Source organism: Eutrigla gurnardus, assembly GCF_963514095.1.
Source record: "Eutrigla gurnardus genome assembly, chromosome: 1".
Classification (NCBI taxonomy): Eukaryota; Metazoa; Chordata; class Actinopteri; order Perciformes; family Triglidae; genus Eutrigla; species Eutrigla gurnardus.
Window position 1 is genome coordinate 26,998,190 of NC_139915.1, and position 121,896 is coordinate 27,120,085.

General features: G+C 42.7%; 7 protein-coding genes across 8 annotated transcripts; 4 read left to right on the forward strand and 3 right to left on the reverse strand.

The window, feature by feature from the left end:
• Window positions 1-7,083: 7,083 nt before the first annotated feature.
• LOC311022450 (RING finger protein 148-like) lies at window positions 7,084-8,625 on the reverse strand. The gene has a single exon (XM_084023704.1). It carries the CDS (start codon window positions 8,201-8,203, stop codon window positions 7,115-7,117), a length of 1,089 nt encoding a protein of 362 aa, XP_083879830.1. The 5' UTR covers window positions 8,204-8,625; the 3' UTR covers window positions 7,084-7,114.
• A 5,045-nt stretch (window positions 8,626-13,670) lies between these two features.
• On the forward strand, window positions 13,671-20,230 carry slc24a5 (solute carrier family 24 member 5). The gene is made up of 9 exons (XM_084005948.1): window positions 13,671-13,848; window positions 14,260-14,439; window positions 15,183-15,266; window positions 15,519-15,622; window positions 15,759-15,859; window positions 16,952-17,235; window positions 17,334-17,543; window positions 19,124-19,225; window positions 19,570-20,230. The coding sequence occupies exons 1-9, from the start codon at window positions 13,686-13,688 to the stop codon at window positions 19,890-19,892; spliced, it is 1,551 nt and encodes a 516-aa protein (XP_083862074.1). The 5' UTR covers window positions 13,671-13,685; the 3' UTR covers window positions 19,893-20,230.
• A 576-nt stretch (window positions 20,231-20,806) lies between these two features.
• On the reverse strand, window positions 20,807-30,170 carry myef2 (myelin expression factor 2). Its single transcript, XM_084015614.1, has 17 exons — window positions 30,006-30,170; window positions 28,899-29,101; window positions 28,091-28,143; window positions 27,130-27,137; window positions 26,938-27,031; window positions 26,496-26,687; window positions 26,255-26,408; window positions 26,110-26,159; window positions 25,973-26,033; window positions 25,004-25,132; window positions 24,584-24,628; window positions 24,395-24,496; window positions 23,952-24,047; window positions 23,694-23,753; window positions 21,798-21,982; window positions 21,327-21,378; window positions 20,807-21,194 (listed from the first exon to the last, which is right to left on the reverse strand). Exons 1-17 carry the CDS (start codon window positions 30,113-30,115, stop codon window positions 21,031-21,033), a joined length of 1,758 nt encoding a protein of 585 aa, XP_083871740.1. The 5' UTR covers window positions 30,116-30,170; the 3' UTR covers window positions 20,807-21,030.
• A 4,688-nt stretch (window positions 30,171-34,858) lies between these two features.
• Window positions 34,859-37,852, forward strand: ctxn2 (cortexin 2). Of its 2 annotated transcripts, none has more exons than XM_084010305.1 (2): window positions 34,859-35,220; window positions 36,164-37,852. In XM_084010305.1, the coding sequence occupies exon 2, from the start codon at window positions 36,233-36,235 to the stop codon at window positions 36,476-36,478; it is 246 nt and encodes an 81-aa protein (XP_083866431.1). In that variant the 5' UTR covers window positions 34,859-35,220; window positions 36,164-36,232; the 3' UTR covers window positions 36,479-37,852. The 2 variants fall into 2 exon arrangements, with proteins under 2 accessions (XP_083866431.1, XP_083866432.1); XM_084010306.1 differs by lacking the exon at window positions 34,859-35,220 and adding an exon at window positions 35,372-35,558.
• Window positions 37,853-41,007: 3,155 nt separating this feature from the next.
• slc12a1 (solute carrier family 12 member 1) lies at window positions 41,008-53,073 on the forward strand. The gene is given in 27 exon segments (XM_084009771.1): window positions 41,008-41,426; window positions 42,177-42,317; window positions 42,645-42,701; window positions 42,703-42,721; window positions 44,399-44,494; window positions 44,775-44,914; window positions 45,025-45,135; window positions 45,226-45,337; window positions 45,455-45,582; window positions 45,853-45,937; window positions 46,060-46,217; window positions 46,307-46,414; window positions 46,537-46,660; window positions 46,782-46,883; window positions 47,157-47,312; window positions 47,413-47,512; window positions 47,859-47,970; window positions 48,190-48,330; window positions 48,919-49,025; window positions 49,145-49,227; window positions 49,674-49,799; window positions 50,614-50,742; window positions 51,103-51,214; window positions 51,941-52,027; window positions 52,184-52,319; window positions 52,417-52,484; window positions 52,572-53,073. Coding segments are annotated over 27 exon segments (3,132 nt in total). The 5' UTR covers window positions 41,008-41,168; the 3' UTR covers window positions 52,708-53,073.
• Window positions 53,074-54,739: 1,666 nt separating this feature from the next.
• Window positions 54,740-57,456, forward strand: dut (deoxyuridine triphosphatase). Its single transcript, XM_084008427.1, has 6 exons — window positions 54,740-55,739; window positions 55,932-56,023; window positions 56,167-56,211; window positions 56,310-56,384; window positions 56,815-56,885; window positions 57,329-57,456. Exons 1-6 carry the CDS (start codon window positions 55,570-55,572, stop codon window positions 57,383-57,385), a joined length of 510 nt encoding a protein of 169 aa, XP_083864553.1. The 5' UTR covers window positions 54,740-55,569; the 3' UTR covers window positions 57,386-57,456.
• A 327-nt stretch (window positions 57,457-57,783) lies between these two features.
• fbn1 (fibrillin 1) lies at window positions 57,784-112,483 on the reverse strand. Its single transcript, XM_084015604.1, has 65 exons — window positions 112,194-112,483; window positions 110,284-110,366; window positions 109,043-109,141; window positions 108,133-108,228; window positions 107,226-107,321; window positions 101,484-101,681; window positions 100,331-100,456; window positions 98,951-99,076; window positions 97,862-98,014; window positions 97,478-97,747; window positions 96,603-96,755; window positions 96,405-96,524; window positions 96,189-96,314; window positions 95,160-95,282; window positions 94,071-94,193; window positions 93,140-93,292; window positions 92,650-92,703; window positions 92,401-92,526; window positions 92,158-92,283; window positions 91,927-92,046; window positions 91,428-91,565; window positions 91,283-91,333; window positions 91,037-91,162; window positions 90,707-90,934; window positions 90,493-90,618; window positions 89,286-89,414; window positions 87,544-87,669; window positions 85,600-85,725; window positions 85,385-85,507; window positions 84,712-84,837; window positions 83,993-84,118; window positions 80,335-80,457; window positions 79,577-79,699; window positions 79,354-79,479; window positions 77,862-77,984; window positions 77,482-77,604; window positions 77,191-77,358; window positions 76,075-76,143; window positions 75,835-75,960; window positions 74,687-74,809; window positions 74,419-74,577; window positions 73,740-73,811; window positions 73,513-73,638; window positions 73,039-73,161; window positions 71,807-71,932; window positions 71,596-71,712; window positions 71,363-71,488; window positions 71,155-71,274; window positions 70,336-70,461; window positions 67,894-68,046; window positions 67,692-67,751; window positions 67,487-67,606; window positions 67,213-67,332; window positions 67,000-67,122; window positions 66,354-66,485; window positions 65,701-65,826; window positions 64,679-64,885; window positions 63,846-63,971; window positions 63,478-63,600; window positions 62,682-62,798; window positions 61,408-61,536; window positions 61,189-61,308; window positions 60,294-60,525; window positions 60,033-60,216; window positions 57,784-59,464 (listed from the first exon to the last, which is right to left on the reverse strand). Exons 1-65 carry the CDS (start codon window positions 112,382-112,384, stop codon window positions 59,078-59,080), a joined length of 8,745 nt encoding a protein of 2,914 aa, XP_083871730.1. The 5' UTR covers window positions 112,385-112,483; the 3' UTR covers window positions 57,784-59,077.
• Window positions 112,484-121,896: the final 9,413 nt, after the last annotated feature.

Consider the following 121,896-nt stretch of genomic DNA (forward strand, 5'->3'; position numbering starts at 1 on the left):
TATAGATGTTTGTCATGGTACTGAGAAATAACTGACTTTCCATTCAATCATGACTTCAAGTACATTGTGCTATATGCCACTGGTGATTATCTGCAACTCAGTGAAACGTAAATGCCCACAAACTAACTCCAGGGACATATATACACACTCACACAGACACTATGTGTACGATGATACATGTGGTTAACCCGAATATCCTCTACAGTGGAGCCGGTCTTCTCCAGAAAACGTTTCATATTTGGTACATCAGTCTTATTAGCATCTAAATTGTCCTTCTGTGCTGACTTGTCCTCTAAATTCATTCAACCAGTGCTGCAGCCTCTCCCACATTACCATACCATCATCCCCCTTCTCTTTCCCCTTCCCATCCACTTTCTACAATATATTATTTTACAATGCGAAAGCATCTGCTGTATATACCAACTTAAGCCTGTGGACATAACCCAACCTGGCAGGGTGATTTAGCATGAATATTAATGCAGAGAAACCCGGTATTCGTGAAGCAAGCACATGGCAGATACATAATATGCAGATAGCATGCGGATGATCTCGGAAACAGACCAGGGAGACGTCTGCTGTAGCAGCAGTCAACTGCATATAAAGTCAGATAGAAAATAATAAGAAAATAAATAAAGTCAGTTGTAGAATGTCATGTGTGCTGTACTATATCATTCATCAGATTAGGCTCAAAATAGTGTTCTACCTGAGTTTACAACTGCCCTGAAAGCACATTATTTCATAAAAAAAAAATGAATTAGATCATAGTCCAGCTGCAATAATCCAGCTGGTGCAAATATTCAAATTCTGCAGAGTTCCTCTTTACACACAGATTAAGGATTTAAAAAGGGTTACTTATATCTTCACATAACACTTGATTAAAGAAAAGTAATAAATACTCCTATTATTTCTTCATTATTTTATATTTTACCCATGATATACATATCTGCAAATAACGGGGGGAAAGGAAGACAAACTAAATACTGACAGATCCCTCTATTGTTACTAAAGGATGATTAACTCTCTTCCACTCTAAAATCCACTCCGATTTGCCATTTCCTTTTGAATTTGAGCCATGTCCTAGCCCTGACCCTTGGTATACAAAAATTAGGACAAACCTCCGAGTGACTTTTATTGGTAAACCAAATGGCAGCCACAGCTTGTGGACAAACTGCGCAGGGAAGCCCAGGCAGGCCTGTGACAGATGGTCCGTGTGAACGGGTGACCGTCCACAATGTGTACCGCATCCAGGAAAGCACATTCAGCAGAATAACACAGAGAGAGAGAGAGACAGAGAAGAACCTGAAGCTTCGGTTGTGTCACTTTAGACGCATATGAACCCACGCGCTCAATGGGACGGACAGACAAACACAGAGTCACGCATGCACAATGGGACGGAAAAAGACAAGGTCAGCAGAAAAAAAAAGACACGAGGGACGCAGCACTCTGTGGTCCATTTGATGCAACACCACGGGACTTGATTTTTCAACTGACATCCATTTAAGTTGTTCCGAGTCCCTCCATCTCACTCGTATCTCCCTTACGTCAGAATCCCAACACAAATATCACCCCCTCCAATCCCCATGTGATGCCTCTGTTGCTCTTCTCTTTGTCCTGCTAGCGCTTTGCAATTAAGCAAATGGGTCATTAATTAATCGCTGCAGGCAACAGGACACAAGAGGAGTTAATCAGACTGGATGGATGGACTGCTGGGAAAGAGCGCGACACACACACACACACACACACACACACACACACACACACACACACACACACACACACACACACACACACACACACACACACACACACACACGGCCGCTTTCACAAACTATTGACATTTCTGAAAAAGAGAGCCTCCAGTAAGACGTGCAAGAATAGAATTACAGAAAATAGGAGGAGTTGATGAAAAGCAGCTTGATCATTGATTCATGTTGTCAAACTGTGCTGAGTGGCAGTTTCTTCTAGAGAGGAAAACTTTGGTTGAAGCATCGCCTCAGGCCATCAATGTTCAGAGTAAGACAAGAGGATATTTTTTTCTTCTCCCGTGTGATGGTACACAGCTCAATTGTCGAGACTGCTGACAAATCATTTCCATGATGTATATACAAATAGGGTCTATTGGCAGGGGGAAACCACACAGGATTCATAGTGGCTGGATTTATACGGAGCAAAGTGGTTTCATAAGTACAGGGCCGGTAGCAGACAGGTGGGGGGCTGAGTGCTGACACATCACTTTTCCTGTTGGAACAGAGGCTGATTGTGAATGCAGACATGTTTCTCAGACCTTTTCAGCCTTAAAGGTGGGTTTCTCTAGAGACACATGGAGCATCTCTTTTTATCTTTGTCTCTCTCTGGCGTGTGTGTGTGTGTGTGCGTGTGTGTGTGTGTGTGTGTGTGATAAATGATAGAAAGATAGCTAATTACATGCACAAATGTTGGGAATGTTTGGAATCTGCACCAGCTGGGGAGAATACCAAATGTGCACCGCATGAAACCAGCAGCAGGAAGTGCCAAAAACAGGAGGCAACAACTTTATACATATATATCATTACTATTGATTATGATTAATATAAATAGGGTTGCAACACAACAATTATTTTCATTATCTATTATACTGTTGATAAATATAATTAATTGGTTTGTTCACAGTCAACTTCTTTCACGACTTCACCACAGCAGAAAGCAGCACGTTCAAATGAGCTTGTTTTGACCCGCTTACGATTCAGAACCCCAACAATATTCAGGTTGCTGTCAGAAAAGCAACAAATACTCACATTTAAAATTCTACAGACAGAGAATGTTTGCTTTTCATCCCAACAAATGGCCTCAAACAATGTAATCGATTGCCAAAATAATAACCAAGTATAAAATGTCAGCTCTAAATTGAGGATTAATTATAATCCATTAATGACCACCACATACACAGAAATAAATACACAAGCTAGAGACACATGGACGAACAAACAAGCCAGAATAAATAAATGATTTGACATTATGCTCTTTTCATATTTCTCCAGTAGATGGCATACTTTCAGTCACTGCAGCCCATTTGGCAGCTACACCAAAACCATATCCAGCACTTGAAATGAATAAGAGGAGTGGTAGAAAATAACAGACAAAAGGGCTCATCGCTTCCTTGCCACTGAGTCAGGGCGGAAAAGGTGTTTCTTCTTCAGACATCCTCTCCTTTCCACGCCTGCCCTCCTGCTGTCTGTCTGCAGGAAGGCCGACATGTCAAAGGACAGGATGGAGCAGTAAGGACAATGACACAGGATGAGAGTTGCTTTGTCCAGCGCACTCGGCACTATCTGATCCGCCAGAGGGACAACAAGAGGAAGGAAGGACTTGCAACATCAAAAAGAGGCTCTCACCTGGACCAACCTAAAACACTGCTGCAGCTATTATGATACTATTATGCAGAAAATGTGAAGTAGACTTTTCTTGAGGAGATAATGCCGGCAGTAAAAACCGTCCTGCATTGAGTCAGAAACTTCTTCTCTTTTTTTTCCCAGAGAGGAGCCAGAGTTTCCCTAATAATGTGAACATAAACGGATTGGCCAAAAGACATAAACCGGGCTGGGAGGAAAAAAGAGTTGCGACTAGTATACCCAATATTTGCACTTCATCATTGAGCCAATGAAACTTTTAGGATGTGGAATGGAGGATTTTATATATAAATATATATACACCAGAACATTTGATCTAATAGTCTGCGTAAGCAGTAAGAGATGAAAGAAATGTTATATGTCGTACTTACTAACTAAATGGATTAATTTGCTTCTTACTGCACTTTTGTAATCAAATTTCTCCCCTTCATTAAGATAATTACTGAGACGGTCTGGGACAACAGAGCCGGAGACAAGACCAACCACTGTAATTTAATTAGAAAGACTTTCCTTTGCTCTGCAGAACTGAAGCGGAGCACAAGAGAGGGAGAGCACAAAAACAGGCAGATTATATCGATAAATAGAAGTGTTCACCCGGGCCACTGAAGTATACACACAGCCAGTGAATTATTCAATTTCATAATGATTGGATTTATAACTCTGTACTTTCCACTCAAGCAAGAAATTGCCACAGTACCTGAAGACCAAAAAAAAATGAAAAGTTTGGGCCTGACTTGCACCACTTTTACCTTTTGCATGCTGGCACTGAATTCAAATTCAATGTGAATAGGGATTATCTCCACCAGGGGGTGTTGCAGGGCTATCATAAACATTCATAAGGACGTACTGAGACACAGCAAGGCCTCAAGCCGGAACATAAAGCACCTTCTTCATGTTTATTTCACTACAAACATAGGCCTGGTATTTATTATTCAGTCACAAGCCTCCGGGTTTATTCTTCGCCACAGAAAACATGAGATATTTACGGTGATTAGACAGTACTGGAACAGATATGCTCTCAGGCCACTACTGTAGTTAATTCCACTGTTTGATTCCTATCTGGAACTGAAGGTCAAGTGCGGTATTAGAGTCCGGCCACAGACTAGTATGCCATTAAATGAAAACCTTCTGACTCAATTTTCTCTTTAACAACGGCAATAAATCAGAGAAGCGCCACCGCTGAGCAGAGCGTGCTTCTAACCCAGGGCTCGCCAGTTGTTCCCAGGCTGATCAGTTAGTTCAGTATTGATTCTCTGTCTCGCTGCGATTCCACTATAACCATCTGACCTATGAATGCTGAGCTCACACAGCAACTGGCCTGAAATCCAGTGCACACATGCCCTCGGAGGGGAGAGGGAACAGCAAGACTCACGCTCGCCCACTGAGCTCCAGACCAAAGCTCTCACTAAAAACACTTCTGCCCTTTTGGCCCCGGTTCTGTTCTGGCATTAGCCTCTACAACTTCGACTAGATCCCGTCCTCAACCCATACACGGACATTGAAAAACGTTGCTCTCATAGTGCTGTGAAAAATCCTTCAGTCCTTTGGGCACCTAGAGATTGTGAGAAAAATATTATTTTCAAAAAACAAAACCCTGTAACCATAGGGGCTTCAGACCTAGATCAAATGAAGGCATGGCATCTTGGCACAGGAGTTAATATTAAAAATCTACAATATTGATTCTGAATAAATAAACGATCGTTTGTGTGGAATAAGTAAAAGAGTGTGACAGGACAGTCTGGAGCAGTGGCTCCCATCTTGGGGGTCAGGACCTCTCAAGGGATCCCAAAGGAAAATAAATATTATTTGTCCACGTCGTTTTCTGGTTTTGCTTTTCTCTAAATACTGGATACGTTCACTTCATAATCCCTCTTTGGTTGAACTGCTCAACTCATGTCTGCACTTAAGAGACAATCTGTGCAGATGGGTCACAAATGGACATCACTTTATTTTAAGGCACAATCAGCTGTTCACACAAGTCTAAAGCCCCGACTCGGAAAGTACGTTCTGCCTCACAGAAAAAAAACTTCAAACGCAGTCTCGCAATTACATTACAGACTTAACTGTGGGTGTTCTTCTAAAGCACAATGAAAGGATAATAAAAAAATATATATTCCGTAATAATATTTTCCATTCCATTGCCGTACAGCTGCATATCTCTGCTTGCTCGGTCAGGCCCTTTTACTTATGTGATGAAATGATTATCCAGCTCAGGCTCAAGGTGTGTGTGCGGATCGGCTCCCACCTGTGCAGAAGTAATTACAGTTTCACTCCTCTCCCACAGTTATTGGGAATGAGACCATAACTCTGAGAGTGAGACACTGCTTACACACAGACCTGCCTGATGCAGAGTAACACACCGACGCATTCAGGCACACTCGTATATTCCCCTTTCCACACCATATGCACGCATACAAAAACACCATTCTTACAAGGACGTATATGCTCGTTAAGTTGGCCTCATTTTGAGGGATTTATTGCATTCTAATAAGCATCAATGTGATTTAATACAGCAAGAAATATTTTTTTACAGAACAATTTAAGACTCCTGGAATCTGTCGGTAGCGAAAATGATTCAGTATAGAAAAATATATATTAAATGCCATACCAGCAAACAGAGAAATCAAACAATCCTTTAGGTTTATCATTTACTGAGGGACACACTAAATCTGGGATTAGCAAGAATCTTGTTCCATACATTTAGCCATGTGAAAGTTCAGAGGTAGACCACAGGGATTGAATAAACACCATTCCTAATTTAAAAAAAAACCCTGGAAGACCTGCTCAAGAACAACAACTGAAAATCAGCTGTCAATTACTCTACATAAATTATGTTTAACAGCTGTACAAGACACCTTGACATGATTGATAAATAAATCTCAATATACCCATTTTACATAAAAATATATTTTCCCCACCTATAGACAAGATACACATTTTTGGAGGGATCATCAACAGTCCATTGCCACATCCTCAACTGTAGCTAGAGGCCAACAAATTAGAAAGGACTTGAGAAAACTTGTTTCACGTGGCAAACGTGTTGCTATGGACTACATTTCATAAGATTCCCAGCCCCTCAGGTGACTTTATTCACTGATTGTGGTGCAATAAGTGTGTCATGAATGTTTTGTGCTGTGTTCATAAGGGTGTGTTCAACACTGAAAACTCCATTTTAAAAAAGACCAGGAAGAGTTCGATTTTTCAAATGAATCGTGTTTAGAGAAATAGATTGTTTTTTAAAACAGAACAATGTTAAATTGTGAGGAAGTGTGAGGAATGAGAAATTTGGCCCAAACAGATATTCAAGTGCTCTACTGCACTTCCTCTCTCACCCGTGTCGAGCTGGTGTGACTATTTATGCAAAGCAGAAATTTGACACTGGCATCACTGCACAATTACTCCGTTTGGAATCTATTCTAAACAATTTAGGTCACTTCATGAACACACCCAGTATTTTCACACTTGCACCAAGACATGCAAAGAGAAAAGTGCCATCCAAGCTAATTACACAAGGTCCATTAACATTTAAATCCTTGGAATTTATTTTTGAAAAAAAAATTCTATTTTTAGAATGCCTGCATTACAAGAAGAACATCGTTCCTCCTGCTGGAATATCATAGTGTGATTCCTTTCTGCTACTTCACTGTATCCCAGAGAAATAGCTATTTAAAAAAAAAACAGGGAATTTGTGTCCTGGTTTGTTGCTGATTTGTTCCCATTGTCGTTGTTCATCTTCTCCCAGCCTGCGAGTCTCCCACGAAGGCCCCGTTGTCATAGTGATGCTGATGACTCTCTGGGTCAGGGCTCGCTTGGTCAGTGAGTTGGACTTCATACATGGGTTCTCCCCCTGTGACCGTGATCACAGTGACCTCTGGTGGTGACTCATCAGAAAGGTTCTCTTTTGTTTCCCCCTCGACGCCCAGGGCCTTCAGGATGTCACACTTGCACATGGGGCAGGTCCTCCTCTCCAGCAGCCAGGGCTCGATGCAGCCTTTGTGGAAGAGGTGGTCACATGTCAGCACCGTGACCACGTCCCCCGCCTTGTAGGATTCGATGCACACGGCGCACACTTTGGACTCGCAGGTGGTTTCCTCGTCCCCGGTCTTGAGTTTGCGCACTTGTAGACGCCCGATCGCTTTCTTGGCTTCCGATTTCAGCATCTTCTCTGTGCGCCTGTGCATTCTCAGGCTGTAGAGGCGATTCACAGAGATGAACACGAAGTAGGCGATGGAGGCTACCGTCACTATGAAGAAGACGATGAACATGAAGCAAAGCCAGTACGAGTCCATCCAGGGTCCGTGAAAGCTGCCGACATCGATAAGCATCTGCACATCTGTCCCGTTCTTCACCAGCCTCACAATCTCCATGCCCTGATAGTCGCCGATCATGATCGCCACAATACCAGCTGCATCCGAGTGTGCCATGAGACTGGTGCTGTTGCCACTGCCATCCACGTTGTACACCACAACACCGGCCGCTCCTTGGCGTTTGGCAGCGTTGATCTTCTCACTAAAGGTGCAGTTGCCCCTTTTAACCAGGGCTATCCAACCTGGGGAGCTGGAGTTGCGATTGTAGACGGGATCTGAGCCACAGCCTTTGGGGTCTCCCCTGGGAAGCACAACAATGCCGGAGGTTCTCTCCAGAGGAGAGTTACGACCAAACACGCCGCATTCACAGTATTTGTCCACGGTCACGTTGTTGTTGTTAGCATAGCTTATTTCCACCATGGCCCTCCAAAACACCAAGCCAGCCGAGTGGTGAACAAGTCCCGACAAACACAGGGAAAGCAGCAGACAGTGTTGTGTCTTCTTACCCATGGCAACGCTTGTTTAAAAAAAACGAAAACAAGCGGGAAGCCCTCCGTGAGCTTCTTCAAAAAACTCCTTTATTAGTCCCAGTTCCTGCTTTGTTCGAGCGACAGCGGTCTGAACACAGCTACAGTTTCACCCAAGCTGCCGTCTACGGTAATCTGATATGAGCCAGTGGTAACACAACACGAGCTATGCGTCAGCCACTCACCTCTCGTTATCTTCCTGAACCTTGAACACTGAACACTCCTCGCAGAGGGCAGGGTGCTGGTATTCAACCGGTGGAAGTACACAAAAACACCCAGACCTGTGCAGTTTCCAGCACCAAGGAACAGCATGCGAGGAGGCAAGACGCGATAAGGAAGCGATAAGGATAATTTAATGGACTTAGGTCAATAACAGCGAGCGGTCCTGTGAGACTAATAAACGCTGCTGACTTTCCATGGTGTAATGATGACCGAAGCAACTCGACGAGTTTTTCTAGTTTCGCTGGCTTCCTTCCCCTATTTCTGTCACTAAGAACAATGTTGTGAAAGGCAGACGGACAAGTATTTCTCTGACAGAAAACCAGTCTGCTTCTTTACCACACATTTTACAAGACACAGACACACTCTAAATTTAAAAAAAATAACTTTAAATGTGCAGGATGCACAGAATAAAAAGGTGTTCCCTGTGTTTAGATGGCTAGAAGCACTTAAAGGGCTTCATTCAACACAGCTAGCTTACCAGTGACAACTGAGACGGAACAGGGCATTGTGGAGTTTCCATTGTATCTTCTTACAAGTGAAAGCATGCATACACGTACAAAGAGGCTTCCAGTGACAAATGAGATGGAGAGGCGACTCCTCGGCAAGCTGTTATTTTACCTCCGTTCTCCAACAAACACACACACACACACACACACACACACACACACACACACACACACACACACACACACACACACACACACACACACACACACACACACACACACAGGCCCGCCCTGCAGTACACAGGTCGTTCTAGAATGTGCTATTAAAATATTTATCTCAGCAGGACAAAAATCTGGAGATAAAAAAAGAGCCTGGTATTTATTCTAAGTATGGCTGCCAGTCGCAGTTCTCGATAACGGTAACAATGGTGCTGCTATGACCCTTAAATTCCTGAAACTGAAATCATTACCTAGACACAGCAGAAGGTGAAGAATAACGTGAACCCCATACCGTTTGTTTTTCTGCATAAAAACATTCCACCATACTGGTGTGGTTTTAGAAATCACATTTTCAAGATATCCTCCAAGACTTTCTGCTTAAATGCTGACATCTCTCGGTTGGATAATGAGAAGACAAGTGCATGTCATGAATACAAAAATATTTTTGTAATATCAAAAGTACCACATCTAGTAGGCTGGTCTGATGATGAAATGATGCTAAGATATATAAATACCATGAAAAACAATAACATTCTATGCCGACCGCAGGCCCAATGTGGTCATTACTAAATTAATATATAAGGCATTATTTAAAATAATCTTATGTATAAATCAGCCACAAAATTGTAAAAAATAATCTGATAACTTTTTAAAACTCAGCTCAAAATGTATGTCCATCACTTACAAATGTTTGTTTAAGGAATTTGTAAAATTCATAATTTGTCTGATTATTTATTTCATGATGTCTCATTTATTTGTTTATCTATTTATTTAAACACTTTAATATCCAGGATAGTCCCACGCTGCTACACATTTCCTTAATGTCTAAAAGTCAGACTACAAAAAGCCTCACAAAGAAGCAAGAAAACGTATCTAGTTATACCACACAGGGGCGCCATTTACTCACCGTTTATGTCTGTTATCTGACAACAACAACACGGATTTGACTCGATGTCATCCATCACAACAACAAGAGAAGCTGGTGCAGACTAACGGGGTGATGTGCTGGGCCTGCTAATTAAAACCAAGGCTGCCTTCCAAACCACTTTTTCTCTTGACTTGCATCGGCCCCTACAAACTTAGTTCTGTTACATGCAGTATGTATTCAGTTGGGACACAATACTCCATCATAACACTGCACCTTGAACTTTCACCCTCGTGCTCATATATTTGCTATGCAAAAGATTATGGGGGCAGAACAGTCAGAAAAGCATGCTGACATGAATATTGCATATGTAGTGGCATCTAGGTTGATTTAGCATACTGCATTTGACATGCTATGTATTGAGAATAGGGATGATATGAAAATGTTAATGTCACATTACACTGGCCAAAAAGGTTGCGATTCAGGATATTATCCAGATAATCATCAAAATATGCTTAAAACTCGTAAAAATGGCAGCATCTGGTGTCACGTTACATTTTGTTAAGAAACGAACCACAAATAAGACATCTTTTTTTTGAGTGACAATCAAATAATCTTGAATAAAATTGTGATAAATCATGAGAGATCCCATAAATACAAGATAAATAAATACATTTGAATTCTGTTAATATTTACAATTATCCTGATAATGAAAAGTCTCCATGATCAACTTAGAGTGTTTTTTTTTAATCCTGATCAAAGATTAAATCCTGTATCATCACATCCATTATTGGGACATAATCAATACTTTCCTGGCATACTAATTATTATGGTATTATTGGGATTGGGATTGCACAGAAAATGCCAAGAAGACTTTTTAAAAAGGAATGAATTATCTGGCATAAATCATGCTTTGTATTCATATAATCTGCCACTTAGTGTAGAACATGCAATCCTCACAGTTTGGTGACAAAACAAAAATAAGCAAATCAACTTACAAGTTGTTCTGAAGCTGTGTTTCTGCAGAGAAGACGACTGTCCATCTACTTAATGGTGCCTGAGCACATATGCTCCCTAGAGTGGGGATTTGGGGAAAAGTTTGGGGGCATGTCCAAACAAGCCCCAGACCCCATCACTCAGCACACACACACACACACACACACACACACACACACACGCACACACACACACACACACACACACACACACACACACACACACACACACACACACACACACACACTTCTACTTCTGTCTACTTTGTTGGTGTACAATAAAAGTTGTAACATAAGCCAAGACATGGCCTATAGTTTATATCCATACTTTACTTTGTAACCTAACTGTTAAGTTAAGTTACTGTTGCATCTCCATTGTTATAGATTATGTCATATCAATAAAAAAACAGCCATAGAATAATATCTCAAAGCAAACGTATGATCAAATGCATCCAACTTTGGATAAAAATAAATAAATAAATAAGCTATACATAAAAGTAACAAGTAGGACAGTTAACATGTAGCTATAGCCTAGTGTATTTTAAAAGAGTGAGGAGGGTAAAGACAAAACATTGAGGGCCCATATGATGATGTCATATGACAAACCTGTTAAAGTAAAGAACCCAAATAGGCGAGCAATATAGTGCAGTGACATCACAACCTCTGCAGGCTGCACGACCAGCGTCACAACGCAGATAGGACAAAACTAAACAAACATGGCCACGAACACACACACGTAAACAACGCCGAGCTGCGTAGTGACGTTGACGAGAGAACCACGAATGAGTGCGTTGTTGTTGTTACTCACCTGTTTGAATGAGAGTCTCGCGCACCCCCTCGAGGCCTCCTCAGTCTGTCCATTCTGCCCCTCTGGCCCAGTAGAACCAGTCCACGGAGCCTCTCTTGTCCCAGTAGAGCCAGTCCACGGAGCCTCTCTAGTCCCAGTCGAACCAGTCTACGGCGCTTCTCTTGGCCCAGTAGAACCAGTCCACGGCGCCTCCCTTGTTCCAGAGCAGCACGTGGTACGTAAAGCGCGTTAGCATTCTTGCATGTTAGCTAAACCCAGCATGCGCCTGCAATTTACGCAAACGTCATAGGTGTGTTTGATTTGCGTCACTTAGTGCGCTGGTCAGGTGGTGCATTACAATCACCACTTAATTGGCTCTGCAAACTAACAGTTTGAGGCAAGAAAAGTACTGGAAATAGTTTCTTTTTTTTTTACTTACTTACCAATTTTTAAATGTACTAAAAAACAAAGTAGGCGACAAACAGCTACATAACAAGGACTTTATTTCAGTAATGACTAATGAGTAGCCTATATGTCATTTGTACAGAGGTGGGAAGCAGTGGCGGTTCTAGACAAATTTTACTGGGGGGGCCAAGGTGGGGCCAATGTTTGATCAGAGGGGCACATTAAAAAATGGAAAGTGCCGTTCTCACTCTCATCTCGCATCCGGCAAGGCAGTGTTTGGGTGCGTCGCTCTAATTATTCCGTGTAGAGCGCTGAGTCACATTAGTTCCACTTTTGGCGCTAGCGCATAAAATCGTAATAACTTGATCAATTTATTTCATTTTCATTTTATCATTCAGTCAGCTTATTCAGTCAGCTCTGGGGGGGCCACAGGGGGGGCCTGGGACATTTTTACAGGGGCACTGGCCCCTGTAGGCCCCCGTGTAGAACCGCCACTGGTGGGAAGTAACAAACAGTAGTAGAAATGTCTACTTAATTCGTAGGCCTACTTAATAGAATTTTCACGTATCTGTACTTGACTTTTTCTGACAACTTTCTTTTACTTTTTTACTACATTTTAAACATATTTTCTACTCCTCACATTTTCCAAATAGGCTTGTTACTTTAGTTTTAATGCATTTGGGGGGAATTTGGGATTTTTTCATTATTAACATGATACAAGGTTAATTTATCCTTGCAAAAAAAAAAGAAAAACAGCCAGAAGAAATGTCCTTCATTGGGATACTTTTTACTTTATAATTTATACTTTGAGTACATTTCGGAGCCTGTACTTTTTCCACTTTTGAGTAAAGAAGTTGAGTCAGTCCAGTGAACCCAAGTATCTCTACATGAGTATAGAATAACTGGATTGTTGACAGGCCGATCAATCTTAGAATGAAAGAATGAATACATGAAAAGATGTCTTTGTCAGACACACATGCCATATTGTTAAATTTCTTCCTCGTTTTATAGGCGCATGACCAAAGATTATGCCTTTGCAAAAACATTTTACTGTAGGCTATAAGAAAACTACAAAAATATATATTAAAAAATCTTATTTAACTAATTCCTGACTTCATTTGTAGCCACTAATGACAAATTAGGGTTTCTAAACTGCAGAGCTTCAGGCCGAACCCTATTTATGAATCTATGTAACGTTTTCCAGAAAAGAACAATATTCATAATTTTGTGTGTTAAGGTGGGTTTTTTATCATGAATTAATCTCCCTGAAGCGCCTGCAGGCTGGAGCGCGTTCAAGTCGACCGGAATGACTCGCAAACTCGTGACCCCCCCTCCCTCCATTCTTGGTTGCGCCAGGCCTTAAAAGATGCCGTCTCCCCCCAATAATCCCCCTCAGCAGCTTAGTCGTAGTGTAGTGTTAGATGCTTCAGCCCATGTTTAATCTTTTTTTGTCAGCTTGTTAAGAGTAAAAGAAACATATGACTCCTTGGAATAATTGCTAGTTTTCACTTTTCACTCCAGTGACCATGAATAAAGTTAAGCCCACGGCTCTGCAGAAAAAGAGAAGAAAGGATTTCATACCTTATTTTCTGGGATTTGTAATATTTTTATATTGCACGGTTCATCTCGTGTCATTTACAGCAACAGCAGCCCAGGAAACCCACTCTGCCAGGGTGCGTCGGGCTCTTGGTAAGACAATCCTATTTGTGTGTGATTTGGCTCACTTTATACTGTTTTTTATTTTTAATCTCCCGTAATATTCCTAGATGAGCCTGCGTTTGTTCTATTGCTCTAATCTGTTTAGCGTGTCATTATAAATGCCGCGGCTAATTTTCCCGTTATTACAAAGTGCAAGTAAATCAATTGTGGCTCAGCCACCGTGACGCTGTTTGCTCTATAATCTTCATGTCTCATTGGCGTGAAATTCCGTGTAACTGACATTCAAAACCATCTCGGTGGGCTGATCCTGCAACAGGCTGCTTGTTTTATTGGGGTTGTGACAGATTTTGTGAATGATATGTGTGTGTGTGTGTGTGTGTGTGTGTGTGTGTGTGTGTGTGTGTGTGTGTGTGTGTGTGTGTGTGTGTCCTGCTGTTTCAGAGAACCAGACAGAGTGCGTCCCACCACAGTCGTCCGAGTTCCCCGAAGGCTTCTTCACGCTGCAGGAGCGGAAGGATGGAGGCCTCGTCATCTATTTCATGCTTATTTTCTACATGCTGCTGGCTGTCGCGATAGTCTGCGATGATTACTTCCTGCCCTCCTTGGAAGTGATCAGTGAACGTGAGTGGCGTCAAGCACGCGCCCTAATTGATTCGAATTGAACAGCTGGAGTTTAATGAACGGACATCACTTTGACCAGGGTGTGGTTGTTGTGTTTTCCTCTAGTGGTTCTCCCTTTATATGTTATGTCTTGGCCTCCATTATCAATTAAACCAACATTCCAAATGGCCTTATGCTTATTGTAATAATTGATCAATCTGTTAATAATAATAATTATTATTTTCAATTAATCCGTTATTCATTTGGCCTTTAAAAAGTTTTACAAAGTAGCAAAAAATGTCTGGTTTTGTCTGACCAACTGACCAAAACCCAAATATCCATCCATCCATCCATCCATCCATTGTCTACCGCTTATCCTGTATTCAGGATCGCGGGGGGGGGGGGGGCTGGAGCCGATCCCAGCTGTCATTGGGCGAAGGCAGGCAAAACCCAAATATATTATATATTTTTTAATTATATGCAGCAAATCCTCTCATTTGAGTGGCTGGAACTAGCAAATTCAGATGTTTTGCTCAATTGAACAATGAAAAAATTAATCTATTATCAAAAAGTGTTGCTGATTGATTTTCAGTCAGTGAATCGATTGATTCTTAACTAATAAACATCACCCTAAGATAAATAATGTGAAGCTTCATTTTTTAACATGTTGTTGGTGCTATTGTTGCATTGGATTGTGTATAATCAGGTGTTTCTATTATTTTGTCCACACCATGTAAGCTGTGGTGTCCCTCGTGTGTCTGCAGGTCTAGGACTGTCTCAGGATGTAGCAGGAGCCACGTTTATGGCAGCTGGGAGTTCTGCACCTGAGCTGGTCACGGCCTTTCTGGGTAATCATGCATCAGCATAACAATAATGACAAGCAGCAGAGGTTGATGGCGTGCACAACCACCGTGTCCCATCCTAACCTGATGAACTGTGACTCAGCACCCGTTCGGGAACATAAAGGGACAGCGGCCTTTGATTAGGACGTTTTTCCTCCTCGCTCTTTATTTGATCTCTAGACATTTCCTCGTTTAAAAAAGAAAATCAATGCTTTCACATTGTCCTCAAAGCTAACACGCGCTCTTTATGTGTGCTAGGTGTGTTTGTGACAAAGGGGGACATCGGGGTCAGCACCATTGTGGGCTCAGCGGTCTACAACCTGCTAGGAATCTGCGCCGCCTGTGGACTCTTGGCCTCTGTGGTAAAAATTCTGACACGATCCATTATTGAGACACTGATCATAAGAGCAGCTGCTTTTACTGGGTCAAAGCGGAAGACCCGTTGTGTACACTGTGTTGTATAAGCTGTAAAACATTTATTTCTCTTTCCTTTATCAGGCCGGGCGCCTCACCTGTTGGCCACTGTTCAGGGACTGCCTGGCATATGGCATTAGTGTTTCTGCTGTTATTGCCATCATCTCTGATAACAAGGTGTACTGGTGAGTGGGCGTGTGTGCATCAAGATCTTGTTACATGATGTCCAGACCTTACACCACCGCCTGTTAGTGGGGTCGTAAAAAGCCAAAGTCAGCTGGGTGCAGCCTCTCCTTGCGTCTTGTGACACAGCAACAAATGAAAACAGATCTCAGTGCAGTGGAGACTACTGTACTGTGACTCACTGACATTTATTACAGCGCAATAACTATTCCCTAAATAAGACGATGCCGCATCATAAACACAGCGGTAGCAGTAGCATCCCGTGTTTATGAGAAATTTCAACGTGTACTGGGAGTACTTACTTATTGGTGTTGGCACAATAACAGTATTAGCTTACAAAGTACACAGCTTTATTATACTCAAGATATGGATTTTTTTTTAAAAGCTGAATAACTAACTATAGATAAACCAGACTGTAGTAAAATATTTACCAAAAACATGACTGTAAAGAATATGTTGGTGTGAGAAAGAGACCTTATAAAAGAAACAAGCCAACAATTAAGGAAGTACTGCCAAAATAATCTTCTTAAAGGTGCTAAATTTGATATTTAGAGCATTAATATAGCAGAAAAAAATGATTGAGCAGCTAATTAAGTCACTCTCCCTCTGTGTGTGTTGTTATCCCGCCCCTGTGCTGCGTTCATACGGCGGTTACAGCTGATAATGCCATGTCGAATGAAGTCATAGCGAAAGTGTAGCATCCACCTTCCTGTTTCCCCTCAGGTAAACAATGTTAGCGCTGTCTGCCTGTTAGCACTGTTAGCACCTATAGCTGCCGGCTCAGCCGTCCCCATGTTGAGAGGCAATCGAAATTATCCCAATCTCATGTATAGCACCTTTCAACTACAATTTTTTTTAATACATTTTTTAAAAATCATCAGCTCAAGGCACTTTTGAGGTCATTTATATGTATGTTTTCCTGTGGTAACTTCTCTAAAAGAAGATATTGCCAGAGCTTTTGACCGCCATCTTCAGCAAATGGAACTTGAAGCTCAGAAGTGACACATAAGCACAAGTTCCATTTTCTGAAGTTGGACATGGTATCGTATTCACTGCTCGTATCTTACGATCAATGTGAATATTTTTGTTCACAGGTATGACGCTGCGTGTCTGCTGCTGGTCTACGCCGTCTACATAGTGGTCCTGTGTTTTGACCTTCGTATCAGCGAGTTTGTCCTGAGGAAGCTGAGCCCTTGCTGCACTTGTCTGGGCCAAGGGTCCGGCGAGAAGACCGAAACGCAGCCTCTGATGGGCTGGAGCGACGAAACCAGTCTGCGGGTTCACAGCCGCTCCAGGACAGACAGTGGGATCTTCCAGGACGACTCGGGATACTCTCACCTCTCCCTCAGCCTGCACGGCCTCAATGAGATTCCTGAAGGTAAAACACATTCTCTTGGCGCACTCAGTATTTCCAACATGTGTCCACCTGGAGTGTTTGACCTTCATGACCCCTGATTTTGTTTGCTTGCATTCCAGCGGAGCACAAAAGTGTGTTCTCCGTGCCGGAAAGCGACCTGAAGCGGATCCTCTGGGTTCTGTCTCTGCCCATCATCACTCTGCTCTTCCTCACCATCCCAGACTGCAGGAGAAGGTTCTGGAAGAAATGGTTCATGATAACCTTCCTCATGTCAGCTGTGTGGATCTCGGGTTTCACGTACATACTGGTGTGGATGGTCACCATTGTTGGTAAGGTCATCGTTTGGAGTTTTTTTTTTCATTCTGTGATGTCAAATTTGTACCTCAGTGTTTTCAGTTTAGCTGCAGGGGTAAATCGGCCCCTAACGTGGTTGAAACTTGTGAGAAAAATGTCTGATTTGCAGAGTAGAATCACATGTTGGTCTGCTGGCTAATTCCTGAGATGCCATTGTCCTGGAAAGCCAAGAGACATGGGGGGGGGGGGGGGGGTTATTGTAACTCCAGTAGACCATGTGCATAACCAGGATTACAGTCTGCTTCGCCCTGAAGGAAACAGTCATGTGAGCTCTGAGTGTATAAACAAACGTATCCACAGGCACAGGTCCAAGGATATAGAACTGACCTACCATCAGGCTAAAAGGGGTAGCTTCCTCATGTGACGGTGGTGGGTCTACTGAAGTATAATGAGATTATTATCCCGTAGTCGTCAGACAGGCTCACATGGAAGGGGTTTACTCTTATGACAGAGCAGGCATGGGGCCGAGCAGGTACAACTCAAACACACCATCTGTGAGGGAGAATGTATGCGGTTATTATTCGGGTACCAGTGGAGTTTAAGACTAACTGAAATATTTTTTCACCCCAACTGGCGTCCAATCAGAAACATAGCTGATATTGAGGACACAAGGTCACGCCCTCTGTACTCTGAATACACAGATTCTGCATCGACTTGAATGGAATCTGTAGACAACACTTTGGCGTTGCAAGCGTTCTGGTTTTCCTTTTGGCTAATCCTGTTCAAGCAGGTTTTAGTTGAATACAGTTCAAGGGTCCGTGTGGAGGGCAAAAGAGGCGGAACGCATTGACTGAAGTGTTATTTAAGAACCCACTGGCTATCTTCTGATGGAGATTTGGATTCATTGATAATTAAATCCTTAACTGGCTACTTGTAAAAACAAATCTGATCGTACACGTCGTCGCTCGACTCCAAATCCAGTCAGGGATTTCAAGTTTTTAATCGGACAGTAAACAATGCGCTGCTACTCCTGAACCCCAGAAATATAGCCTCTTGGCCCCGGAGGCTGATCATCGTTAGATCGATAGCTGATTGGTTCTGAGATTATGTCTTCTTTAACATTTCTGGAAGTTTTGGCGGTGTATAGCGACATTAAAAGATTACGAGTCGGATAACCCATATTATACCTGTTTGGATTTGTTAGGCTTTTTCTAATACTTTAAGACTATGTGATAGGAATTCATCTCCGATTAAGTATAATATCACTGAATTAAGTAGTCTCCACCAGAATTACACAGCTGGCACAAGCACATAATGTATGAGAAACAATACATGTAATTGAACAATTAAGTAATTAATGTAACTGATGCTCAAACAACATTGTAGTTAGCAGTTTATTGAAATTTTGTTTCGGTGGGCGTGGATCTGTTTGAGGAACGTGGTCTTGTGACCAAAGTATTATGAAAATCCTGCTATGGGCCTCGAGTGATTACTTGTTAACTCTATAGCCACGGTTAAGATCAGCTGATCTTCACATAACTTGATGTTGTTGAAGGAGGGGGGTGGGGGGGATTCTGACTGATTCTGACTGTGGGTGTGGATTACATTTTCACAGGCGAGACCCTTGGCATCCCCGATACAGTTATGGGACTCACTCTGCTGGCTGCGGGAACCAGCATACCAGACACCATCGCCAGTGTGATGGTGGCCAGAGAAGGTAAACACCAGTGTCACGGTAATCAGTTGCAATTCACAGCAATCCTGGAAAAGGTGCCAAACTGCTCATCTGGGATCTCATTGAAATGCTCATTCACACACTAATGGCAATATGGGCCACAGTTTGAAGCCAGCCATAACAATGATTTAAATCTGCTTCCATTGTGAGTTCAATGTACAAATACACTGAGCCCTTGCTAAACAAGGAAGTGGGAACTATTGATTACTCTTTCACTTTGCTGAGTCACTTTCCAATCAGAGATGAGGAAAAAGTAAAAAAATAAAACTGAACTCGTGTGCGAGTAGATTTAAATCCAGTATGAAAACATGTTTTCTGTTCTTTAGGGAAAGCTGACATGGCCATGTCGAACATTGTGGGCTCTAATGTTTTCGACATGCTGTGCCTGGGCCTGCCGTGGTTCATTAAGACCGCCTTTGTGGACACCAACAACCCCGTAGAGGTCAACAGCACTGGACTGGTCTTCATCTCCTTCACTCTCCTCATTTCCATCGTCTTCCTTTTTGTAGCCATTCACATTAACGGATGGAAGTTGGACTGGAAGTTGGGAATCGTGTCTCTCTTCTGCTACATCGTCTTTGCCACTCTGGCCATCCTGTATGAGCTGGGGATTATTGGCAATAATCCCATAAGGCTGTGCGGCGACTGAGATCTGACCTCCTCAGGACTGAAGCCATAGTGACTCAAAACGCTCCAAAAACAAAATTGTTACGCCACGGAAACATGGTCCCACTCACATGCGGTTATATTAGGAAGGAAGACGTGTGCTGGTCACATCTCACTAAGAGGATGAGCTCCAATAGTAAGGGGGAAGTGTACCAAAGATCATTCTTTGTGTGCCTGTGAGATCCAGGCCTGCCTTCCCATTCAACTATGTTTTGTCTTACTCGATGCCCATTAACAGAAAACAGGGTGTCACGGGAGAAACTGCCAAGTTAAAACAAGAATTACGGTCTGACGAGTCAGTCAAGTAATAAAAAGGTGTCAACAAACCACAATTGGCCTTGTCCTTCTTTTGAAGTGGGTGAGTCAAGACAAAAACGTCCCATCTAGACAACTGTGATAAGCTTTTACAAGCAAGTCATTAACGCTTGCCGGAAGGTAGAAAACAGTAAAACAAATAAATAAACTTTCCACAGGTCTCCCATCACATAAAATGTGAAACTAGAATGAATTTAGATGTTTAATGAGCAGCTAACTGCACGCCCACATGGACTTCAGACACTGATTTATTTAGAGTGGTCACAATGGCAATGTAATCAAAAGGAACTATCTACTATCAACCGAAACAAACACTATCACCAATCTTGGAGATCTGGGAATTTAAATAGCATCCTGTGATTAGTGTGGGAGTCCACGGCAGATAAAATCCATGTCCATTCTGTTCTCACTTTATTCCAATTGCTGCCTTTGTATTTAACGTGGAATTTCCCCACCCATAAGACGCCACTGCATGGCACTGTTGAGCAATAATACTAAATAGATAAACACCTCGGGTTCAGTTGACACATTGCAAAGAACAACTTCAAGACTTCGATCTCAGGAGATTTAACAAGCACCAGGTTTAAAAATTAAAACGTTTATTTGTCCAAATAAACTTCCTAAACAAATTAAAAAGGGTTTACAAAACAAAAGATAAAAGAGCTACGTAGTATATATAAACAAAACAAAAAAAAACAGTGAACACATGGAGATATGAAGTAGTTGTGTTTTTAAAACAAAACAAAAAAAATCATTGGCAAGAGGGCTGAATGTGGATGTGTGTTAGCGTGACTTTTACAAAAGCTCTAGGCGTTTCGATCGATGCGCACGTCCACCTCTCGGCCGTTGATCTTGGTTCCATTCATCATCCTGCAGGCCTTCTCAGCGCTGTCTGGACAGTCAAATCTCACCGTCCCACAGCCCTTTGACTTGCCGTTCTCCATCTTGATCTCTGCGAACATTACCTGGCCTGCAGTGGAGACGAATGAGCAATGAATGAGTTATGAAACCACAAAGTTTCACAACGTGTTGATGAATTCTAAACCGGTAATTTGAGCATTCTCGTCCAACGGCCATTCACGATGACTTGTCAGAGACTTACCACAGTGACTGAACTTCTCTTTCAGCTTTTGCCATGTCAGATCATAGGACAGCTGCAACACACAAATGCAAACTTCATTTTATATATTGAGGCTCGGCGAAACTAGTATAAGATGCAAAGATGAGTGGATCAATAAAGCATAAAGTACAAATACATAATGAAGAGATTCAGGTGGAAAATATGGCAACAGTCAAAAACCTCCCTGTGAACTACAGCAGCAGTTAATTAATCTAAAACACACCAATCACAAACTACTAATTTACCGCATCATTACCATTTGTATTAAGCATGGCAAGCATGGGTTGTTTCCCCAATACTGGTGCATCAACGCATAAAGAAAATGCATTTATCAACAAAATATTCATTAAGTATGTAAGGAGGTCGTTGAGATGGCTCCGTAACACCAATCCCATTTAAAAAAAGACTTCTCATTCTCTACACAAGCAAAGTTCTCACATCATCCAGACTTACATTCCGCACAAAGATCTGACAGCCTGCCTTGGACCCAGAGCCCCTGTCAGACATGCCTCCGCCTATGTGACCCGGTCCACCACCTCCATAGCCACCAAAGCCACGGTTCATGTCCATTCCTGACATGCCCATACGGTCAAAGTTGGAGCCCATCCGGTCCATTGACATATTTACCATTCCACCACCTGCAATCAACACAAACACACCAGAGACCAATTTCAATCTATGTATTCCATATTTTAAAACCTGCATGGTGAAACTGCCTGACACGAGTCATTACAATGATGCCTTTCACCATCTTAAATGTAGCTTTTAATTCATTTAGTCAACTGACATGTCACTGAAGTGTGTTTAAACACTGTAAAATTGTCATTTCAAAACATTGTCTGTCACAGAGTCCAATGTCACTGTGACATTGTTTGTACAGGGACAACAAGAAGCACGTATTCTTCTCAACAGAAATGTAAATGACCATGTGAATGCAAATTTTCTCCAATGCTCCATTTTCATTTTGCGTTACGAATGATTGTCAACGCACAATGACAAGTGCAAAGCAGTGGGTTTGAGTGTGCAAGCTGTGTGGGCGACTCTTAAGTGGACCCGCTGTTCTGGTTTGTGCACAGGCAGCAGTGCTGAGTGCAAAAGGGCTGGCTGAAGTGGGCTAGAAACAGGTGAGTCAATCACAGTGAGGTACAACAATAGCTGAACATATGGAAAGGCACTTCTTCAGGGAAGTCTGGATGGTGCAGAGACGCACGACGTGAACACAAAGCTGCAGCCAAAAGCAGAGGGCAGATGAAGTTTGTGATGATGTTCATATGCCTTCATCAATAGAACACTATTTTGTTTTTTATTCTACTGCATCTTGCATCAAAAAAAAAAAGGACTCCGTCTGGCAACCCAGGTAATAAAGTGTGTAGAGCTGCATTGATGTATTCTGTTATCCTGGTTGCATGTGCACATAATTGAATCAAAAGATAATCAATCAATTACGTACAACGTTGTGGATGGCTGTGCATAATGGAAATATACGATACAATAATAACAGCCAAATAACATCTCTCTCATAAAAAGGAAGATGCTATGGCTTTATTCCTCCATCTACACAACATGCACATTAGATCATTTATCATGCTACTCCTACTTCGGCATGCATCACACACCACTGCACAGGGACTTCATGTTCTGTTTAAGGACAATATATGAGCTGCGTGATTGCATGTACTGAGGTCATCTGATTGAAGGACAGCCTATCCAGCCACTGGGCCTCCTTGTTACCCATTACCTATTCAGCAAAGCATGACACTTAATGACTTGACACATCATGGTACACAAATACTCATTCCTCCACTAACACCATTGGTTGTTTTAACTGCCGCAGGTTTATTAAATGGTCATGCCTAATAGCTTTCCAATGTCAACAGTAATAGAGCAACATTTATTTTAAATCAGGCTCTATTTTTCACTTCTCTACCACGATTGCGATGGAGAGAGCTTTATCAAGTCACTCATGAGAATTTACGATTACGCCGATAATGGAAACAGTGGATTTAACCCGATGTGCGATAAAATCTTACATCTTCCTATCCCTAATCAATACTGCATTTTTTAAAGTGTTTTCCACAGTATCAATACACGGGTACAAGCCACACTTTCTGCCCTCTGTTCTCACAGACAGCAAGGTGACACACGCTCTGCCATTTATCTTTTAATACAAATCTAAAACTGCACGCCCTCCTCAATGTTTTGTCGACATTTCCCTGTGGAATTGAAAATAGACCTGAATAGCTAGATTTTTTCAGGCTTTTATATTGAAGTTAGAAATTCCACTATTGAGACAGAACTAGATTTGATATATAACAGATTTAGTAAAGTATACATATATATCTAATGTACCTATTCCAGTCCCCATGTGCCCCATGCCACCACTGCCCATGCCACCTCCAAAACCTCCACCTAGAAAAGAGAACAGAATGCAAGTCGTTGCACATCAGACCGTTACTTAATATCGCAACTGCAAACACAGAATCAGTCAACCTACAAAAAGCAATCCCTAAACCCAATCGTCACTCAAAACCAGACTACACAGAGGAACTTGCATAACCACCTCTGTGTCTGCAGTTTAAGGTTGTCTGAGGTCAGAGTAGCACTTACCCATTCCACCAAAAGAATCACCGAATCCTCGATTCATCGGCATGTCACTGTGGCCAAAGTCCCGATCCATCCCACCCATTCCTGAGCGGAACATATCTCAACACAGAAAAAAAAAACTAACCTTAGACTTGAAAGGATATTTGCCGGTTTTAAACCTAATCCAAGATAGATATATAGTGTGAAAAACACCTGTAGTTATTACTCTCTATGTTCTCTGGGATGCAGCTGCAAGATCTGTTGTTCGTACTCAACCCAGGGACATAACTGGGATGAGTACTTGGGGAATTTATTTCTTCAGTGGAATACATTTACCATCAGCACTGATTAAACATCCGCATAAGGCGTGTGTCAACTTTCCCTTCAAATTACCAATAACACAAAGGTGCATTGCAGTGTTTACAGTATAACATCCTAGGGCTGAACCTCATCTCTTCATCACTTACCTCCCATCCTGCCACCTGCTGCCATGTCTCTCCCTCCAAAGCCACCCATGCTGCCCATGCTATCCATGCCCCCAAAGCCCCCACCTCCACCTCCACCCATTCCTGTCAAAAGCAGCACAAAGTTTGAACATCACTCCGCAAAAAAAGATGGCAATGGTAAAAAAAAATCTGAAGTAGCAAAAAACGTACCTCCTCCAAGTCTGTTCATTCCACCATAACCTTGAGCTTCCATACCTATGGCAAAATAAACAATCAGTCAGGCTATGCCAGAGCAGATATTGTATTGATTGTATTCAGTGTGTATATTTATCCCTGGAAAGATTCTGTGTCTAGCCAGGGGCACTTTTTGGCACAATGTCAGTCACATCATAACACTTAGTAATGTAAACGTGATTTATCTGAGCTGGTAGGTTGATGCCAACATATTACAGAACTGCTGAATAACGCCGCCTGGTGGTGCTAATGTGTTTACCAGCTAGCAGAGATTCGCTAGATCGGATTCTCTCCAATCAGCATTTGTCAATAGACAGAGACTGGTTTGCAACACAGTTTGTGATGTATTGTTTATAGAACCCAAACATAACTACAAATATTTGAGAGGCAACTGACCTCCATGGCCCATGGAGCCCATGCCTCCTCCTCCTCCTCCTCCACCTCCTCCTCCTCCACTGCTCACACGGTTGGCATTTATAGGCTGCCCTCCTGGCCCCAGTCCCATGCCAATACCGCCTAGACCCCCTACATACAAAATGCACATGGAGAAAAAAAGAGGAAAGTTTGGAATTATATAACATGTATATGTATACTTCATATATAATAAGCAATTATGCTACTGACAACAGACATTCATTGAGACTTTTTTGCAATTAATATAAAGCCGCTACTGCCAAAACCAACTATCACAAATGGAAGATACACTGCTCAGAGGATATTTTATATCCTGGCAGTTGGGTAGAGCAGGCATCATCTCTTCACCCATGTGTTATGTTGTTCAATATTACCCTATTCTGTTTTTTTCGTGCAGAAAGACTTCAAATACAGTGTGTTCATCAGACCTCTGTCCATTCCATTACTAAACAAGTCCACCAAAACATGGGAACCTGCTACAACTCAAATTAACTGAAGTCTGCCACCTCCAGGTAAAGTCTAACAATATCATAAAAATATATATTTGCAAACCACAGTAAAACAAGCATAACAACAACAACAACAACAACAAAACAATACAAAATGCAGATTTTCCATGTCTAAAAATGGTTTCAAATGAATTGCTTCTTGAACAAGTTTTAAAATATTTAACTGCCGTGGCAACTGCTACTTGTTTGATCGTGAACTTAACATATGAAGCAGTATGCAAATGACGGATAACATCAAGAGCCTACAGCTACTGAACATACCCTGGCCTTTGTAACATCACTGTAAAATATCTATTCAATTTTACTAATATGTGGCATAATGTTCCCAGAGGGCATCATAAATCTTACACTGACAGTTTTATGGCTATACAAAATTCATTGATCTTATTACAATGGATTTGAGTTTGATATGAACAACTGACGGAAAGACGAGTGTACTCACGTGGTAACTGAGGTGATTTTTCAACCTGACGGAAATCTTCAGGGGGAACAGATTTCTCATCCTATAAAACAATGCATCAAACGTGAAAATGTATTTCCACATCCTCTGTACAAGTTACATAATTCAAATTAACATACCATTTTAACGTGCATCTGTCTGTCAAAAAGCATCTGTCCATTGAACATGGCTGAATCCAGAGTTAAGGAAAGGGTAAATCATTACTATGTTGTTCTATGCTTTTTCCATTTTCCATTTATATTTTTGTGTGCAACTGAAGGATACATATGGCCTGCACAGCCTCAAGTGACTGCTCAAAAGTCACTGTTCCCATCCCGCGACTTTTGCCATCTTTATCCTCCTTTACATCTGCTCGTTTCACCAAACCTGCCATGCCAAACACTTCTTTCAACTTCTTCCAGCCCACTTTGAAATCCAGCTGTAAAAACAACAAAGTTGTTTTAATCAGCATGAATAATCATCACAAGCAAGATTTGGAAATTGTTTTTGCTACGTGTGTTCTCACGTTGGCCACAAACACTGTGGTGCCTAGTCGTCCACCCTGCAGGGCATGGATGACGTCCGGTGGGATGTTGGGGTTGTTGGCAATAGAGGGTGGTATGTTCATTCCACCAGGCCCCATGTCCTGCCCACGACCTCCCTGTTGACCTCCTCCCATGCGCTGCAGCACACGCCGGGCATGTTCCCCATCGGGGTCCTTATGAGAAAATACATTACAATTTACTTCTGATCTCAGATAATATGGCAAATCAAGATAAAATCCCAAATCAAAATAATCTTGGGGGGAGGATTGTACAATTAATAGGTGTAATTTTATTCTAAACTTGATTGTGTTATCTGTATCGGATATTCCAGTGTCTACCAAATTTCTATATTGGTTAAAAAAAACAAAAAAACAAGGACATTTATTCTTTCAGCAAAAACAAGTAGTCATAATTTGCTCTGACCTCTTTGATATTGAGTGGTCTTCCACTCAAGTCATGCTTATTCATAGTTTCTATCGCCTTCTTCACAAACTCCTCATCTTTGAACTCCACCACACTATTGAATGAGGAAAACAGAGACATCAGATGACTCGATGCAAGTGTGAGATTAAAAAAAAAAAAAAAAGTTTTTTTTAAAGTAAGGTAGTGTCTTACCCACAACCCTAACCAGGGGTCATCAGTCCAGGTAGCACACATTTCCACAGTTGGAGGAGTGAACAAAATACAGTTAAAACCAAGACAATGCAGTAGAACATTATAAATCTAAAGTATCAACATGCTTCTAGTATTTTCTATTGTGCATGTCAGCAATATTTTGCCCACAAGCTTGAGCTAGCAGGTTTTTGGTTGTGTTTAAGCCTACTGCCAAGATTAAAAGGGTTACTATTATAAAGCATATTATTGATCATTATCTAAAGGAATGTTGACAATTAATACTAATGAAATAACAAAATTAAATGTTTCTTTTTTTTCCTTCCTTTCTTTTTTTGTTAAAATATTTACCTTAAACATTTTAATGTTTTGAACTGGACACAAATACCAAGGTAGAAAATTAAAACAAACTGCATTAACAAATTGATTGAGTACATTGTTTAGAATTGACCAGTTTTTCCACTGCAATAAAAAAATAGTGTGGGCCACCTTTACATCTATAGTATGCATTTTGCCATTAAATATAAAAACATAAATAAAAAAAAACACTACAGGATTTTTCAACACTGTTCCTTTGAACAGAGACCTGTGCCATATAACATAATTGTAAAATAAGATTTGAGACATGAGGGTCAATCAATAAGACAAATCACACAACCCACATTCCCCTTTGGAAAATGGCCAAACAAACAAACTTTTACACCAATTGAAATAACAACAACAAAAGCAAAAGTGCACTCTTAGATGAGTTCATTGGGCTACTTTTCCAAAATCAACAGGACATCTCCCTTTCAAATGAGGATCAATCATTAGCCAACGATCAGGCTCTAAACACAACCCACAGTATCTCCAGTTCAGTAACTTAGTAAGACCCAAAGGATCAGAACCTAAAAGAGCACTTGATTAATGAGAGCCTGCTGAGGGCATTTAAAACCTCGTGCAGCAAGTTGGCCACATCACTTACCCTTGACTTTCCTTCTGCATCCTTAAAGAGCTCCACGTATGTAACCTCACCAACTACATGAGACATACAAAGGAAAAATACCAAAAGAACAAAAGGAATTTAAGTCACCAAGTCTTCAAGTCGCTGTTGGCCTTGGCAATGCCGCTACAGATGGAGATGTCCCGTTAATGATCAACAGTCAGCCCAGACCAACATCCCACCAGACAACACCATGCCTTTCTGGGCAGTGACTGAGACACTCAAAGGCCAAGGCCAGAGAGAAACACAGCTACATTAAACCTGGGAAATTCAAAAGACTTCAACATGATCAGTTTGTCAACAAATTCCATTCATGTCAGTTGAGATGTTTAAGCTGTCCTTTGAACTTTTAAAGGCTTCTTGAGACCCCATAATTCAGAAAGTAAAACATTACAATATTTTCATTGATATAATCAAGATTCACCTTGCAACAGATGCAACAAATCATTCAACAATCAATTCTACTACTGTTTTGAGGTTACATTTTGGAGCTAACAATGCCATAAAACAAGTGACAATGTAACTAAGATCCTTTTCTCACAGACATATCAGCCCAAACTAAATTGGTGTCCATCCAAAAAGTGTATTAAAACTCCAATAACCTAATATCACACTATGTTGGTTCCCTACTATTTGCACTTAGTACATCCAAAGAAAGCTACAAACTAATTGACTACTGCTAGAAGCAGGATGCAACATCTGGTAAAAAGGGGAAAAGGGGTCAAGAACTTCTGATGAGCTGAAGTGATAGAGAGAAGTGAGATACCATCCCCATCACTGGGGACATTACCTTTCTCGCGCATGAGATCTTTAATTGCCTGCCACTTCATATCATAGGGTATATTGCTGATGAACACCCGGTTCCTATGAGCACCCTTCTTTTCGCCACCATGTTTCTCTTTGTAGGGATGGTAGCGGCTTCCTCTTCTGTTCCCGGAGGACTTCTCCTTCCCATCATGCTTTTCTTTGGGAAGCTTATTTTCTTCAGGATCCCTACAAAATACACACAGCAACAAGTCAGAGAACAACGGTCTATTTCAAAACCAGATTATGTCTGTACTTTAAAAGACCTGATTATATTAACTTATTAATACCATGTTCCAATTTTGTTTGCATTTCGGTAGCAATGTGCTTTTATTTACCATGAAATAATGCTTTCTTCCCCACAGAATGAATGAAAATGCTCTATAAAAGTTACCCTTTGATTGCTATGTATTTAAAGGGGGATTATCATAAATAATTTGCTGTGTAATGTTTTTTATTCAAACAAGCAGGCTTGGCTAGTGTAGCAGAAATCCGAATGAGGTTACATTAAATTCAACGCTCGTTGACGGATGTTCAGTTTCTGCTAGTAAAAAAAAAGAAGCTCTAATACCGTTACTAGGGTTACGTTAGCTAGCGTAGTTCATTGAGACCAGCCTACGGTGGATCACCGCGGAGCCACTAGCAGCTAACTTCACGTTACAGTTAGCTTGGCACAATGAAACATGTGCTTAAGAGGGGTGCTAATGCCAGCTGTTAAAGCCACCTCTTTCACAAAGTGCATGCTATTTGATTTATCATACTATTTGAAGGGTTAAGCTAGTTAGTTAGCTACCTTTAACAATTGTGTTAGCGTTAGCAGACAAGCAAAACTACCGAGATAATCATCCGGTAAGGTTGGCCAACTGCACAATGCAACGTACCAATTTTGACTTTCCGGTTAGAAATTCTATGTTATAGTTTTAACACCATGTTAGCTACAAATCACACAGCTGCGAAACACTTGCAATGTTTGACTACATAGCTTAGCGGCTTCTTGGCTAACAATAGCTAGCATCACAAGACTCCATTTTAGCTAAGGTAGCTAACGGCTACACAGACGGAGCGGACAGAACAATGCATCATTTTCACTCACGTTTTCACGCCATTGGGTGTTTCTTCAGACGTCTCCTCGGATTCGGACTTGACGGATTCAATGGAGTCCTCTTGCTTTAGCTCCTCGTCAATAATTATAACATCTTCCATGTTGTGGTCTGTTCGCTTCACACAACGCAAGATGCCCCTGTCACTACGCAGTTCAAAATGTGATCTGAGATTTGTGCCTCCAACGCGAGACTTGGAGCTCAGCTGTTGCTAGGCAGCCTGGGTGAATGGAATATTATAGGTGTTTGGAGTCCGCAGAATTTGGGATTTTCGCAAATAAAAAAATTAGACTATTTGTAAATATTGTGCACATAATTATTCTGAGTTTGGTAGACAGTTCCAGGTGTTAACAAGTGAATTAGAGAGCGAGTGACTTAATTTGTGGGAGCATAGAGTAAACCTTCATAATGGATGTAGTAGCCTATGTCTGCAAAGAAAGCCATGTGAAGACCTGTGCAACTCACCAAAGCAGTATGATCCATGCACAAGACAAAGCTGGGATATTTGAACTGCCTTATCTACCAGGAACCAGGAAGAGCCTGAAGACTCTTTGTTGTGCTAATGACAAACTGCAGAATGCACCAAACCCATTTATAATTCCTGAATCTATGCACTTTTACTCAGCTGGCGGAGTAATTCTATTCACACAAACTTTTTTAACGTCAGTAGAGAATGTGCTCAGTAAGTCTGTGCTGATACATCCACTGAAATATTAATTAAAAATATGACTATTTAATATCCCATACATTTGAAAGTTTATCCAGCTCCAAATTGCTAAAAGTTTTGTTTTTTATTTGTTGTTTTTTTAAGATATGAAGATAACAACCTTTAGGGCCTTATAAGCATACTGTAGTTGTATGCTGCACAAAAAGTCTAATTTATAAATTGTACGCATGCCTACATCTGGGCAATGATTAAAAGCAAAACTTCAATTAAGGGTAGGCTATTTTTTTTAAATTTTTTATCTTGAATCATATATTCTGAGGAAATCATTAACAGTCAAGCCATTTTTAAGCTACTCATATGGCTACTGCCCCATTTACAACCAATTCACACTACAACTGCATAATCCAGAAGTCAGAATCCTCTGTACATTTACAGATGAGCTTCTCCGACCCATATGTTTGCTACGTCATCCAGAAGTATCTGATTCCTCTACTAATAGTTTGATTCAGCCGCTTAGGTTACTGCAAGATAGCCTCAAACACAACAACATGGTGTAACAGCAGAATACTAGTATATTTCCCTTCATTCAGTAACAGATGCCACTGTTACGTCAGGTTCGGTGAATGACGGATTGCGTCAACTTTCAATTACCAAGGATCAGGTTGACCCGTAATACTGCAGGGACATCAACCTTTAACATGCAGGGCAGTACATGTATTGCTCTGTAAATGTAAAACCAGGTCAATAAACTGATAATACATTTCTTTGATTGCCCGTTGTTTTCATAGTTGTATCCGTAGTTCTGAGTAAGCCTTTGGATGTGATTTCAATCAGGAGTTATCAAAAATGTGTTGTGGCTTCCTTGGAAACACTCCAGACTATAAAAGTTTTCCACTTTATGTGACAACAACTTGTCTTTACAACAGACCAAGAAAAGTTATTTATCTTTCTATAAAGAATTTTTAAGTACATTTTCCTGGTCATTTTTAAATAGCTTTTAAACAATAACCATATTTCTCTTGTCTTGGACACTATAATGTGCACAATCACCTTAGCAACATCTCTTTAATAACAATATTGCAGATAATTGTATTTATTCTAAAAAAGGCAGACCTCCGTGTACATTTAATTAAGCCGTAGGTCCCCGGAGAATCAGTAATGGCAGCAATCAGGCTAATGGGGAGGCCAAGTAAAGTATTTAAAGTCTTTGTACTTTCTTGAACAGATTGTATTATCACTTCAGGGTGGGGAGTGGAGTTCATTAACATTAAAGGGGATACTGTTGGTGCAGTTCATAGAATCAACGTTTTACAGTTCTCAATATCAGTTTTGCTCCTGGCCTGTTGTCTGTCGGAGATAAAAGTCTAACAATCTTTATCATTTTGTTCTATGGACACTGAGCAGTATTTTCATAAGCTTTATGCAACATGCCGCAACAGTTCCCTTTCCTGAGCCAAAAGAGTTCATATCAGTACACCTTGACACACATAATTTGTTGATTGCACCTACAGATGTGATCATTCAGAAGTACACTCAACAAAAATATAAACGCAACACTTTTGTTTTTGCTCCCATTTTTCATGAGATGGACTTAAAGATCTAAAATTCATTCCAGATACACAATATTACCATTTCTCTCAAACATTGTTCACAAATCTGTCTAAATGTGTGATAGTGAGCACTTCTGCTTTGCTGAGATAATCCATCCCACCTCACAGGTGTGCCACATCAAGATGCTGATCTGACATCATGATTAGTGCACAGGTGTACCTTATACTGCCCACAATAAAAGGCCACTCGGAAATGTGCAGTTTTGTCTCACAGCAAAATGCCACAGATGCCACAAGCATTGAGGGAGCGTGCAATTGGCATGCTGACAGCAGGAATGTCGACCAGATCTGTTGCTCGTGCATTGAATGTTCATTTCTCCACCATAAGCCGTCTCCAAAGGCGTTTCAGAGAATATGGCAGTACATCCAACCGGCCTCACAACCGCAGACCACGTGTAACCACACCAGCCCAGGACCTCCACATCCAGCAGGTTCACCTCCAAGATCGTCTGAGACCAGCCACTCAGACAGCTGCTGAAACAATTGGTTTGCATAACCAAACAATTTCTGCACAAACTGTCAGAAACCGTCTCAGGGAAGCTCAACTGCATGCTCGTCGTCCTCATCGGGGTCTTGACCTGACTCCAGCTCGTCGCCGTAACAGACTTGAGGGAGCAAATGCTCACATTCGATGGCGTCTGGCACGTTGGAGAGGTGTTCTCTTCACGGATGAATCTCGGTTTACATTGTTCAGGGCAGATGGCAGACAGCGTGTGTGGCGTCGTGTGGGTGAGCGCTTTGCTGATGTCAATGTTGTGGATCAAGCGGCCCATGGTGGTGGTGGGGTTATGGTATGGGCAGGCATCTGTTATGGACGAAGAACACAGGTGCATTTTATTGATGGCATTTTGAATGCACAGAGATACCGTGATGAGATCCTGAGGCCCATTGTTGTGCCATACATCCATGAACATCACCTCATGTTTCAGCAAGATAATGCACGGCCCCATGTTGCAAGGATCTGTACACAATTCTTGGAAGCTGAAAATGTCCCAGTTCTTGCATGGCCAGCATACTCACCGGACATGTCACCCATTGAGCATGTTTGGGATGTGCTTGACCGGCGTATACGACAGCGTGTACCAGTTCACAGGCCACAATTGACAATCTGATAAACTCTATGCGAAGAAGATGTGTTGCACTGCATGAGGCAAATGGTGGTCACACCAGATACTGACTGGTTCTGAGTCCCCAGACCCCCAATAAAGCAAAAAAAATGCACATTTCAGGGTGGCCTTTTATTGTGGACAGTCTAAGGCACACCGATCAGCATCTTGATGTGGCACACCTGTGAGGTGGGATGGATTATCTCAGCAAAGCAGAAGTGCTCACTATCACACATTTAGACAGATTTGTGAACAATGTTTGAGAGAAATGGTAATATTGTGTATCTGGAATGAATTTTAGATCTTTAAGTCCATCTCATGAAAAATGGGAGCAAAAACAAAAGTGTTGCGTTTATATTTTTGTTGAGTGTAGATTCTCTCATGCAAATTATGAAAGTTCACTGCCATGGATTGTGTGACCTCATCACTGATGACCAGAAACTATTTCGTTGTAACATTAAGCAAGTGTTTTCCACCTTGACCTTGCCTTTCAAACTGACGAGAGCAATGAGGCAGAATGTCTAACGATTTCATTGTCTGTACAGTGTGTGACATCTCCTCATCTAATATGCAAGAACTGTCCTTGAAGTAAATGGGAGATAAAATTGAGTAGCTGAGTCAGTCGACAAATCACAGTGGTGGCACAGTACCTATTTGTTCCCAAATGCAGACAAGTATTAACAGTAAAGCCAGAATACAAATTGCTACCGACCCTAGAAAAATAAAAACTTTGAAGTGAGAGTAAACGCAATGTTATTCATCTCGTTTATATTCCCCCGAGGATTGCGTTTCCCTCACCCTTCTTTACAGCCAAAGAAAGAAAACACTTTTAAACCATGAATTATTGCACATCACACACCAGTGATCATGACCGTCTCTCCCTCATGGCATGCCTTATCCTTAGATCGGAGTCACTGCACCACAGCGAAAGAAACTACATCGCTGATATGAGTTTGCACCGCATAACAAACGAACAGCCAGACACTTCACTGCTGTATTCTGTTACAGTGTGCAATCAGATGACCTGCTGTCTGTTTCTCCTATACAGTACTGCTTTTCATTCACTACAGTCTCTTCTTCCCCCTGGCCGTGTCCGGGGAGGTTGCATCCCCTAAGCCTTTAAGCAGAGGGGGCTAATTCAATTTGACCACAGCAAGCTGCAGCAATTAAAAAAAACACATCATCAAACTGGGCTGGGAGGATGATGCTGGGTTGTACCAAAAATACCTTTGCAGCAGCATTTACTGTCCGAGGAGCAGTGACAGGCAGCAATTCTCCTGCTGGCTAAAGCCCATGATATTCCTGTCACATTTCTTTTGGAGTCATTTTTAGAAAAGACAAATAGGGGAGGAGAGGATGAAGAGGTGAAGAAAAAGAAGAGGCGGATTGCTTGTTTGTGCTGCTGCATCTGTCTTGTTTGTTGCTGAGGAGGAGGAGGAGGAGGAGGAGGGGGGGGGGGGGGATGTTGTGAATGACTGAGGTAGCAGCGCAGCGGAGTGAGACTAACAAGTGGTTGCCATGCAGCAGTAGCAAGCGTGCGTGCTTCTGGAGGGAGAGATAGAGAAACAGAATGATAATGAGTAGGAGGCAGCAAGTATGAGCAGAGGAGCTGTGTGCCTGAGAAGAGACACATATCATCGCTTGATCCAGCCTCTCCCTCGCTCCTCTGCTTCCCTCTTTACCTTTTTTTTTGTTTGGATGAGAGGTTAGCCTGGAACGTCGGCCATGGATGGATTAACAGACGTGTGTCTGAGGGGTCCGACACGTAGGAGTTGTTCCCAAGAAACGGCAGCAACAGGTCTGTGAGGATGGAACGATAATGACGGTGAGATGCTCGCCTTTTTCTTCTTCTTCAGACATCCTCACGAGAGAATCTGTCAATGCAGTCTCTCCCTCTCTCTCTCCCTCCCTCCCTGCCTCTCTCACCATCCATACTTGTGCAGTGTCCCGCTCATCATCCCACTTCTTTCTCCCTCATCTGTCAACCTTCTTCCCTTTCCACCTCACCCACCTGCTGCTTGTGCTCACATGAGAGAATGACAGGAGCAGACTTCCACTTGTGTGACCGCTCCAGTGTGTGTGTGATCACGTTTGGTTGGACACCGTCGCTTTCCTGCCTAATGGAATTACGCTGTCTGGCAGGCATCCGCTCGCACGCAACAGGTAGAGAGCCCCTCTCATCCACAGAGAACATACGTGACATCACATCTTCATGGGATGTGGCGTTTTTTCCTTGATACCTCCGCTGCTTTGCTGTGCACTGCGACACACTGTAATTCTAACCCGATTTAAAAAAGGAATGTTGCCATGGCATTGGCTCCTATTACTGAATGCATGTTCCTGTGTCTCCCTTACTCTTGCTTCTTTTTTTGTTGTTTTTTTGTTGTCATTTTCTGCAAAATTCCCAGAGGAGCAGAGTGACAGAGAGAGAGAGAGAGAGAGAGAGAGAGAGAGAGAGAGAGAGAGAGAGAGAGAGAGAGAGAGAGAGAGAGAGAGAGAGAGAGAGATCGAAGTCTCCGGGCATCTGTTTGATACCACATTCAAAAGAAGCTATTTATAGCTCCCTGTAACCCCTTCACGTTTCATGGTCAGCTCATTTCCTTTAATTGTGCAATTTCTGTATTTTCTCTTTCCCCCATATAGCCGTCAGCCAACACAGCGTATGCATTGTGCCTGGTTATGTTTGAATAGACTGATTAAACGGATTCCTCCCTGCACATGAGACAAGACAGCACATAATCTGAAGCCATCATGTAATCTCTGTCCAGGTAACATGCGGGCTTCTAAACGCCTGACCCAATCAGAGGAGAGATGAGGCACCTAGATGTTGGTTTACCATGTGTAGCGTCCACTACAACCACTCCCTTGCTGCCATGAGCGGAAACGACATGATGGCGCATTCTCTGACTCTGGAACAGAAGACGGCGTTTGCCTTCGTGGGGATGCTGCTGGTGTTCTTGGGGCTGCTGATAGTGAGGTGTTTCAGGATCCTGCTGGACCCCTACAGCAGCATGCCTTCCTCCAACTGGGCCGACGGCATCGAGGGGCTGGAGAAAGGGACGTTCGAGTATGCCCTCACTTAACACAGGGACACACACATCCACGGATGTCCTCATGAACAGAAATGCCTATACACACACACATGTACACGGTCGCAAAGACACTTGCACACTCCAGCCACAGCCCCTGCACAACCATTGCACCCGACACACCATTAAGACGTCTCTCTGTGACGGACCCGACTCAGAGACTGAAGCTGTGTATGTTTGTTCCAATGTGTGTGCACTTTTAGTTCAGAGCCGGCGTGGAAGTCTCTCTACTGTTTGTGAATAGATGTCTGTTGTTGTGTGTGTGTCCGAGCGAGTGCTGTGTCATATCCTTTGCCCTTCTGCCAGATGGTGGTGGGGGGTTTGCATCTCAGCTCATGGATTTACACAGAAATGGCTGAAGCTCCCTTTAACCCACACCTACAAGTTGAATGTCTGTAGATGGGTAGAGGGAGGGTAGAATTAGGGTGCGGTGGGATTATTCAGATGTATTTTTGAAGACTCAGGGACAAGATTCCTTACGTGAACTCAGAAGTTGGAAAACGGAGTGGCTGCACCTCTGCACAGCAGAGCCGTTCTGCACAGGAGTGGATACAGGGTATTATGTCAAGTTAGTTGTTTGTGGAGTGATCAAATCCAATCTGTTGGTGTGGCCAGACCGGTCCTTTCATGCAATGAAAGGCAACTGAACAAACTGTGATTTACATTATGGTGTTACTGTTTCTAAACGATGCAAAACGAAAGAACAAACACTGTTTACTTGCGATAATGTCCGCAAAAAAAAAAAAAAAAAAAAGGCATACGATGATGTTGATTTATGGATTGTTCCATCCGTCAAGCGTTCCGTCAAAAGGTTGGCTGATGCGACCGAGCCAAAGAACTTTTAAGGGAAATGAGGATTGGAAACTAGGAAGGACTGTCTCGCTCTGCGCTGCTAGTTTTCTAATGATAAACTCTCAATATACTCGTCTGCAGAGGAAAAGGTCACATGGAAAACAGGGGTGGGATGTCTGTCAGCACTGGACGCGAGCTGCTTTTTCCCTCCTATTCTCAGCCATCCTCACCCTGTCTCACCCGCTTCCCTCCTCCCAGACGGAGGAAGACAGGGCGGTCCTAAACAGAGACTCTGTAATACGGCAGACTGGTCAAAGTCTTGAGTGTTCCTTTGCTAATTTCTACGGTCTACGGTTTCTCCTTAGTGCTGTGAATCTGCCTTACTGTGACCTTCAATGGGTTTATGTGCCTTCATCTAGAAACATTAGAGCACCTGTGTGTGTGCGCGCGCGTGTGTGTGTGTGTGTGTGTGCACATGTGTGTGTGCGTGTGGCATACCATGATGACAGATAGTGCGTCTCCTGACCTGTTGCTTGCTCAGCTGGTGGTAGAGATTTCTCATTGATATAGTTTTGATTCAATGCTGTGAAATAAATAGAATTTCTTCAATTTCAAATGTTGTTGGTCAAATCTTTGCTTTTTTTAGGAGTCTCTTATTGGAATCTGATGAGCATGTCAAATAAAAAATGATGTTAGTGAGATCAGTAGCAGAGGCTCAGAATGATGCTTCCCGTCTCCTCTGCTTCTGAACTCTGACAGTAGTTGTTCAACGTCGCTGCGGCAACAGACAGAGTGGAAGCAAGTGGGTGCATTAGAGCAATGCAACATTTAAAAACCCCTGGTGTGTGTGTGTGTACTGTATATGAACACTGACAGTCTTGTGGTGATCAGGCAGGTCTCGATCTGCAGTTTTCTCCTGTGGCGGGTTCCCGCTCAGAAGCCAGGCCAGCACACTCCCTCGACACTCGTCATTCGCCAGGAATGCAATCGTTATTGTACCATTGTCTCTGTCACCTATGTGACACACTTATCTGAAATCTATTTTTAGTGGAAAAAAACGCTGCCCTTTCCCTCCTAAGCCTACAAGCCCACTAACCTTAGAAGAAGAGCTTAGGCAACTAGTTACAAATGGATCACATTTTAACAAATGTCGGTTTTGCAGTGTCATTTTATATCTTAGTGTGCAGCATGTTGTCTGAGGTTTATGTAAAATATCATAAATCACTTTTCCTTCCTTGATAAGAGCATAGATTGACATAACTTACATCATCCTTGCATACAAGGGGATGAATTATGAACATACATTTCAAACAGGACTTGCAGTTGCACTCTTATTCTTCTGCATGCAACAGCAAATAGATAAATAGATATTATTTTTCAATAATTTTTCTTTCTTTTAGGGACACTGAAGTTATTAGGGTCCTAATGTCACTTGTTACATAGTGTAGGACCAATGAGTCTAAAGGCCTATTAGTGTACCTTAGCTTTTGCTGATTATTAGTTTTATTACTTGTGGTCTTCGGACCTCGCAAGCTACGTCCTTGATTATTTGTGATAAGACCAGGAGATACAATAGCCTTCCTATTACCAAAGCTCTCCAAACAGCTCTTTAATATTCAATTAGTGCTACTTTGTAGTGCCATAATTTCCCAAAATAGCTTGAGGTGATCCATTCAGGGAAGTTGCGTATATTGTCCAATATATTTATTATAACAATTATTATTTATTATATTTTTTCCACACACAAATACACTCGACAAATCACCAGATAAAGTGAATAATTCTGCCGCTGCTGCAGAGCAAGGTTATTGACCCTCCTCCTGTTCTGAAATCAGCCGAACAGCAAATCTTATATCAGAGTCCTCAAGCCAAATCTGCAGCCTGTGCTATGTGTGTTGGATTTTAGACTTGGATGAATGGATAGGTCAATGATTACCTACCCTGATATATATTAATAATTCTTATCAGTTATTAGCGATTACAAAGCCATTATCTATAATATATTACTTTTAAGTGGTAAAAAAATGGCATTTTGCTAATATGCTTTAGATTTTTTAAAACTTTGATATACATGATTTTTGAAATAATTAAATAAATGACACATTATAGGAAAACAAATTTAAACATTAAAAGGAGCTGTTTTAGATACTCAAACTTGAATAACTGAATAGAGCCTGTAAAAATATATATGTAGGATTTACTGTATTAGTTAGTTTAATAAATCCTACAAAAGGGATTCTTCTGCCTCTTTTGAGCCCTTTGGACTTTAACTAGAGTACAGATTCCCTTGTTCTGTACAAATTGGAGCATATGTACCTGCTGCTGCGGATTCACCATATAGGCTCACTATTTCTCAGAGGACCAGCGCATACTTGGAATTTATTCAAGCACAGCAGAAGAAAAGTCTACCCTGATAATAAGAAAAAAGGAATCACATCAAGTCCGGACTGTGAGCAGGACCCGGGGATCTCTAACTGCAGAGAGAGGGTGCAAAGGACCTAGCTCTGTTTTAAACTCCAAATAAATTAAAGTTTTGAGGTGCTTTTACTTTTGCATTTTCTTCCACCTTATATTTCTACTCCACTTCCTTTAAGAGGGGACATATTTTATGCTACCATGTGTATTTGATTTATTTAAATACTTTGCAGATTCAGATTAATAATACAAAATCAAGGGAACCATTACATTGAGTCCTTCCACATTTGCAAACACGCCTCAAAAAGCTGAGGATTAATATCCTTAAGACATAGAAGTGAGACAGAGAGCTACGTGGAAACTTTTCTCTCGCTATCATTCTTGCAGAGAATCGTAACTGCGTTGAACCACCGCGTTCCAAATAAGGTAAGCATTGTGAAATTAATAGTCTCCCTTCAATCTGCACATGAAAGCACGTGCTAGAGTATTTTTCTCAGCCTGCAATACAGCCAAGGTCAGATTTTGAGCCGTTAGCCTGCCTGTGTGCATAAATCACCGTGGTGTATCAGTAATAAGGAAGTTTACCTGTTAGGAGGAATTTTAAAGGCACTTTAAAAAGTCATGTGGCTATAAAGAAGTGCCTTCGGCATGTTCCCGTAAATCATGGTCTCATATTACTATTAACACGTTGGGGCAAAGAGAATCATTAGCGGCAGCATTAATAAAACAATCAGTTATATAACTCTTATGGGCCCAATATCTCAGTCACTAGAAGGTGGATTTCCCTCTTGCTATCACACTAGTTTTATTGATTATATCCCATTGCTAATATATGTGTTACAAAGCTAATACTTTTCATTACAGATTAGATGTCATGAAGCGTCTGTAACCTTGAAACTTTTCCACACTCCGTTATATTCTTCTAGTGGGAACTTCCATGTGGATGTGTCATCCGAAAGGGCCCACAGGTCTGAGGAAATACTATCCACAGCCCCATAAACGGCAACCACAGGACAACATGTGCTGTCACCCTGCACTTCAGACAATAATATTAGTAATCAATTCTCCAGATCTCAGGCAATGAGCGCCTTTATCTCTCGTTTGGCGTTTATGACTTGGTTAATCGTTAAGCAATGCCTTTGTGCCCCCTGGGATGGAGCAAGGACATATCTTGACACCCCTCGTTCAGTTCTCCGAGGGTTGATCCGGAGAGTTAGCCAATAGCTGGCAGCCAGTGTATGACCCTGGGACGAAGGGTATAAAAGGTAGGCCATCGGACAAGAACCGAGCTTACGCACAAGAAGCTAAGAGCAGCGGAAGAGCTCTCTAGAAGTCTAATCCCAGCCTAGTCCATATATCAATAAACAGGGAGGAATCACAGCAGTGGATGCAGTGCTCCATTAAAACGCTGTCGGATGACTGAAGGCTTCATTGAGCCTTGACTGTGTAAATCTGAGAGCCTCCTTCAGCGTTCCTGATGGAGAGGCTTAAGTCTAACGGAGGGGAGCACGACAACCTGGCTTACGACGCCACTCTGGATGGACCTCCCGTCTACGAGGAGACCAACTTCTCCAACGGGGAGCACCGGCCGGTCCGGCCCTCGGTGATCAGCGCCTTCGGTCACGACACCTTGGACCGATTGCCCAACATCGACTTCTATCGCAACGCAGGCAGCGTGAGTGGCCACCGGGCCGTGCGACCATCCCTGCAGGAGCTGCACGATGTGTTTCAGAAGGTGAGCTCATGCATATCTGTGAAAGTGTGTTCGTCCTTCACCTCACAACCTGCAGAAAGTAGTTTACTCAAGAGTCCCCAATTCAAGTCACTCACTCTTTAACTGCCCTCGCACTCTTTTGTTCTGCTCCTGACCTACATGGTCCGTTCGCTCATTCAAAACCGAGCAAAATCAAGTATTTTACACTTGTTTAATCATTCATTCATCATCACTTTCAGTGTCATTGAATCTTTATCCAAAGACTTGTGAAACTAAAAAAAAAAGGACACAGAAAGTTATTTCTGGGAGCTCGACAGCAACTGTCACACTTAGAGTTTTTAGTGCTTTTTTAATAGGCCATTATACTGCCTTGTGTTGCAAAAGAGATGGAGTTATAGGTCATTTAGGTTTACAGGCTCAACTAGATTAGCATTTCTGAATGGAGAGAAAAAAACCCAGACAGATCTTTTAACATTCTTCCTCTGCAGAAAATAAAATTAATTATGGGTCATTCCAGTTTAAGACAGATATAGCGCGCGTGTGTAAGACTGTTGTTTACCCAATCATCATCTCCGATAAAGAAATATCTAAAAATGTTTTATTCATCTCAGAATACAAGAATTAAATGCATTCATTAATCTCAGAATGTTTACCTCGCTGCATCTCCTAATGACACTAAACACTTTGCAGCTGCTTAAAGAGTCTCTTTACAACTGAACTAAGTATGTACGTTTCATTTATTTTATATTTGCTTCTACACCCCCCCAACAGAATGGAGCGATCTCTGTCCCAGACACCGTGGAGGACGAGGACGACGGCGAGGGGAGTGACGGGACCCCCTGCGAGGATCTGGAGTCTGCCGTTCCTACTGACAAAGGAGCAGTAAAGTTTGGCTGGATAAGGGGCGTCCTGGTGAGTTATGTCGGGTCACGACGGGTTCCCCGTGCTTTATAGAAGCAAGGCCGCTTTCCATCGTGAGACCTGGCAGGAGGTCACGTGTGATAACACAGCGGGGCCAAGTGGAGCTTTCAAGCAGAGAACCGCTTGTTGAACATTTGTGCTGTTGGCACAAAGATAAAGAAGAGAGTACCCCAAATATATATTGTTTAGTGCCGTTTTAGTACTTTTTTAAATCCGTTATTATGCTTCCAACATCTCTTTTTCAGTCATTAACAATACTGTGTTTCCGTCTCTCGTCTTAAACATGATTCACACTGAACGTAAAATTCTCGTCCGCAGGTGAGATGCATGCTGAACATTTGGGGTGTCATGCTGTTCATCCGTCTGTCCTGGATTTTTTGGTCAGACGGGCTGGGGTGAGTGAGACAAGGATATGTGGGGTTTTTTTTTTTTTGTATTGCTATTTTCTACATATGGCTAGACCCATGCAACATTTTTGGGCTGGAAGTCTTCCCCCAAATAAATTCAAGAATTCAACTCTTCCTTGCCGGCGTGGTTAGGTGCGATACAGGAAAACAAAACAAAAAAAAACAAATGGGGTCGTGTATCCTAGAAAATATTGTCTTAAGAAATCTAAATATTGTTTTGAAAATGGATAAGGTACACAGACTTGTTACTGATAGATACGTTTCAAAAATAGACCAATAACCAAATATCCAGGGAACAGAGCTGCTGGGGAAAATGAATGAAACCAATAGAGATGCTTTTACAATTTCAGCTAAAGAAAAAGAAGAAAAGGCCCTAATACAAAAATCTGAACACATAAGACTACCCCAAAGTATCCAAAACTGCCAGTCCAGCAAAAATTAAGCAAAACTGGTTGAACTGAGCCGAAACCCACTGGACTGAGGTGAACCATCACTTACTCACCTCAGGGACAACACAGCAAAAATAGTGCCATCTATATTCATGCAGTGCTTTACTTGCATGCATAAGGTGTAGGGACCTCCCAACAATAAGGCACTCTGCTTCACGGAAACAAAGGCTATTAATAAAAAACCCAGTTGGTTTGACAATACAGACAAATGAATTATAACTCAGGCAAAACAATAAGGAGCAAAACAGCAGCAGCTGAACCTACAAAGGGGGAGTGGTGATTAACAGAGCTCAGCATGCTGCATACTGATACATTATGATGTTGTGACTCTACTCACCACCTCTGGTTAACACGTGGGATCTCAAAGAGGCAAATTGGAGGAGCAACGCTTGAACAGAAGTCAAGGCACTAATTAGGGAATTGTTTGGGGGAGGAGTCAGGCCTGGAGCTGCGTTCACCAACATTACACGTGCTACTATGTTCACACAACAGAGCCAATGCAACTGGCACCGACGTTTTAAACATGATCTGTAACTGCAGCCGGAGATATAAGGTTTTTACATCTCACACAGCTCAGGGCAGCTTGGGAAATGTTGCTAATGTGTCGGGCCGTTTTCAGGCCAATATAGTCGTCTGGAGCAACAGATGAGAGATCCTGCATGTCTGTGTTCTGAGAAATGAGGGCGCTGTCGCCAGTCATTTCGATTATTAAGGATTCTATTAGTCCGTCGCTCGTGTGCAGGGAGTGATCGAACCGAGGCAGATTCACATGAGCCAAGTCTTTCTGAGGTCTTTTAATGATGTAAACATGCTGAAGGTTTATTACAAGAGCCAAACCGTGTCTGTGTGTGTGTGTCTGTGTGTGTCTGTGTGTGTGTGAGAGAGAGACCCAGAGAGAATTGTGTGAATAGCTTCAGTGTGTTCATTGCTTAAGAACCTATCGATCCGTAGCAGCTTTTGTTCAGGCGTCAAACTAAAAGGTCTTGAGAAGCTAAAATAAAAGGCTGCAGGCAGAAGTCGGAGCAGGTACAGCAGACGGTTTAACTTCTAGCCTACAGGGTCTCTCTGACTCTCCGTGTGGTTAAAGGTGACCGCGGCGAGGAGGTTTTTCATTTTCACAAATCAAATCGTTTTCACCACTGCCCTCTTAAATACAATGCCTGAGCAAGTTGTTGTTGAGAAGCTATGATTTTGAGTCATGTTGTGTGCGTTCCAGGTCTGGGGATTGTGGTTATTCTTCTCAGCTGTGTGGTCACCACCATCACCGCCCTTTCCATGTCCGCCATCTGTACTAACGGCGTGGTCAGAGGAGGTAAGACCAACCTTTCATACAGATGCTCATACAACAGAGCCACATTATTCATAAATGTATTAAGATAGCATGCACTCATCCTGACATGGAAATCTTTTACTGAGAAAATGAAATGACCAGGAGGAGGGTTTGTTAAGATAAAGACACCTGAATGTCACCTCTTGAAGTCTGTTTTACAGCCTTCCGAACATGTCCTGACTAAACCAATGAATCAGTGATATGGCGATTAATCATCTACTACCTTCATGCATGTGTGCTGCATTTTTTCCTGCCATTTCAGGAGGAGCCTACTACTTGATATCTCGCAGTTTGGGACCAGAGTTCGGCGGGTCCATCGGTCTAATTTTCGCTTTTGCCAACGCGGTGGCCGTCGCCATGTACGTGGTGGGATTCTCTGAGACCGTGGTGGAGCTGCTCAAGGTGTGTGACGTTATGACGGCGGGGTGACTGAAGGAGACCTGGTGGAAAAACGTGTCTCGCTCCATAGATGTTTGACTGTGCACTTCACCTCTTTCCATCCCCTCTGCCAGGAACACGACGCCATCATGGTGGATGAACTGAACGACATCCGGATCATCGGATACATCACGGTGGTGTTGCTGTTGGGCATATCGGTAGCTGGAATGGAATGGGAGGCCAAGGTGAGGGATGGACATTATGCTGGTTTGTTTGTGGTAAAGAAAAATGATCAAAGCGTCACTTTAACCAGTTTCATGCGTTCGTCCACACAGGCACAGATTGTTCTCCTCATCATCCTGCTGGCTGCCATAGTGAACGTATTTGTGGGAACGTTCATCCCTGCGACCCCCGAAAAGAAGGCCATAGGCATCTTCAATTATGAATGTAAGACAGAAACCCTCTCCAAACCAATGCACATCTTCATTACAACAATCATTTCACTCAAAATGTATGAGAGCGTTTGATTCATTCACAAATGATTGTTCTCTCTCTCTCTCACAGCGAAAATCTTCTTAGAGAATTTCCTTCCAGATTTTAGAGAAAATGAGAGCTTTTTCACAGTGTTTGCCATCTTTTTCCCGGCTGCAACCGGGATCCTGGCCGGAGCCAACATCTCCGGTGACTTGCGGGTAATTATTTTTTCTTCACACAGATGTTATTGCACGAGGGCATGCAAAGGAATCATTAGCTGCGATGGTGCGTGGGTTATTAAACAAAGAGCTGGAAGTGATAAAAGTAAATAAACCATTGCATTTTTGTACTTTTTATTCTCTGAATCATGGGGTAGTATCGGAAGGTTTCATTAATTTAATGGTTTACACTTTTGAAATGCATCTTTATGACAGAAACAGCTGTTATCCCGGGAATGTGACTATTTAATCACAGATGTTGTTTTGCAGGATCCCCAGGGAGCCATACCTAAAGGAACTTTGCTGGCCATCCTGATCACAGGAATCACCTACCTGGGTGTGGCCCTCTGTGTCTGTAAGTAGAGTCTTTATAACACATATGAAGTAAATCATTTAGTGTTTCCGTGAGGTTGATTTTTAGACAACAAAAAGAACAAATCCCAAGCGACACACCTGTTCTTCTCTCTGATTGGACAGCTGCCGTCGTTGTCCGCGACGCCACAGGAAACATAACGGACCTCATCACCCCTGGAGTAACATGTGACGGTCCAGCAGCAGCTGCCTGCGAGCTCGGCTATAATTTCTCCTCCTGCGCCCTAGAAAAATGCGACTTCGGCGCGCTGAACACCAATCAGGTACGCAGCCTTTCAGACTCTCACCTGCACATTAAGAAGCAGCTCTTTTTGCACCTCTAACGCGTTCCTCCTCCTCGCCTCCGGTTCAGGTGATGACCATGGTGTCTGGGTTTGGGCCCCTCATCATTGCCGGGACGTTCTCCGCCACCCTTTCATCGGCGCTGGCTTCCCTCGTCAGCGCTCCCAAAGTCTTCCAGGTCAGTAACTCCAACACCGCAACATAGAGGAACCGAGTCCCAGAGTTACAACTCGATTATTGCCCTTAAGTCCTGAAAACAACCCAAGAATTGATTCTGACTCCAGCTCCGTCTCTCCTCAGGCTCTGTGCAAAGACAACATCTACAAGATCCTGTACTTCTTTGCCAAAGGACACGGCAAGAACAACGAGCCAATCCGTGGCTACATCCTCACTTTCATCATCTCTGTGGCTTTCATTAGCATCGGTCAGTTCTATCACAACTGAGATGTTTTACTTACGGCTTCAAATGAAGAAATGTGAAGGAAAAAAAACAATCAAGGCTGAATTCCTTTTTTACCTTTTGGGTTGTTTTTTTGTTTCTGTAGGTAATCTCAACGCCATCGCTCCTATTATCTCAAACTTCTTCCTGGCGTCGTACGCTCTCATCAACTTCTCCTGCTTCCACGCCTCCTACGCCAAGTCTCCAGGTGAGGCTCTACACACAAAGTAGCTTTTAAACCCTTCTCTCAGACCATTGGAGTCTACTTGTTTCCATCCATTTATGTCTCTCTTTTTTTTTTAGATCAAGCGTAAAAGGCACTTTCACAAAAAGCACATTTAACTAAGTAACTGAGTTGAATTAGATTGCGATATGTTTTAAATTCAATGTAAGATTTTTATACTACCTGCCACTGTTAATGGAATTTGAGTCCACCAGTCTCCAGATACTAAGTGGTCTTTCTTCCGTCGTGCCTCTGCAGGTTGGAGACCAGCATATAAATACTACAACATGTGGCTCTCCCTGATGGGCGCGTTGCTCTGCTGCGCTGTGATGTTTGTCATCAACTGGTGGGCCGCTCTGCTCACATACGGCATTGAAATCCTGCTCTACATCTACGTCACCGTCGCGAAGCCAGGTGAGCTGCGTGGACTTGGGGTTTAGCACGTTTGGAGGTGTACTGGCGATGCCTGCATGGACCGTCTAAAAGTGGGTTGGGACTCTTATTTTCTCCCTAGATGTGAACTGGGGTTCGTCCACGCAGGCCGTGACGTTTGTGAGCGCGGTCAGCAACGCTCTGTCTCTGTCCGGCGTCGAGGATCACGTCAAGAACTTCAGGTGAGAACCTCTGCAGCACTGTGGGTGCAACACGTGTGTTTCAAAACGATGCAACCTTGGTGTGAGCTGCAGAGCCACTTTACCTATTATTCTTGCAATGTTTTTGCACTAGCATGGGAAAATTTTGTTTTTTAAATTTCATTTTTATGTGTGTTTTATGTGATTTTCATGTCATCTTGACTCGGACCCCCTTGTAAAGCAGATTTAACATCTCAATGGGATGATCCTGTTTAAAACTAAAATATTCTGTGTGTGACATAAAGAAAAAGTGGAAACATTAAAAGCACATTCTGAGAATCTGAAACACCAGTGGTCTTCTTGTAACACATTGCCGTTTCTTTCTCAGGCCTCAGATCTTAGTACTGACGGGTGCACCCCGGGCCAGACCGGCCCTCCTGGACCTGGCTCTCTCCCTCTCCAAGAACTATGGACTTTGTCTCACCTGTGAAGTGTTTGAGGTAAGATTATTTTGTTATCTCATTATTTGCAAAGCAAAACATCAGTTACCAAGTCACGCATTTAGTCTTTCCCTCAATCATTATTTAATACTTTTATTACTTTATAACAACCTTCTATTCAAATCAAGATTACACATTAAGCACATTTAAATTGTGCAGAGACTTCTCATATTCAAAGCGAATATCATAGCAGGGATGAGTGAAATGTGATCTCTTCAGGGCCCGAGATCAGAGGCTCTCCAAGACATGAACTCCGGCATGGAGAAGAACCAGCTGTGGCTTAGGAAGACCAAACGCAAGGCCTTCTACGCTGCTGTGGCCTGCCAGCGCTACAGGGAGGGGGCTGACAGCCTGCTGCAGGTCAGTGCATTCACCATTTACGACGCGTTTCTTCAACAAACCCGCTAACCCAGAAAAATCCACCCCATTAATGTGTAACCTGCAGTTTTGATCAGAGGGAGGCGGCAGATTTAAACATTGCAGAACCAGCTTTTATTGACCCATTTCGTCCGCACAACGGCGGGTATCTATAGCCGTGTTATGACTCCGTGCTTGTCTTAAGGCCCCGGCAAGGACGTTACTGCAGGGGGTAGAATAGGAGAGAGTTAATGAGGAGCAGGAAAAGAGCGTTATGGCTCTGGCTATCACCCTTTGGAGATAAGGCCGCGGTTCATTGTCAGGATTGCTTACTTCTAACGGCACGGCAGATTAAAAGCTATAATTGATTAACACTGCAATGTCCCCGCAGACACAGTTGGATCTGCTGCGTGATGCAGTCGTAATGTCCGGCAGTAAAACAGCTTCTCAGGCTTCTTGTGTAGGACATGTTGTTTTTTAAAAAAAAAAGTTTTATTCTCCAGTTAATGAAGACTCTGTGTTCAACAACCGCTGGGTAACTTCAGTTGAGTTTTATCTTTACGCCATGAGTGTTGTGCATTTATCTAACAGGCCTCTGGTCTCGGCCGCATGAAGCCCAACACGTTGATGATAGGTTTCAAGGGAAACTGGAGGACTGGGGGCGCAGAGGCTGTGCAGAGTTATGTGGGAGTATTGCAGTAAGTCACAAAGAAATATACAGAAGCACAACATGACAATAATCTACCCAATAATGAAACATAAATAGGAGATCTTTGTGTTCTGGCGTCCTCATTCTCTTTTTCCTTTTTTTCGACAGCGACGCGTTTGACCTTGAGTACGGGACAGCGGTGCTGCGGATGGACCAGGGACTCGATGTGTCGCACATTGTCGAAGCTGAAGGTCAGCATCTTTAGGCTACCGTGTGTTTACTTTCTACACAAGAATGCCAACATCAGCATAAATAAATAAAGCAGCAAACTTTTATACAATATAGCAGAACACGTCCTTTTGTGAATATGCTAAGATAAATCCCTGAACACCTGAACTAACTTTGAATCACTGCTAAACTGCTAGAAGAAGAAGAAGAAGAAGAAGAGCACTGCTGCTGAGCTTTTATTCTCACAACAACCCAGCGTGTAATAAAACAGCAATGATAAACCAGGGCACTTTGTTCTGTAGATTACAAAGTATCTAAGGTCAGGCAGTTAGCAGATAAGATGGAAAAATAACTACCAGTTAACCACCTCTGTAGAGATGGTGACAATAACAACGACAATTCAAAGTAATGTCACACACATTCACAATGATCACATGTGTATCTTAACGAATCTGACCCTGTCTTTCAGATGAGATGCTGAAGGCGGCGAAGGAGCAAGAGGCTCTGGACAACGAGATGATGTCGAACGGAGGGAAAGCAAAGGGACTGTTCAGGAAGTCCCGGAAATCCTCGAAGCAAGTGCTCACCACCAGAGGTATCTGTCTCTAGAGGTTATTTCTCTTCATTCATTTCAGAAAGGCTTCAATCGAAGCATCAAAAGATGAGTATTATTTTAAAACATGTGGGGGAAAGGAGGTATCTAAATATGATCACATTTCCACCCATATAACATAAATGGTCGCCCATAAAGTTGGAAAAATGTGAAAATGTCTTGTCTTTTATAGCGGCAAACAAATGTTATGAATTTATTCATTTCACCTGGGTAATTGTGACAGATACTGTAAATATTGAACCGGGTCAAAAGTAATTACTGATGCATTTAAATAGGAATAAACAGAGGTTTGTGCCCAGAAACAAAATATTCCAACTTTATGGGCGACATTTATCAAATGAAACCAAACACACACATCTTTTTGGGAAACTTCTCCACACTCCCTGGAGCTATAATTGAATGAAGCGCTCCCACTAAGGATATCTCTGAGGGTGTAATCCAATAATACGCTCCCTTTAGTTCCAGTTTGGAGAGCATCCCTCAAGAGCGGCCCTCTAACCCAGACACGAGGGTGCTTACAGCCTCTCACTCGATCTGTCTCTGTGTCTCCATCACACACACACACACACACACACACACACACACACAGTCGTTAGTATGCAATCTGGATCCCGCTCGTTGGAACATTAAAGCTGGGAGATGTCTGTTTCCCGCTGATGTAGAGTCAGCTCTTAATGTTGATTTGCACTAATTTCTCCATCTAACTGAACTCTCCGCGCTTCGCCGATGAACTGAGATTCCCTCCCACTGTTCCTCTCACGCGTCTCCTTCTCATCTTTTCCCCCCGCTCCCTCAGTGTCGGTGTGCGGCCCTCCGTCCCCGCAGGTTGCCAAGATGAACGAGAGCCTGTTGGAGGCCAGCGCTCAGTTCCGGAAGAAACAGCCCAAAGGCACCATTGATGTGTGGTGGCTGTTTGATGATGGAGGTAGGTGTTGGTTTGCCCCGAGGCTGCTTCCTCTTATGTACGTCGCCATAAAGAGATACGTGCACAGAAACACATCACGCTCTCCATGGTGCAAACAGTAATATGAACAATAAAATAAAGGGGAAAAGATGGTGAGTCATAAGTGGCAGATTTGGATAACAACCAAAATCTAATCAGTTGTTTCCTGGTCAAAGCTTAATCCGTCCTCTGAATTTATGGAAGTGTTTTGACAAGAGCGATTTCCTGGGAAAATGAAATAACATAAACACCTTGGCAAATTTGAAAAACCAAGATATATATATATTTTTTAATATGGATTTATTGGATTAACAATTAAAACATGCTCCCCCCTTCATTCAGGTCTTACCCTGCTGCTCCCCTACATTCTCACTACCAGGAAGAAGTGGAAAGACTGTAAATTAAGGATCTTCATCGCAGGGCAGCCTGGACGCTGTGATCTGGATAAACAGGAGTGAGTAAATAATTAAAAAAAAACAAGCTAATTAATTAATATCACTTTTAGCTTAAAGCTGCAGGCGGTTATTTTGTCAATTGGCAAAAAAATCCATAATAACCTTTTCATCATATTGCAATTCAAGTGATCTGAGAGAAAACTAGCTCTTAGCTGTGTTTTCAGACTTGTCCTGAAATGTTGAAACAGTTCAGCGTTCTGCTGAAGAATCACACGTGTCATTTCAAAGGGCTTTACAGGCTTGCAAAGAAAGCACGAGTGTAATTCTCATAGACTTGCTGCTACATAACTATCGGGATCACAACCCGCGATTGGGATTCTGTTTGAAATAAATTACTACTTGTTCTTTATAATTTATGAAGCTGCCATGCTCGCCTGGTGTGAGGGGCGGACAGAGAGGGCAGAGCTGTTTTCCAACGCTGACATATACTTTTAAATATCATTTTGTATTTTTCCAGAAGAGTGCCTACGCAGGGATACCACTTGAATTACAATATGCTGAAAGGTTATTAAAGAATGACGCCAAAAATATACTGCCCAGCCCAGCTTTAATGGGTGGAAATTAGATTTGGGAAATTAATTGGCACAACCCTGATATGAAAATTCATGAACCAATAACATCCCCCTTTCTTTTTCCCCCCCCATGAGAAGTTATTTAGCCTTAACTGAAAACAATTACCAATATTTATATGAAAGTTAATGACCGTGTGGTAATCTGTCTTGCAGGATGAAGTCTCTGTTGGAAAAATTCAGGATTAACTGCAGTGACATCACCGTCATCGAAGACATCCATGTCCAACCCAGAGCTGACAGGTGATTGTAATTTTGCAGCTATAATACTGACAGCAGAGCAGATGGCCCTGCAACACAGTAAACTTTAATCACCTCGTAGCATCTGCATATTATATGATTGTTAAAAAAAGTTACATTTTCCTTAGTCAGCTCATGTTCGTATCTGCTTTCCTCCAGCGTGAAGAAGTTGCAGGACATGATTGAGCCTTTCTGTCTGCATGAGGGGTCTAAAGACAGCGCTCAGGCTGAGGCCATGCGGAAGGAACATCCCTGGAAAATCACAGACGAGGAGCTGAGCAGCTTTGAGGAGAAGGTAAGACCACCAGCTACAAATACAGCACAGATGTAATTATGTATTCATTCGGTAATGGCAGGTTAAAATGTATCGTTTAAATGCTGCTATTTTACAGACCAACCTCCAGGTACGACTGAATGAGCTGCTTCAGGAGAACTCCAAATCAGCCAAACTGATCATTGTGTAAGTATAACCAACTGTTGCCTGAATAACACTGAAGTGCAAAGGAAGCGTATCTAACGGACTCTTTGTGTCCACACCCCCTTGTAGGAGCATGCCCATTGCTCGTAAGGAGTCGGTCTCTGACTTCCTCTACATGGCCTGGCTGGACATTCTGACGAAGGACCTCCCTCCCACCGTGCTCATCAGAGGCAACCACAAGAGCGTGCTTACTTTCTACTCCTGAGCACCTCGCAGGGCCACAGGCAGCTATAAAGGGAATAAATGGAAGTGCCATAATGATGGACCACGTTCATAAAGTTGTACCAGCATCTTGGATGATGTCATTCGGTCCTCCAGACCAACGCCACGATGTAACACAAGCATTATAAGTCAAGTCTTGATGAAGGCATTCATACTCACACAGAAAAAAGTGGTCAGCAGACGTTTTCAGTCACAGCTTAACCTCGTCAATATTTTACCATTAACTCGTTTTCATCACGTTGTGTGTTATGGACAGTTTTGCGAGACCTTGTGGCGAGCTGTGATGTGAAAACAATTCTACCTTACATGGCTACCAGTAAAAACTTTTAACGCCGTGCTGCACTGAGTTTTGAATTTGTAAATGTCAGACTGTCTGAATGTGAAAAGTGTAATGCTCAAATATTATGATATGCATAGAAAAAATAACAAAGTCAAATATTGCATCTTCCTAACTTGGTTGGATCAGTCCAATGCACAAAGCTGGAGACGCAGGCAGAGAACCAAGGCTGCTTTCTATGGTTACACTGAGTGACTGCCTGCTGCTGTGATTGTAAAAAGTAATGTACATAGTAGAATTCACTAGTGGATATTTTTGAGTAAAAAAAACACCTTCTTTTCATAGATAATCAACTGCCTCTGTTCTTTTAAACGGTGGCAGTAATGGTGTGATTTGTTTTAAGTGTAAGATACACTGCTATCATAAAGCTGTTTACCTGCTCCACATTATATAGGCTACTGTTTAAATACATCTGATGTTACTATCACAGCACACTTTTTTTGTTTAAGGAAAATTGAGTGAAATAAAAGAACGTCAAGCCAATTCTTCTGTATATTTTAACCCTTTGTCTTCCTATTTAAATACATGATTGTTATTAGCTGAAATAAACAATTAATACAATTTTGGGCTGCTCTTACTCTTTGAGTATTTTTGATTTTGTGAAACTTTTCTTTGAATTATCTTTTTTCTAGATATATCATGGTTGCTGTTTGAAAAGAATACACTAGGCTTTTAGGTGCAAAACACTGGGATATAAAGTCTATACAAGACCAGCTACAACCAACCTCTGAAAGTTTTTAAACACTGCATAGTGTGCAAGAAGAAGAAGAAGAAGAAGAAGAAGAAGAAGAAGAATACTTTTTAACTCATGTTTAAAATATGAATATACCCTATATTATTATAATAATATACCCTATACATTTTATGAAATGTTTTTTTGAAAAGTCTTAATGACCTTTTGTTTGTTGCTATCTAAGAAACAGAACCAGAGTTCAACACAAAACAGATGGGTATTAGGTGTAAACTGAAGCACTCAGAGTAATTCATTAGTGTCGGATCAAGTCTTCTTTCATTTTTAATTCAAGAAAAGAATAGATTTGGGGGGAAAAAAGAAAAAAAATCCTCTGAACTGAGCTCAGTATTTTTCTCATATGCTGATTATTCGACCTTTTTTAGGCCATAACAATGCACTTGCTTCATGTCCACAGATATGAGGAGCAGTACCTCTCTCAGTACAACAATAACAAGTATTACATCCCTATCCAGTCTTTTATGCATCGTTGCTCGTTTTTAAATGATACATGCTGAGTTTTCCATAAAGAAAAAAAAATTGAGCTTGAAAGAAATCACCATCATCAAGAGCAATTATGTGTGAAAATTGTTACTATACTTATAATTACAATGTGAGACAGAGCTTAGGCCACCGCACTTATCAAATAAACATTAGAAATATAAAATCATTGAACATATTTTTTATAAAAAACACTTCTAAGTCCAATGTGTTTGCTTGGAAATCTAATGAACGTAAGCCCCGTACAGGTTTCGTACTCACACATGAAGTTGCATAGGAGAGAGAGAGAGAGAGAGAGAGAGAGAGAGAGAGAGAGAGAGAGAGAGAGAGAGAGAGAGAGAGAGAGAGAGAGAGAGAGAGAGAGAGAGAGAGAGAGAGAGAGAGAGAGAGAGAGAGAGAGAGAGAGAGAGTTCTGCGTGACGCTGGATGCGTCATCAGCCGCAAGGACGTTAGCGCTGAGTTAGCTCGTTAGCTTGCAGACAACGTTAGCAAACACTATGACAAGAGCGTTGCTAAGGCTACGGGATCTTCAGCTGCAATGCTCTGCGATTGTTGATGCAGCTCCACGTCTCTTAGGAAGGGAATTTCATATTCGGACGCTTACTCGAAATAAAGGCAAGCAAGGCTTTGGGATGGATGGCGTTGTCATTAGCTACATGTCAAGCTCTCGTTGACGTTAGCTTTGCTAGCCTGCCTAGCGTCCTGCAGCTAAAGCCGCTTCGGTTTCAGTATGCGACGTTATATATCATGTACTGAACACCACAAACACCACGTCGTCTGCTATATTCGGGTGTAGTGCGCGAGTAAAGCTAGGTAATGTGCTCTTTTGTTGTTGTGAACGTGTTACGAATGTTTATTAGTTATTATCGCGAGAGCTTTTCATTGTGTGACGAGAAGTGGTGACGAGGGAGTTACCATAGTTACAGAGCACACTTACGTTCTTGCCGATTTATGAATTAAAACGTGTTTTTCGGCCTATGAATTTAATTGCAGTATCGTTGATACTTGTATAAGATTTGGCGTAGGGGGTTTGAGTTACCGTAACTGTGTTTTTCGGCGCATAATAAGGTTTCCGTTTCGAGTTACGTGTTTTGAGGGAGGGGCTAATTTGGCGCAACTTTCAGCGCGGGGAAATCATTCAAACAAACTTTGGGACCGCCAAGAAACAGGAGCAGACGCTTCAGGAGTTTTCATCGTGCACTAGTTATAGTTCAGTCTTTAGACCGTATACTTTATTTCGTTTGCTGTCGGTTTTAACTGTAAACCACTTTGCCAACATGCCCGCTTTAGAAGTTACTGATGCGTCTGCAATTTCTCCATCAAAGAGGATCAGGACGGAGACAAAGCCTGCAGAACAGAAATCTGTCCTCAAGTTTGCAAAACTTTCCGAGCATGCCACGACACCTACCAGAGGCTCAGCTAAAGCAGCTGGATATGATCTCTACAGGTAAGTTAGACTTCGAATTAAAAATGATGTTACTGTGACATGTCATGTGAGATATGTGTGTTTGTAGACTGTAAACTTAGCTTGCGCTTCCAGAGCTCGACTCTACTTGCTAAGCGTTGCCCTGTGTAAAAATGTCATATAAATATGAATGGCATGCAAACCAGCTGACCTTAATTCTCTGATTTTAAACAGTGCATACGATTACACCATCGGTCCTATGGATAAAGCCATTGTGAAGACGGATATCCAGATAGCAGTTCCTCATGGCTGCTATGGGAGAGTGGGTGAGTGTTTGACATTCTGATGCAAATCTGGCATTACTGGTTTTTCCTGCTGTCTGTGTACCTTTTGGCTCTCTGCGTATGAGTTATGCTTCAGTTCCAGATCAACAGGTCCTAAACTGTCTCATGTTTCTTGTCTTTCTCAGCGCCCAGGTCTGGACTGGCAGCAAAACACTTCATTGATGTTGGTGGTGAGTCTTTGCCTATTTGACTTACTTGAGATAAAGTTTGACCTTTTGTCATGTTCACTCATTTTATGTCCTCGAATGCCTCTCTATGTTCCCCTCAGCTGGAGTTGTGGATGAAGACTATAGAGGGAATGTGGGCGTTGTGCTCTTCAACTTCAGCAAGGCTGCGTTTGATGGTGAGTCGTGGCGTCAGTGACATCATCATCTTGTATCAGAGGCCTTTTCTGGAGTAGCGTGAACTATGTAAGGTTGGAGTGAAAATTGTTCAGTGGTATTCACTTGACTTATAGTGAGAACGTGTCATTCACATTAAATGAAGCATGTTGAGTTTAATTCTGCCCAGTGCCTCTGTGGGTTAACGGGTTCAACTGAGACTATAACTGCCTACTGTGTAACTTGTCTCCATTTAGAACCAGTTAAACAACTGAAATTAAAATAAATTAGAAAGTTTAATTTTTTTTCTATACCTCTAAGCTAATAAGTAGGAATTAATAACAGTTCAAATGTTTGCTACCCACATTTGTTTAGAACATCCTGTTAATGTCATTTAAGTACTATATATGTAAAGGCAGAATTAACATCTTTTTGTCTCCTTTTCCCTTCTAGTGAAAAAAGGTGACAGAGTTGCTCAGCTGGTGTGTGAGAGGATCTGCTACCCAGATCTGGAGGAGCAAAAGGTGAACAACAAGTTGAGAAATAAAAACCGATATGAATGCAAACGTGCACTCAGTTGCTAGTTCATTAGGTACACCTAGCTAAACCTCACACAGTTAAATCCAACAGTCATGTACTGTATTAGGTGTTGATTAAATGTTATGATCATTTTGGAGGCTGTAGTTTGTGGCACTGTTGAATATTATTATACTAACAGGTGTTTTCTATTATTTTGCCCGACCCAATTATTTCGAGGATAGGCTAAATAACAAACACCTCCTAACAGTTGAATCAGCAAGTCTAAAACATACAACAAAAACTGAACAAGGAGGACTGCATTAGTTTTAGCTAATGTACCTAAAACTGGCAACAGTGTAGTTTCAGTGGATTTGTGACACTTAGGTTTAATTTCTTGTGCATCATCAGATTAATTTTCATCATTAAATGCATGGCTGTGTTCTTTCAGACGCTTGATGAGACGGACCGTGGTGCTGGAGGTTTCGGATCAACCGGACGCAACTGAAAGCTATAAATGTAAAGATGTACATGTTTAAAATATATGGATTCATTGCTAATAAAGATTTTCTTTTTCTACTTTGGGGAGTGCGGTGTCTTTACTGGGACTCTGACGGTTTGAGTTCTATCTGAATCTGAGTTCTTTTAAACCTCCACATGGGGGCAGTACAGGATAATAATATTTTTCCAGCCTGGGGACTACCTCACCTAAACAGGTTAAGCTCAACTCCAAAATGGGTTCCATTTGGGAAATGAGAGTTTAAGAGCTAAAACATTAAGAGATCATGTCGCATTTTAGTGGGGCTACTCACGACTGAAGAAGAGGGATTTCTAACATGATGCGAGCAGCTTTCTGTTTGCACAGTAGTAGTTCAACCTGGATAAAGGGGAAGGCACAGCAGTGAATACATATACACCAAAAATGTTTTTTATTGTGAATTTACAACTAAACCCTCACTGATGTGAACAGAGAACACAGACTGGTGTCAGGCTGGTCCGTGGCAATGCAGCACTGATTGTATTTGTGAGAGAATGTGTGGCCACGAAGACCTCAGTGCATAATCATGAAGGCCCAGGTTTGGCATCATCGATGTGTGTGTGTGTGTGTGTGTGTCTGTCTGTGTGTGTCTGTGTGCAGGTGTGTGTGTATACACAGTTTACAAAGGAAGTAGTTGGTCATTATAAGCACCATTACAAACCCCTCTATTCCAGGGGCTTCCTCTAGTTTACAAATGCTTCATAGATTAAAAGTGGCATCGATTATTACAGTATAAACACAATTTACATGTAGTATAGAGGAGAGCAGACAGGCTATGAAGCTAGCTGTTACTGTGGCAAAGACATGGAATCTTCAGAATGACCAATGGGACTGTATTGTTGACTACTGAGTTTTGTATAGTAGCACAGTGCATTCAGAAGTCTATGTGGTTGTGTTGCTAGCACCAGTAAATATGAATTATTCTAGTCAGTAGGAAAGATGGAAAAGCATAGTTTAAATATGCAGTTGGAGTCATTCAAGCTCGGACATGGCTACATCTCAATAGTCCATAGTGTGTTCCTTTCCTCTCCTAAACATTCTCATAATCATTTTTTTGTTTTCATCTTCACTCCATTAAATTAATATCTGGGGAAGGAGAAATGTGTTTACTTTCATGCATCCAGGTTTGTTCAGTCGTTTACCTGAGGGGAGGAAATGAATGTATTGCAGACTATTGGGACTCACCCTTTTCTTTTCCACCCAAGCCTGAGTTCTAAAAAAAAAACCTCAGCCTTTAGAGCTTTCTGCAGTCCTCATGCCCTTCAAAGTGGCACCTGATTCCACATATCATCATACAACATAAAAGCCCTACAATTAAAAACCATTCACACTTTGCTTCACACCGCTGAAGTTGTGTGTCACGGCAATATGCTCTTGGTGTGACTAGAAATCTTTCACACTGCCTCATTCAGCCGGCATTTTTCCACAGAAATTGTATCTATGATATGTAGAATCATCTTTGGCAATCGAATGACGCAGTCCCCTCCCCCCACCCCTTTCTGTCTCTTTGGTGGCGAGCCCTTCTCCCTGTTAGAGCACGTAGAAGTTGCCCCCCCTAACCGCTGATCCAGAGTCAGATACGTTTGGCCTTTTTTGGGAAGTGTGAACCTGACACTGGATTAGCAGCACCGGCAACATCTGCCTGCCTCAGTCTTGTGATGGTTAATGGAGGATGATCTGCACCCTCATCTTCAGTATGTCTCCCAGCTGTCCCGTGAGGTAGTCTTTATCGTGTCGGTCCTCCAGCTCCGCCAGCTCCTCCTTCCTGTAGAGGGGCATGCTGCTGATCTGAAGGGAGTACGCCCCTGGGGGGAGGGCCTTCTTCTTGGTCAGATGCAGGTAGCTGACGCCCTCTCGCTGGTTGATCTTGAAGTAGCCCTCGTCGTTTCCGTAGTCGATGCTGTAACGCACGTGGTCAGTGAGGGCGGACAAGGCCGGGGTGAACTCAAGGATGTGGTCACGGTTGCTGAGGCGGCTGATGTTCAGGTGGAACTGCAGCGTGTCCTCTATGTCCACGCTGGCCAGGCTGACCATGTCCTTCTCAGTCAGCTGCAGAGAGAAAACGTGGTCCAACTGAATTTAGTGGATATAAGACATGCGTTTCCTGTCATTAATCAAGGGAGGGATAGGGACGAGATTCAACGCCCTGCTGTTGTACGTCACTATCAAGTTGTAGGATACATCCATGTCTGTCCAGAATGTCATCACTTCATCAAATTATCCTTACGACATTTGTGTGTGAAATTGTAATAGTTAGCATATGAATTCTTGAGATATGGCCAAAAATGTGTTTTGTGAGGTCCAGATGGCCGTTTGAAGAAGGCCTGAGACATTGCATTCACGAGAATGGGACTTACTTGACAATTTAATGTTGGTACATTTTATTTCCCTTCTTTTTATGAACATCTAAATGCTGTTAAACAGGCCTTTCAGAATACAATTCTGGGGATAAATTCTTTACTGTATTTATTATTTTGTTGGCCCTAAAACAGGAAAATCTATAGATACTAAGTCAGAAATTATTCAGTACATAAAGCACCCATCCTGTTTAAGATGTTAATTGCTGAATAAACACAGACAGGATTGCCTGCATGTTGCATACAGACAGGCAGATTACCTGCATGTCTTCCAGAGGCTCCTCCTGTGTCGAGTTGGTGCTGCGTCGTTTGCGTCCCTTCTTGGGATAGCCGTTGATCTTACATTCATAGCAGGCCTCAGGAGACAGAGAATTATCGTCCTCCTCGCCTCCCTGCCCACCAGCGGAGTCGCCCCCGGTGAAGCCCAGACCTGTGACACAGTGCCTGAAAGGAAGACGAAGCCATTAGTCAACTAGAAACCTCCACAGGCAGCTTTCACACGCAGCCGCTCGCTTACGTACCCTTGTCCTGCGCGGAAGTATCCGGGCGGACATCCGCAGAGGTAGCCCCCGTCTGTGTTGGAGCAGCCAAACTTGCAGGGGTTCTGGGTGGTGGAGCACTCGTTGACGTCGGAGCAGCCTCCGCCCGGCTGCTCGTAGTTGAAGCCGGTGGGGCAGAGGCAGCGGAAGCTCCCCAGGGTGTTGTGACACGACGCTCCCCCGCAGATCTGGCTGTTCAGACACTCGTTCTCATCTGGGTCACAGGAAGTGGACGGGAAGTAACCAAACAAGAGGTCATTCCAGTTAAAGGACACAAACAATACTGGGAAAGGCGGCCATTAACTTTGTAAATATGTGGAGAGGGTTCATACTAAAAATAGAGGTTTATCGAACAAAAGCTCTTTTATTTTGGGGGTATGAACCGACACCCACGCACACACAGAGAAGCACACAATTACTTTGTCTGTGCCCGAGTTATTTCTAATTATTTGACTGTACTTTCAGATTTTTTTTCTTCTCTTTTTGCCCCTACTTCAATAGATCTCTTTGTCCCTTTAGAGTGAGATCTTTCCAAAAGCCTCTCAGGGTCCGTCTTCTCACACCTATAGTTTGTAATCTTTGTAATAATTAAGTGTGCATAAATAGAATCGTTTTTAGGGTTGTAACATCTCCTTTTCTCACGACCTTTTACCACATGAAGGCTTTCCACAGGAAAGGAAAACATTTTTCTTGATATTTCCTGAAGGGCAGGAAAGAGGTGAAGGATGGAGAACTTGTTTTAAAAAGACTCCTGTTCAGACTCTTGTCCGGAACATCAAGGCTGCACTGTACATACTTTGGCAACCGGAGTCACCGGGATGCTCCAAAAGGAAAGAATTTCTATATTTGCTGTTAAAAGAACTGCAGCATCGCTCACCCACACACTGGTTCCACTGGTAGTGCTGTAGGTAGCCTTGTGGGCAGCTGCACCTGTATCCACCCACCAGGTTCTGACAGCCGTGCTGACACCTGTGGTTGCCGTCGCACTCGTCCGTATCTGCCGGGGACAAACACGCACACAACGAAACCACAGTAAGAGCCTATTTTCTGCAATGAATCAGCAGATTCTGAGGGTTGGTATCGGTTGTTATCAGACCTTCACAGGCTTGTCCATTGGGATCTAATGAGAATCCTCTCTGGCAGTCGCAATTAAAGCTCCCCGGAGTGTTCTGGCAGGCGCCATTGGAGCCGCACAGATTCGGGTCTGATGCACATTCATTGTTATCTACAGAGAAGAGGAGGGAAAGTTCAGACGTGAGGAAACACGATATAAAGGCTGATTCACATGTTGGATGTGCAGTTACTCAAACAATTCATGGAGTCTTTATTGATTCCAGACAAAAAGTGAACATGAAGAGTTGTCACGAATCATCTCCCAGTCTGCCGGGGTTTAGGAATACCACCTCTCATCTACTAATTTGATCTCAGACCAGTAGAGGTCATCCCAAATATTTGAGTGTCAAAGTTAATTCTTGACCCTGAGATTAACAGAAAGGAAACGGATCATAGTTTTTTTAATCAAACATCACAAACCATCATCACATGTTTTGGCTGTTGTGACTGAAAATGTGATCACAATTAAATAGTTTAAGCTATTTAGCAAGGTTGTAAGGTCCTTCACAAACTTTTCATGTGTTCCAAGTTTTAGGTCTATGTTTGTGGATGTGTGGAACATAGTGTTCAAAAGCACACAGGGAAGGTCTTATTTCCCTAAACACTACCTGGCAATCAGAATAATGTTTTAAAACAAGTCAGTTAAGTGTGACTGACAAACAGATGCCTAAATCATTATTATACTGGAAAGGATGCGTACTTCTTTACAGCAGCTTGAAGGAACACGTGTAGTGTATTCAGCGTTGTCAGCCGTGTTCCACCAACCTCCTAAATTAATAACACGTCCACACCTACTATATGTCATCTGCCTGCTTATTCCTATAGTCAAAAACTGAGGGTTCCCTGTCCTTAATTTCATGTGAGGTCATGGGAGCTGTTTTATGGTCTGGGGGGGAAAAAAAAGGCTTGTGGTAGTCATGGCAACCCACTGCAAAGTTCCATAACAAAGCATCGCTAAGCTGCCATGACTCCAAACCAGTCCAGCCTAATAAGATCAGTGTGATATCAGCCGGCGTCCATTACCTCTGAATCAGAGTCAATAAAGGTTAGACAAGAGGGTGGTTCAGGGGTCTTTTATGGGCTTGGCTGGAAGACACTAAATTACACTGTGAAAGAACATATTGTGTGTGCATTTGACACAATATGGGAGTGGAGGCTGAATTAGTTTAAATGGCGTGACGCCGTGCTTTTGGGAATACACAGAAAGTAGCACAAAGAGCCCTTTTCTAATTACAACATAGGAGGATGTTTATTTACCAATGCAGGCGGTGTGATGCTGGGTGAAGCCAGAAGGACATTTGCAGGTGAACCCACCGATGGTGTTCACACATAAGAACTGACAGTTGTGCTGTTTGGTCGAACACTCGTCCAGATCTGAAAAGAGGAGTCGTAACAACATGAAACCAACGATAAATTCAACAGAAGAGTTAAAACTGCTTTCGTGGTTTATGTGGTGCATTAAAGACGGTTGGAGTCGTATCAGATCACTACTACTGTATGAGCCCTGCTTCTTTTCTGAGTCAAATTCCAGTCCTTCTACAGTCACTGACCTAAAAGTGAACTGCAAATGAACCAGACACCGGAAACACGGAGGGGGACTGTAGAGGGGGAAACTTAAGCTATGGTAAATAGAGATGAAAGAGGACCTGAAAAACTGAACACCACAAGCATACTCTCAAACAAGCCCGATAAACAGAGGCGCTGCCAGATGCACTGCGTCACAGGCTCAGGATCTGGGGTGCACGTTCACGAACAGACACGTGCACGTGGACACAGCGGTCCAAGCGGAGCGTCTTGGGACAGTGAGCAGAACACTGGCAGAGGGCCTGACCCACTCAGCACTACAGTGGCTCTAACCTGGAAACTAAGTCAAGCAAGAACTTCAACTTTATTGTCGCCAAGGGGAAATTTGTCTGGCGGCCAAGTATCTGCTGCTGGCAGCTGCTGCAAGAGCAGAGCCCTCTTTCCACAAGCATGCCACTGAGCTCGACCGCGTAGCACCGGGCTACTCTCGGATATGTGTAGAGGTGCTGTTTTGCTGTGTGCGTGTCACCTCGGCAGCTCTTTCCATCTTCCTGTAGGTTGTATCCGCGGGGGCAGGAACAGAGGTAGCCTCCCTCTGTGTTCTTACAGATAAAGTTGCAAGGCTTTGGTGCCTGTATGCACTCATCCACATCTAGACAGAGTGAGACAGTGAGTGAGTGAGTGAGAGGGAGGGAGGGAGAGAGAGAGAGTTTTATCCTGTAGCCAGAAAGTGGAGATGATGAGACAGACAGGCTGCGTTTTTCAGAAAGACTGTGTGGGCAGTCCACCCACGTAGTCTAGGCTCTTTACTAGACAGCAGGAATGAGAGCAGGATGGTAGGTACGGTAGGAAAAGAGTCCATAAAGTGTAAGTGCCGAAGGTGAAATCGAGCCTTACCCACACACAGTGTGCCGGTGATGTCAGTAGTGTAGCCAGGCTTGCAGGTGCAGCTGTAGGAGCCCAAACTGTTGAGACACTGACCATTTTTGCACAAGTTGCCCATCACACGACACTCATCAATATCTGAACGGAAACAAGAAAAGTTAGCTGCAGATCAACTGCTCTAAAGGCTGGAATCATTTTTGCCAAGAACTGGATTTTTAATAGTGAATGACACTTTAGTTATGCATCAGTGTTGTGTCGAGTATACATGTATTGATGATTTTAATGGGTTCTTTAATTTAACACCCATCATGTCAATGCTTTCATGTGTAAATGTTACTTCTGACACATTTACAAAAGCATAACAATTGATGACGTCCAACTTCAACGTTTACTCATTAATCAGAGATGTGAAACTTGTTGAGATAATCCATCACTTTGAACATGTCATTTGTCAAAAACACTGCCTGTTGACACAGGCTGGCACCAATAAGGGTATTTTTTATGCTAAAAAAACAATCAACAATTTTACGAGTGTTTGCCTGTCTTCAGAGTCTGATTTGCTGATATCATAGCTCATAAATGCAATGTTTTTCTGCTGGCGAGTTTTAAATCTTGGATGCTGTAGCCTCCATAAAAAACAAGAAAGGGTTTTTAAAATGAATCCAGAATGAAGTTATTGAAGTGAATGGAAACCAGTTGTTGCCTGGCAGGTCGGGAGAAATCTGTCTAACAACTCAACAAGTAAAGTACTTGTGGCTCGTGGTTTTAGTGCTAAATGATGCAAAAAAATACCAGTACAGTCATTTTATTTAATTTAAACTCAAGTCTCTTAAGCACTAAGATACCTCTGCCATCAGTTGTGAACCCAGGTCCCAGAGGACACATCTTCTTGTACTGAGTGGTCCCGGGCACGGGGCAAAGCTCACAGCTGGTGCCCCAGCCTCTGCCTCCGTCGCAGCAGCACTCGGATTTTGTCACCATGTTCCTGTTACTGGAAGTCATCTGACACAGAGTGGTCAGAACTTCGGTGAAGCAGAAGCCTTCACGGTTATCTGGAGAGTGGGAGAGATGGAGAAAGAAACGTGAGAGCGTTGGCCAACAGAAGGACGGACAAAAAAGGTGGGCCCCCGAGGAAAGCAGCCCAAACCACCCAGACAGGACCTGGTCTCAGAGAACCAGACATAAATAGATATCCCACACTGCTCTATCACTGCTGTCTGTAAGGAGTAAGATAGCTGTAGGACCACAGAGCTAACAAAATCTCCCTGGTGGTTTTCTCACCGAGTTCAGCACATCACGTCTATCCACAAGTATATATTTAGATTAGGGAGTTCGGCTCTGAAAGGATTTCCTCTCCTCTATCTTGACAAAAGCAGACACACATTTTAAGGAGACTTTGAATTGAAATAAAACATTTTGTATTTCATTTCACCAAGTTAGCCAAGATTTAATAGCATAACACAATTCTATCCAATCTTCCTGGGAGGGAAATAGCTATTTTAAACTCCTTAATGTCCTTCAACCCCATGTCCTTACAACAATTTCTGATTCTTTAAGATCATTTACCAACATTTTTTTAAACTTTTGGACTCCTAAACTGCCCATCTCAGACGTATATATCCCGTTAAAACATCCTATTTCAGTCAGAGATGTTTAAAATACAGAAACAAGATGCCACTAAATAAAAGTGTTGTCGTTTGAGTTTAACTTTGCTGTCTCATTTCCCTTTTGAACAAACTGGAGTGTCTTATTATTGATCCTGATAAACTCAGACACTGAAGTAAAATAGGTAAAGCTCAAGCAAAAAAAAAAAAAACAACCCAACCCAGTACAAATTAGATGTATAAATAGATAAACATGTACGTACCGATACATTCAGTCTGTGTGGGGTTAGCGACGAATCCTTGGTCACATCTGCAGCGGTAGCTTCCCACCGTGTTCTCACAACGGCCGTTTTTACAGGTTCCTGGTTTGGCTGTGCACTCATTGAGATCTAACACAGAGACACACATGCACATGGTCAGTGTAACGTTGAAATGGAAATACATGTTGCACAGGAGTTTCTGTTATATGTCAAACTTTGCTAAATGAAGCTAAAGTGGAAGCCCATTCAGAGTTTTTTCCCCCCAAAGTGTTGTGTAGTATGAATACATAGATAAAGAAATTAAATATGTTAATTGTGTTGGTTTCTTCTTGTTTAACTAACACATTATTTACAAAATCAAGATTTTTTAAGAGTGAACCCTGATCTTTTTGACCAAAGCTGCTGATTGCTAGTATGTTGAACAAATATTCAGAGCTTTACATTGATTTTAATGGCAAAAATGGGATGGATTAATTTCTGGCCCCTAGAATTTTTATTCTTGTGAGCTTCTTCTGATGGCTAGAGTCCATGTCCATGACAGTAACAAGTCCACTAATGACCAGAACAGGAAATCTGGGGCTTCACCTCTAAAATATACTTAAACAAGAACGTTGGTTCATTATTTCCTAGAGGAGGACACTTAATGGTTATCTCACCCATGCAACCGTCTCCACCGGGCTGCCGTGTATATCCAGGGGCACAGATGCACATGTATGTACCAATCAGATTCTTGCAGGTCATGCCTCTGCTGGCACAGTCGTCTATACCATCCTCACACTCATTCTGGTCTGGAAAACAAACAGGACACTCAAACAGCACGAAGAAATATACAGTACGTATATGCATGTGCACCAGTGATGTAACGCAGACGCTCATCCAAACTGCAGCACTCAAGAGTTTAATGTAACCACCCAACACTCTGTCTGCAGCGCTAACAGGCGTGTAGTGGGACGGTTGGTGGTCTGTTTGGAGCTCCAACGTAAACAGTGACGCCGTAGACATTGACAAGTTCCTCCTGTCTCAGCGGTTCCCTCCAAATACAACCGTTGCCATGGTACCGAGCTATCTGAGCGAGTGGAGGTGTAAACAGTGACTCGGCCGGCTACAGTTTACAGAGAGTGTTTTAGGTTCGTCCGAGACAGAGAACTCTTGAGGATCTCACAGAGATAGCGTGTTATGTAACTTTATGGGCCGTGCCAGAATGTGTATGAGGCACTTAGTTTATTTTCTGCCGACACTTTCCATTAGATGGACCGTGACTAAGAAAGCAGAGTGTATGAGTGGGTGACTTAGTTGTAGTACCTTTACACATCCTCTTGTCCTCGCGCAGCACGTAGCCTGTGGGACACTTACACTCGTACGAGCCCACCACGTTAACACAGCGGAAGGCACACAGCAGAGGATTCTGGGAACACTCATTGATGTCTGGCAAAGGACCAGAAGGCAACAAGTTACTAGTAGAAGTTCAGGTCAAGTACAAAACAGAAGTGAGAGTGCAGGCGTAACTTTACATACCTTCACAGGTCATCATGGGCCCAGGCTCGAAGCCGTCATCGCATGCACACTCAAAGCCACCGATGGCATTAGTGCATGTGCCGTTGCCGCAGGGATTGCCAATTGCACACTCATTAGTGTCTGTATTCAAGAAAGTTGCAAAAAAGCATATGTTAGATTCATAGAACATCTAAAAGGTAAATAAATGGGGGAGCCTATGAAAGAGACAAAGAGAGGAGGAAGATAAGGATAAAGAGACATTTACAGAAACAGCAAAAACAGTGAGCAAACTGACCTTCACACTTGACTTTAGTGAAGTCCAGACTGTATCCCATGGGACACTCACAGCGGAAAGAGCCATCTATGTTGATGCACTGGCCATTGATGCAAGGGTCATTGAGGCATTCGTCAATATCTACGTATGAAAAGCATCAAAAACCAAATGATTCCATGCCACAACTGTAACAGAGCTGTAGGTTCAGTGTTAATGACACACATACCTTTTGGCTGGCCATCACCCTGCTGGTATCCCTCATTGGGACAGAGAAGACGATAACCCTCTAGAGCCGTGAGACGTGAAAAGTCATGAATACCATCATACAATACGATCTTCTTGCGTTCTGGCACATCCGATGGCATAAAAATCACATAGAAAAGATTGAAAAGTGTAAGCCAGGCCTATGTGATAGGAGGTGTACGTACCCTGTCCCTTGGTGGGGCAGATTTCACAGGGGTCTCCCCAGCCTTGACCCCGCATCCCGGTGCAGCAGCACGCTGCTTTGGAAGTGTTCTGAGGCATTGGAGCCAGGCAGCGGCCATTTTCAAACTTGGTATAGCAGTGGTTCACACGGATATCTGAGGGTTAACACAAAAACACACACACGCGCACACACACAGAGGACAAAAGAAGTGAAAAATGAGAGAGAGCAGTGTGGTGTGAGTAAAGTGTGATGCTCACCTGTAAGTACTGTAAAATTGAGCAAAGCTATAACATTTGTTTTAAGTATTTTGCTTTTAAAAACACATTTTCTGGGGATATTTAGGGAGGGCAGAGGTTGGATAATTATCCTGAATGATCGGTGTTTGCCAGTCTTTCCCCCTGTTTCTGAGGGCTCTTGTTCCTCCTGGACAAGGCAGGCACTTACTTGTAATAAGAAGCATATGGTTGCGCTCTCCTGCTAGCACTGGCCTTCACTGAACTCAACACAAATAAGCTTTCTGACCACCATAGATCCCACTCCCACACACACACACGCACACGCACACACGCACACACGCACACACACACACACACACACACACACACACACACACACATGCACACACACACACACACACACACCTGGCTCAGAGGCAAGGATCACATATATGAACACCTGGTGCTTTGAGGAGAATGTCAAAGCGAGTCATGTTACTTTCCTCCATGAAACTGATTTGTCAGCCTTTCCGCAACAGAGTTTTATGGTGTTCTGTGCACAGCTGTTATGCAGCACGCAGTGTATGTGAGCGCATGCACATGTTCATCTGCTCGTCGATATGTCATTCATATTTTGTAGTTTCTACACTGAAATATGATACAAATGTTTAAAAAATGTTCCTAACCTGCCATGTCATCTTCTAAAATCAGGGATAGTATTTAACACTGTAAAAAAGTTCCATTAATAAAATGAATTAGGAAATTAGGCTTTGAAATAAATCAACACTTGGCCAACAAGAGGTCTGAAAGCGATGACTGAAATTGTTAAAAGATTATGGAAATTTGCAAAACCACTACTAGCCTCATAATTTCCAAACATATCATTAACTGGGGACTGGTGGCCTAGTGGTTACCTAGTGGTTACTCCAATCACAATATCACAAGTATGATTCTAGCCAGGGACCGATGTTGCATGTCGACGCTCCCCGTCTCTCCGCATGTTTATCTACCACCACCATCAATAAAGACGAAGAAAGAAAGGGCTTCTAGCGTCATTCTGCAGCTGCTCTAATAAATGCAAAAATATCTTAACAAAAATAAAAACTATTTCCCTCATTGGATTGTCTGGGGCTGTTGCTGTCATGTAGCATCTGGCTAGCTTAGCATGTGGTTTAGAACAGTTCCAGCTGAACCAAAACATGCAGCGGTTTAAAACAATAAAATTGTAAATATAAATCATATTCCCAGGCCCTCTCCATAAATGCCCCTACAAAATGTATAAAATGACAAAACAGCCATTAAAAATGACGATAAACTGGCACGGGTTCAGCTAAACCACACCTAAAACGCCGGGCTGTTATTATGTTCATGACTATTGAGATTCTCACCCTTCATCATAACTTATGACTCAATAACTGCAATAACTGGCAATGAATCACAAAGTGTGCGACTGTAACGGCCTTCTATCGATGTTTTTAATATAAAAATATGAGTGCGTGGCCATAAATACCCACAAACAACTCCCATCACTGTTGTTATAATGACTTTCTTCATCGTCTTCATGTGTCTATCATCGTTTTTTAATAAAAAACAGGGGTTTTCTCAAGTGGGACAGGATTTGTCCCCCAGTCTCTTTTACTGCCCGTGGTGCTCGCTCTCCACCCAGCTCCTCCTTTTTTCTATCCCCCAAACCCTCAGTCGAGCACTGGTGACACTGGAGAGAAAAGTGAAATACAAACTGAAAACTGCCTCACTGAATGATGTCATCACTTCAGTGTTGGATCGGGAACTCCCTAACAGAGGACTCAGTGCGCCCCCGCCCAACCCAAAAACACACGTATGTACGTACACACACACACACACACACACACACACACACACACACACACACACACACACAGTGAGGAAATGGAAAAGTGATCTGTTCAGAGCCACCCTTGGCCTTGTTGAGGAGGCAGCAGCAACAGCAGCACCAGCTGGAACACAGTGTGCTATCATGAAAGACCAGGAAAACTCTTACACCACCGACTGCTGCTTTGTCTCCACTAACACTCAGAGACAGACTATACAGATACACTCAAATTTATACTTTGCACTTTAAAACCTGGTGCATAAGATAGTTTCATAGCTTTTTTTCTCCCCCCTCCCTCCCTCTTTCTCTCTCTCTCACACACACACACACACACACACACACACACACACACACACACACACACAGTCACAATTACCTAAACATCTGCGTCCGGAGGCAGAGACCTGGAAGCCTTCGGGACACAAGCAGATGAAGCTTCCTTCAGTGTTGGAGCAGGTTCCAAATGTGCAGATCTCAGGCGACTGGGAGCACTCGTCAATATCTGACACACAAAAGAGAGGGACGCCATCAAGCACCTCATCACCTTCACATATCAAATCCCTTCCTAATTTGTTCCATCAGCATTTCGCGCTTTTGCATTGACATCAAATAGCCGCGAGGATGAAGTCATACCAGCACGTCATCCCAATGTGATAAAACAGAGTGTAATCTCACTAATGGATGCTTGGATGAAGGCATATTATAGCCTCCACGTCACATGTTCGCTCATCTCAATGACATCTGCTGCTGTTACCGATGTGGAGAATTTGGTGCTGTTCCTCCCTGCTTCCAGGAACAGAGCAAAATGCAGGAATGTGTTGAAGTCTGCCGAATATCTCTTCATCAGCCCCACTATATAAACAGTCCAAGTGTTCTGGCTCGGGCCCACTCCCACGTGTGAAAGGGAGAAGGGTGATTTGTAGCAGCAAGGCGATTGAAGAGAGGGAGTGGGCAGAGAAGTGGTTTATTCTCTTCTCTTACACCTCAATAGAGTTGTGATTTATGCACTATATACGTCTATATGTGTGTGTGAGCATGTTGCACGGAGGCAGGTGTTCTCTGAACTGCCTGAGGTGAGATTCACCCCTGCGTGCAGATATTTTATTATTTCAGAAAAATTCCTGTTTTTTTTATATTTCAAGTTTTGGCTTGTACTTATTGACCATAATGCAGAAAGGACTTAAGGCAGCTTTACCTTCACAGGTTTCCTCGTGGAGATAATAGCCAGGCGGGCAGATGCACCTGTAAGAGCCATCCAGATTCAGACAAGTTCCTGCACCGCACGTGCCTGGATTCACTGCACATTCATTAATGTCTGAGAAAGAAAAAAGGAAAACGCTGTAAAACATACTTTTTATATTCAGACAAACATAAAAAAAAAATGAATACTGGCGGTTCCTTACCTGCACACATTCTGCCGTCTAAGGTGTGTTCATAGCCATCGTGGCACATACAGTGGAAGGAGCCCACGCTGTTCACACACTGCCCGTTTCGACACATGCCCCTCTGCAGCGAACACTCGTCGACATCTGATGGAAGCACAAACACAACAATGCATCACCAATACATCACAAGACTAGAACTTGCTCTTGCTTTTTTCTCTCTTTTACAGCCTCACATCCACAGAAGTTCATACCTATGCAGTCGCCGTTGTGAGAGTTCTGAAAGCCGAGGTAGCAGAGACAGTTGTAGGAGCCCACCGTGTTCTTGCAGGTCCCGTTTCCACAGGGTTGCCTCTCACACTCGTCCACGTCTGAAACCAGAGAGCATCATCGCGGTTTTCACCTCAGACGGCAGTCGCGTTTAGATTTACAGTCAGAATCGTTTAGGAACTGGCAGAGACTTACCGACACACATGGACTGGTCGCGTGTCGTTTTGAAGCCGTTGGGGCAGATGCAGCGGTAGCTCCCCAGCGTGTCGATGCACTGACCAGGATTGCACACGCCAGGGTTCTCAATGCATTCGTTACGGTCTGAAAAAGGAGGAAAACTGATCTGTCATTCCAGAATTTTATACTATTTTTCTATTGCAGTATATTATGGGGTCGTCAGAACCCATTTGTTCCTCTTATATATCAAAATGTACACAATTCTCCCCCACCATTTCTGCAACTGAACTGTAAAAGGAACTTGAAACGTTTTCAAATTTCTACTGAAATGTCCAATTATATACAGTAAATAAATACAGTTTATATTGATTGATTCATTGATTTATAGTCAAACATGTATCTTGTCAAGCTTAACTGACTCAAAGCTGGTTGTGTGTATAAATAATTTGAATTATGTGTAATAATTAAAATAATTTGAATCTCAGTTTAACATGACTTTTATAACTACATACATATTGGTTGCTAGCCACAATAAATCACTAATATGGGCATGTATTTATTCATAAGACACAAAACTGGCCATTAACGTATAGAAGAGTAACATCACTAATTAATTCAAGTCAAAATATGTGAATTTTTCAATATTCCGTTTGACATTATGCCTTCCAGCAATGCTTTTTTTCCCCTCTTCTTCAAATCACTATAAACCACAGTATTATTAATCTCAGTAAGTAATCCACAGATGTATGGACATCAATGTTTCCAGTCCCAGCTTCTCTCTCACCGGAGTCTGACCATGTTTGGTTGTTCGGACACGCATGGAAAGCAGGAAGCAAAACAGGATGTTGATGTGACATGTTCTTATCGGTGAGTGCTCTCCAGTCTGACAGTGACATGTTTCAGATATACAGCAGCACATTTTCAGCCGCTCTAAACATGCTTTGCCTTTCTCTTCGGCGTACAGCTGGCAAGAATGTGCAGTTAAAACGGTTTCATATGGCTGAGTTTTTACAACAGCTTGAGGAGGCGAGACAGCATCCTCCTGAAGACAGCAGTGTTTTGGCTGCTTCCTCTAATCTCTTCTCTAAGACCGCTCTATGTTTCCATCGATTCTGAATAATCTTCACTCAAGTCGTTAGCTGTGGGTTGAATGAACAGTGACAACCGAGCATCGCATCAATAATGTACTGTATAATCCGACACCTTTCACCTCTTTATCAGCCTGAGCTGATCACCACCACATGCCTTACCTAGACACTGTCCAGTGGGGGTGAAGCGATACCCGGATTTACACTCGCAGCGGTAGCTTCCCGGCAGGTTCAGACAGGCTGCATTCTGCTGGCACACCGGCCCGTTCTGACACTCATCGATATCTAACAGGGACAGATATATTCAGAGATTTACTTTAAAAACGTAAGAAGAATTCTTAAACTTTATAATAATCGTCATACAGGTGCATGCATGAAATCTGACTTCTGCATTTAACCCATAACAAGCATTTTTAGGAACAACAGTTTGCTGTAAAGGGTGCAACTTGGAGTTCAGTGTCTTGCTCAGGGACACTTCAACATGTGGACAGTAGGAGCCGGGGATCGAACCGACAACTTTCTGGTTCGAGGACGACCAACCCGCTGATCCACATCAGCCCCCCGAATTCACCACATTTTTAACTATTTTGGCATCTTATTCAGTAAAACTTCAATGGAGTGTGGGCCTTACTGTACCTTCACAAATCAACAGCTTGTCGTTGTAGATGAAGCCAGTGGGGCACTCGCACCTGAAGCTGCCAATCATGTTAATGCAAACTCCATTCTCACACACTCCTGGGATTTCCCTGCACTCATCAATATCTAGCACATGAGAAAGAGAGAGAGAGAGAAGGGGGCAAAATGAGAACTGCACAAAATTTAACAAAAAAAAAAAAAAAAACCTTTAACAAAGGGAATCTTACCAATGACCCGTCCAGTGGTGATGTCGATGGAATATCCTGGTCTCTCAGTGCCACAAAGGATTGCAAACTCGTCTGAGTAGACAAAAGACGTTTGTAAAAATTCACTCTTTGGTTATGCTTAGTTATGTTTTGCTGCAGGCAAATCTGATTTGTTTCTCATGTCAGATCTTTTAAGACAGACTGTCCACCACTGTTTTGTTTGCAAGTAATCCAGTTGGATTTCTGTGTTCAGACATCATTAATCTTTTTGTATGGGTTGCTGCGGAAACAAAGTAGACAGCATCTACGTGGGCTACACTGGTGACACGGATTTCCAACAAGGAGGCCATCAGACTGATTAATTTTTGCGCCTGTCCACGGACTGTTGTTTGCACTCGATAGCGCTCAGTGAGTAGCCGCGTGGATTCTGCTCAGCACTTTTAAATATGATTTGAGTGGCCAGAGCATCTGGATAGAGACACGTGTAGAAATTCAATTGGAAATGCATTGCAAACCACCTCCAAATGTGGTTTGGATCACATTTGCAAAAATCGCATTTCATGTGGTCTTTTAACTATCCAGACTGTCTAAAAATCTGGATACAACCTTGATATGCCAAAAAATGGATTTGAACTGGCAGTCTGAACAAGGCCGAAGCCCCTTATACTTTCAGCGTGCTAGTATGTGCCTGAGACCTCACCGGTGCTGGGCACAGGACACTTTTCACAGGGTTTATTCCATGCAGAGCCAATGTTGTAGGAGCAGCAGCACATCTTCTTGGTCATGTTGAATGTCAGCTCTCCATCACATGTCCTGTTGTCAGGGTAAAAGTTCCTGTAGCAGTAGCTCTTCCTCATGTCTGTGTGCGTTTATAAGAAAAGAAAAAGGTTAAACACAACGCTGTCAATGCGCGTTACGATCATTTCGCAGAACGATGCGGTCCGTGTGAGTGCAGCGTGCAGACCTACCCATGCAGTTGTTCCCACCATTGACCTGCATGTAGTCCACGGGGCAGATGCAGGTGTAGTTCCCGATGGTATTGTAGCACTGGCCTGGGCCGCAGATACCTGCTCGTTCACACTCATTGATATCTGCACACAATAAGAAAGACAGACTGAAATTAGGAATTTCTTTTATTAGAACATTGTTTTAGTTACAGTGCCACGCGGCTCATTTTACCTATTCAAACTTACAACAAAATACCTGTGATCTAAAGGACTGTGGAATGAGTGCAAGTATCTATGAAGGATACATTGTATTTCTAGGTAAGTACACAAACACCCCCAATATTATAATCATCTTATGTGGAAAAACATTACTTAAGCTGGATTTTGGTTTAAATATCTATTACTCATATCCATTATACTTATGTTTTATGCTTTCTATACTGAAGTTCTTTCCCTACCAATAAAACTGCCAGAGAGCAAACACAGTGATTCTTCCTTCCAGCCCAGCGAACAGCTGAACTGTTGATCGACAAGAGACACAGTGGACGTACAGTCCTAGACTTTATAGAGCAGACACTCGCTTTTGTTCTGCCGGCCAAAAAACACATGCTAATTAAAATGCCACCAGCCACATGTCATTGTCTAACCCTTAGCCCCCTCCTCTTCGCTCTTTGTTCCCGTTTCTCTTTTCTAAACACACTTCTCATTTATCTGCCCCCCCCCCACCACCAATCTTTCATTCCCCCATCTCTCCCTCCCTCTGTCATCTCTGGCTGGTCTACAGGGGACTCAGTGTACTCCCCTGAGGAGAGGCCTGACCACATCAGAGCCTCCTCTGGACGCAGTTAGGCGCTCAGCTGTCTCATCATCCCGACTGAGCTTTGCCGGGTTAGCGACAGACCGGGAACTAGAGCAGAGACGTACTGAGGCAGAATGAGCTGCGGTGTCGTCTACGGGACAAAAAAGGGTCCAATACTTCTTTGTATTATTGCTGTCATTGCTTTTTTTCCCTTCTCTCTCCATGTGTCATCGCTGAACGAAGGCCTCGACGGCTGGACTCAATTTCCTTCCCGTTTGAACGTCCCAGGGCAACAGCTAGAGAGGAATAGGTCACCGGTGTGCCCGTGTGTGTCTGCGTAGAAATAGAAATGCACGTGTGTGTCCGATACCTTCGCAGACTCTGGTTTCCGTGTTGAGGGCGTAGCCTCTTGGACAGTCGCACTGGAAGCTGCCAAAGGTGTTGATGCACTGTCCTCCCTGGCACAAGCCTGGCAGCTCTTGGCACTCATTGATGTCTGCCAGAGAGAGAAAGGGAACACTTAGTGGGCAGCGTCTGTGTGTTATCTGCGTCTGTAAGTGTGCACAGGAGAAACCTGACATGACCACATGATAGCATGTTGCTGCCTGACCTTCCAAGATGACAGTGATGGGGTTTGGTCTGAAGCCTTCTCCTCCAGGACACAGTGTCTTGTACTCGGCTGTAACAAAGCACCAAAACACATAAACAAGCAGCGACGACACACCACACAAACCACAGTCAAAAGTTGTTTTATTGCAGGATTTGACAGAAATGATGGTCCATCTCAGATCTCAAGAGCTATCCACAGAGCCCAGTAGACCGGACATTACTGCAGCGCTTCAGAATTACAAAGCGAAAAGGAAAAAGGTTTTGTTCTTGTCATAGAAGCGAGCATTTCCTCGAGCTGAAAAGGATGAGTCACTCCCTGTAATGTTATGAACCATCTGTTGGTAATTTTCAAGTGAGTTACACAGAACTGTCTCATCGTTACCAGCAACAACAATTACAGCAAACACACACTCATCGCATGATAAGAGCAGAAAACTTGCACCGTGGTACAAAACAACGAATAAAAGGATTCAAAAAGATTGAAAGGGCACTTTCCTGCCCAATCAGATGTCAAAAGTCTACTCAGATCTTTACGAATTAACATCTACATGAACTGAAAAAATACATGCAGCAAATGTGTCATTCATTAAACAATTGTATTGGTTCTCCATTCTTGTTTTCTGCAACCTACCCCAAATAACAACACAATTGTTGATTTCATTTATGGGCCCATGAATCTTATGGGCCCAACCAAGGTTGAGTTGGTGGAAATGACTTCATGAATGTTTCTGCACCTCTTTAGTTAAAAAAATGTTGTTGTTGACCGTAACACTACACTGGATTGTTCCTAAACAATTGTGGTTTTTAATGAATGCACATAATAATATGCAACCTCTCCCCACTCCTACGTTCTCATGTCTTATTACTTAACGCCATGCAAATAAGAATCACAGCTGCAAAACGTTCCATCACCGACAGCGTAGTGATGCAAATATCATTACCTCGTAAACGTCCAGCATTTACTACGTGTCTCAAGTGGGACATAGATTTAGAAAATCTGTCAGTAATAGAACTTGCTGCCAGGAGGTGGGTTCTCAAACCTTGCTATTGAACTGAAACATAAAAATGAGCATGCATAATGCAGGCAAAGACAAAAATAACAAAAGGTCTGACTCACTTGAGTTGACAAAGGGGCATGATTCACAAGGATTCCCCCAGCCCTGGCCCAGGGAGCAGCAGCAGGATGCCTTGGAAACACCGACTCCAATCTCATTGGAGCAGTCCAAGCTCTCTGATGCGTCTCCGCGGGAACGGACATCGAGGTAGCAGCTTCCAGAGCGAGTGTCTGTATACACACACACACACATACATAGAAAAAGGGTATACAGGTGTCTCTTGTTTTTGCCTCAGAGGTCTGAGTCCTATGATGAGCAAAGCTCAAACACCAACAGTGTTTCGTGAGTCTCACCTACACAGCCCACGCGAGTGGGGTTGAGCTCAAAGTCTGCAGGGCAGTTACAGTGGTAGCTTCCAGGGATGTTGACACACATTCCATTAATACAGATGGTGGGGTCTGCACATTCATTGATATCTGAGAAAGAAAGGAAAAGGCAGCAATATACCGATATATCTTTCACTCCACAAAAAAATATTTTATTTTTCCCACAATAAGTAATTATTTGCCACAACAGCAAGGAGAGGAGCAGTGACCTTCCTGTCTGTATCTCAGGGGAGATGAGAGGTGTCAGTGCAGTTGCTCCATTTCTTTAACACTTTTTCAAATCATTTGGGGCATAAACAGAGCATTGTCGGGACTGGCAGCTGGACCGCTGTGTCGACTAATCTTACCTGTGCAGTTGCCTCCACTCCTGTCCAGCTCATATCCAATGCTACATTCACATCTAAAAAGTCCTGGGATATTCCGGCAACGTCCATTGACACAGATGTCAGCAAAGGTACATTCGTCTATGTCTGTAAAAGAGAGAGAGAGAGTGATAAAGAGGGAGGGGGAGTGAGAGAGAGAGAGAGAGAGAGACCCAGCTGTGAGGGATTAGTGGATCATGGGATCATAGTGGAAAATTGGCAGCCAGCAATAGGAAGTGAAGGCCGCTCACCTCTGCTAAAGAATGACAGTTCTGGGGCAAAAAAATGCCCAGACATATCCAGACAGACACACACATACACTATCAGAGCAGCAGCCAAGGTTATGCAATTGTGCTCTTCCACATCATTAGACTCTGCACAAGTCATTACTGTCCAGTCCTGCCTGAGTTGAGACAGGGAGGACTGGACAGGTTATTTCAGGATGTTTGACACATCAGCACAATGAGGTCAGTCTGCTCATTCAATTGAATCCAGCGATGTCTTATCAATGGAAGCATGAATCACACTCGTCTGCTAGCAGTCATAAACGTGCTCCTATGGTGACTCTACAGTAGCTCAGCTAGACAGATCTACGGTCTATGGGATACCTAAATATGACAAACCTAGATTGCATGTAAGCATATTGTTATAAACCCAGGGTTATGTCTGAAAGGTGCATGCAGCTTTATCTCAAACAAGAACTTGAAAAGAAAAAAAGGCCTGTTTCTAGACCATCATTTCAGACAATAGGATGTCATGAATTAGAAGATTTGGACCCTTTGGCCTTTTCTAACCTTTCCATTATGTAGCCATTGTAAATCTGTACAGACCATATATAGTCTATATTGACAATAAATATCTGATGCAATGAACATTTGCACTTTAGCCGAACAATAATCTTTGGGTGTGAATATCTAGGTTGCAAAATGAGAGTTCCTTCCACCCAGTCCATTGTTTTTCTGCTTCAGGGAAACTCAAAACCTTTATATAAATAACACATAACACATATGACAAGCCATAGAATGTCATATTAAATTATCGCAAGACAAAACTAAAGACTGTGCCCACTAAACCTTGTGTCTGAGGGTTAAGAGGCCTACCTCATCTGGCTAACAATTGCATGCTAATGTTAGCAACAAATTGTTAAGATGTCAAGGTTGTCATCAGCCTTTGTCTGACAATTTAACCATCTCACGAACACAAACAAAAAACATTTGACCGGCCGCCGAGCCAACAACCACATTTGAATTGTTCCCACAACTGAAACCCCTTTGATGCCGAGCATATTGATTGCTTCCCATGTCCAAAACACTATCTCACAAATTCCATTTGAAAGCGGCATCTGTTTGGATTAGTTGTTTCTCGTAAGAGGAAAACAGACAACTATTCACCGTAGCCGAGTCAACATAGGACGGCAGCACCAATTCAGATGTCTGGAATCAAGATAATCAGGAATGGCAGTGTTGTATTTCCTTACCCTCGCAGGCCTTGCCGTCAGGAGTGGAGATGAAGCCCATGTCACATTCACAGCGGTAACCTCCCGGCAGGTTCAGACAGTGGCCGCTCTCGCACAGGTTGCCGTTCTCTGCACACTCATCACTGTCTGTAGTGGTGATCACACAAGCAACGAGTCCATAAGCACACAATGCATATGTGCATATTTTAAAAAGTAATACATGTGTTTTTTTTGTATGCGTGACCTGAGCAGAAGAATCCATCTCCAGAGAATCCTTCCTTGCAGGCACAGCGATATGAGCCCATGGTGTTGAGACACTCGGCGTTGTTGTTGCACATGTGTGTCCCGTTGGAGCACTCGTCCAGGTCTAAAACACAAGTCCAGTTAAATGGATGTACGCGGAAGCTACTTCATCCAAATGTTGAGGAAAGGATGAGGCTGGTGATGTTCCATAGTTTATTTATTGTTAATAAACCTCATGAAAAGATCAAAACAATGCTTTAGTGCCGGGATATTCAACAATATTGTTCAAAGGGCTACATGACCCACTCGAACCTCTTTTTGGCCTCATGAATTAACAACTATTTGTCTTACTGCTATTTGTGTGTATTGGGCACAATTTCTGACATACACTCCAGTGATTACATGTATTTTCTTCAAAACATTGGATATTAAGATCTATGCTCTTTACCCTGGGGGATAGTGCAGAAATATTGAATTACTTCTTTAATTCCAGCAATTCTACACCTAAACGTTTGGATTAAACAGAGATTAGATTGAGGGTGCTCTGAAAACCAAGTATGCATCAAGAATGTTATATTGACATAAAGTTTTAGAGTGAGTTTTGTTTGGTTGTTAAATCACATACATGTCTTCACCATCAAGATGTTCTCACCTCAGCTTCTTGGATACTGACAAAATGTTAAATGTCCATTCCTTCATATTTCTCCATTGAAATTGAGTGGCAGCATTTCCCTGTGCATTTAAGGCCATAAGCCGTACCTGTGCATTTGAGACCGTCGCCGATCCACCCGGGAGCACAGTTGCATTTGAAGCCGCCAGCTGTGTTGGTGCAGGTTGCATGTCTGTCACAGTTATGGGCTCCGATCTCACACTCATTTACATCTGACAAAGAAGAAACAAACACAGAAGCAACGTCAAGAAAAATAGACAGTTCTCTGATGGGCTGATGATTTGGGTCTGCATTCTCAGTCCAGTGGGGTTCTTGGCATTGTGGAGCGAGTTGATGCTTGGTTTGAATTGAATAAAGACAGCAGCAGGAGACGACAGGACTAAGTCTTTCTGGGTCACTGTCTTCATCCATGTATTTCGGAGCAGAAGGCACAGAGACATTCTCATGATCTCCGATACTAATAGCCTTCCTGCAGAGGTTTAATGAGCAGACCCAGTCTCTGGATTTTTATTGTGCAAGTGTGTCCAGACAATAAAGAAGGCCAAGAGGGAGAACCACATCCTAATGCTAAGGCCTTGTTCTGTCTGAACTATTATTTCTGAGGTTATTTTAGACAAAGATTTCCCTCTTCATGCACCTCTCATACGAGGCTTTTCTTCAACAGCCCTCTTTTAATGTTCATTTTTGGTTTTCTCACCACCTCAGATGTCAAGTTTGGAAATGCGATCTTTCCCAAATATAATTTCTATAAAAATGCAAAGTGGTAACGTGCCAACTCTACAAATAAACATTCCTTCACGGCAAAACCATTATAATTATATCTGAACTCTGCCAATGGATGAAATATTGAGGTACTTAGTAGATAATATGGTTATAAAAATACCTCTCTATATGGGCTCACCTATTGTACGTTGCCCTGGATTCTAACAAATGAACAACAAGGGAACAATTAAATTGGCTCGGCTACTACTAAAATCGGCCCTGCCCATAAAGCTGTTTACATCCTGCAGGGTGTAACCAATAAGATCTCCGTCAAGCAGCTGGCAGTGATGAGATACTCTGAATGAGGCTCTGCAGCTCTTGTTCCCTGCAGTTCTGACACGATCAACTACATGGCACAATGGAAAAAAAGTCTCCATGGTGCTACAACAATAATGACTGCTAATATGATCCAAAACAACCCTGGAAAAAACACTGCACAACACAATAAGTGGCCCTGAGCCTGAAGACTGAGTGTTACTGCTGTGTTCGAGGGATTGCATAAGAGTGTGTGTGTGTGTGTGTGTGTGTGTGTGTGTGTGTGTATCTCTGTACATCAAGGGAAGGCATGCTATGAACTAGATCAAGATGTAAGGGCTTATCAGCCAATGAGACACACTCCTCCCTGTGTGTCTGTCTTTGTGAGGGTAGTAATTCAAAACACTGTCAATTAGAGATTAGTGCTGCTGGTTTACAGTCTTCCTGAGGAGAGGGTACGGCATGTTTACACTACATTTGATGACGGGAATAATATGAGGGCTGGGAGCAAACGAATCTCCCTGAATTACAGATAGAATTAAACATAATTTCCCCCCAAACCTTTGATGACAGAGAGAACAGCAAACAGACACGCATTTCTCATGTGGAAATTTAAAATGCATACAGGGGTTGCATGCATGCAAGCAGCGTGTCAGCGGTCACAGCTGGCGTCAAATAGGAGGCTTGATTTAACTGGGGCTAATGTTTGACACATGAAGTGCAAAAAAAAAGGATAAAAAAGGGATAGCCGAGGGATACCTGCCTCCTAGTTTGTACGTCTGTCTCTCCAGATGTCTAAATGCCAGCGAGCATGGCGGGCCTTCCTAACAACATGGCCCTGAAGTAACAATACACTAAATAACAAAGGGGAGAGGGATCTAAATATCTGTCGATCTATGTCATATTGAGTGTATTAAATATTTTCATTTCACTGCATTTGAAGGCTCTGCTGACGGCTGTGCTGCTGTCATATTCGCTATGTGTCAGTTTTGGCAGAAGCAGGATATTGAGCCTATGTAACTCTAATAAACTACATCATCTGTGGCCGCAAGACAATAAACCTATGATGTTAAATATTACAATGTACTCCAACAATAGCAGAAGTCAATAAAGATGCTTTCATACCACTACGTAGCAACCTACCTGCAAGAAACTCCAAAACAAGCAGCGATGTATGCAAGCCATCGCGTCTGAATCGCTGTTTACTACACTTCTCACGCGTCTTTCCAGACCAAATAAGGCTGTAAAGTAAAATCCCTAAGTGTATTGAGTTGACCGAAGTTGTTTTTTTAATGCTTTTAAATGTATTCATTTATAAGAGGAAGATTTTGTTATGTTAAGTTACATGGCCTTGCGATATTTGCTCAAATTGTTTGACAGTTTTGTCATTTAGCTCAAAGATGATTTAGTCAACACGCTGGAGGCTTCACCCTGATCTTCTCTTTAAAGTTAAGACAATCCCAAGCCTTGTAAACTCCCCCAGCACATCTCCACCCAGTTCATATTTTACAATACGCACGCAAAAGGCACAGTGCTGAAAAATTACGTACAAATACCCACGCCCTGCCCACTGAGGTCTCAGTGTTGTGGAATAAAAAATGAGAAATAATTCTTGTGGGAGCTTCATCAACAGCTGGAACAGATCTCGGGCTCGAGAGCACTGCTTACTCATTAACACTAACACACACGCAAGAGGATTTAGTCCACGCATACCAAAGTGGTCGCATAAGGCATTTCAACAATGGCAACCGATTCCTTATGCATTTTTCGTCCGAAGGGGGATCCGATCCAAAAAGAGTAGCAGGTTTTGTTCACTTGTCTATAACAAGACATCCTGCCTGCTTGATAGGAATTAAGGTCTTGATTCCCTGGTATTCTGGGGCTGAAATTCCAAACCTGTGAATCAGAACCGGCTGCTTTACTGCAACCCCAGCTTTCTCAAAACAAGGAAAATACTGTATGGACATTTTAATGGGATTAGAATGAGCAAGAGTGTGTGTGAGTGATTGAGTGAGTTTGAATGATACTTCAGACAGACCCATTTATTTGCGTCTTAGGGAAGACGTGCTGCTGCTGACTGTGTGTGTGTGACTCTGAGTCATTTCGATAACCGAGACGAGGTCAGATAAGATCACCGATCAAACTCCCAACCGGCGTTCGATTCCAAACTTTTAAATGGCCATGTAAATCAGAGCTGACTCTGGCTAGACAAGGAGCGAGTCCAAACTGGCAAAAAGGCTCTACCGGCCGGATGGACTTTGTATTTATGTGTTCTGGAGACCTTTCAGGTGATTACATGCTACAGAACCCTTCCAACCATCACGTAATGTTTAACTGACCTTAATGAAAGAGGCAACAAAAGAATAAACAAAGGTGCAACGTGATGCGTATATATCTGATGGGAGACGGTGATCTCACTGCTCCCGCGTGTGTTAACTTATGTGTTTGCGAGCGTGTTTCTCATCAAGTCAGACGGGAGCTCTTGAATGACCGTGAGTAATGTCAGCGCTGCTTCTGGTTAGCCAGACATTCTCCATGTATCTTCTCATTTCTCACCTCTCACTTCGACTTTCTCTGCTGGAGTTCAACACAAAAACAAACAATGTCCTCCACCACGTAAATCAGCACCTAGCCCTCTCCTGACTCATCATCTTTTCACTACCGTCCATGCTCTTCCACTGACAGGATGTAGGGTTGTGGGTAGGAAACGTGGGCGTTCGTTTCGCTCACCTGTGCAGCCCGTGGTTCCCTTGCGGACAGAGTATCCCAGCTCACAGTGACAGATGAAGGATCCCCTTGTGTTCTCACAGTTCCCACTCAGACAGATGTTTGGATTCAGCTCACACTCATCCACATCTAGACAGGGGGGGGGGGGGGGGGGGGGGGGGGGGGAAGAGGAGTGGAACGGAGAAAGAGCATGAATGTTAATTTGCTAAACACAACTACAATAAAAGGAAAAGTTCACGATGATGAATTTAACTTAATTAGCTTTTTGTTGGTCCGGCCTGCCAAACGGGTTTTGATAAGATGTGATATGTGTACGTGAGTAACACAAGAATTACATCATGAACTATATTAAGGCTTCATGTGTTTACTTTTAAGAACTTAGAGAAGATGTGTTTGTGCAGTGCCCATTTAGAAGTCCTAACATCATTGATGGCAGGTTTTGTTTTCTCATTCAGTGGAACCAGACCTCTAAATGTCATGCAATCCTCCTCGCTCAACCCAACTAACACAATGTTCACTGTGTTGTAAATCAATAACAACAGCATTACACTCTGTTCCCTCACACACACACACAGACTCATAGATCTGAGTCATTAAGTCTTATTCTCATGACTCATATCTTGGATAACCTTTAAGATGATCACCACGTTGTTTCAGTAAAGAGAGTCCCCTGGATCTAATAAATACTGAGCTGCAGAAGAGTGTCGTGTTTCATCCCTTACCCAAGCACATCTTCATATCCTCGGTTGACATGAAACCATCAAAGCACAGACACTGGTACGTCCCCGGGGTGTTGGTACACTGGCCTCCATCACAGATTTCTGGGCTCTCCTCACATTCATCAATATCTGAAGGTTGAAGACAGAGAGGCGACTCAGAAATGATATGTGTAGAGGACTGGAAAAACTGTATTGAGTAATAGTAATCCAGGATTGGATGTTTATTTATTATTTACCACACAGAACATATAAAGATGACAATATAAAACAGTGATACATCTGGGGCACAGTCCTCTTTCCTATACAGGGCAGGACAATACAAGTACAGGGTATTGGTTAAGTAATTAACAGCTCTTCTTTTGCACTAACTGCACTGAAATAAACCTCTGTGCTGCCTTGATCTCTGAATTATCTGTCTCTGGTAATTTAAAGGTCACAGTAGTCACAAGAAACCTATAGCCTTGGTCAAAAATGAATACCCTCTAAGCAAAATAAATGTAATTGTAAATGTCTCTATAAAGTCAACCTTTAAGTCTTCTGAGATATAAAACCATTGAAATGATTAAAACGTTTTTTTTTTTAGTAACCACATCTTGCCTTGCAAAAGTACATTTAAAATGTGTGGAGTTGAATCACAACAGAATGACAGACGGAGACGAGATGCAGAGCTGTTTACCGGTGCAGCTTCTCAGGTCAGGCATCAGGGCGTATCCACTGTGGCAGCTGCACTCATAGCTGCCCTCCGAGTTGGTGCAGAAAGTCTCACAGCCGCCATTCTCAATGGTACACTCGTCGATGTCTGCGAGGCAGGAAAAACACGGCGTCATATACCGGATGTCAGATGACGAACAAAAGTAACATCTGAGAGGAAATAGTACGTTCAATACGCACCAACACACTGCAGTCTGTCCTCTGTGGATTTGTATCCCGTGTCACAGGAACACTGGTAGCGGCCGATCATATTAACACACTGGCCGTTCCTGCACAGCCGGTCACTCAAGTCGCATTCGTTGATATCTGTGAAAGAACGAAGCAAATTCTTACGGACAATTTATGAATAAAAAGTTTAACCCACACATTTAAATCTGACGGTTCCATTTGCATGATAGTTTAAATCCTTAAAAGTCGGGACAAAGGTAAATAACATTCTCCTAAATGTCAATCTCTTTCCCTTCTAACTACAATTGAGAAACTATTATGTCATGGAAAGAAACTGTTCCTACCTCCAAAATATGTAAGTATATTATATTTGCAAAGGATAAGATACATCTTAAAGGGTAGCCTATACACTGTTTTATTAATCTAATGAACCAGTGAGGGAGAGATAGGTAGGGGACAGGGGGACAGAAGAGGGAAAATAAGAAAGAAAGAAAGATAAGTAAACCCAATCAAAATGATGATGTATCTTTTATAATATCCATGTCATATTTGCGAACACAAATGCATGTGGTTCTGTAATTCTTTGGTGTAAATGGAAAGCAACAGCAATACGCCGAACTTAAATGGTTGACTCCATGTAAAGATGCCATTGAACATGGTGTCCACTTATAGCTGTCACTACTCTATTAACTGATTAATATGTCAGCCCATAATATCCCAAAAAATGCCCAAAACATTTAAGCAAAACCCAAGTGAAAATATCCTTGTAGTGTCTAAAGACCAACAGTCCAAGATCCAGTAATACTCAGTTTAATACAACAGAAGATAAAATGGAACCAAAATGACAAATTATCAGAATAGTTGCCTTTTGATTTTTTCCTAAATTGACTAATTCATAATAGTTTCCGCTATAACACTTAATTGCACTATATGCTCTTACAGTGGAGACCACTTATTCATTTTCAAGTAAAAACTCTTATGTTTCATGACGGATTCATGCGTTTCCAACAAGGAATCTCACATCCTTGAGCACACTGTATCACACCCATCTGTATGAAATTTGCTGTACAACCAGAGTTTATTATCATTATCATCATTTAAGTACTTCGTCTCGTTACTTCACCAGAGATAATGAGGACCGTTGTCTCGGAAGGGATGAGCTGGGCAGTAAATGCTTTCATTGTTTTTATTACATTGGGTGGTAATAAAGAAAATAAATGAGCATTAAGTGCAGTGGTTGAGCATTAGGTCATGGGCTGAAACCTTAACACGCTGCCTTAGGTCATCAGAATGGCACCCAGTGAATAATGCACAATCAGCTCGAAGGTATGATCTAATCATAGGAATTCTGAAACCACAGAAAGCAAAGGTAAAATTCAAAAGTAAGGTGGCCCTGATTCCCAAGTCAATTGCACAAACTGACTTTCCAGAAGACTCTGATGATTATTGAGCCAAAGTGTGTCTTCATTGGGGCATTTTTACAGAAAAGGTGAAAAGCTGCCTATAAATATATAAACAGCAAGATGTCTCCTCCCTTTCCATCGTCTCCTTTGTTTACTTGCCATGTGTGTTTTGTTTACCTGTTTTTCTTTATTCAAGTATCGTCGTCATATGTGAGTCACTGATACACTCCCATCCCACAGCCCCAGTGAGCCCAAACACAGGGGCCAATGGAGGGGGATGAGAAAGAAGGAAAAGCAAGAAAGAAGGAAAAAGCTTTGGAGAATCAGATTAAGCTTGAATTTCCTCTCTGATGCACCAATCCAACTTTTTCAGTTCCGGTACAACACCGTGGATTTGAAAATGAGCTGATACCAAATACCGAACCGATACTGGTGTTTAACCAATAGGATGTGTAGAAGGGCTAATATGTGTGAGACAACGTCAGGCTTGCTTTTTGAGTCAGTATAGGATCGATATCAGAATCGGTGCGTCTCTGAAGACATCATCACTCACCTAGACATGCCGAGCCATCTGGTGCGATGTCGTGTCCTTCGGGGCACACACACTGGAAGCTGCCCTCGTTGTTTACGCATTCACCTCCTCGGCACAGCAGAGGGTTCCTCTCACACTCATCGATGTCTGACAGCAGACACACACACACACACACACACACACACACACACACACACACACACACACACAAGATGAGATATTTAGGCCACAGGTGCAGGCAAACATTCTTTTAAGACTGACTGTCTGGGGAAGCATCTGCTCTCGAACACCCCACAACTCTCCCCTGTTGTCCTCCATATTGCTCGGCTACTAGCAGCATGGATGCTGCTCACAACTTCCACCCTTTGAAATCCGATTTTAGCAACCAGAGAGTCTGGACTGAGACGCATCTGTACAAGCCCAATTGGAATCGCATTTCAAACCAGCTCCAAATGTGGTTTGGATTCGATTTGCCAAAAATCACTTTTCATGTGGCTTTTTTGCTGTCCAGACTTTCAATCAATCTGGATAGGCCAAAAAACGTATTTGAGCTGGCAGACTGAACAAGGCCTTAGTGTTAGAGTTCAGTCTCTGAAAGCATTTGTTTCGTCTGTCATACATTTGCAATGAAGCAAAGAAAAACATTTTTGTCTATTTTTTGAAAAATAGGCTAGTGAGACTCCAATTTAGAGAGAGATTGTGGAATTGAGATTCAGGAAGTACTTTTTTTTATATAACTGTGGCAGGAAGTGATGTTAAGAAACTAGATTCTTTGACAGTAACAAAAATAAATGGTACGATTATTATACTGGTTACCCAATCAGTACCAACACCATTTACCTGGCACCCTGCACGTATTATTTCCACTCCCTGATGCTTTTTTTTTTTTGCCACAGCATGCAAGTAAATTTAGTTATGCCAATTTTGGTCTAATGGCAGCTTTAGGCCAACAAAAGTATTGAGACCCTCCATTTTGAGTGTACGGTTTCTCCCAAGAATTTAATCAAACGGTGTCAAAGACGGACCAGAATAGACATAGAGCGATAAATATTTTCACAGATGGCCGAACATTAGGACCTGTACTGTAGCTGCATATGAGAACAATTGTGTCTCCCTCACATGCGGGTCAAATATGTCATAAAGAACAATTATGTTTTACGACTTTATGGAGCAGTTTTTGTGAAGTGATTGTGACGACACTTGGGCTACGCAAACTAGAGCCCTTTCAACACCATGAAGGTGTTAAATAAAGTCGGTTTAATTCTCTCTCTCACACACAGACACACACACACACACACACACACACACACACACACACACACACACACACACACATATATTTACACAAATGCACACAGCCTGCAAATTTCAGATTACATCAGCCATCCAAACAGTGAGTTCCAGGTCTATCATGCTAGCCTAAGCACCTCTTCCAGACCTTATGGCCAAAGGGGGACTGTGGTGGAGATGGTTGGGTTTTAAATTAGGACTGGGGTTGTGTGGCAGGTCTTCCCTTTGCTTGGAAACCTTTATAGGTTGGCAAAGCTCTCTGCTCTCAGTTGCCGCCACTTTAACAGGGTGTGTGAGAGAGTTGTTAAGGAGATCAAGTTTCTCACTCTAGTCCCCGCAGACTAAATGATTTCATGTGAAAGGGTACCGTGCCTGCGTGTCACTGTACCAAATCACCTCAAGCTGCGGAGGTGATTTCCATGTGCGTGTTTTTAGTGTCTGCAGGTGTTGGTGTGCGAGGATCTGTCACTCACCCATGCAGTTTTTCATCATCATGAAGCCACTCTCGAAACCTTCGAAGCACTCGCATTCAAAATCTCCGGCTGTGTTGACACACCTGCCCGGACCGCACAGGTCTGGAGAGATGCGGCACTCGTCGATGTCTAGAGGACAGGAAATGTAACAGAACACAGCAAGGTAGAACTTCTCTTTAACAACGCACTTTCTTTAACATTCACACCTGCAGAGAAAAACATTTTGAGAGATACCTGTATTAATTATAGATATAGAGAGATATAGATAAAAAAAAAAAACCTGGTAAACATGGTAAAAACATTTTTTTTTTTTTCATTTCCACGTAATTTAACACAGAAGTGAGAGACTGATGAGATCAATCAATAGTCTCTAAAGACTAAATAAATCGAAATATAAGGCAAAATATTTCATGTTAGTACGTGAAAAAAATGAGATTAAGATGTAAGGATGAGGCCTTACCTCTTCAAGCACATTCCAAAGTCTGAAGCTAAAGGCCTGATCCCTTTTGAATTTGATCCACAAGTGAATTTGAAACACTTAACACAAAGTCTTTGGGCTGGGACACTCATATGGGGTTATCAGGTCCCAGACATCATTTACTTACAAAGAGTCTATCAATTATTTCAGAATAAAGTGATGATACTGGCATTTAAACCTAAAGTGATGTGTGCACATTTCAACCAAGCAGACTTCAGGGACCAGCTCCAACAAGTCCAAAGCTGCCAGACTCCCATTAGACTGGATGAGCTCTAGTAGGCAACGGCTTTACACCACTTTACTCTGATAAGTGTTGGCAGAGGGATTCAGGAAGGGGGTGACTGATGAAGAATGGCTTGACTTGAAAGCTGCAATGAAGCTGAGATATGATATGAAACAGCCAAAAACAACAGCTATATGTGAAGCGCTGATTCCTGCAGAGTGTCAAATTGTTTTAAATAGATTAACTTAATTATTTTTCAATTCATGAATGAGTTGTTTAGTCTATAAAATTATGCTCGTCACAATTTTCCAGAGTCAGATGTGGCCTCTTCAAATTGCTTCAAAACCCCAAGTCATTACATTTACAAAGATATAAAACAGAGATCTTCACATATGAGGAGCTGGAATCAGCAGATGTTTGCTTGATAAATTAGTTGAAAGGATGAATCATTTCTCTTTTTTGACCATATGACTGATCCACTGGCTATTTGCTTCACTACTACTTACCAGTGCAGTTCCTCTCATCAGAGTCCAGAGCGTAGCCATTATCACAGCGACACCGGAAGCTGCCGATGGTGTTTCTACACCTTCCGTTGGAGCACAGGGTGTTTATCATCCTGCATTCATTTATATCTAAGGTATGGAGCAGAAGGATAAAGACAGGTGAGAGACCATTTATGAAGCATCCAGCAATCGATGCAGCCCATGGAGGGTAAAATACCTTTGAGGAAGGGTCTGCCGTTGATGAAGTCACCCCTATGCGAGAAGCCCGGGCCTCGAGGGCAGAGCTGGGTGTATTCTGCAGAGCCCTTCTCCGGACATTCGTCACATTCGGGGCCCCAGGCGACACCCACTGAGCAGCAGCAGGCGTCCACGCGTTGCCTTCCTGAGATGGGAGTTCCACAGCGCTCGTCCTCATGGGTGAGGTAACAATGCTCCATACGCAGGTCTGGAAGTCACACGTATAGTTGTGTATATATAAACACGACATTTAAACAGTAAGATGTCATCAACACCTCTACACATGGACACACACGCATACAGTACCCACCGATGCACGTCCTGCCACTGGCATCAACAGTCATTCCCGGAGGGCACTGGCAGAAAAAGGAGCCTGGCGTGTTGATGCATTTTCCATTGATACACACTCCGGGAAACACTTGACACTCATCCACATCTGACAGTCAGCAGAGAAGATCAACAAAGAGCAACATCAACATCACTTCCAGTGCTTAACATTACTCGAGGCAAATGCAAGTGAATTCCCCCGTCTACGTGGCATCAAACCAGACCTTACCTTCACAAACATTTCCTTTGACTCGAGCAAAGCCTTTACCACAGATTTTATCTGAAAAAGGAGGGTACACAAAAAACGATGCCAGTCAATGCATTTAGACGTTTTGCTAAGAAATGTGCAAAATGGTGCGTGTTGATCGTCTCACCTTTTTCACATTTGGCGCACGGGCTGTTCCAGGCTTCTCCCAGTGTGGCACAGCAGTGGGACTTCAGTGTAGCCCCGTTGATGTTGACCTCACAGCGAGTATTGACTATCTTCAGCCAACAGGTGCTCTTAGTAGTCTCTGTTTTAATGAAACAAACCTTATAGTTAGTAGACATTCAGTTATGTGGAATGAAATAACATCACAGGCCGGTTTTGGCACTTTATTTTTGATTAACCTCCATAGCTGTTCTAAAATTAAAGGGTGTCAACTTGCCCGTAGACAAGTAAATCAGTTTCTCTGACAGTGCTGGTGCAGCATAGTGTAATTCTTTTTCAAACCATATCGAACTAGTTTTAATACCTGGTATTATAAAATAACTAAAGTTTTGAATGACACTGATGTGTGGTTATTTTTATGTTAAATAAAAGATTAAATAAAAATGTTGCCAATGAAAATACTGCTTGTGTAATGACATCAAATCAAACAGATGCTCACTTGCCTATACACTCCAGCCCAGAGCTGTCCAGAGAACTGCCGACTGAGCACAAACACACATAGGACCCTGGGCTGTTCCTACAATCTGCGTTAACACAGGGGCTGGACAGACATTCATCCACGTCTGTGGGAGACAAACACAGTCATCAGATTTGCTTTTCTCACATCGCTCGTCTCTTAGTACATGCAGCGATTAAGTGACTGTGCTGTGCAACAGAATGAATGAGTCTCTGACCCGCGCAGACGTCTGTATTAGGATCAAAGATGTATCCTTTGGGACACTGACAGGTGAAACTGCCTGGTGTGTTCCTGCACAGACCGTTGTCACACAGCTGCCTGTTCATCAAACACTCATCAATATCTGAGGAAAAAAAAAAGACATACGGAGAGAGAGACATGACTTTCCTCACACCGGCTTTTGATATGAGGGCCGTATACTTGAATAGAGGACAAGCACGTTATAGAGCAGTTAACCTACCGACACAGTTTTTGCCTGTTAGGTCTATCTCGAAGCCCTCGTTACAGGTGCATTTGTACGACCTCAACATATTCTCACACACGCCATTCTGGCAGATGTCGGGGTCGAGGGCGCACTCGTTAATATCTGAGGAAGCAAAGCATAAGCTGTTGAAAGTTGCACTCGGAAAACATCATGTCTGTGTTTGGTTTCTGCGAGAGCTCAGTTTTAATATAAATGAAACACACACAGTAAGCCTGCGTTCATTACCTCTTGCATCACCGCTTAAACCAATGCCATTGGGGCATAGAGCCAGGAACTCAGCTGCAAGAAAACACACAAGCAGGAGACTTTGGTTGATTAAAAAAAAGAACAAATAACTGTGTTTGAGAAAATATCACATTTGCCAGAACATTTAATACCATGTAATTATCCATTTCCACGCTTTCTCATTTAGACTAGATGTATATAAAACCATGTCCTTAATGTGGTGCAGCTCTGGCTCTCTTTTGATACAGAAACTTTAATTGGCAGGACTAATGAGAAGTGACTGTATGCTGTGTGTGTGTTTGTGCATGCGTGCGTGGCTATTCTGTCATTTGTGAAATCCAAGCTGGTATGTTAGAGAAGAAGCATTTGATCTGGTCATCCTGACTTTGACAGGTGTGTTTCGAATTAAACACAAGCTGTGTGAATGTGTGTCAGACGGCAGGAGGTGGCTCCGTATGTGTAAAGGGTGGAGTGATTTCTGTATCCATACCAGAGCTTTGTGGTGGGCAAGGTTGGCAGGGCTCCCCGTAGGCGTATTCTGTGCTGGCACAGCAGCACTCCGACTTGGTCACGGCTCCAAATAGAGGCCTAACACACTGCCCCCGCTTGTAGCCACCATAACACGAACTGCGCATATGTGTATCTGTTTGGGATAAAACGAGATGAGAGTGTGTGGGAAACGGAGATGAGGCAAGAGAGATCTGGGGAGAGGCTTAAGCGAAGGAGAGAGAGCGAGAGGGAGGCGAGAGTTCGCAGCTCCAAAAAAACAACAACACTAGCAAAACAAATGGTTATTCTCTTTCCATAATATCCAGGGATTTGAGACATTTTCCTGCGCTGATATCATCCTGATGAAAAACTCACACAGACCGAACAACAGCATTTCAACACTTGCCACACAATATTTATCAACACTCATTAATGATTTGCGAGCACGTGCAACAGGGATGAGCTGTTGGTAGAATTTATTACAACGTGATTATTTTCCACTTTGTCACATTCAGCTTTGCTTATTTTCTCACTTGACTGGAAAATATTTGTGTTGCATGAAGACAGTTGTGAGATCTGTCCTTAAAATTATGGTCGCTTTGAGCTTTCAGTTGCTTGGAAAAGTGGGAACAACATTTTGACGAAAGCTTGCGAGAATTCACTAGAAACTTAAAACACATGAGCAGGTATGAATTAGTTCCCAAAGTAGTTGGTGAACGTCTGAAAGAGACACATTATAAGAAATAAAACTAAAGAAAAGTTCATTTTCATCTTCTCGATGCAACAGGTACTTTTCAGAGAAGTTTGAGCTGACTGAAACAAGAGGACACATGCCTTTTATAAGTGGAGGGGTTTTTGTGTGCTGCCTGTGAGATTACTGTTTGGTATCCAAAATGAACACATGAACCATGGAAACAAAAACATTAACTTACCAACACAGACGCGTCCATCCAGGCCCACCGCCATCCCCGCCATGCATTCACAGCGGAACGATCCCTCCGTGTTGACGCAGCGGCCATTCATACACATGCCGGGAGTCTCACACTCATCAATGTCTGGAAACAGAAAGAGCATAAATGATTTATTTGTTTACACAATGAATGTTAAGAGGCTCCAGCGGCATATAAACACATTTCCTCAGGTGCTTGATTTGTAAAAAAAAAAAGAAAAAGAAGAAGAATCAAGCAAAAACTGCTGCACAGTTTCAGTTTTATGACCTCAGCTAAGAAAACATTCGGTTCCTTCCCCTTGATCTCATCAGCATATTACAATAATTATCATAATGAGTGTAAACAATGATTCGGCACGCAAGCATAAATGTGTGTTTATATGTGTGTGTTTTCTGTCTGGGTGTGTTGGGGGAACAGACAGATTGCAGATAGAAAGGATGAGACCCCAGGGCCCTTTAGGCTACACATTTCATGAATGACTGCATACATCAGGACACTTCACCCACACCCAACTCGCCTATTTATTTATCCTGCTATGACTTAACCAGGTCAGCGGGTCTGAGATCAAACGTCTGTATCCGAAGCAGTGTGGAACAAAATGGCGGCTAAAGACTTTACTGGGCATGTGCTAACAAGTTGAGTATGGTAGCTATTAAACATTAAACTCATTTAAACTCTCTTCTGATGTTGCGCATATGGTCCCATGCAACCTCTGATACATATATACGACAAAAGGGCGGATGAATTGCTATGCTGCGTTTGTGTCTCCTAATTCAACACGGACTAGAAGGCCAAATGTCTTTTCTTATTACATTGAACAGGTTTAGGGAAGGCTGTCTGCTAGAGTTCTCAAAACAGGCGGGCCCCAACAATCTGCATGTCCAGCTGGCCTGCCAGGATGCTGTGGGGCTTTTCGAGGGTTTTTCGGGGGATTTTTGGCTTGTTTGCTACATGCCAGAGAGAAAGCCACCGTCCAAGCTAGCTAAAAAATAAGGTCAAAAGAACAACTGACTCAAAGTATCTCCTTACATTAGAATGTAATAATCTGTGGTTTCTTTCTGACAAACACACCTATACACATGCGTCCACTGCTGTCGAGCAGGAATCCAGGTTTACAGATGCATTTGAAGCTGCCGTCTTCATTGATACACAGTCCGTTGAGGCACATGTTCCTGATCAGGCACTCGTCCTGGTCTGTGGATGAATGGAAACAAATTGATAGCTTTATTAACAACAGATTTCATACACTTTACATTATCACTGACCGTAGATAAACAACATTTAATTCTGTATTGACAATCAAGTCAGATTTGAATAGAAGTGACTTGCTTTAATCAAAGTTATATTGCTGCTGAAAAACAACGCAGTGGCAAGTAGAGGCTTTATTCAAAACCCTCCTCCACACATTAGAGAATTGAAAGTTCTCTGCCAAGTCATTACACTGGCGAGGTATGTATGAATGTTGTCAGGAGTCCAGAGGAAAAACAAGAAAATTTAGGACTAAAATGGGTTTGTTTTTTAGCAGCCAACTCTTGAATTTTGGATCTTGGAGCATGCCGAATTTTCAATACATAATATTATAAGAGATTGGTGTTTATAGCTGTTCTGAACAGCCACATTGGAAGGCGGCTGAAAAGCTAGTCATCATAGAAAGGGAGGATGTCATTTAAAAAATGAGGGTATCGGCATGCTTTTTTTAGACAATCTGTCCTGGAAGGTATTTATGAGGGGTTCCAATGATTTGACCATGCGAATCAGGTCTGATGGAGTATACTGGCCACTTAATGGCAACAAATGTTTCTTGTGATGGACTACCTATCTGAAGCAAGTTTGCAAGACTTTAGAGCAAGTAGAACTTGAATGGAAACAAATGGATACATGCAAGGTAAGATAAGTAAATCTGAATAATCAGTCATTGGAAAAAGGTTGGTAGTAATATCAAATGTACATATTTTGTAGTTAATGGGCCGAAACACATAAAACCACCCGCATTTAAAATGACGGCACATGCCTCCAACGGTCGATTAAATCACCACCTCCAACAGAACTACACTAGAAATGTCTCTGCTCCATAAATGCATTAGTCAGAACGTGACAGACCTTGGCAGTTTTTGCCATCTGCTGTGATCTCAAATCCAGCGTTGCAGACACAATGGAAGCTGCCCACGGTGTTCACACAGCGGCCATTGTTGCAGATACGACCGTTGGCCACACACTCATCCAGATCTGGCAGAAACAAACATACAGCAGAGTAAACATACATCCTCTCAAGTGTGAGTGCACATGTGTGTGTATCCGTGTGTGTGTATGTGTAACCTCGGCACTCCGTCCTGGTTGCAGTAGTCTGGAATCCAGCAGGACACTGACAGATGTAAGACCCAGGGGTGTTCACACATTCTCCGTGTGCACACGGGCTTCTCTCACATTCATCATCATCTGGAGAGCAAACATTAAACCTTCTTCACCTTCATGTACCTCCAGGTAAATGTTCAAGATAATTGCTCAGGAACTTACCCAAGCACTCTCCTCTTCCATCCAACTTGAAGCCCATGTTGCACTCACAGCGATACCCAACGCTCGGCATGGGGATACACCTGCCGTTTATGCACAGGTTACGGAAGGCCTGGCACATGTTGGTGATGTTCTGGGTTAGGATAATACTGGAACCTGACAAAAGCATTCACACAAATAAAATGTGATAGTGAAAAATACAATTATTTTTTGGGCTGTTTTCTGTATTCATTTGTAAGATATGTGGTCAACAGAAAATCTACACAAAGTATGACCAAATAAAGTAAAGTCAACTTCTTGCAAAAGTAAAACGGTACTTAATAAGCATGTGGTCTTGCCAGGCCAATCTACACACTATATTTGCACTGCACTGAGGTCTGGCAGGACCCACTATCATTCTCATTAAGGCTAAAAAGCTCTAGTTGTTTGAATTTGTTAAGAGAAGCCTAAACAATGCCAAGCTCCACTGCAAAATAGTTCCGGAGCAAATGTTATTGTGGAAGATTTTGCCTAAATAAACTCTTGACATGATCTAATCTGCAAACATGCCACAATGTTTTTCTTTGAGATGGGACATTCTCTGCACATATATTATTGATATTTTTACAGCACTACCCCTATGAAACAAGCAGCCTTGCGTCAGCTTTAGTCAGAGTTTTCCATCATTAACATGCAGCTCGTTAGCTGGAGGGTGTGGGTCGTGATTGTGCAAAACTGGAATTTTGAACATGGCAACACAAGAGCAGTGGGAGCAGAGTATTGCACATCCAGTGAGTCAGACCAGAAAATATGAGTTATAAGCCATCATGGCACACGTCAACTTTGAAGACACGTCATGAACGTTGTGAACCAAACAGAAGCAGAAAGCAGGCGCGTACCCGGGGGAGGAGGCTGTAAAGGTAGTTGTCCTGGATACGGATATTGTCCTGGGACTTGGCCTGGGTATTGTCCTGGGATCTGGCCTGGAAATTGGCCCGGGCCCTGGATGGGAATTTGACCAGGAATCACTCCAGGTACCTGGCCAGGAGTTTGACCAGGATATGGAACCGGGAAGATGCCGGGTAGCTCAGGACCCCCTGGGACACGGCCGGGTATCGAAACACCACCGTTCCCATCAGGTATCTGGATGCACAGTTTCTGGTACTCTTCTAAAATGAGCACATGTGGAAAAACGACAGGAGATTAGCTCTGTGTTGTTGAGACATGGAGACACACAGATGAGAACAAGAAATGCAAAGCCACGTGATGATGAGTGACCCCACCTGCTCCACGAATCGGGCACATTTCAGGGCTGGACCCATCGGACCAGCAGCGTCCACTATCGCAGCAGCACTGCATTTTGGTCAACAGCTGCGAGTTTTGGTTGGCGCAGCGCCCGTTCAGCAGGCTAGCGTAGCAGTACCCACCTCGAGCATCTGTGGGAAACAACCCAGCATGAAGTTAAACGAACCATGCTGCATGGAATATGGCATGTGTTGTCTGCATGTTGAGCATATTGGCACAAGAACAATCGAAAAAGTACTTGTCGATGCCTCAGATTTTCCGTCATTGTGAAGCCCATTCTAATAGTCATCACTTCCTATTTATGAGAACCTTTCCTACATCCTGCAGTTTCTGGCACTGAGCACCAGCATGACTAACTCTCAGGTTCCCGATTAACATAAATATATCATGTCATGTTTCACACCCAGCCCGTTCACATGGGGAAAATGACAGGCTATACTGCTGAAGTTCGACAAGATGTCAGGAAAGCATAGAGTTGGTTGGAGGGAAATAAACGTTGGGCTCTTCAGGGGTCTCGGAGGAGACTTTGCTGCATGTGAAACGGACTAAAATGTTTGGCACAACAGTTTTCTGGTGCAAAGGTCTCAGACATTCCTTCCTCACAAACATCCTCTCCTCGGGGGGTAATCAGAGCGCGTGTTTGCATGTTTGTGGGCTAATGCATGTGTGTAAACATGAACGTGTATCTGAGTATGTGCGTGTACATCTAATGGACTATTCTGACCCAAATTCCTCCCCGGTCTGTTTTGGGTCAAAGTGAGCTGAACTTGCAAGCCCAACTTAGTTTCAGGAGAATATAGCTCATTGTTGTGGAACTAGAAACAAGTGACTACTGACCTAAATTCTACCAACTGGAACGTTGGACAGATTATGGTTCTTTGAGTGCTCAGTGCCAGGCAAAAATGGACAAGAACCCAAATGGGGTGGAAAAAGGAAAGAGAAAAAGAGGCGGCACCATTTTTTTCCCTCCTCAACTGCTTCATCTCATATTTCATCCATCATAGTAAAAATGAACCAAAGCAAATACAATGCAGCCGATTATCCATTGGAGAGGTGTGACAGCTCACCTATACACCTGGATCCATCTGAAGAGGTGTAATATCCCGGGGGACACTTGCAGAAGTAGCTGCCAGCGGTATTAGAACATTCACCTAATCCGCAGAGACCTGGAATGTTTGAACACTCGTCCAGATCTACAGTAGAATAGAGGAGAGGAGAGGAGAGGAGAGGAGAGGAGAGGAGAGGAGAGGAGAGGAGAGGAGGGAATTACAAAACACCTATAAAGTATGTCTTAAACATTTTAGACTGCTTCCTGTTTGCTAAAAACTGCACGGTAATCGTTTAAAAAAATATAGATGAAAGGGATTAAGCTGGAAACTAACTTGAAATGTCTTCAACAGTGACTAGAGCACATGTTGGCAGTGACAATGGAAATAAGACATTGTCACAGTATATTAAATCCAGGGGCCCCTGTAGCTGATCTTCTGTTAGCACAACTGCACAAAGTCGGTTAAGAAATACACTGAAACTTAGACCCGATCGAAATGTCTTTTACACAGTCCAGAAGTTTTCCGGCAATTATTTCTGGGCATAAAATAGCACATATTTTACTCTGCAAATGAGTGCCACAAAAGCCTACCCAGTCTTTTTCACTGGAGTTAAACTTGGTCTGGAAATTGTCAGATTCAGGTCTTAATGATCCAATATTTTTCACAGGCTAACTGCGGGTCTTTATGTGCGAAAGAACAGAAGTGATGCAGAGAGAAGGCCGCAATTATAAAGTAAGTAAAGATTGTGATCTAATATTCTTTAAGACAGTGTAAAGTTGATAATTAGGATACCCAGCTAAGATAAAAACATCTTTTCAAAACACGTGTGTCTCTTGAGCCATACCATGCATTGACATATCCCACTGAGAAGCTGTTTTAGAATGAAACTACTAAGTAGCAATTAGCTGAGATGCTAAAACTCACGGAGAAGATTCAGCGAAGCACAAAGCCCCGAGTGTATTAAATTTAGCAGCGGTGCATTTTATTGTCCATGAATTCAACTTTTCATTTGGTGTTATTTCGTCTTTTTTTTAAAACACACATAGTCTCTCTTTAACACGTGTAATGTAGGAGGGAAAGCCTCTTTCAAGCCTCACAATTAAGTGTTGAACAGGATTACTGAAAGAAAGCTGAGTGTCGCTTTGGTTTAATTAAACCTATTTCAAGGGAAGGGCAAAGTGGTTTATGTGTGGTCTTTACCCACAAAGCAATAATCAGAATACCGCATCTGAGGTGAAGTTAACCACATCTAGACGGATGTGGCTTTTAACTCTACTTTCACATTGTTAACTGGGAACTTTTAAAATAATTTATGTGAGCCTACTCTGTCATTCAAGCTGACACTGAAAGTCAGACGTTTCACAATTTGAAAGCGGCGGCTGCTCGCCTCATTCTTACCTTCACATTTCTGTGAGACCTCGTTGAACTTGTGCCCAGCAGGGCATTTACATTCAAAGGATCCCACGGTGTTGATACAGTTTCCTCCTTGACAGAGGCCAGGAATGGCCTGGCATTCATCCACATCTGTACATGTAAAGCATACACTTATTACACATTCTAACACACACACATACAGGCACAGATTCCTTAAATGTACAAAACAAGAACAATGACACAGAGATGGTAAAAATAAACTCAAGTACACTGGCAAGAGGGCTACACACACACACACACACACATGCACTAACATTAATACATAAATCTGCACATGCCTGGATGGAAATTGTTTCTATTTTAACAGCCTGGCTCTGACTTTCCTGGGATCAACAGAGTGACAAGGAAAAAGAGAAAGAGACAGAGGAATGGTTCCTGTAGGAGGAACAACAATTGAAGCCAAGTAGACCATGGAAGAGATAGAAATACAGAACGGAAAAGTCTACAGTCAAACAGAGGGTTATAATTGTGATCACACAGTGACTACGTTTTAAGATTTACTTGCTAAGGATGCACACTATGCCTTCATCAATCTATACATCCAACAACTTTTGCGTAGAAAAAACAAACTTGAATTCTGTGACTTTGTGAATATTTTTTTTTTCTTTTGTCAGAAGAAAATGTAGGTCTCAGGCTAAAAACCTCCAGGAGGCTGTGACCTGATGTAGTCTCAGAGCACTCCATGTTGCTCTGGGTCCTGGCTCAGGTCCGCCTCCCCTGCAGAGGTTCTGGTGTTATTGGGTCTGGAGCAGACAAGCAGAGGGCTGTCTTACCAGAAATGAGCTCTCCCACGTGGCACCACCACTGACCCGTGTTACTGACTCTGACAGTCCCACCACAGCGGGTGTCTGCGGGCATTCCATACACATGTGGGAGGCACTGCCACCCACCCCAATTTAACCCAATTAGAACTAATCCTCTGGAGAGGGGATGATGGGTAGAGATGAGGGGACGACAGAGGGAGAGGGGTGAAGCCAGACAAGGCGGGAGTAAGAGTTAAAACGGGGACAGAAGCAGCACTTTACTTGAGGAAGGAGAAGGGAGGGAGGGTGACAAAGAGACAAAAAAAGAGACAAAAACAGAAAAAGAGACAGAGACGCTGAGGAACAGACTTTACCTTGGCACGCCCCGGTGCGGTGGTTCGGTATGAACCCTCTTCGGCAGGGGTGAGGCTGAGCCGGGCACATCTCACAGGGGTGACCCCACGCCCGTCCCACTGTGGCGCAGCACAAAGTCTTTGTGCACACAATGCCTGTGAGCTGGCCTTGACACATCTGGTTATGCACCGAGGCGAAGCATGGTCCAGTGCGGTAGTCTGCAGAGGCAAAGCAGAGTTCGTTTAAATAGAAAAGTAACTTTCTTTATTTATTTCCAGTGCAAACCTAATGCAAAACAGCTATGAGAACGTAAAAAGTAAGAGACATTTAAGGAAGAAAAACTTCTATTAGTGTAAAAAAAGGCAGTTTGTGAACGATTTCAACCAAAACTGTTGTAAAAAAGTTAAGTATGAGTGCTGAAAAGCTTCCAACCTGAACTTATGAATAATTGTGTCATACAAAAGCAGTAACACTCACACTGAATGCAATTTTGCATGACATCTACATCTCACTTACATTATATGTGATGAAAGTGCTGCAGAGCGGACAGTAACACACTCCATAAAGAATGCATTCCTGGCGTTTTAAAGCAGTCTGGCTCTCAGGTGCATTGTATGTGCAATTGTGTGCGTGTGTGTGTGCGTGCATGCGTGTGTGTGTGCGTGCATGCGTGTGTGTGTGTGTGTGTGTGTGTGTGTGTGATAGAGAAAAGCAGAGATAGGGGAAAAAGTCTGGAAAACCTTTTAAAGTTGTGTGGGCGGCTGTGGAGAGTAATAGACACAAGCTAGAATAAGCAAAGACACGGAGACAATGAAAAATCAGTCTGGTGCATATGTTATACGATCATCAGTTCTTCAGTTACCTGTATTATGTTTTAAGGCAATATCACAGGTCTACCACGTAGTGTGCTGCTTTTTGTCATTCTAGCAATACACAGTCTAGGGAATAGATCGTCATCGCTAAGGCCGACGGAGGCCGATTTGCAGGGCGTGTCTCTGGAAAACAGTAGGTGATTTCCACACTAGCTACAGCAGCCTGGAATTAAAACTAAATAGCTCATAATAAATTTGAGCTCATTCCCTTGATCCCACTGCTTGAATGCATCTATCCGCTCGCTTCGTCCCCTCTCCTCCTCACACCACTCCTTAGTTGCAAACTCCCCAAAGAATTCAACAAAAAAATCCCCAAATCTTAGCAGGTGAAGGATTGGAAGATGGGGAAACAGAGATAGGGATAGAGCGAAAGAGAGGAAAAAACTCATCCCTCCCAAAAGAATTTGGCCGAGATCCAAAAGCAAAAATCATTTCCACATTTCACGGCAGACAACAGACAGCAAGAGGAAAGAGGGAGACCGGTTCCAACAGCGCAGTCGTTTAAAACAAACGAGACATTGTGCGTTTCCCGTGTGGACCGGGGCCCAGCCCAGACCCGTCACGTGCACCACAGCCTCCACGGTCTCGCTGCCTCTGGCACCAGCTCTGTGTGAAACAGAACTGGGTCATCTCTCCTTCTCTTTCTCACTCCCTCCTGCTCAGGCTCTACTGGAGACCAAATGCCTTCAATTCTTTGTCTACTTCTCCGTCCACCCAGCGGCGAAGAGTAACTAAGTACATGAACTCAAGTACAGTTCTGAGGTGTTTGAGTATTTCCTTTGGGCAACCTCTATACCACGACATTTTAAGAGGGAAATATTGGGCTCTTAATCCGCCACATTTATTTGAGAGCTACCAGAAAGCTGGAATTTGCTACTTTGAGGATTGAGTTGCGTGCTAAACACAAGCTAAACTCAGATCATATGATGCATTGTAACAGAACTATCCAAAATATATAATACTAGTACAACAATTCTGACATAGCACCAGATGGAGCAGCTACAACATTTAGGAACAGTAACATTTTTTGAAATACCCTTCTTCATATTCTAACAAAGAGTTGGATGAGAAGACACTCCTGCACATAACCCCTGATAAAACTCGGGTTACACTTTTTTTCACAATTTTTTGACAAATTGCTTCTTTAAAACAACTTTAGTGGTGCAGGTAGCCTCTGTTACTGCTTCATATTTAACAGATGGTGTCATTCTTCATCTCTGGGCATCAAAGCTACTGATTTATTCGCAAAAATGTCAAACTCTTCCTTTAAAAGTCAATATATCCGCATGGTTTTACTCTCTCAAATGAGCCATTCTGCAAAATAAGTAATTTCACTTATTTTTTTTAAATGGAATATTTTAACATGCAATGCATTTTTTGACTTTTACATAAGTAACAACATCTGAACACTTCTTCTGCCACTGCTTTCAGCGCCATTCAGTGCTGAGACAACAAACCCAGCCATTTGCCAGTTATCTGCTGTATCTATTAAAAGCCTACATTGTGTGCCTTACCGACAACAAAGGAACACACCATATAGGAAAAAGCAATTACAGGAGCAATGGAAAGTTTTTCATGGTGCCCATATAAGTAACGTAGACTGTGTAAAGAACTCAAGTTTTCTCTTTTCTCCAGATTAAGGTTTATGCGTTATTACTGACAGGCTGCCACGCATAATCCATCTGACATAATACCTGCTCATTACAGCTGTTAGTAGAGGGAGCAAACTCTACAAGACACAAAGATCCGAGCATGTAATAAAGCAAATACAAGTGCAGCACTTAAAACAGTCAGCTGAGGTAAACAGGGAGAGGCGGACAGCTGTAGGGTGAAAGTGGTGTCATTTCATCTGTCATCTTACTGTCTATGTGAACTGCATACAGCTGGGGGATCCACCCATGTCCTGTACATCTGGGAGCAATTGCACATGTTCACACACAAACGCACTCAAACACACACACACGCACACGCACACACACAGAATCTAAGCCAATGTCCCAGCCCCTCATCCGCAGTCTAGCCAGAGGTGACATCAAAACAGACCAAAACCTACAAAAATGCTGCTCTTATTTTTGCTTTCTGCCCTACTTTTGGAGACATGTTTGCACATTATGGTTGTAAACATGCCTCTTGATATGAGAACGGATAGTTTTGACTCTCATCTCAAGCGATTTCGTGTCTGTGCAGAGGTCTAGTTACTTTTGGAAAACAATAGAAATGCTGGCTTCCTTAATGACCGGTGAGTTTATGCACAACAACAGCCTTGGTGTGAACAGGAGGGAAGCCTGCCGGGATGTGGGTCAAAAGAGTTTCCTGGATTAACTCCAAAATGTTTGTGCGCACACACACAATCAACCTCCTTGCAGATGGCGCTAACAGCATCCTTACATGCCTTAACATGTGCGTAATCTGTGCACATGCATCAGTGAGTGCATGTTTGCGAGTGTTTCCATGCATGTGCTATGGGGTCTTATATCTGGGTGGGGCCTTCCCTAATGGGCCGTCAGCAGACTTCACCATCCTCACAGGACTAACAAGTCAAGCACGCACTTATACACACACACATTTGGTTATCTGCATCTACTGAGGCTTGCATCAGGCCAGAACAGAGTCTGATAGGAGAAAGTTAGTGAGCTGACCAACTCCCCTGTTGATCTGACTGCCGACTTATGGACTGTGTGACTCACGTGATTCAGACCATTCTTTCGCCAACATCCCAAATGAACTCGATGGCCTCACACCGAAAGCTCGACTTTATTGCTCAGTAGCGCAACAACTCTGCACCAGGAGCAAAGAGTCCTGCGTGAGATCAGCAGCAGCGTGTCTGGATCTCACCAATCCCACATTCCCGATTAAATCACATTTGTAACCAACAAAGGACACGTTGATGTACCATGCTCATTTTCACTGCAGTCAGCTGTGCCTGGTGGCAGGACTACTGGTCAGCAGACCGCCAGTCAGCACACAACTCTGCAGTGGTGATGTGTTCATCTCGAGGCCTCGAAGATCATTCTGCATCCAGGAAAACGCTCTGAGTCCTGAATGCACCTACTTCTCCCTCTGCCCAGATCACATGTTTGTGGGAAACTTTGTGTTCTTGCTAATGTGATAAGATCAAGTCGTAATGGGGCACGGTTCTGTAAATTGCGTTAAATAACAGTGTGAGGCTGTGCATATGCACGTACTTTATGCACGTGCTTGTGTTTTTGTGAGAGCACAATGGCTTTCCCTTGGGAGGTGATGGACACCAGCCAAGGAAATTCCAATGAAAGTAACTTAACCCTAAAGGCCACTCTATCTGTTGGCCTACTTTCTCTACCTCTCTTGGTGCGACTGAATGCAAGACGAAGGACCTAATAACTGACCAATTTACTAGGCTGCACTTTTTTCTTTTCATTATTGATCCATCTGTTGTTAATAATAAGTCACTAAAATCATAAATAATGTTTTGTCCAATTTACAGTCCAAAACCCAAGATTATTCAATCAATAATGATATAAAACATAAAAAAGGACGTCCTCACTTTTATGAAGCTGGAACGAGAAAATATGTTTGTATACATTTTTGCTAAATAAATTACCAAAACGATGAATCTTATGTATGTTGACCAATTATCACCTAAGCACCGTATACTGTGTGTGTGGATATATACATACACACACACACACACACACAATTCTAATAACATCTTGCACTGGTCAGTTCAGGTCTATCTGAATCTTGGATTTCATGGAGACATGAACAAACAAACAATGAAACACCTCAATGTAGCACAACGAACTGTGTTGAAATGACTGATGGAAGTTGGTCTCCAAGCAGCTGTTCCCAAACACACACACACACACACAAACACTCACAAAACAAAAAGTAGGCCTGTTTCACTCATGGAACAACACTGTCATTATAGCAGGCAAGAAACGACCATTCATAAAGCAGCAGACAGTGAGTGGCCAGTTTGCCTGCTTGTCACCTTACAGGCAAAAATCTAAGTTTTAAAAAACCCAGATGTGGTCATATCCTTTAGCTCGTACAGCACGTCTTCGTCAAACCGTAACACAAGACACTAGAAGATGTCGTGTGCTGAATTCCTCAACAGCCTCACAAACTCTCTGGCCAAGCTTCCACAGGAAAGTGTGGAAACCAAAGTCACAACATGCAGAAGTGTGCGTCAACAGATAAGACGTGGCATTAACACACCAGGCAAGCAGATAGTCGCAGGGTTGAAGAACACACTAAAGTAAACTAAGGGACCAATCATCATTCAAACCCAACAGGACTCTGAAGCATGTCCTCGTTAAAAGGGACATTACTAATTAGGAGCTGTACTGCCAATCCAAATATTAGCTTTACAAGGTGATCATCTTTGACCTCTACAGGTCATCACCACCACAGACCCCCAGCATATACACAAAACACACTCACACACACACGTTTCACTCACAAACACAACGGAGGCTGCTCTCGGTTTGCGTGTGCTTGTATACTTTGGAGCCTTTGCTCCCATGTGCCAAGAGAGCAACCACAGGAGGTTGGGAGGTCTTCAGTTAACAAACAGCGCACATTTAGAAAGACATTACATTCTCCCGGAGCGTTGTTTGAGAGCAGATGTGGAAAATAATGGTCATTTTCTGAGCTGGAGCTTGACATGCAAATGTTCCACAACAAACCAAATTCCTGGTGCCGGTGGCATGACTGAGCAGGAATTGTGAGAAGAAAAAAAAACATCTGCCATTCAGAATCAAAGTCACATTTAAAAAAAAAAAGAAGTGGCACATGTGGCTTTTTTTTAAAACCGCTTCAGCTGTAGGGAGTAGTGCATGCAAGAGTGCATGTGTGATGTAAGACGAGTGAAAGAAACGCTGAGTTACTGCAAAGTGTGACGCTCGTTACCTCGCTCGCACTGAGCCCCGGTGAAGCCGTAGGTGCACACACATCTGTTGGGAGCGACGCACCTTCCTCCGTTGAGGCAGCCATTTTCACAAACGGCTGGAGAAGAGGAAAGAGAGAACAACAAACCATGACACAGCACTGACATCAGGACGTGACTGTGAGTGTACGTAAGTTCTCATTCAATAAACTTCTGGTTTCTACAAATTTGGGTCCCGTGTGTGTGGGCCGTCATTTTCTATTGGTTACAGTAAAATTCCAATTACCAAATTAATTGCAGGGATCTGGTAACATGACGACATCGCTAAAAAGAAGTCAGATGGGGCAACGAACAGAGCAGCCATTGATCAGACCAGCCACAGACAAAATTAAGGCACATTATCTAAACCACTGGTATTGGAGGTAAAAAACCCAAAATACTGACAATGATCCTTCAGTACACAGGAAAACAGAAAACAGCACATGCAACCAAGTTCAATCAGGAAGATGTATACTGTAATAGTTAATTAAAAGAGTTTGAATAATTATCTATTCTGCCTTTGTTTTCGCTTTCAAAATAACACTTGACTGATCATCTGACTGCTCATGTTTCTGGCCCTGTAGCACTTTGTTCCAGAAACGTTGCCATTAGCACATCTCGGCCAGTAACTCGGTAAGCCCAGAGTTGTTATGGTCTCCACCAGATGTAACCATGTGGTGAGATCATGCGTTCCGTCATGTGTGTCTGCCCATCTGTCCACAGCTAAGCTCACCTACTACAGGACCCAAAAGCCTGATATATTCTATTTTGTACTATGGAGCGGAGCCGGGCTGACAGTATGCTAACACGCTCTCAATACACACTTAAAAATAAAACTCTTAATATTACAACATGCTGATAATGTTGAAGTGTGTTCATCATAATGCTTACGTTGACCACAGTGGTTTCCCACGTAGCCTTTCTGACACTGGCAGTTGTCCTCAGCACACGTTCCCCCGTTCATACACCGAATATTACAGTGCTGGACTGTGTGGGCGAACAACAACACAAACACAGACGTATACACGGAGCAATGTTGGGAGTTAGAGTCAGAGAACGCAAACATATGCTGCATATTGGATTTACAACATAAACAGAATGAACTCTAAAGCTGTGCTCAGATATAATTTCCTACAGAATTTATGGCGTTGCAAACAGATGAGCGCATTGGGTTGAAGCGCTGAGAGCTGCGAGAAGAGCAACATGGAGGAGATGTTGACTGTGGACGTCTTCCAAAGCACACACACACCCATAGGACTCACACACTCACACACACACACACACACACAAAACCCACAAAACCCACGAGATTGACCGCTATTAGCAGGAACATGATTGCAACATCTTTTTTTTTTTCTTGGTATCCCATATTTTTGAACCATTCTAGTGAGTGCTCAGCACTCACAATGAGAAGAAAAACCCTGCTTTGCTGAAACAATTACAACCTCTTTCATTTTTTTCCTTTGAAGGAAAAGATGTGACAAGGCTTTGTGCTTTCTGTCATCTATAATCTGTCACTGTGTCATTATTGTAAGTGCATGATAAAATGTTCTCTTCGGATTACAGCTTCTTCATTTAAAAAATATGCAAAGACAAGGGTGTGGTCTAGGCCTTGCTTTCCAAAAAATCACTTAGTTTTAACTCGCACTCCTATTTACATAAACCATACTAATACTGTGTTTATCTTTAGGCCAAATACCAGTTAACGCCTCTATTTATGCACACTATATTACAGAACTCCTTAAGCTGATTGATGATATTGAGCTTCAAAAGAGGGAAAGGGGAGGTGCAGTTTAACGACCTGACTTGGAGCCGCAGGATGAAGCGATCTGGCCATTGGGGCAGGTGCACATGTTGGGTCTGGAACAGAAACCATCTCCACATGAACTCCGACAGATCGCTGCAGAGAGGGACGTGACATTCGGTCAAGCAACATAAAAACAGTCCTATGTCAGATAAATTAAAGTCCAAAGCTCACTTTGTGGTGCCAGGATTAGTCTTTGCGTGAGGGGAAAAAGATCCTGTTATGTATCTGTTGCTTGTCAGACTGTGTGCTGGGGGTTTTGAATTTCAGGTTTGAATTTCATTTGGCGCAACTCTGGCCATGATCTAAACCTCATACCAAACCCTCATCTCTAATATTACAGAACTCGAAAAGGCTGCAGTCCAAATATGGCCAAAACTTACTTTCAAACGTTATCATGGTTAAGTTATAAAAGCCCACTTGGCAACAACCTTGAATTATTTTCTTCTTCGAGTTTTGTTGCCATAAATGTGTACCAGTGTGTTTCCAGTGGCTGCTGGCTGTTTTTCGCTCAGTTGTTCCCACAGACTGTTGTTGGCATGGAACCCTGCCCCCAGCTCCCATCAGGTAGAGTCCAGCCACTGACCCCTACTCCCTGAACCCCACTGCTAAACAATGTCATTAGAGCCGCGACAGGCATCCGGCCAGCCGACCAGCCAGACTGCAATCACACAACTCTACAGCCTCTCAGACCTTCCTGTCTACTGAGAAGGAGAGAGGGGAGGAGGGGGGGAGGAAATACAAAGAAAGAGAAGAAACCAGAAAAGGAAACCAATGCCAGAATACCAAAGGCAATGGACCATCAGCCACATCAAACGGTTGCTAAGAAATGTATTTGGTGAGCCAACACTTTTAAATATTTAATTTGTTGAGTCCCATAATAAAATACTACTGAAACTGTAATGATGGACTGTGAACATTTCTTTTTCACCTGTTCAAACTTTAAATCATCTAAATGCAACAAAACTTGTTGGATAAGTATTGAATTTTTTTCGAATGTGCTGCAAAGCATTGAATATTCAAGTCTGGTCTGCAGGATTTTTTTCCAATGACATAGAAGTCATAAATCAAGTAATGTAACATTGATTCACTTTGCATCCCAGGTGTGATTCTATGTGACTGGATGGCTTCAGCATGGTGCTGGACTGGACATTACAGCTGGTGACAGTGATGAGGATCTCAGGGTTCTACCTGAGCTGAATTTACAACGGTAGAGGAATAAAGGAGGTGACACTCACGGACGATGCACTGATTTCCTCCAGTCAGAGTCTTCCAGCCTGGGCAGCAGTAGGCGTTGTTCCTTGAGCCACACACGTTTGGTCTGTTGGAAGACGCAGCATCGGACAGTCAATAATCTATGTAACACGGCTCAGACTGCTCTCAAGTCAAGTCCATTGTATTCATACACAACACAATATACAGATTTGTCTCAGTGGGCTTCACACTCTGCACAACATGCAAACCTCTGTCCTAAGATCATCGACTGCTGGGAGCTCAGTGATGACTGATCTACATACTGGAAGTAATGCTGTACCCCGTCTGCAGAACACTTCATGAGACACAGCAGGAATAAAAGCACATTGCTGAAGGTCACTTCAAAATTCAGTCGCCACATGCTCACCTCCATGTCACTCAAAATTCCAGTAATGTTTGCAGGATTAGGAAACACGAGGCCCCTCCCAAAAAAAAGCATAAAATGTCCATTATATTTCTACACAACACTACAGGACAGGTTTCTTCCTTGTGACCCCACAACTATGGAGCAAAGCCTGCTTATGACCCCTGATCATGGGTGTCATGTGTGGTGAGCAGCTCAATCTAAGAGTGATTCTGCCTTCCTTTGTGATCCTGAACTATGACGTTTTTCACAAGAAACTAGATTTAAGAGCAATTATTCTGTTTTATTTACACCTACAACGATCTTGCCACCCCTTATATTCAACTTGTGACCCGCTTTGGGAGTCTCGACCCTTAGGTTGGGAACCAGCGGACTGTGTTACGGCATGTGCTCCTTGTGGTGCTCCTGCTACTGTCGGGCGCGGCCCCGGCATGCAGCATTTGGCAAATCTCAATAAAAATATTGTTGGTGAGGAACATATTGCGCTGCAAAAGGAGTTTGAAGAAATGTGGTGCACCTGTAAAAAAAAAAAAAAAAAAACATTTCATCTGCTGTGGAATGAACGCCTGGGCCATCCTGCCACCTACAGGTCTGTAACAGCAGGCATACATATGTGAGTATATAAGCATCCACTTGGCAAGAATTGGCCCACGGGTCAGTGTATATGCTGTACCGAGTAACTCCGAAACAGAGCTAGGTGAATAATGAAGCCTGTTGGATGAAACATTCTTATAATGGTAAGTCAGCGTGACACAGTATGCAGCCTGCGTGCACTTCCTGGCTCCGAACCCAGATGTTCTGATAAATTAACATAAAGCCTGTCAAATAAAAAATGCCTGTGGAGGATACACATTGAGCTGTCTACTGTGTGACCTCCATCAGCTGTTTGCTGCCATTACTGGACACACACGTTCTTTCTTTTCTATTTTCTTTCTGTCTGTCTTTCTCTCTCTCTCTCTCTCTCTCTTCACACACACGCAACCTCTCCAGAAGTGACCCACTGTGTACAGCTGCAGATGTGATTTATCCACAACTGGGGTGTGGTGTTTTTGGCCAGAAGGATTAGGCTGTTAGTCTCTCTCTCTCTCTCTCTCTCTCTCTCTCTCTCTCTGCCACAGCCACATACAGGACCAATGGCCTCCTTTGTTTGGATGAAATTTATTATTGCAGTCAGCAGGAATGTAATATTCTTGCCAGTATTTAATGACTAAACTTTGGTCCAAACTTCCCATTACAGATAATGTCACTCCTGGGTCTCAGTGCGCCTCACTTAAAGAAGTGTTTTTTTGACCTTCAATGTTCATGAAGGACGAGAGAAGAACAGACACCTGTTCCAACACACACACACACACACACACACACACACACACACACACACACACACACACACACACACACAGGAAAACTCTCTCATTTAAATAAAAAGTTTGGGGGTAAAAAAAAAAGAAGAAACCTGGCATACAGTGGAAGAAATGAAAAGAAAAAAATGTTCCCAAATTGGAGTTTTAGGGATTATCATGATCACATTACCCTCTGAGGACGTCCGACCCTCCCCTCCTCTTAGCCCTGCTGGCTCTGGAGTCGGTCTGCTTGGTTAACGGCTCGCCGTCCTCGGTGTCCACCACCTCTGCGGGGGCTCCGAGCTCGGCGCAGAGCGACAGCAAGGCCACCAGAGCCACGGCCAACTGCAGCAGCCGTCCTCCACGCTTACTGTCCGGCATATCCACTCTCGAGTGTGTACAACTCCAGTGCTCGGTAGAAGAAAAAGTCTCCTAAACTAGTCTCCCGGTCCTGTCGACCTCTGCAGTCTGGAGTCAAAGCTGCAAAACAACACAAAACAAGTTTAGAAAAAGGCGCAGATAGTGCAGGAGATGCTGCGCACAAAAGTAAAAACAACTCTGCTTGCACGGCGAGAGCTGGCTGGTGTGATATGACTTCAAACACTATTACAGTTAGAAAATTACAGTCGCAAAAAGCATGCAGTGTAAAAAAAAAATATGATAATGTGCAAAATTGCGCATGAATGAGTCGTTACCTTGTCCCCCCCCCCCAACAGGAGATTCGCCTCAGACCCGACAGAGGACTACTTCACGCTTACTTTGCAGGTAAATGCTGAATAAACGATAAGAAGAAAAAAGTGCGCAGGAGAGGAAAAGTCACTGAAACCTTTCGCTGAGCTGCTATAAATAGATGCGCATCGTAACTTGCGGAGTCCGCTCGCGCGCATCCAGTTGCGTGTTGCGTTTGCACAGATAAGTTAGAGGAGCTGATGCATTCCAGAGGATGAGAATGGCAGAACTCACTGTGTCTCTCCCTCACTGCAGAGCTCTTTCCTCATCCCTGCTCTGCTCAACTTTCCCCAAAACTTTTTTTTGTTTTTTTTCATTTCTCCCCCCTGCTCTCGCGATACAAAAGTTTGAGTGCAAAAAAAAAAAAAAAATGCACTAGTTAAGCTCTGGACTTCTAGCCTGGACTTTTAACTGTTACAGTATCATAGTCAACCAAGGAATACGTATCTTATAATACGCTCCTAAATCTGTGTCAAGGTTAGTTATGAAATATTTTTTTCCTCCATTTCTTTAAACAATGCACCTGTTCACTCTTAACTGAAAAAATGTGGCATGTGCACAAAGAGTTAATAAACTGTAACTAATGGCTATATTCATTTGATAAATAATGTACTCATTCTATCAGTTAAAAGCCATTAATAAGAACACAACTGTATGCTTTGTCTAAGACTAAGTAATAATCTTTAAATGAGAGTCTCCATAATCTCAGAAACAAAACCTTGTTGCTCGATGAACCATGATCATTTCATATTATAAAACTTTGAAATGGTATTAACTCGTAATTGTAATTGGAGAATGATAGCTAATTTGCGTCAAGCTTGTCAGCAGCCAGAAGTCTGAGACTTCTAAATACACGCTTTAGTTCGTAAAATCCCAAAGTGTATATCTATGAAAACGGTTTCATTCATCGTGATTTAATGTTGAATTATGCTCAATACATATTTACACTACGCATACTGTGTGTTTTGAGGAATTTTGTCCAGTGCAGTGATAGTTTTCACACACACCAATTCATGTCTGCAGCCACACCCAGCAAATATAGAGTAAGCCTGGCTCCTCTCTCAAGTATGCTATTGCTCTAAAAAAAAAAAAACCTCTTGACACTGTATATTCCATTACATTAGTTTCCACTATCAGCTTTTTCCCTTCTTCCTTCTCCTCATCATTATCCACATTCTCCTCTCACACACGTCCAAACACAACTTCAACCGGCACTCGTTCATAGATTGTGTTGACTTGCACATTAGATTTATAGTTTTGATCAAGAATGTAGTTTCATGAAATATGATCAGAACTTGGCAAGTGCAAGACTAAGACAAAACATTGCATTTTGGGTTTTTGTTGACCCATACCACTGTACCTCTGAGTCGCTTACTTCTTCCATAAGGAAAGTACCTGCTGAAGCAGTAAAGTGCACAGGATAGTATGTGTGTATGTATGTATGTATATGTGTGTATATATGTATATATATTTTAACTTCCACTTTTCTTTTCCATCCTCTGACACTCAGGTTGAGGCATGCATCTCCACTAGCCTCGCTGACATCTCCAGTTGGATGTCTGCCCACCACCTTAAGCTTAGTCTCAACAATACTGCGCTGCTTTTTTCCCCTGGAAAGTCCTGCCCTCCGCAAGGCCTCTCCATCACTGCTGACAAGACCACGTTTACTCCTGAACTGACTGCCAAGAGTCTTTGTCTGCCTCAAGACAACCGACTGTCAGGTTGCGCAGCCGCGGTGCAATCTTGCAGATTTCATTTTAATAACCTCTATCCAATTCAACGTTTCTAATCAGAGTCCTTAAAAAGCTTGTTTTTTTTTCTATAGTTATGTCCTGTTTGGCCTTCTGCAGATCAACCTCCTAAAACACGCCTATAAGTCTCCAACCCGTCCATGAAAGGCTGCCACATCTTCAGTTTCATAAGTTTCTCAATTTAATCCCTTTCCTGCCTGCGCACGACCTTCTGACATTTGAAATGCTGATGCTATCTGTTTCCATACCTCCACATCATGGTCCAGACTTTTTTGCTGGCTCTTGTCCTGCAGCTTTCCTGGTCATCGCTTCACCAAGTCCCAACTCATCTTTCTGCCAGCTGCATAGTGGAGGGGACAAATAATGTACTTTTTCATTTGAATAAGTGCAATACTTTCTTTTTTTTTGCATGTTAATGACCTCTTATTCCAAATGTTTATATACTGATGACACAGGACTTTAAAGAAGTTCTAATAAGATCCAATAGTTTCTATTATATAATTGAATTATAACTAATGATGCATTAATGAGTTCATCATTTTATCTCTGCAGCTGGTTAAGGCAGGACTTAATTTTAATTGTTTTAGATATGGCTGGGTACATTTTGTTGAAGTAATGATACAGGAAATGTGTGATTTGGTTTACTGGGCCATCTAAATAAAACTGACTTGACACTCACCAGAGCCATTATCTGTTATTCATATCTGATATTCATATCACCAAGAAGCTCAATCAGAAATGATATGTCTATCTCACACCCACGCTGCAGATTGATTCTTTTGGATGTATTGCACACAACACATCTGCAGCTGGTCATCAGATAGTTTATTCCATTATGTACTTGGTAATCTATTACCGATGCAAGACAGGAACTCATAACAGCTGTCAAGCACTTATTTCACACAATCTTTCAGATATTTATTGACTCAAGCCCATATTAACCACCATGGTTTGGATTAATTAATAATTACAGTTACAGGTCAACTTCTTGTATTTGTTTTTTATATCATATTGTCACTGAAATATTATTTGGGGCTATAGAACCCACATTCCTGTACTCCACACAATAACTGGTAAGTTAAGTTTGCTGATATAAGAATGTAAATGAGAACTGGAACTTGTTTTAAGACAAGAACATGTGTTGCTGGAAAGCTGCAAAGGTCCAGAGGAAAGGATAAAAGGTCTCGGGTCGAGGAATGGGAGAGTCTGGGGGAGAGGCAGAGGGCAGAATTGGCCACTGTTGATTGGGTTGTTTTGACAGTAAGACAGCCTCTCCCTGGTCGTCTTGGAGCCTCGACTCTCTGAACATAACTGCGATCAACATCTGAAACATAAGCGTGGCCTGGTTGTGAGGCGCTGAGATGAGGGTGAACAGCTTTGTGTTTGGGGTGATTTGGTCGGAGTCAGAGACAGCTCGCTGGCTTTGACACACGTTAGGACGGGCATCGACACCGCTTCGCAGAGTATCGCAGCTTTTCCTTCATCAAGCTCTGGAAAGTAACTCAGTACATTCGCGTAAGTACTGTACTTAAAGGGATAGTTTCACATTTTGCTGTGAGTTAGTGAGAGATACCACTCACGTGTCTGCTATTCCGTGACACAAAGATGTAAGACTATTTTCCCAAATGTTAAACAATTCCAATTAAGTACAGTTTTGAGTATTTCCTAATATTTCTCTGCTACTTGTTATAATTAATTCATTTCAGCGGGAGATATAGATTTTCTCTTCTATTACATTTATCTGACAGCTGCAGTCAGTCTTCTATGTATCCATGATCATCTTATAAATATTTATATTTATAAAATATCAAACTTCATAAAAACTTCTTGCAACCAGATGATTGGAAAGCAGGCTTTGGGTTATAAATGTTTCTCCAAATCCAAACCTCTCTCACACACACACACACACACACACACACACACACACACACACACACACACACACACTCTCTCACACACACACACACACACACACACACACACACACACACACACACACACACTCTCTCACACACACACACACACACACACACACACACACACACACACACACACACACACACACACACACAGTCAGTCAGAGTGACGTCAGAGCTGAGGATACTGCAGGATTGTTTCCCGGGAAGCTTCAAGTCATGGTTCTCATCAACGAGACGTAATGTGGGAGAAAACTGATGCCCAGCAGACGTGATTGCCCTCTGCTCTTCCTCAACACAGAGGTGGTGTCATTTACTGTAAGACGCCACCTCCCCCCAACCCCCAGCCCACCCTCCTTCTTGCCCCCACCCACCTCTGAGTCTCAAACCCATCCTTTTTCTCAGTTAATCCCCTTACTGTAAGTAACTGAACGTGGGTTTTATTCAGTGGAATGTTTACTCCTCTGGCCTGAAATGGCTGAACTAAGAAGCCTGAAATAGTCAGACTTAAACTGAGGTTGGATAAACATTTTTGAGAGTGTAGTCTGGTTGTTTCTGTGGAGTACCTCACTACTAAAATATTATTATTTTCAAATAATAACAAAACTCATGTTCTACAATTTCCTCATTCCTTGCTTTTACGTTCACCACGACAGAAGCGCCTTTCTCCTATACGTCACAAGTACTCTTTCACCAACTCCTTTTTCTGTGTTCATGTGTTTCATATATCCCAAGGCAGTTTTTAATAGCTTAGATTGAGATTGTCTCTCAGTGTGCTGCGAGCAGTAACTGTAGCGAGACTTTCTCACACAGCGTGTTGTCTTTGGCTCCAGCAGGCCCGGTTCATTTCCTTTTGTCTTCTGCAGCACAACTGCTGCCAATATTCATGTGAAATATTTCAAGAAAATGAGCTGCAGCAGAAATGAGTCCTCCCCCTTCCTCCCCGACTCTCTCTCTCTCTCTTACCCTCTCTCTCTCACACACAAACACACACACACACACTTTTGGTTTTGGCCTTTTTTTCATCCTGAGGATAATGTAATGATAGAATTCTATCAACTGTTTGGGCTTGGCCGTCTATTATCACATACTACACCCACACACACACACACACACACACACATACACACACACACACACACACACACACACACACACACACACACACACACACACACACACACACACACACAGCAGCACAACATCTTCAACATAACCACAAAATAACTGGGAGGAATCCCTTTTCCCCTCCAAATGGATCATTTTCCTTGCGTGTACCTAGGCGCTGCGTGAACTCATTTCCCTTAAAAAAAAAAAATGTTTCCCCAGAAGAACAGCATAGAATTTTTTTAGGGATCATAAAAAAGTTGTAGCTGGTCCCCTTCATGGTGACGATGCCTCTTTTAAGCAACATCTACGAGGAGGAAGAGGAGGAGGAGGAGGAGGAGGGAGAACGGGGTTGACAGTATGAGTCATCTCTAAGTGTCTCTAAGGGAGCAGAGTTTAATAGCTGGTGTGCTCACCCTGGATGTTTTTCGGCCATACTCTGCCTCTGGCGTCACCCCTGATTGAGAAAACAGGACGTTGTGCTAGAACACCCCCCATGGATGGAGATGCGTAGTGAGAAAGCCACTCGCATCCCAGAGTCTCGATGTCCGCAATAAACACTGGAATCTGCTGCTAGAAACACGTAGGAGTGAATGCTCGTGGGTTTTGGGTGTAGGGTTGCTTATCTGTGTTCTTGCTGAGAATAAGATAAGAAGATCAATATCCCTCTCATGCCTGTCTGTTAAATATAAAGCTACAGCCTGCAGCTGCTTAGCACTGCTTATCTTAACTTAAAGACTGGAAACCGGGAGAAAACAGCAAGTTTGGCTCTATCCAAATAATACAATCTACCAACCTGGTTTGTTTAATACATACCTTAACATGTACTTGACTCTTTCTTGACCGGAAGCAGTGACTTCCAGGATCCATCCTCACAGTGATGACAAGACTGTGAATTAAACAAGAAAGATATGTACGTGTGAAAGAATTTAACTGGATTTATGGGGAGTCCTTCCGCAGATACCTGGTTCAGATTCCCCCCTGTTGCTATCACCTCTAGATGCAGGTTTAATTACATTCCTCACAGAAATCATGTTTACATTCGTGTTTGACAGTCCTGATGATAGAGAATGTGCATAATCAACATGTCCCTGCATGGTTCAATCAGGCTGGGGACCTTGTTGCATGTCATATATCTCTCTTGGTCTTTGTCTGTCTTCAACACAATAATCAAACAAACAAAAGAACCTTACCTGTAGGATAAAATAAAAGATAATAAGAGTACATCCATCTGTGGGGCAACAGCACCATATGAGCCTTGAAAGAGTCACAGTTCAGTTAGGTTTAGGCACCAGAACTTTAGGCCTAAAAGTTTGAAATCCAAGCTACCTCAGTATGTGTGTGTGTGTGTGTGTGTGTGTGTGTGTGTGTGTGTGTGTGTGTGTGTGTCAGATGTGATAAAGTGGCCCAAGCTGACCAATCACAGTTGCAATCTCTATGTGGTACCTCCATAGCCGCTGTAGCACAATCATACACCTTGGTCCCAGTCTCAATGCTATGCTAAGCTAACCATCTCAAGGGCTGTAGCCTTATGTAGAAAATATAAGAATATTTCCCAAAATGTTGAACTAGATGAAATACCCTTACCCTAAAATAAATACTACCTTTGGGCGTTCATTATATATTTTCATACACATTGGTGTTGATTCAACATCATAGACATGTTTGAGGCTGTCATTTGTGATATTGTATATTATATAAGGCGTTTGTGGTATTTTGTCCACACACTGTGTTTGAACACACAGATTTATTTGAGTCAGTCCCCAGCGGGGCACAGTGGATAGTATTTTTGGCTTGAGCCATCCATCCAGACTGGTCCAGCTGCCCACTTATCTCCCCTCCACATTTGATTTACACACACTCCGTGTCCCCCCACGCAAATCTGACCATCTTAGGGATGGAAAAACATTCCCCGTTGAGTTTTCCCGCCAGGGTTTCGCTGCCACCGTCTGTAAGAGACACTCAGCACAGATGTAGAGGCCCATAAACACACTCCATGCAAATAGACACATAGAAATATACTTATATAGACATTACTCCGGTTCCTTTATGTTATCCATTCAGACAGAGATACAAAAGGGAGAACAGAGGGGGTGAGGAAGAAGATGACAATAGTAAGTGTGTTTTTAACAAATATGTTGTAGATGAAAAGATGGCAGTGACGGAAAAGACAACTTTTGTTGACAATGGCTTTGCTTTGTCGTTGTATCTACTGTATGTGCAAAAACAAGACTAAGACTCCCATGCTAGCGGCTATGTGAGTTTGCACTGTGCTTTGAGCTACATGCTAAGTTCCACATGATAACATGCCATAATGACGAAGCTAAAAATGCTGATGAGTGTTAACCATTCCATTTACACATTCAATGACGGTGATACCATATGTAAATGATCATAAAGCATCATTATTATACCAAAATAGGAACTTTTTATTCTATCTATATATGGTAAATGTCCTATGCATGACCAAGTATACTGTATATACCATCTGTTTGAGAAGATGTACAGTGTTACTCTATACTAATGATGGGGTGAACAATAATATAACAAATCCAAACACACTTATCTGGGATGTGGGAGTAGTACGGCTCTTTATCAAGTAATGTTAGCACCAATCACAGATAGAGAGCAGCTTTGGTCCGTGAAACCACAAACAGTAATGCATCATCTTCTGTAGCTTCTGAAATATTTCATCACCTCAAATCAAGCACATTCTGGTAAAATTAGGAAAACGATGTATCAAGGTGATGAAAAACAATGTGATTAATGATGTGATTGTGATCTGCTAAAGACGCCCCAGGTTCTCGATAAAAAAAAAAAAGACAAACAGAAAGTCTCAGTTTGACAAAGATTCACTGAATCATCCCTCCTGATGTTTGCTAAAATTCAAGTTTTGATCTCAGCCCCTCTGCTTAAAATCCAAGGGAGAAGTGTGCGCCGCTGGCCAAAGCATGAGGAAACAGCAGAGGAATGGAGAGTGAAAAGAGAGACCAACACTGGAGGAAAAAAGTTGCCTTTTGAAGTTGGCCAACAGAAAAGTTTTGATTCAAGTCTCCCACATCTGCCTGCTGCCTCGTGCAAGAATCCTGGAATCCCCCACCCCCTCATCATCACCATGTCACACACACACACACACACACACACACACACACACACACACACACACACACACACACACACACACACACACACACACACACACACACACACACACACGCACACACGCAGACTCGATTCCAATTCACCAGCACAGAGCATGAAAACAAACATTTTTAAGTAACTTCTTAAGCCAAGTGGAAGATAAACAGTGCTGCGACCTGAACACGGGAACACACATACAATCACAAACGCACACTCAGTTACACACTCAGTTACACACACACACACACACACACACACACGTACACACGTAGTCATACACTTGGAGCAGAAGCTAATGGCATGAACTGACACTGACCTAGTTTGGTCAGGGGCAATGATAAAGAGAGAGTGGAAAGATGAAGATTTGGAAGAGGTAAAGAAACTCCAGGGCATGTTGAGCTTGAGGACACAGTGTGTTGTGAATGTGTGTGTTTCCACTCTGAGATGCCTGCCAACAGCCAGCAGTCCACACACACCCATCAGAGCTTCAGAGACAAGCCGTCATGCTAGGCTGGGGTAGAGGGCTGTGGCCTGAGAGCGGAGGGAGGTAAAAGCTCAAGTAGAGCACTGCTGAGGAGTTAGGCGATCACCGTGGGGGTTACACACACACTCGTCTATTCTGCACTGACTCTGGCCAACAGCAACTTACTGTATACTCATTTAACGGAGACTTTTGGACTCGCTCCTCTGCACAGCATGCCCTCTCTGGTTCCTGACTTGTGGAAAGAGGAAACAGAGGAAACGATAGCACCAAAAACGAGTCCGTCTCTTTGTTTGTGTGCGTTTGTTTGCCAACCTCACATGACTTAAACGCGTCTCTCCACCTCCGGAGGAACATACGTGTAGATTCTGGCATGCCAGTAACTGCCGCAGTACGGCCCAGTCAGTGGCCAAGTCTTGTTTTTTCGTTTCCTCCCAGATTTGAACTCTGCGTGACTCTGATAACATTGAAACGAGGAACAATTTCATGCTCTCGTACTCCGGGTGCTTTTTATGACTTTAATTGTTCCATTAAGGCGCTTCAGGGTCTGGGAATGCTTTGTCATATGCGCAATATGTGTGTCTGTGTGCAAGCGTGTGCATGTGCGTGCGTGTGTGTATGAAGTTAATGCCCTCAGGCTCATCAGCAAGTTTATTCTATAAAGGAATTCAAAGAGTTCAGGCTTTTTAATTCTCTGGATCGCAACCAAAGCCACCGAACCTGAAGATTCTAATGAATGTTTATCATTTCCTGTTTCAGAGTCATGTC

Bases quoted from the DNA above. Each gene is read 5' to 3' on its own strand.
- LOC311022450 (XM_084023704.1), bottom strand. From the start codon at position 8,203: ATGGGTAAGAAGACACAACACTGTCTGCTGCTTTCCCTGTGTTTGTCG.
- slc24a5 (XM_084005948.1), top strand. From the start codon at position 13,686: ATGAATAAAGTTAAGCCCACGGCTCTGCAGAAAAAGAGAAGAAAGGAT. The intron at 15,623-15,758 runs GTAAAAATTCTG...TTCCTTTATCAG, and splicing joins GTGGACTCTTGGCCTCTGTG to GCCGGGCGCCTCACCTGTTG. The intron at 17,544-19,123 runs GTAAGGTCATCG...ACATTTTCACAG, and splicing joins GTGGATGGTCACCATTGTTG to GCGAGACCCTTGGCATCCCC.
- myef2 (XM_084015614.1), bottom strand. From the start codon at position 30,115: ATGGAAGATGTTATAATTATTGACGAGGAGCTAAAGCAAGAGGACTCC. The intron at 26,034-26,109 runs GTATGTTAATTT...ATTGTTTTATAG, and splicing joins GACAGATGCACGTTAAAATG to GATGAGAAATCTGTTCCCCC. The intron at 24,629-25,003 runs GTCAGTTGCCTC...ATTTTGCCATAG, and splicing joins GGGCTCCATGGGCCATGGAG to GTATGGAAGCTCAAGGTTAT.
- ctxn2 (XM_084010305.1), top strand. From the start codon at position 36,233: ATGTGTAGCGTCCACTACAACCACTCCCTTGCTGCCATGAGCGGAAAC.
- dut (XM_084008427.1), top strand. From the start codon at position 55,570: ATGCCCGCTTTAGAAGTTACTGATGCGTCTGCAATTTCTCCATCAAAG. The intron at 56,385-56,814 runs GTGAGTCGTGGC...TTTCCCTTCTAG, and splicing joins CAGCAAGGCTGCGTTTGATG to TGAAAAAAGGTGACAGAGTT. The intron at 56,886-57,328 runs GTGAACAACAAG...GTGTTCTTTCAG, and splicing joins CAGATCTGGAGGAGCAAAAG to ACGCTTGATGAGACGGACCG.
- fbn1 (XM_084015604.1), bottom strand. From the start codon at position 112,384: ATGCCGGACAGTAAGCGTGGAGGACGGCTGCTGCAGTTGGCCGTGGCT. The intron at 84,119-84,711 runs GTAAGGGATGAA...CCCCCTGTCTAG, and splicing joins GGATATGAAGATGTGCTTGG to ATGTGGATGAGTGTGAGCTG. The intron at 67,607-67,691 runs GTATGTGTGTCA...TTTCATACGTAG, and splicing joins GGGTGATGGCCAGCCAAAAG to ATATTGACGAATGCCTCAAT.